Source organism: Tamandua tetradactyla, chromosome 1, assembly GCF_023851605.1.
Source record: "Tamandua tetradactyla isolate mTamTet1 chromosome 1, mTamTet1.pri, whole genome shotgun sequence".
NCBI lineage: Eukaryota > Metazoa > Chordata > Mammalia > Pilosa > Myrmecophagidae > Tamandua > Tamandua tetradactyla.
In genome coordinates, this window is record NC_135327.1 from 56,355,263 (window position 1) to 56,499,343 (window position 144,081).

A 144,081-nucleotide genomic window follows, 5' to 3' on the forward strand; every position below is an offset into this window, starting at 1 on the left:
AAAGCAATAGACTGAGCCCCCAGTCTTGGGGTTTGTTCATATGAAACTTAATCCTGCAAAGGATAGGCTAGGCCTGCTTGGAATTAGGTCTAAGAGTCACCCCCAAGAGGGCCTCTTTTGTTGCTCGGATGTGGCCTCTCTCTCTCAGCCAACACAACAAGCAAACTCACTGCCCTTCTCCTTTCTACATGGGTCATGGATCCCAGGAGTGTGGCCCTTCCTGGCAGAGTGGGACAGAGATCCTAGAATGAGATGGGACTCAGCACCAAGGGATTGAGAAAATCTTCTTGACCGAAAAGGGGAAGAGAGAAATGAGACAAAATAAAGTGTCAATGGCTGAGAGATTCCAAACAGAGTCAAGAGGTTATCCTGGAGGTTATTCTTATGCATTGAATAGATATCACCTTTTTAGTTAAGGTGTAATGGAGAGGCTGGAGGGAACTGCCTGAAAATGTAGAGCTATGTTCCAGTAGCCATGTTTCTTTTTTTTTTTTTCTTTTCTCTTTTTTTTACATGGGCAGGCACCGGGAAGCGAACCCAGGTCCTCTGGCATGGCAGGCAAGCATTCTTGCCTGCTGAGCCACGGTGGTCCGCTCAGTAGCCATGTTTCTTGAAGATGATTGTATAATGATACAGCTTTCACAATGTGACTGTGTGATTGTGAAAACCTTGTATCTGATGATTCTTTCGTCTACCTTATGGATAGATGAGTAAAACATATAGATTAAAAATAAATAAATGATAGGGGAAACAAATGTTAAAATAAATTTAGAAGATTGAAATGCTAGTGATCAATGAAAGGGAAGGGTGAGAGGTTTGGTATGTATGAATTTTTTCTGTTTTCTTTTTATTCCTTTTTCTGAATTGATGCAAATGTTCTAAGAAATGATCATGATGAGGAATATAAAAAGAAAAGGCTCAATGTCAGTGACTATTCTCTCCAAAACTGATCTCTACATTCAGGGCACTTGCAATCCCAATTAAAGTCCCAATATGATATTTCTCTTTTAGAGAACCTGACAAGCTAATTCTAAAATACAAGTGAAAAAAATAACTTTGCAAAAGGACAAAGTATGAGTATACTGGGTGAGGGTGGCGGGGGTCATATAAATCCCCAAACATTTAAAAAGTTATTGCAGTTTATATGCTATAGTAAAGAATGAAGGCAAAATAAAGACATTCAGATAAAAATAAGCGTAGCGTACACACTCTCAGCAGACCCTCACTGAAAGAACTTCTCAGGACATACTTCAGAAAGAAGAAAGATAATCCCTGGAAGAAGGTCTAAGATGCAAGAAGGAATGGGAGTGAAAAATATGGGGACAAATCTAAACAAAAATTTATTTTTGAACCAATTATTTGTATTATTTCCTGATTTGTGTGCCAAGTAAAAACTCAGAACTAAAATTCTGGACAAAAATAATGAGTGGGGAGGCAGGTGTCAGAGATAAAGTGCTCAAAATTGTTATACTGCTTAACAGAGGAATAATTTGATATTCTGTTGAGTTACATATGCATGTTAAAATTTGTATAGAAAGGATAAAGGAAAATAGAGTATATAACTTCAAAATTCAAAGGAAAAAATTGAGTAAGAAGGAAAAAACCTCTATCAAGTCAACAGTCAACAATAAGGAGAAAAAAATATAAAAGATAGAATAAATAAAATGACCAGATACAAATAACCATGATAAATGAATATAAAGTAAAAAGTTCCTATTAAAAGCAAAGACTGCCAGATTATTTTTTAATCCAATAACCTATTATTTACACCCAAAACATAAGACACATAAATATCAAATAGAAAAGGATAGAAAAAGATACCCCAGGAAAACACTAACTAACTAAAGTCAGTGTTGCTTTATTAAACTAAATTCTAGTAATACTCTTATTCGAAATAGAAAAGCTTAGTACATATTGATGTAAGATTCATTTCACCAGGAAGACAGAACAATTCTAAATTCATTTCTATCTATAATAAAGCTTTAAAATATTTTAAGTAAAACTGTCAGTGCTACAAGATGAGCTATCAAGCCAGCATTATAAGATGAAATATTTTAATATACTTTGCTCAGTAATTAATAGATCAAATATAAAAATAAAAATATTGAAGATTTGAACAACCCAATAACCATATGTATGTAACTGTATGTTTATATATGTATGTATAAAACATTGCCCTCAGGAATATATTTTGTAGACCTTTGGAGATACAGAAGGAAAATGCCCCCCGGGGGAAACCTTATGAAATGAGAAGAGAAAGCTAGCAGGTGTTGCCATGTGCCTTTCCAGCTGAGAGGCATTCTGGACCCATCCACCTTTCTTGAATCAAGGTATCTTTGCCTGGATGCCTTAATATGGACATTTTACAGCCTTAGAACTGTAAAGTTGCAACTTAATAAATCCCCCTTTTAAAAAGCCAAAAAAAAAGAACATACTTCGTTTTAACTGAACATGTTCTAGGTCATAAAACATGATTGAACAAATTCCAAAGAATCAGCAGTATAAAAACCATATTCTCCAACTGCAATCCCTTCAAGTCAGGTGGTGGATGGACAGGATGGGAGCTTCATGGTGATTTTGAAACAGTCTTGAGTTCAATTCTTGGCTCTTCCTGTTACCACTGTTGACACACTACAGGCCACCCATTTCCTCCAATGGAATAACGGCACCTCACTGAACTATTTGGAAGATTCCAAGGCATAGTGCAGAGAATAATGAGAGCATAATAAGAGAAGTATCTTCTAGACAGGAAGGGGAGGTAAGAGATAGAGGCCAAGTTTCCCAGGGTGGGAGATGGAGAAATAGAGGCAAACAATCAGGCATCTCTCCCACCAGGACTGGGGGGCCTGACATCAGTGTGGATTAGCCAAACAGATGAAAATGATGTTGAAGCATGTAAGGTAGAGGGCAGACCAGACAATACCTCAGGGACCCCCTCTGCTCCTCAGAAAGGCAGAAGGGATGCAGGAGGACCTACATGTACTACGGAAGAACACAGAGGTAAGCTTGTCAGGCAGGCAGGTGGAGACAACGCTACTATACTAGCCAATGTTCTCTAGGGAAACAGAACCAATGGGAGACATCTGCAAACATGAGATTTTACAAAAGTGTCTCATGCAACAGTAGGGATGCACAAGTCTAAATCCAGTGAGGCACGCTGCAAGCTGGCAACTCTGATGAATTCCCCAGGAGAGGCTGGCTGGCTGAAGTAGAGACAAAAGGTTTCTTCTGTATGTGCTGACATCATCACTTCTCCCTTAAAAATCTTCAACTGATTGGATTAAATCCAGTTAATTGGATTCTCTCATTGCAGAAGACACTCTCCCCTTGGCTGACTGCAGATATAATCAGCCATAGATGCAATCAACATGCTGATGATTTAATAAATCAGCCTTCTGGCTGATTAACCAGCCATGAAATATCCTTGCAATAACAGGCCAGTGCTTACCTGATCAGATAACTGGGCACCATCATCTGGCCAAGTTGACACCAGAATCCAACCATCATTGACCCTGCAGCCAAAAACAGCCAGTTGGACTGCCAGGGTCAGGGATCAAGGGGGAAATGTGGCAGACACTGGTGTCAGTGAGGACAGGGAGAACCCCCTGGAGTGGTGCCAAGGGAACAGGACACCCTCGCCAAGTGTGGCCTCTACAACACGGGCCCAGATGATGGCACCTGCTCATGAGAACATCTGTGCTTTCTTCTGCCCCCAGGGCCCATCCTAGGAAGGGCTAGAGGGAGCTAACCTACAAGACAGTGTAAACTTAAAAGAGGGAGCAAACCCAGAAGAGATTCTTCTGATGCACATTGATGAGTTTGATTGTCCCCATACTCAGTGGGATGGGTGCCCAAAAGAAAATTAAAAGCCATAAAAATATGGACATAGGAATTTCAGCAGATAATCTTCAAATCCCACTCTATCGAGTGCCTATCACAGGGGCTTTGGACACACTACAAGAACACTCCCTGTGAGCTCTCAGTGCTACTTTTAGCTGCCCTTCCTCTTGCATGAGCACAAAGGCATGTGTAGCAAATGCCACATCCTCCCTGACCACCTCTGATTTTAGCCTTGGCTGTAGTGGACAGCTCTGTGCAAGCTCAGACTCACACTGTCAGCATCATATCACAAGTCCACCCCACGTGCTCTCTACTTCTGTGCCTCAGAGCTCTAAACAGACCCACAGAAGCTCCCTCATCCTGTGGGCAAGCACAGCCCAGATGTTCAGGGGAGTCAGGATACCCTAGGAGTAACCCCTGAAGTTAAGGGTCAGAAACTGAGGGACAAATGCTCCCACCTCCCGTCTTTTGAATAGATAGTTCTGAGAGAGATTTACACATGTTAATTAGCTTCTTAGTGAAATCAAGCCCTCTTGTCCACAAAAGTAGCCTTAATGACACAACTTTATATTGGCTTTACCCCTTCCTTAATGAGCTTCCCACCTCCCCAAATCCTTCTTTCCAGGGATCACTTCCAAAAAAAAAACACCTGTATTCAAACTTATTCAGGCTCTGCTTTTGGGGAAGTCAGGCAGGCAAAATCTGCATGGATGAGTGTTTTAGGAAACGCTCCTGAGAAGCCGGGACAAAGCCGAGGGAAGCTCAGATGGGGACTGGGAGCAGGAAAGAAGGCACAGAAGAAGCCTGGGACCTCAGAACAGGCCTCAGACAGCTGGAAAACAGTGGAAGTCAAAGGATGTTTGGGGAAAGGAGTAGGGAAAAGAATGGGGTCCCCTCTGCTCCTGTCAACTCCGGTCTCCCAAAGTCCAGGAATCTGACAAAAACTCCCCCCCTCCTGGATCCTCACCCCACCCCACATTCCAATAAGGGCTCAGTTTGGTGCAGAAACTCAGCCCTTGCTTGGGGGCACAGGTATCACAAAAATCAGAGGCCTCCCTGGCAGACCTTAACTCTGGTTTTGGTTTGCCAACAAAGACAGGTGGAGTCCCTTCACAGCTAACATAAACTAACTCTCCCAGGTGGACAGCCTGCCCTCCGTCTCTCGCCACCAAGGCCTGCATCTCTCATGCAGCAGCTGGGCAAGAAAGGGCTCGGGCAGGTAGGCCCAGGGTCCGGTACCAGCTGGGGACTGCCTCCTGGCTTAGTGGCCTCGGGAGAGTCACTGACTCTCTCTTGGCCACAATTTCCCAGCTGTGTAGTGGGAATAAAGACTATCTGGGCCCCTCCCTCTCCCACAGGGCTTGTGTGGAGGTACACAGTTCTGGGGTTTTGAAAGCCAAGTGCTCAGTGGGAAACCTTAGTTTATAAACTGTGAATCCCTTTTTCAACCCAAAACACACTAAGCAATGCCCACCCTATCTGTGGTTGTGTGTTAGGCATTGTAGGATATTGAAAATGCCCAGACCACCCAACCAGGAGTCTGTCAACTCCCCTCTTTTCACCTGAACACTTACCTGGAGCCTCAACCAATGTCTATCTGTCCATCCTTATTTCTAGTCCTAACTTACATCCTTGACTCCTTCCCTGCCTTCCCCAGGATCGCACTCCACCTTTCTTCCCACCGATGTCTCCCTCTGTACTGGCTCTTACTTCTTACCCTTCAGAGTCACACATTTTTCTCATTTTGGAGAAAAGGTCATCTTTATCTTTTCTTTGTCAAGTCTCTCTCTAATAGCGTCAACCAAGCCATGACTTCAGCTCTCTACTTGCTCTTTCCTTTAAAGAGTCTGAGAGTAAATATTTTAGGCTTTGCTGACTGTATGGTCTCTTTCACAACAACTCAACTCTGCCGCTGTAATACAAAAGCCACCAGAGGCAACATATAAGTGCATGGTTGTGACTGTGTCCCAGTAAAACTTTATTTACAGCACAGGCTGGTTTTGGCTTGTGGCTACACAGTTTTCCCTTCCACATTGCGACCTTCTCCACTGTGGTTTCCATGTATCATGGGTTAGCATAAGAAATTAAGTGGGAATTTGGGGGGAGTTCTGTGGAAGCCACAGATGCATGCGAAGGCTAGGAATATGCAGGAATGTTATTTTTATTTATTTATTTTTGCATGGGCAGGCCACCAGCAAATGAACCCAGGTCTCCAGCATGGTAGGCAAGAACTCTGCCTGCTGAGCCACCGCGGCCGGCCAGGAATGTTATTTTTTTTAAAAAAGGCATTCTGGTAGACTCTAGCATCATTCAAGAAAAGGCTAAGTCCTCATTCCCTAAAAGAAAATGAAAGTGAAAGTCTATCCCTACAGATTTTCCAGGCAGCTAAGGCTTGTTTGAAAATTTTATAAAAAGGTATAGCCTATGCAATGTAAAAGTAATGGGAGAGGCAGCGCCTGCCAATCAAGACACAGCTAGGGAGTTTCCTGAAACCTGATTTAAAAAAAAAAATGTATGGGGATTTTTCAGACCGCAAGGGTGCTGCTCCGCTAACGCCTGTGATGGGGAAGGAGGTTTGCAGGCTCCTGATACCGGCAGCGTTTCCTGAAAGTTAGTGTGCACACGAACCACCTGGGGACCTCGCTCCAATCAGGACTCAGATTCAGCAGCTCTGGAGCAGAGCTCACCAGTCTGAATCTCTAATGAGGGCCCCGGGGATGTAGGGGCTGCTGGCCTCAGGAGCAAGGCTCTCAACTCCTGTGGCAAACACACTGGCTGAATCACCATTCCAAACCTCTTCTTCCTTGCAGCCTTCCGGTACAGAGGCTGGGAAGCAAAATAAGCACCTTCCCATCTTCCCTTGCAGCCACGGTGGCCCTGTGATGTAGTTCTAAATGGGTCAAATAATTCAGTCAACAGCAGAGATTGTTAACGTGTAATTCTTTAAAAATACAGCTATGCTATACATAAGAGACATTTCACATTCAAAGGCACAAATAGATTGAAAGCAAAAAGTTGGAAAAAAGATGAACAATGCAAACTAAAACCATAAGAGAATTGAGGTATATACTAAACAAACAAAATAGATGTTGAAACAACAAAAAAAAACTACAAGAGATAAAGTTGTACATTCATAATCATAAAAAATTTCAGCCCATCAAAAAGACATAACAAATATAAGCATATTTATACCCAAATCAGGATCTCCATAATGCATGACGCAAAACCAGAGAGAATCGAGGAGAAATAGACCATTCGACAACAACAGTTAGAGAATTCAATACCCACTTTCACTAATGGATAGAAAACCTAGGCAGAAGGTCAACAAGAAAATAGAAGATCTGAACAATACTATAACCAACTAGACATAACAGATATCTATAGAACAACAGCAGGACAGATATTCTTAAATGCACATGGATCATTCTCCAGGATTGACCATATGCTAGACCATAAAACGAGACTCAATAAATTTAAAAGGTTAGAAGTCATACAAAATATGTTCTCTGGCTACAATTAAATTTTAAAAAATCAGTAAAAGGATATTTGGGAAATTCACAAATAGAAATTAAACAAGAGACTCATAAATAGTCAGAAAATAAATCACAAGGGAATTTTTAAAATGTTTTGAGATGAATGTAAATGAAACTACGACATGCATGAGGTGCAGCTAAAGCTGTGCTCAGACAGAAATTTATAGCTGCAAATGTACATATTAAAAAAGAAACAAAAAATTTCAAATTGATAACTTTCCATCTTAAGAAAGAGAAAAAGATCAAATTAAACTGAAATCAAGAAGAAGGAAGGAAATCATAAATTTAGAGTGGAAACAAATGAGAAAACAGAAAAACAATAGAGAAAATCAACAAAGCCAAAGGTATTACTTTGAAAAGATTTTGAGCTAAACTAGACAGAAGAAAAAGAAGACTCACATTACTAAAATCGGGAATGAAAGAAGGAGCATAACTACTGACTTTATAGAAACAGTAACGATTATAAAGGATTATTATGAACAATTCCATGCCCATAAATTCAACAACCTAGAAGAAATGGAAAAATTCCTAGAAAGACTCAACTTCTTAATTTCTTAAACTGATTTCAGAAATAGAAAATCAGAATAGAACTACATAGGTAAATATATTGAATTAGTAATAAAAAATCTACTCACAAAGAAAAGCTCAGGATCTGAGGGCTTCTTTGCTGAATCTTTGAAGAATAATTAATTTAGAATTGGAAGAGGAAGGAAGACTCCCCAATTCATTTGATGAGGCCAGTATTACCCCACATGCCGATCTGAAGCTGTTATGCACCACAGAAAAGCCAAGCCCTTTTTCCAGATCCACTCTTGATTAGGTTGTTTCCACGGAGATATAACACACCCAATTGCGGGTGTGACCTTTTGATTAGATGGAAATAGGACTTTACCCATTTAAAGTGGGTCTTGATTAGTTTACTGGAGTCCTTTAAAAGAGGAAACATTTTGGAAAAAGCTAAGTGCCCAGCAGATGTTGCCATGTCCCATGAGATACAAAGCAAGCCAAAACTCAGAGTTGTGTCCTGGAGAATCTAAGTGAAGACCCACAGATGCTTAGAGTGGAAACCACTGGAATCAGAAGCTGGAAGCAAAGGAACTGGGAACGAGGACCAGCAGATGCCAACCATGTGCCTTCCCATGTGACAGACATTAGCCTTTCTCTGAATGCCTTACTGTGGACATTTTTATGGTCTTAGAACCATAAGCTTGTAACTCAATACATTTCCTTATAAAAGTCATATCGTTTCTGATATATTGCATTCTGGTAGCTTCAGCAAACCAAAACACCCTGATACCAAAGACAGACAAAGATATTACGAGAAAATAAAACTATGGATAAATATCCCTTATAAATACAGACACAAAAATCCTCAACAAAATACAAATAAAACCAAATTCAGCAATATCAAAAAAGGACTATTCACCGTGACCAAATGGAATTTCTCCCACCAAAGCAAAGTTACTTTAATATCTAAAAATCAATTAAGGTAACAAACCATATTAAAAGAATAAATGGCGAGACCACATCATCAATTCAATAGATGGGGGAAAAAGTATTTCACAAAATCCAACACCCTCTCAAAGGTGACAAAAACACCCTACACAAACTAGGAGTAGAAGGAAACTTCCTCAGCCTGATAAAGAACACCTATAAGACACACACACACACATTATACTTAGTGGTGGAAGACTGAAAACTTTTCCTCTAACAGCAAGATCAGGGCAAGGTTCTCTGCTCTCACCGTTTCTATTCAATATTGTACAATAAGACAAGAAAAATATTTAAAAGGCATTTTAATTGGAAAGAACTAAAACTGCACACATCATCTTGAATACAGAAAATTCTAAGGAATCAACTTTAAAAGAACTATTACAATTAATAAACAAATTCAACAAGGTCGCAGGATACAAGGTAAAAATGCAAAAACCGCCCCGCTGGCTGCTGGGAAAAGCCATCTTCCCGCTGTTCCCGGGTCCAGCTCCCCGCGCACCGCCCTGGACACCCACAGCTTCCACGCCGGAGACCCTGAATTCTCCCTTTCTTTTTAACCAGTCGCTTCGAGTCACCTGTATTTCCCCTGAGGTGAGTGCGGCCGTGGAGCCCAGCTCCGAAATCACCTCCAAGGATGTAAAGGAGGAGGAAGTCGTGGAGCAGGCGAAGAACGCAGTTTGCACCTGCTAATGGGAACGCTGGTGAGGAAAACCAGGAGCAGGAGGCTGACAATGAGGTGAATGGAGGTGGAGAGGAAGAGGAGAAGGAGGAGAAGGAAGAGATGGTAAGAAAGAGGATGGGGATAAAGATAAGGAGGCTGAGGCAGCTCTGGGCAAGCGGGCAGCTGAAGACGATGAGAATTGATGATGGAACAAGAGGCAGAGGCCCAATGAGGATGACTGGACAGCAAAAAAGGAAACATTAAGCTTAAAAAAAAAATAGGCCACCATGACCTATTCACCCTCCACTTGCAATCTCAGAGTCTAAATGTGGTCACCGTGAAGTACAGCGGCGGTGTCCCCCATCCCCCTCCCCCCCCAGCAGCGCCCCCGCAACTGGCACACTCTCCACCACCCAACCAAAACCACAACGTGAATTTGCAACAGGGGAGGGAAAAGCAACCAAAACTTCCAAGGCCCTACTTTTTTTTTTGTACTTTAAAAAAGAAAAATTGTTTGTATTTTATTTATATTTTATATTTTTGTACATATTGTTAGGGGTCAGCCATTTTTAATGATTTCGGATGGCCAAACCAGACTTGGCAGAGTTCTCTGTCCTACATCTGACTTTACCTGTGCTGCGACCATGTTCATTATAATCTCAAAGGAGAAAAAAAAAAACTTGGAAAAAAAGCAAAAACAGCAAAAAAATACAATCTTATTCCAAGCATTCCAGTAACTTTTTTTGAGTATGCACTGAGCTTTCCTTTAAGTAGCTGGTTTGTATGAGATAGTTAAAAAGGCCAAAGATAAAGGTTTCTTTTTTTATTATTATATTTTATTTTCATCTGTGAAGTAGCTGTTTTGTTTTGTTTTTTATTGGACGGGGCTGTTTGATGTATGTGTGAAACAATGTTGTCCAGCAATACACCAGAATTTTATTTTGAAAAAAAAAAACCAGTTGTATTTCTGACTACTAGCAATGAACAACCCAATAAGAAACCGAGAAACTAATTCTATTGCTAGTAGAACAAAAAGTAAAGTACTTAGGAATGAAGTATGAGACTTGTACAATAAAAATTATAAAACATTATTGAAAGAAATTAAAGTTCTAAACAGAAGAAAAGATATTCTATGATTATGGCTCAGAAAATGTAATATTAAGTTGGCAGTACTTTTCAAATGGATCTACAGATGCAGTGCATTACCTATCAAGATTCCAGCTGCCCATTTTGCAGAAATTTGACAAGATGATCCTCAAATTCATTTAGAAATGCAAGTCCAAATAACCAAAACAATCTTGAAAAAAAAAAAGTTGAGGAGTCACAATTCCTGATTTCAAAACTTAGTACAAAGCTAAATTAATCATGACTGTGTGGTACTGGCATAAAGATAGACTAATAGACCAATGGAATAGAATCAAGAGTCCAAAAATAAACCCATATGTTTTTGTTAACTGATTTTTGACAAGGGTCCCAAGACAATTCAGTGGGGAAAGATGCTGGAATAACCAGATAGGGGGAAATTTTTCTTGGGCTAGGCACAAGCAACAAAAGAAAAGCTAGATAAACTGGACCACGGCAAAACAAAAAAAAAAACTTCATGCATCAGAAAAGGGACATAATCAAGAAAGTGAAAAGACAACCCCCCAAATGAAAGAAAATGTCTGCTAATCATATATTTAATAGGTATCTAGTATCAGAATATATTAAGAATTCTTACAACTCAACAATAAAGAGACAAACAACCCAGTTAAAAAATAGGCAAAAGATTTGAATAGACATTTCTCCAAAGAAGATACTCAAATGGCCAATAAGCACATGAGAATCTACTTCATTCCTGCTAGGATGGCTAGAATAAAAAAGACAGGTAATAAGAAGTACTGGTGATATAGTGGAGAAATTGGAACTCTCAAACACTGCTGGAAGGAATGTAAGCAGGTTCAGCTGCTTTGGAAAACAGTATGACAGTTCCTCAAATTGCTAAACATGGTTGCCATATGATTCAGCAGCTCCACTCCTAGATTTATGTACCCAAGAGAAATGAAAACATATGTCCATGCAAAAACCCATACACGAATGTTGAAAGCGCTATTATTTATAATAGTTAAAAAGTGGAAAGAACCTCAATGTCCATCAGTTAATGAATGATATCCATACAATGGAATATTATTAGACAATAAGAAGGAATGAAGTGCCAGAGAATGCCACAACATGGATGGATCATGAAAACACTCTGCTAAATAAAAGAAGCCAGTCACAAAATACTGTGAGCAATGAGCCGTCCTGAAGGTATTTGGTTGAATGGTGAAAGAGCCCAGGGGCAAAAGGAGTCTGTAATGCAAAGAAAACTGTGTTCAAATGAAAAATCATCTGCTGATCTACCCAATTTGTAAAGCTGGGTGTTCAGCTATGGGGTTTGCTGAAGAGGGGAACTGCCTCAGGAAATGGAGGATGATAGTGATTAATTTGTAAAGGGACATCAAAGAGTTCAGCTTACTTTCAAAAATATTCTAAAAACCTCTGTTTTCTTAAAGCACAAGTAAGTTAGTCAAGGACTCCAGGGTAAGTTTCTGTTTGTATAATGTTTGTTTTGGTACCTTGAAAGCTTGGCAGTTGTTTAGAAATTCAATTATAATTTGCCTTTAAACAAAACTACCCTTGGGTCTGGTGGGTTTGAGCTGATGGCATTATATTAACTTGACTTTATGAGGCCTTTATGCTGCAGATTCAGAGGGCTGATTAAATCTTAAAAGGGGCAGAGAACAGGCGCCAAAAGCACACACTTTGTTTAATTTGCTCCTTCAGTAAAAGAGACAAAGGTAAAAAAAAAAAAAAAGCAACATAAATGGAAGGTATTTTTATTGTTCTCCAAGAGAAGGCCTCCTCTGTTTCAGATGGAAAAACTTAGAATCAGCTGCCACGGCTTTTCTTCAAGACTGTGAACAGCACAGAAAAGCACATGTGGACAGTCAGGGTTAGTAGGAAACTGAGGCTTCAAGCCATGTGCAAGTGAATTTGGGAGAAGAAAGGAATGTTAAATGCTGACAAACTACTCAAGCAAAATTCACCTTGCTGTGAGCAATTAATCATTGCAAATGGACACACACATATAAAAAGTTCTTAACTGAATGCAACTGTTTTAACCCATGTGGCAGAGACATGCATTGTTCACTGATAACAAACATTCTCTACATTTCCCAGCCTCCCTTATAGTTGGGTGGGGACCATGTGAGTAGTTCTGGCTAATGCGCTGAGAGCACAAATGATGTATATCACTGTGGGCTGAGGCACTCAGGGGCCAGTGCTCTCCGTCTTCCCACCCCAGCCGTCCTGGAGGCCCTAGGTTGTAGGCGATGTAGTTGTGAGATGGGGGAGCACCTGTCAATCTGGGTTCCTGGGAGAGAAATAGACCTTCATTGTATTAAGCCACTGAGATATAAGGGTTTATTTGTCACATAGCATTCAAGAGTATTCTGACTAATTCATCCCAATAGCCATCTGTGCAAGATTGAAAGGATGTATGTACCCTAGAAAAGCCATGTTTTAATCCTAATCCCATTTTGTGAAAGCAGCTGTTTCTTCTAATCCCTATTCAGTACTGTATGTTTGAAACTGTCATTAGATCATCTCCCTGGAGATGTGGCTCAATCAAGAGTGGTTGTTAAACTGGATTAGTTGGAGACTTGTCTCCACCCATTTAGGTGGGCTTTGATTAGTTTACTGGAATCCTATAAAAGAGGAAACATTTTTGAGAAAGTTAGAGATTCTGAGAGCAGAATGACAAAGCCAAGAGAAGCAGAGAGTCTACCAGCCAGCGACCTTTGGAAATGAAGGCGGAAAATGCCTCCCAGGGAGCTTCATGAAACAGGAAGCCAGGAAAGAAAGTTAGCAGATGACGCCATGTTCACCACATGCCTTTCTAGATGAGAGAGAAATCCTGACCCTGTTCGCCATGTGCCTTCTCACTTGAGAGGGAAAATCTGAACTTCATCAGCCTTCTTGAACCAAGGCATCTTTCCCTGGATGCCTTTGATTGGACATTTCAATAGACTTTTTTTACTTGGGACATTGTCTCAGCCTTAGAACTGTAAACTAGCAACTTATTAAATTCCCATTTTTAAAAGCCATTTCGTTTCTAGTATATTGCATTCCGGCAGCTAGCAAACTAGAACATCATCCTTTCTTCCATTGTGTTAGTCCCTGATTTTTGGCTGGACACATAGCTACCCAGAATAAAGGCTTTATTTCCCAGTCTCCTTAGTGGTTGGGAGAAGCCGTATCAATAAAATCTAGCCAGTGGAATGTAAGTAAAAATACTGTGTCTTCCATAAGAAGCAGCAATTATATCCTTTTTTGCTTTTCTTTTCTGTCCCCTTCTTTATCCTGCTACCAGGAATGTAGATGCTGCCATCTTGGACCAAGAGGTCAAGACCACAAATGGAGAAGCAACAAGATGCCAGGGTCCCTAAAACCATAGAGCACCATGTCAACCCAGGATGGCCTGCTTAAATTTTTATGTGAAAGAGAAATATGTTTCTATTTTGTTTGAGCCATTATTGTTTCCAGAATCTTCTGTATATTCTAATGTATGACATGCTGACCAAATGCATATCTGGTGGGTTGCTTTGCTTTTCCACTTATTTTGCAAACATCTTAGAAATTATTGGAAAAGAAGGTCAGAATCAGTACCAGAACTTCCCAATAGAGTGGATAGTTTAGTGTAATAACAGATTGCTGAGGGTTTGCTTGAAGAGTTGTCAAGCTCTTCAAGCAAAAGTAGCCTGGAAGAAACAGAGGATGTGATGTGCGATCAGAAACAGAGTAGGGTCTCTGATTTATTTACAAAGTCAGATCTAGTAGGAAGCAAGAGACTATATTTGTTAATAACAATTTAGAGTCCATTTTCTTTGCCTCTTCTTGAACTTGAGGTAACTCTTAAAAAGGAAAGAGCCACTTCCCCTTCCCCACTCTGTTTTTCCACTTGTTAGATGGAATTCTTTCCCCATTTTGAATGAAACGCATTGCTACTTATTTTTAAGGTTTTCATCCATTCTTTACTTTTTCCCTTCATAGTAAATGATCCCTTCCAAAGAGTAAAGTCTCAGTGAGTGTGAATTTTCCTTCTTATTTGTGTCCCTTTCACTCCCATAGGCCATGATTTTATACTGAGAGCCCTGCTGCACTAGATTTCCCTCCATGGGTGATGTCTTTAGACCCTCAGGAGATACACCATGTGTTCACCATTTGTTCATATAAAAAGCAGTTGTTGTGATAAAGAATATTTTGAACATACAAGATTGGTTCATTCCCTTTTATCCATATCTCAAACCCCTCCCTTGATATCTGTGACTGTCCTGTGCAGAAACCACCCCTACCCGACTCCAATTTCTTCTCCCTTGTAGGTTCAAAAAGCTCAAATCTGCAATTATATCTTCTTCTTATCATTCTTTAGTCACCAACTATGAGATTTAACCTTGCAGTGTCTCCCTATCTGAATGTTTTATTTCCCCCCGATCATGCTGCCCCTCTTAGGCCATTCTAAGAGATGGAAAAGGATGGGAAATTTACCCCACTCCATTGTCTAGTAATTCCCCCCTTAGAAACTATTGCCTGATACTGCCTTGAAGTCTCTCTCTGTTAAGGCTGAATTTATCTCTTCTTCCTTCACCTTCATCCCCCAGATCCATGAAAAGATGGTTTCCACATCTCTCCAGAGCCTTTTCTCCTCTGTATCAAACAGCCATTAACTCCTCTCCCACAGCAAACACCAGCCTGGTTTCTAGATTTCCACTCAGCCTGTCTGTTCCCTTTCAGCCCACTGAGTAGGGCTGAGATGGTAGGGGGCACCATGCCAAGACTTTTCCCTCTTCAATGTGAATGTGTCGTGTCTGTCTGGGCAGTTAAAGATGAGTTTTATAGTTTTATAGGTACTTCACTGATAACCAGTGGAGATCATCTGGTTAACTAACTACTTATCTAATCACTCTACATTCAAGATCTTTTACAGAATGACTCTGTCCAGTCATACTTTTCGTCACAGACCATATCACAATAATGAACACTGTGATGCAACAATACATTCCCCATCAGAACTTATCATCCCAGCTGCAGGGAGGGCTGCTGGTTGAAAGACCTTAACTGTCATCCCTCCTTGGAAACTATTCTTGGCTGGCGGCAGCTACCGTACCCAAGAGGACCTCCACAGCCAGTGACTGGTCAGTGGGCAAATATAAAAACCTGATACTCTCCTTGCAGCATGCAACAACTCTGAAGGGCCATCTCAGTTTCACAGCTCCCCATGGAGCCAGCTGAGGTGTCCACTGACCCTCCATTGCAGCCCAGCTTCTCCCACTGCTGATCCTGTTTCCTTCACTTCCATGGAGGCTGATCCCAAGATCTCCAAAACATCCACATGCTAAACTTCATCTCAGAGTTGCCTCTCAGGAAATCCAACCCCCATCACTGCTTCACCTCGTTAAGGCCCTAAACCCACCAGACCTTAAAAACACTAGTTTCTGCTCTCCTATTTACTGTCATAAGTCCCGAGCAGGCCTGGCCCAGAGTAGTAATTTAATAAATGTTTAATAAATTGAATTTAATCTGCAAATATGACCAGCCTGACAGCAGTACCCTCCTCTGAGTCTCTAATAAGAATCTTGGCAGCCTACGGGCTGTTTGACAGCTATTAGAGCTCAACAATTTGCTACCTGCTGGAAAGGATGCTCTCAGAGGGCAGTGAAGGGCCCTAGAAGATATCTCAGGAGAGGCAAATGGCTGGTACTGGATGGCCAGTGCCAAGATCTTCCTGCCCTGGGGATCCTGCTACCCCAGATCCCAGGCCTCAGTAAGACCCAGCTTAGAGGAGCAGACAAGTGGGCACCCAGACCCAGGCACCGTTCTTGTCCAAGCACAGAGGGTGACCCACTGGACATGTGCAGGCAGATTTTTCAACTTTTTATCTTATTTTGTTCTATCTTTAAATCTTCTAGTTTTTAATCATTTTGTTATTTTATTAGGTTGAAGCATATGAAATTGCCATTTCTGTAGGCCATATAAGATCAAATATTGGCTATTTCATATATTCAGCATAATGGTATCATCTTAGCTTAAAGTTAAATCTAATTTGTCCTAACATTTGCTCTTATTACATTGTTTTATACCATTTTCTTACCTTTTTACCACTTCACTTGTATTGTTTTTACTTTAGCTCAATTTGTCATTGTATTGATCACCATGTCATTTTAAGCTTGCTTAGATAACAAGGCAATGTACTGTCATCAAGACAAAGAGTTTAATTCCTCCACAGTTCTCCCCAGAGCCCCTCGAGGACTATTTGTAATGTAGTGACTGATTTCCCTCTTAGGAAGAGACTTTTCCTTCTTCCAGTCCACCACAGACTGACTCTGGGCCTGTGCAGTTCTGAGTATTGCAATTAAAAAGTTATCAAACACAAATCCATGTCCTTGATGCTCCATTCTAGGGCAGGGGTTCTCAATCTTACCTACACATTGGAGTCAGCTGGAAATTTAAAAAAACTATGACTGTCTGGGCCATACCCCAGACCAATTACATCAGAATCTTGGGGGTAACCCCCATCAGTATTTTTAAACTCCCCAGGTGATTCCAATAGCAGCCAACTATGAAAGTCATATAAACTTTCTATTCCATCAGCAACATCAGCATCACCTGGGAGCTTATTATAAACGCAGAATCTCAGACCACACCCCAGACCCACTAAATTGAAACCTACATTTAACAAGTTGTTCATGATTTGTACATGCCGTGAAGTTTGAGAAGCACTAGTTTAAGACATAATTTTGATAGTTTTGACTTTTAACCCTTCTTTGTATTTGTTTTTTATCTTTGATTTGATGATTTACGTATTCTGCATCTCAAATATTTGTATGGTTAATCAACTCTGTTCTCTCTTTGGAGATGGTAATTTAGCTAATTCATGATAAAATGTATCTTTCACAGTGTAGATGAATTATCTCTAATTAGGGGGTGGAGAAGGTTGAATTCATTAGAAGTCTTCTTGGGGAGAGCATGACGTTTGTGTGGAAGGTGTCTGGGGAAGCCAGCTGGGTAGATCAGAGCACCCGTGGGCAGGGTTGTAAGCAGGTGCCAAGACTTGAGAGAAGAAGGAAAAAGTACTCCACCAAATCAAGGAAAGAAGTTGGCTCCTGAGAGCGAGAGGGAAGAAAGAGAGGAGGGGATGAAAGAGCCAGGGGGACAGAGGAGAACTTTCAAGATCAGTTGAAGGTGGTGCCCAATCTCTAAAACCTTCCATCCTCTGGGATGCATGACGTATGGACAATTTGGGGCAAAACCAGTAAAAGGTCTGAATGTGTCCTGGTTTTAACACGAGGACAACATAGAGATTTGATGTTTGGAGGACCAAGAGGGGCCATGAGAGAGGGAGCCCTCAAGAATCCACAGAAATCATTTGGGAATACTTTGGACCACCAGAGGCCATGAAAATGAGGTTTGAGTCAAGTTCATTATGATCTACAAGGGCAAGAGATGGGATTCGTCCCTACTGCTGGCAAAGCTGCCTGGCAACCACAGACTTGCCTTGGGTTTGTTTTAGGAAAGCAGGCAATTCTTGGTTTCCCTCAGAAATTCTTATCCACCAATGATATTTCCAACCCTGCTTCTAATTCCCAGAAGTCTCTGAGGACAGTGAGAGCTTTGCCCCATCTGGCCTCAGACTCCCTAAATGAAGATGCCATGTTTGCTGTCAAAGCCAGTACCTCCAACAATGAGCAGGATGCCATATCTAGGGAAGGATGGGTGGAGGGGTTGTATTTCTTCCATCAACCAGTAGGACCCAAGCTGGGACTAGTTTTCCCCCACTAGGTGAAAGCTGGACAATCTCTACAACTTTTGTACCTCCTCCAGGCTTTCTCACTCAACCAAACTGTTAATGTGACTGCTGCAGGATTTGGTAAGAAGCAGGAAAATTCTTTCCCTCCTTTACCACTCACCCAGGACCCAGGACAAGCCTGGCCTTTATACCCAGGCTGCTTCTCTCTAGACTGCTTGTGTCCCAGCCAAAACACATCCTCATCAGTGAGCAGACTGCTCTGGTGCAAAGGGGGTGTTTATAAAAATTGTACAGATGCTTAATTTCTCTCTTACAGAAACTGCCTTCTGTCCTGATCCAGATTATGAATCTGTACCGAAACCCTGGGACTTGAAAACGTGGAAAGAATATCTGTCAACGTCATCCTGCAGCTTTGTCCTCTCAGCTACCCACTCTCCAACCCCCTGACAATTATGCTGTTCCAGATTTTGATTTGGAATATTTTGTGCCAGACTTCTAACAACTGCCTGCTTTTTTGCAATCTTATTTGCCCCAATCTTATTTTTGCTTATAGGATAATGAAGAGATGGTTCTTTCTAATGAAAAGTTTGCCTTAGAATCTGTCTTCTAAGAAGTGTCTTCTCTGCTATCTTCATGTATCCAGCCAGCCAGGACTGACCAGCTGGCCCCAGGGAAATCTGTGAATCCCAGAGAAGTGCTCTTTTGTCTTTGACCCTTCCTCTCTCCCTCTGTCTCTATTTCCCTCTCCCTAATGGAACAGGACCTGAGTGTTCAGCATGGGCCTCCTGATTCCTCATTTCTCATAGGTCCCTGACGAATGTAGTATGTGCTTAAGCAGAGAAGGAAAGAAAGGTATCGCTGGTGGGGGGACAGCATGAAGTAGTACCTGGAGGCAGCTAACTACAAATTCGGAGTTCAGTGCAGTCTCATTCTGCCTGGAATTGGGCATCAAAGAGCTCTGAAACATAAACCTGAAGAGAGAAGTTAGGGTGAAAATGGGGAAGCCAGAATGAGAGATTCTGGTGTTATCCTGAAGAAAATGGGGGGCCACAGAATGTGTAGGAGGAGTATGTCTAACTCAGGCTGAGTCAGGAAGAGCTTATTGATAGAGATTTGCAGTGATCTGAGTGTGAGACCTCCGGGAATTAGGACCTGGGGTTAGAGTAGGAAAGGGGAGATCCAGCAAAGGCCGGTCCAAAGAGGACCTAGTTAATGACTAGGGGTTGAGGGAGGAAAAGGTCTCTAAAGTGAGCAAGGTCCAGACTCGGAGAGAAGGGGGTGCCAGTCCAAGAAAGGGGCATCTGGCTAAAGAATGAGCCAGGGTAGCAGAGCAGACATTTATCAGCACCTGCTCATCCCCTGATCCACACAGTAAGCTGCTCCCTGGGAACACCTGCATCTTGTTACCTGGCTATGGAAGCCCACACAGAAGGCAAACCTGAATCACTCAAGACTTACTGAGCCCAGAAGCAGCCCTCAACTCGTAATGGATAGATAAAGTGAATAAATAGTCCAGCTCCCTCACCACTAGCTAGGGAAACACTGAGCTGCGTGTCTTGCACTATTTCCCAAAAATTCTTCACCAGGATTGAACTCCAGTTGTCCATGGTGGACAATAGCACATTCTTTATTGCCCATCTTCCTTCCCCTATCTGTCGGAGTTTCCTCCACCTCCCAAATAAGCTACTCATTCCCAAATCTTTGTCACTCGTTGGTTTCTGAGGAAGCCCAACCCACAGGAAGGCTTGGTTGAGGTCAGAGTCGTCCTGCACCCCCAACCCCTAAATAAGCTTTCAGACTTCTGGCTTCCTGTACAGCACACACTGAGCCACTAAATGCCCACTAGAGGTGCTCAACACTGGGCCCCCAGGGTCTTCTCTCCCCTCCAGTCTCTTACTGCTTGATCTGGTTAATGCACCCAAGAAAGGGTCCAGCACAGGGGGTTCCCAAAGAGGCAGGACATCTGGACCCATACCCAGCCTCCATGGGTACCGCCCCATCTACAGGGAGCTGAGGATGATCTGCAGATGCTGGAGGACCTGAGATGGCCAGGCCCCTTCTCGTGGACTCCTGAGGACCCACCCCAATGATACTCTCCCTTCCTGCATTCCAGCAGCCCATGCCCTAGAGACTTGGGAATTGAGGGCTTCCCTTAAGAGGAGCAGATGGAGTTCTCTTATTAACTTGTCACATTCATGACAGATTAGTTTCTCTTCATCAGACTCAAACCTCTGAGGACTCTGAAGGTGTCCAGCTCCCCACTGCAGTGATGCTCCCCCTTCCCAACTCTAAGGCAGAGAAGAAAGAACATATTGTTTTGATAAGGGGTGAAAACACGAGCTTTGGGCTGTCTACACCACGCTGGGGTCTCCCATGGCCAAGACGTCAGGGAGGCAGCATCATGCAAATGAATGGCTGGGGTTTGCTCATTAACTCAATTTGTTGCCGAGGGAAAAACACAGGGACAATTAGGCTGCTCTCCAAATCAGTTGTCACAGGGAATCAGTGCTTACTCCAGGGGCTTCTGGGAAAACGCCTGGGTCAGTCTGCATGTAAATGAGCAATGCCAGTCCAGTGCAGTGCAGTTGCCAAGCTCATTCCCAGTCACTCCTGGGCTGTGCTGGGCCCTGAAACTGGGGCTGCCCCTGCCAAGCCGTCCAGGCAGCTGCAGGCCCTCAGGGGCTCAGACACTGGATCCAGACACTGGACTGTCCATCCTCAGTTTCTGGCAGAGATGATATCTATAAGGCCCCTTGCCTGGTGCCATGGTGACCCCCTGGGAGGCACGCTGCCTCTCTGTCCCTGCCCTGCCCCTCTTGGGAGGCCACAGGCATGTGGTCATATTCCTGGGTGTCCTGTGCCCCTCAGGGGCCGGGGGAGGGTAGGCTGGGAGATCCTGGGACCTCTCGGTATAAACCAGCCTCCCCACTGTTTCTGCTCCATCGTGACCTTTCCAGGCTGCCCTACCAGGGAAGTAGCATCTCCTCTACCACGGGGGAAGTATGGTGCTCTCCTCTGCTCTGGACAGCTCAAACCTGTCTGCATCAGCCACACACATCCCCAGCCTCTGGACTGACCTAAAGGCAAGCCAGACACTGGTCTCCCCTCTCCAGTTTCTATTCCCTCCTTCCAGAGTCCCTTCTTCTGAGATCAGAAAGGGTTCCCACCATGGGACATATAATCTACACGTCCCTACGTCATGATTTACAGTGGGATACTCCTGAGCTGGCTCAATATTTAAAGAGAAGTTTTAAGAGATTTAGAAAACTCACTAGACAGCATCTGAGAACCCTGGAGTCCTCATCTGTTGAGCCCCACCAGAGCCAAGAAGATGGTGGTGTAGGAGCACAGGCACAGCTGTGGTTGTGTGTATGTGTGTGTGTGTGTGTGTGTGCATGCAAGTGTATGCACACAAATGTCTGCAGAGTCGTATTTGTGAGTGACCATGAGTGTGTGTATAAGTATCTGTATGTTTGTGCAAGTATATACATATGTGTGTATGCTTGTGTGTATGTATATCTAGTCTAGGCCCCAAAAGGCCAACCTCAAGTGTACCTGAGACTGGAAAACCCGGTTGGTATCACTGATAAAGAAAGCAGAGGGTGGTCCCTCCTGCCTTTCAGGGAATGGGCTGGGCCTCGGTGAGGCTCTCAGCCCCTGCCCAAGTGGGCCTATGGCCCTGGACTGAGGCAGCCTCTCCCTGTGCAGAAGCAGGTACACACCACAGCTGATACACAGCAACTCACTTAGATCCCAGGAGGTGGTGAGGACTGGTTTAGCTCAGAACCAGGGTCAGGGTGATGGAAAAGCTTCCAAAGGTAAGATGTCCTTGAACAAAGCACCTTCCTCTCTGTGCCCCATTTTCTGCATCTGTGAAATGAGGGGTGAGGATTAAACAGGATAGTGCATTCAAAGCAGTCAGTCCAGCCTTCCAAGGTCTCACAAGGCAGTGAACTCAGAATCGGGCTTTCCCCGTGGTGTCCACGGCCAGGGCACCAGGAGAAACTCTACTTGGAGGACCAGACTTCGACACGCTGGACCCCCAGCTGCATGTTCTCCAACTCAGCCCCTGCTGGCCTGCAGACCCCCAGGGGTCTAGTTTGGACTTAAGGCCATAGAGGATGGTTTGGAGTCAGGTTTCCAGAAGCAGAGACTAAGAAAGCAATTCACATGTGCATGGTTTATCAGGTAGAGACGAGGAGGAGCTCAGGTGAAAGGGAGTGAGAAATCTCAGGGCAGGGGAAGGAGAGCAGCAAGGGTGTTTTCAGCTGGAATCTGGCCTTGGTCTGATCCCAATGGGAGCTCTGGAGTATGAGTGGCCTAGAGGCAAGGAGGCTGAGCTGTTATATCCCCAACTCATTAAGTAAGTAAGTAATGCCCCAGGGATAACCATATTACCCCCACTTCTTCAGCAAGGCAGCTCTCATAAGCCCAGAACAGGCCTCCAGAGAAGCTCCCTGGGGTGAGCTGGTAGCAGCCAATGACTGCTGCAACTGGGGATAGGGCCTCTGGCCTGGGCTGCAATAGCATCCACTACAGGCTTGTAGGAATTAAGTGAAATGATACACATGAGCCCAGCAATGCCTACACACACTCAGCACTCAAGAAATGCTGGCGGCATTGTTAGGATTCTAATGTGGCTCTGTTGTGGACCTTTGCCAAATCCTTTAAGACCCTTTGGCCTGAAGCTTCCTGTAAATGGGGAGGGGTCTGACGTTGTTCTCCAAGTTTCCTTTCAACTCTCAATCTCAGAATTTAAGGTTCTACAGGCTTCTGGATTGAAGGCACTGTTTTAGGACCTAATCTCCTCAATTCAGTACACCAAGAAATACAATGACAATTTTCAGATCATATGGGAGGTCTTAAGGAATGCGGCCCACCCCAAACTACTTGCTCCACATTATGTATGTCCTTGCAGGCTACCACGGTATCTCATTTTCCCTCATTAGAGTTTCACTCCATGTTTGTTTACATTTCAAATGCCCTCGAGAGGGGTAGTACATTCAGTATGTGGTGTCTCTGCGATAAAAAGATGGAGTTCAAGTAGGTTCCCTGCAATTGGAGGGTCCTGGGGGTGAGCTGAAAGAGAATCAAACAGCAGTGGGACTATGGTCCATAGTGGGGTCCAAGCTGAGTAGCCCACGTAGGGGAACTGAGAGTCATATAGGAGGTCCTCTGGCCTGGGGCAGAGCGTGAATCACAGAACATGATTCTCAGCACCACCCCCAACACATCACACCCAGCTGTGTTCAGGGCACAGCGCTGATGGGCCCTGGACACTACCCTATTCTCTGTTCCTTGCGTTCCCGTCTTTTTTACCCCAAATCAAAATTTACCTCTCCCGTGGCTCATCTCCCAAACATTTAAGGGAAATTGTGTTAACTGAGTGCAAGGCAGGAGCAGAGCACTGGGTGCTGGGTACTGACTTGGGGTCCTGCCAGAGCTCCAGTCTCTCCCTTTGAGTGACACAGCAGTCCCCTGCACTGTTTGTAACCAAGGCAGACTGAAAAAATTCTTCCCTTACCTGAATCTACAGCCTTGAAGAGTGACTTTGAAGTTCCTTCCATCAAGAGAAAGAATCTTTCTGCACCCCTTGGATCTGGGTGTGGCCATGTGATTTGCTTTGACTAATGGGATGAAAGCAAGTATGATGCAAGCAGAGACTTGAAAAGTGTGCATGCATTGGGTTTTTCTCTCTTCCTGCTCTTGGGAAACCACCCTGTGAATAAGCCCAGGCTAACTTACTAGGGGATGAGAGAACAGGTAGTTCAGTTACCCCCATCACACCTGCCAACAGCCAGCCAGTGCCCAGTGATGTGAGGTACACCATTAACCTCACCTGGCAGCAGACTCATGCATGAGGCCAGGCCAGAACAGCAGAACTGCCCAGCTGAGCCTCACCAAAATTATCAACTCAAAGAAATCATGACCTGAGAAAGCAGTTGTTGTCTTAAACCAGTAAGTTTTGGGGTGGTTTGTTATGTGGCAATAGTTAATATAGCAACAAATATGTGCTAACTGAAAAGCAAAGAAGCAGGAGGTCTGAGTCCTTGGACTGGATGTTCTATTTCCCTCTTAGTCACAGAACAACCTGGATGGGTCATGTTCCTCTCTCTAACTCAAGTTGAGGAGCCTCAACTTGCTCATCTTTAAAATGAAGGCAGGGTGACTGAGCCCCTTAGAGCTGTGTTGCCTGTTTTTATGTGACCTCAGAACACTGTCATCCTCAACCCTCAGGTTTCCTGTACTTGAGGCAGAAACCCCTTCCTCTCCCTCACGTCCACTGAGCCCCATGGGACCTCAAGAGAATGTGTGACTTCCATCACAGCTCATGAATCCACCCTCTCTTGACCAACCCAGGGGAAATCAGAGGAGTTTGGTATGTTGTGAGTGTGAGTATGGGAACAGTTTATACAAATTTATAAAGCGCCGAAAGCAAGCTTCTCCCCTGGGAAAGAGTAACAGGGAAACACTCAGCTCCAGTTGAAAGAGAACTTTTTGAAACAGGAAAGTTTATTTAGAGAATAACCAAGTCCCTGAATCAACAAACCATGGCCTTATCTCTGAGGATGTAGGTCATTCTGACTTTCCCTTTCAGCTGACCACTCCTGGCCATGCTGGACCTCGGGGCAGAGCCCTTGGGCCCAAGGTGGCTGAGGGGGCTGGAGACCAGGGCCCTGGGGACTGGGCCTCGGGTCTTGCCATGTACTAGAGCCAGAGATGGGAGGATGGGGTGCCAGCAGTGGAATGCAATGGGCTGCTCCACTGGCTTTTATTTTTTTAATTTCTTATCACATCTGTGGAGCTTATATTTTTAAAATTGCCCGGGGCTGAGTGGTGAAGAAAGCCCTGGATGTAGGTCATGGTTACCCTTCTGTGTCTCTAGGGTCCCTGCCCCACATCATTGCTCTGTGGGCAAGACAGAAGAAATCATCTACTCCTGCTGGCTTCCTAAAGTAGAGATGGCAATTCTTTCTGAATGCCAAAATCATCAGTTCTACCATTAAGGTCTTCAACTTGTTGGATGAAACTTCTCTCATTGCTGAAGGCTACCTCCTTATTGATTGCAGATGAAATCAGCCATAGATGTAATCAACTTACGGATGATTTAAACCCATGAAATGTCCTCAAAATAATAATTAGGCCAGTCCTTGCCTGACGAAACAACTGGACACCATAACCTAGCCAAGTTGACACATGAATTTAACCATCACACCACTCATTATATAAAAGTTAAAAATACTGAGTAGTTGATGAATAAATATGATCATTCATACCCAATAAATATTTTGGCCGATATCCTCCCAGTCTTGATTCTATGTATTTTTACATAGTGCATATATCATTTTATATTCTGACTTTTAATACAATGTTTATATAACATATAATTTCCCCATACATTTACAAAATATTTATAAATATTTTATAAAGCTTAGAGATAATTTAGCCTAAAATATTCTGTGGTCTATTCAATCTTTCCCTTTCAAACATTGTTAGTTGCCAATTTGTTGCTACAGAGAACATTTTCATGCAAGGCCTCTTTCTGGGTCAAATTATCTCCTTAAAATAGATTCCTATATATGGAATCACTCAATCAATAGATATACTTTTTCTATAGCTTTTCCTACATGTTGTGCAAATGTTGCAAAATAATGACACTCCCACTTGCAATTTATGAGAAGGATGTTTTACTTCAAGTATTAGGTTCCAACATCTGCTATAACAAATGACCACAAACGTGGAGGCTTAAAACAGCACAGATGTATTCCCTTGCAGATATGGAGGCCAGAAGTATGAAATCCATTTCAACACAGGGTGAAAGTCAAGGTGCCAGCAGGATTGACATGCAGGGTAGTCTTGTGTCTTGATTGTGATGGTAGTTATACTCCTTCTAGGAAGGGATCTGATTTCTTGCTTCTGGAGGTCAACTGTACTTCTTAGCTCATGCCTCTTCGTCAAATCACTCCAACCTCTTGCAACTGAAGTCACACCTCTTTGCCTCCCTCTTATAAGAACATTCCAGCATTCCAGCTCTTAGAACGTGTGTCTTTGGGGATCATTATTCAGCCCACCATACTTTACCCTTGCCAATAGCATGTATTTCATTTTTCCTATATTTTAGACTAACGTGAGAGTGGGACATAAAATCTCAATGGCAAAAGAATTTGCATTTTATTATTCTAGCCATTTAAATTTCCTCTGATGTGACCCGCCTGCTCACACACATATCTATTAGGTTATTAACATCATGCTTACCAAATTCAATGATATATATTAAGACTATCAATCATGAGTTAGTTATGTGTATTGCAAATATTATTCTCACGTTGACTGGTTGGTATTTCAATGTTGTGGGGTTTTAGTGGCCTAGTTTTTCTTTTGCATTTCCTTTTGTAATTTATTTTTTAATTTCTTTGGAATAAAATTTCCACATGGGAGCACAGTTCTGAGTTTTGACAAATGTAAAGAGTTGCTAGAACTGTTTTGTATCTATTTTGATTTTTGCTTAATTATGGTGGATGAGCTTAGAGAGGGCTATAGACAGAAATTTGTATGTTATCTAATAAAATCTATAACTTTTCTTTTATGATTTCTTTCAACTCTTTTAACTTGATCAAGTATTCCCTGTCTAGAAATCACTTCTTGTTTTCATAGTCTTTCTTGTATTATATTTGGTTCTTTCATCCATTTAAAATTTATTTTGGTATACTATGAAATGAGATGCTAAATTGATTTTTTTTTTCAAATTGCTAAACAATTGTCCCGGTGTCATTTATTAGATAATCAATTTCTTTCCTACTGTTCTGTAATTCCTTCTCAGGGAGCCATTTTAAGGTACAACTTCAGGAGGCTAAGTAAACTCTTGCAGTTTTTTAAATACTGCATTTTCTTGTTCTACAATAGATAAAAATCTTTACTAAGCCAAAGGTCTTTATTATTCATTTTTAACACAACCTGGGTTCCCATGTCCAAAACAAATTGGAAGCATATGGCTTTTTGAAGTCATCTTGTTTTCCCCAGTTCTAAAGTGGAGCTAAATGACAAGTTTAACCAACCAACTAGTGGTTATCCATGGGATTTCTAATAACTTCTTGTGTAAAATTTTTTAATTGGTGGATGGATGGATGGATGAATGGAGAGCATGTGCTCGTGCAAGTTTGTTGTCATTGTGTGATACTCAAAATGTGGTCCATGAACCAGCAGTATTGGCTCCATCTGGGAGCTTACTAGAAATGCAGAATCTCAAACCCTACTCCAGACCTGTTGAATCCAAATCTGCATTTGAAGTAGATCCTCAGGTGATTCATATGCACATCAGAGTTTGAGAAGGGCTGTTTTAGAGCACTGGGTGCCATATCTTTGTTTTGCTACATCTCTTGCCAATGGCTGGACCTCAACACTTCAGTTGTGCCTCATTACCTCTCAGACAGGAGGAGTTAATCACCTCCTTTCACATTCATTGTCATTACTTAGAGACCTTCAAGTCTCTCTCTCTCTCTCTCTCTCTCTCTCTCTCTCTCCAGGCAAATGCTGTCTCCCCAAACCTTTATAGGTATTTTAGGGCCAGGACAGCCTCCCGTTTTTTTTTTAAATGGTTCTCTTTAAAACCTTGCCCCTCAAAGTGCGGTCCCTGAACAAGCACTATCAGCCTCACTTGGGAGCTTTTAGAAATTCAGAATCTCAGGACCACCCCAAACTTACCAAATTGGAATGTGCTTTTCAACAAGATCTCCAGGTGATCATGTGCAAATTAGAATTTGAGAAGCACTGGCTTAAAAATGGCCTTAACTGCTTGACTTGGCTAGAGCTCTCACTCTGATAAATTCTCAGTGCAAAGCAAGATCTTTTAATCATAGCAAAGGAACAGACACCTATCCACGTAACTCCATTTGAGGGAACCAAAAGGTATCTAAGTAGCTCCGGGCACTGAGTTGTTGGTGCTCCCCTTAACGTCAAGAGTTCACTGGTCATCACTCTTGTGTTCCACTGGGTACATGGCTCAGCCCCTCTCCTGGGCCTCTGTTTCTTTTGTTCTTCAAAACAAAAGAAAAAATTATTTTTTCCCCTAATACTTACTGCCTTGTTCCTTCCATAACTTCCTGGTGATTGTCTGATTGCCCAAATTATTCATCTCACTCTATTAAGTGGAACTTTATGCTACAGGCTTTCTCATGGTCAGCCTGTGCCTTGTCTATCGCTAAGGCTCTTGGGGTCCCCTACTGGTTGGCACCCCACCATGCAGGGTGGTGCCATTTCCCTTTGAAGGGTCCATGGGTATGGAAAGCTTAATTATTGTCACACATGCTTTTCTCCTTCTTAGAGGAGATATCATTGTGGTTCATCACAGCACAAGATCTGAGCTCTATCCCCAGGGATGAAGTTGAATGTGTTAAACTATTCACAACCTCTCCCAAATGCACTTCTGTGAGGCAACTGTTAGAGACTTAACTGTACCCATGAATAAGGGGTTACTGAGTACTCAAGAAACACTATGCATGTACCATCCCATGCATAAACCAAATCCACAGTCTTGACCACAACCATCCCTCATTTGCCTGCTGAAACAAATGAGATACAGTTTTCACTTATTTTCTTTTCCCTGGCATTTCTTTCCCGCCTGTGTATGTTTGGTTTTTAAGTCCAGTTCCTGAGGCTCTCCTGTCTTCACCCAACATGTAGGTCAATGTCTCAGCTATTTCAATTTGCTTCCAAATCAAGGACAAAGTAGTGAGATTCCAGGTGGCTGGGGAGGGCAGGAGCTGCTTCCACAGTCCAACTCCTCCCAAGGACTCATGTCAGGCCAGGCCTCTGCCTTCTCCTCATTCAGGAGTCATTTGGGCCAAATAGGGCAAGATGGTTAGTGAGCATTTAGTGAACATCTGCCAAGCCGATGGGAACACAGCAGAAGAAAATCTAGTTCCCACCCTTGGAGAAGTCACCATCTGCTATGGAGACAAAACCAACCCGTGATAAAGAAAAGGAATTACATACTACCAGGGGCTTTTACCTGGGGGCAGGAGAGAAGAGACCAGGTAGTTTCACCAGAGTGCTTACTTAACATTGCAATGCTCACAAGTAAACTGGGAAAGGCAATCCATTAACTGATCCATTCATTCCTTCATTCATTCAACAAGTCTGTACTAAGAGTCAGACTCAGTGCCCTTTAATCCTCATGAGATTGAGATGCAGATACTATTATTCCCATGCTACATTTAAGGAACTGAAGCATATAAAGGTTAAATGATTTTCCCAAGGCCACATGGCTCATAAAGGATGGAACTAGGATTCAGATGAAGGCAGCTGCCTGATTCCCAAGCCCTCACTCTCAGCCATTGTGCCACAGTAGTTCCTTATCCAGGGTTGCAATTCAAGGTGGCAGGAGAAGAGGGCACTCCTAGCAGAAAGAGGAGCTTGGTATTGGGGGAAAAAAGCCTGGTATTAGAAAAAGAAGAGATATTTTCTCTAGACAGGAATAAGAGCAAAAGGAGAGACCTGCTGCCCTCATAAAATGAATCTTGAAGGTGAAGGACACTGGGACCACTTATGGAGGTCTTAAAGGCCAAGCAAAGTGCTGAGAACTTGCTTCTGAGCACACAAGCTCCTTCAGGCCCCTTCAGGGTTTGGGAGAAAGGTAGAAGGGGCAGGGACACCCAGCCTATGTAAGCAAGTTTGGGCAGATGTGGGGGTAGGGGACTGTCCCCATATCATGCTAAGTCCCGTCTCTATGCCAAGGACATAGAGCTGGCTGAAAGGGAGAGACAAGACTCTGAGATAACCTGAACAAGACCTCAGCTCAAGTGCCAGTTACTCACACTGCTGTGAGTAACTACCCAGAGAATAAGGACAGAGGAGCTACAGGACTGTGGAAAATCCCCAGATGGACACAGAATCCCTGTCCTCCACCACCCCCCGCATCTCAAAAGCACATCAGCCCCTTGCCTATATACCCCAATCCATCTAAGGAAGAAGGGAGAGGGTAACTGAGAGGGTGGATAATCATATCTCAAAGACTTAGGCATTAACTAAAGGGGACCATTTAAAATACTGCATTGTAATAAGTTCTAAAATAGAAAAAAATAATCAGCTCCCTTCAACCATTATTGAGCACATGGAGTTCAAATTTTAAAAAATGAAGAGTAATTGTCAAGAAATAAACCACAAACAAGTTGCAGTGGGAGTTTTTTATAAGTCAGCACACACAGTGGAGTCACATCCGATACAGTGGTTGAGCTCAAAAGTAAGAAGGAAATCACTTCTAGTTTGGTTTTTTTTAACACTCTTAAAAACCCTTCAAAAATCACCATGCTGGAAACCAGCCTAGTCTAACTCTGGAACAGAAAACTGACTCTACATTTGAGCACCAAAGGAAGCACTTAACTTATGTTTAGAGACCTGAAAGATGAAAAATACACATCTTTAAATGTTGCACTCACCATGGGGTGGCTGGACGCTGTGAGAGGCGTGGCAGAGCAGAAGCTTCCCTCATTTTAAGGATGAGCACTGCTGTGGAATGAGAAAGAACTGGCCTCTCAGGCGTGGGTCTGGCATCCTTACAGAAGATGAGATCAGAGGTCCTGGGACACAGACAGCAGCCCACAGGAGTCCTGGCTGGGGGAGGAAAGCATCCGTTTGAGGAAGTTTCTGGAGTTTCTGCTCCTACAGACATTTATAAATAAATGCAACAGCCAGCTGCCTTGATTGCTTCAACCAACCTGCTGCCTGATCAAGTAGACATGAAACAAGAGCACCTGACATCATTCTTCCCAGATCACACTTGGCAGCTCACTTCCACCTCCCCAGACCAGTGAGAGCTAGTGCCCCTGCAGCTCCTCAACTCCAAGCCAGAGCTAGAGCCATCGATTGTTCTTCCTCCCCTGGAACATAAGTGTTGCAGCCCCACTTTGATAGTTATAAAGAAAGGAAAGCTGCAGTTGCCTTCCTCCATTCATTCATATCTGTATTTTACATTCGTGAAAGTCTTCCTTCAGGAAGAAGAAACTGCTGACAGCCAAATCCAAGCTGGCAGTTCTCATTTGTAACCCTGGATGGGTCACCCTGTAGTATCCCTGGACACTTCAATCACACCTGCCCACAAAGGAGCAATTATCAACAAGAAACTAATAAAAGAGACACCAAACAGAAGTTGGAGAAGCTCCCCAATGTCATAAATTATGTTATCTGACGATCCAATCTTGTTTCAGATAAGTAGAGCTACTCATCAGCTCTCACATCATGAAAATAATGCAACTGCAGTTTTTCTCAACAGGCTGCCTGCTTTACTCCAAATATAACATCAAACACACCAATCCAGAGGCCACAGCAACATCCCTAAATCAGGAGCTGGATAAAGGTTAATCCAGTAAGTTTTGCTTAGGAGGAGAGAAAAAGGGGAGTCCAAGGATAACTTCGAGGTCAAGCTAGTCTTCCATCTTTAACAGGAAGAAAACCTGCTTCACTCCAATTTTCAAAGCCCCCTGAAGGAGGCTGGCCAGCCCGGCAGGCATCTCACCAGGAGGGAAGGCATCAGGACCAAGCTCAAGCCAAGGGCAGGGCACACGAGAAAAGTCTCATGGAAGGAGGTGAAGCTCAAGACGCGGCTGTAGCAGGATGGGGTAGGGCTGTGGGGTGAGTGATGGGATTCCTTCCACACTTTTCCAAAACTTCCCTAACATTTCCAGACTTTCATAATCCCATATGTGTTCAGATTTTTGTGGATATGGGCTTTGTGTCCAATCTGTTGTGTTGGGAATTTGAAGAGATCAGTAGAAAGTCTCTGGACACGCAGGAGCCACAGAAAAAATGGGGATTTCATCCACATTAAGCCAGATACCTCCAGTGCAGGGACCCTGTATGCCAACGTCAGATTTCTAAGATATATACCCTCAATGTGTTATTTGAGAGTCTTATTTCCTCACCAAATTGGCAGGTAACTTGAAGACAGATATAGTTCTATACTTTTCTAGGCCTCAGGGACTTACATGTGCTCCATACAGAGCCCTCAAATTGAACCAAACTGGGTATATGTATTAACTTGAACTCAGTGTTATTTGTGGACATTTTAGCTCATAGTGCAGCTCTTTCATTATCTTAATCTGGGTCCCCCACCGCCACCCCCAAAGCAGATGCTGATTCTCATGCAAGTTGTTTATTTAGAAGGTGATCTCAGGAAGCAGCAGGAGGAGTGTGGGGATGTAGGCCGGGCAGGGGAGGCTGAGGCCACCATACGCACAGCTGGGCCTCGGTTCTGCTGGGGAATTTGGTGTAGAAGACTCCTCGAGATGGGCCCATGTGAGGGAGAGGAAGTAGAGTATTTACCCACCCACTCCCATCTGTCATTTATTCAGGACTGCTCCCGGGACTATTAACTCCCAAGCACTTCCATGGGTCAAGCAGTTCCAAAGACCAGAGAATACCCCCAGAAAGTCCCATGTGTTCCCAGCAGAAGGGGGGAGGGGGACAGTGCATGACAGGGTAGTAGCAAGGGAGTAGCGGGTGCCAAGGGGTTATAGGCAGGGCACCAACACAACTGTTAATCTCATGGTCTTTTGTTTTTTCTTTTTAATTAATAAACTATTTTTTAGAACAGTTTTAGGTTTTACAGAAAAAGTGAACAGAAAGTAGAGCTCGCATAGGCCCTCTCTTCCCCACCCCACCCCAGTTTTCCCTCTCAACTGCATCTTGCATTAGTGTTGTATAGTTCTATGGATTTTGACAAATGTGTAATGTCATGTATCCGCCATTACAGATTCATACAGAATAGCTTCACTGCCCTAAAAATCCTCTGTGCTCCACCTACTCATCCTTCCCTCCCTGACCATCCTGACCTCCTGGCAATCACTGATCTTTTTACTGTATCTATAATTTTGCCTTTCCGGAACATTATATACTTGGAATTATAGTGTAAGTAGCCTTTTCAGACTATCCTCTTTCACTTAGCAACATGCATGTAAGTTTCCTCCATGTTTTTGCATGAACTGGTAGCTTATTTCTTTTTCCATCCTTTTGTTTTTAAGTGATAAAGAAAACACTGTCTCACACAATACCTGCAATGCATCCAGAGACTCAACAATGCCATCAGGTCTCTCCCCCTCCGCCTCTTACTTTCTCTTTCTCCTGTCCCTCTCCCCCCAGCTCGCCACTCTGTTCTTCTTGGCACTGGCTTCATTCTCAGTGGTTCTTCAATGGGCAATGGCAACACGGTCACTTGGGCAAATTCAGCCTCACATCACCTTCACAGACAGTAATCCCAGAAGAAAAGCTCCAGCAAGTCTCACTGAACGCCCCTGGGTTGTTTGCCCACTCCTAAATAAGAGCCATGGTGATGAAATCAAATGATTTTAAAGTCCTGGACTGTGTGCCCACCCCAGACCCTTGAAGGTTAAAGTAACGCCCCAATGATTGCATAGAGAAGGTAAGGGGGAAAAAGTCAAGCAAAGAGTAAAGATGTGCTCCAAAATCATACAGGCATTGAATGCAAATCAATAAGAGGAAAACAGACAACCCACCACTTTGAGCATTTCACAAAAGAGGGTATCCAAGTGACCAATTAACATATGAAAAGATGCTCAACCTCCCTCGTTCATCATCGGGGACATGCAACTTAAACCACAACGTTGTATCATCACACAACCCCCAGCATGGCTAAAGTGAAAAAGAAAACAAAAATACCAAGTGTTGGAAAGGATGCATCGCAAATGGAACTCTCACACAATGCTGAGAGTTCTAAGTTGTTAAAAAAACATTTTGGAAAATTACTTCAAAATATCTACAAAAACTAAATAAATACATAATCCTGTGATGCAGCAATTCTACTCCTTGGGTATACAACCAAAAGAAATACAAACATATATCCAACAAGATATGCACAAGGATATTGTGGCAGCTTGATTCATAATTGCCAAAACCTGAAAACAACCTGCATGCCCATCAAAAACAGAATGGATAAACTATAGTATGTTCATAAAATCAAATACTACACAACAATAAAATAGAATGGACTGTTACCACACATACCATGAATAGACCTCATAGATATAATGTTGAGGAAAAGATGCTAGACACAGAGGAAACACTGAATTATTCCATTTACATGAAGTTCAAAGACAGAAAAAATTCATCTCTGTTACTAGAAGCTAGGATAGTCGTTACCATCAAGAGAGAAGAAGTGATTGGGAAGGGGGCACTGGTCAGGGGAAGTTGAAGTGCTAATCATATTCTGTTTCTTTAACTGGGTGCTGGTACTCGTAAGTTCATTTTTCTGAATTTATGATATAGTTTAATAAGAAAAAGAATTTTTTAATAAAAGACAAAAAGAAAGCATTCATGTTATTAATGGAAGAGCCTAAACTAACCCTTTTTCTCCCAATCAGAAGACTTTCCACCAAACAAATTACTCAGCTCACCTTCAAGATCCCCTTTAACTTGCCCCAACCAGCAGATCACGCCTATGTTTTAGTCTATTGGTGAATTAAGACCCACGGCCTCTCTCACCAGCATGTAAAGGCAGCTTCTCCAGCCTGATCTGGATCATTCCTGGGGCAGTTCTTTCAGCTCTCCCTGTTCTGGGTGGGACTTATCTGCCAGGATTTCAGCCTCCCTTTTCACCAGTTCTTTCTCTTCTGGGATTTCCCTGAGCCAAATGTTCTTTGAGCCTTTGGCCAGTCTCACTGAGCTCTTTCCAATTCCTGTCTTAATTCCTTCAATGGGTAAAAGTGTTCCAGGTTCAGGATGAACAGATGGATACTTGAGAAATGAAATTCACACAGACATTAAGGGCATTTGGAGCCCATCACCAAGGTCAAGTTGCAGAAGCCCCTAGAATTCAGAAATGGGAGATGTCCTACTCCACAGCACCAGCCTTTCCTTTGCTGATCTCCTTGAGGTAATGGAGTCTGTTTCTGGACAATAGTAGAAACTGGATTTACAAGCTTGTCTAATGACCAGAGTGGGGAAATCAGTCAATAGCCAGAATGAAACGTTCTCTGATACTAGGGGTCAGTCTGAGATGGAGTTGGAGGTCTACCTAATGGCCTCGAGATATGGGTCAAGATTTGACTCATAATCACCAACCTAAATTTCACTCAGTGGAAAGAAAATTAAGTATGTGTCAGGCTAAAGGTAAGCAGATGCCCTGGTAAAACATATCCAAGCTGCACACTGACTTAGAATGAAAAGAGAAAATGTAGGTTTGGACTGGTGGAAGTGGTACTTTCTTGCAATGTCCAAACTACTTTGTAGTAAACTTTCAAATCAAGACATGTCTTTCTGCTTTAGTTATTGCCTAACAAGCTTCAGGGTTACGTTAAGTTCATTTCAATCTCTCACCTTTTTAGTCAAGAGCTTACACTGAGAAACTCTGCTCTCCACATTCACCTGTCCCATTCCTTGATCTCAGACCTTCCTCCAAGTGCAGGTCCTCAGTTTCACCTGGCCTCAGTATTCATTGACTCCCAACCCGTGCCCAGGCAGAGTGAACCCAACCATTTAACAACACTCTATCCTTCAGGAACCCTAAATTCTCTAGTGCTCATGTCAAGGTCACTGACTTGGTTTGGGTACCCCACATGCACACCCTTAGATAAGGATTCAAGTGCAAGTTTAATTTGGGGAAAGTGATTGCAGGAAATACCTGTGGAAGAGTCGGGGATTGAAAAGAGAAGAGAAGGCAACCAATGGGTGTGTTGTCAAAGGATTAATCACTGCAGGCAATTGGAGCTTCTGGGAGACTATGCAGAGTACACTTCTGAGTCATCTCAACTGAGAATGAGGATGCTGCCAACTGCCAGGGTCTGCTCCTTCTCAGCAGCCCTCAGGCACTTCGTGATTGCTCTGTACACAGGCCATATGTGCTCCCAGGTTAGACAAAGAAGCCGTCAGAAGGAGTCATAATTGTTCACCATAAGCAGCTTTTGGGGTGTAGAGTGACTGTTGCAGGGAGGTGGGCAGAGCACCAACAGCATCTGCTACCATCATCATCATCAGTAACACCACCCCCACCCCAGTGCTCACTGAGGACTAATCAAGGCCTTGGTCTTATGTGGGGCTGTGCCAGGGGAAAGAAAGAAGACTCAGGCTCCAGCCTTGCGCATTTTGCCCAGACATTGGACAGACACAGCTCACACATGTAGCAAGAGCTGGAACTCTATCAGATGGCCAATGGACCCTGACCTATCAAGTGGCAGCTACAACACATGCTGGAGGGGACCACGGTGATGCAGCCTCAACTGGGCCTAGGGAACGTACAGGGTTTGGACAGACAGTGAGGGGAGAGCAAGATGCAGGCACAGAGAGGTTGTGCAAGGGCAGGGAGTGTGTGAATAGAAAGGACACCAGCCAGGCTAGGTACAAGGGGATAGCTAGCTGTGTGTGGGGCTGGCAAGACAGGTTAAAAATAATTGAATCAATCCACTAAACGAGTTCTAGCTCCCATTAGCACACATGGAGTTAAATTCAATTTGATTAGTTGAGCATTCCGTTATGGTTATCATTATTCATGGGTTCAAGAGAAAAGAATTACGCAGTGCTTAAATGGTATTTGGGATTGGATTTGATTCAACAAGAGGTAGGGATCTGTGCTGGTTTGAAATAATGTATGTACCCTAGAAAAGCCATGTTTTAATCCTAATCCCATTTTGTAAAGGCAACTGTTTCTTCTAATATCTATTCAGTATTGTATGCTTGAAACTGTAATTAGATCATCTTCCTGGAGATATGATTTAAAGAGTGGTTGTTAAATTGGATTAGGTAGAGGCGTGTCTCCACCCATTTGGGTGGGTCTTGATTAGTTTCTGAAGTCCTATAAAAGAGGAAGCATTTTGGAGAATGAGAGATTTAGAGAGAGCAGAGAATGCTATAGCACCATGAAGCAGAATCCACCAGCCAGCGACCTTTGCAGATGAAGAGGGAAAATGCCTCTCGGGGAGCTTCATGAAACAGGAAGCCAGGAGAAGAAGCTAGCAGATGATGCCTTGTTCACCGTGTGCCCTTCCAGATGAGAGAGGAACCCTGACTGTGTTCATCATGTGCTACTTTCCAGATGAGAGAGAAACTCTGACTGTGTTCACCAGAGTCAGAGTTGAGAGAGAGAGAGACCCTGAACTTCATCGGCCTTCTTGACGCAAGGTATCTTTCCCTGGATGCCTTAGGTTGGACATTGCTATAGACTTGTTTAATTGGGACATTTTCTTGGCCTTAGAACTGTAAACTAGCAACTTATTAAATTCCCCTTTTAAAAGCCATTCCGTTTTTGACAGCTAGCAAACTAGAACAGGATCCATTGAAGCTTGTTGAGAAGGACAGTGGCAGGATAAAAGAGTTATTTAAATTTGTAATTGTGCCCCTACAAGAAAGAAATAAGACATTTTATTCCTGGTAGGCCTTCTCCTTCCTTCCTCCAGGGGGTACACAGTTGGTTTCCCACCCAATCTGTTCAGCCCGTCCCTGCATCTCTACCTGGCGGCAGCATCTGAACAGGGGAGAGGCTCACCTGAGCACAGGGCAGGACTGAGGTACCTGGGAGTTAACTTCTCGGCAGCAGTCTTCAACCAATATGGGACTGATGTTGATGAGCTGGTGAGATGCCCCCATGTCCTCACCCCTCAGTGGGACAGCTCTGAGCATGATCTCACAGTCTCTCTGTGGGGCCATGCAGGCCTGAGCTCCAGTTGCCCACAGTGGTCCGTTAAGGCACTCTATTGGTTTTTCCTTCCTTCCCTGTCTCATGTCCCCACTCCTGGGACTACCTCCCAAATATTCTACTTGGATCCAAATTATTGTCTCAGGGTCAGGCTATACTGCATATGACCCTAGTCAAAGATAATCTGTGCAGAGCTCAAATATGAAAATTGCCTGGGAGCTGAAATACTTAATACCCTTTCTTCTGGATCCTTGGAGGCTGAACAGAGGGATTTTGAGAGCAGGTTACTGGGGGCTGGGGACTGAGGGCGTAGAACACAAAGAGGGATAGTCAAATATTTTCTTTTTTCTTTTTGGTGCAGCATTAGCAGTAAAAACTCAAACCCATCCATAAACGACTGTGTTAAGTAAGAGCATCTTTAAGTAGAACTTGTCCTGGGCACCAAACCAGAGTGTTAATTCAGGCAGAGCACAACTGCCAGACAGAGATGGAGCACCTGCTTCGTTTCTGTCCATCCTCAGACGGCTATTCTGCCACCCCCAGTAGCTATCACCGCTTCTCCAATCTGCTCAGTTCCCTCCCTCTCTGTCAGCAGCACCCTCAGCTCGGCTCCACTGACCGCCAGCATCCCCACTCACTCCCAGAATCAGCCCACAATGGTCTTGTGAGAGAGGATCTGGGAGCCAGGACATCCAGGGTCTTGTCTGCTGCTTTGAGACCACCGAGGCAGACGCGGACAGTGCCCTGCCGGTACCCTCACGCCAGCCCCTGCAACCTCCCAACACCCAGCTGCCAGTGCCAGCCCCTCTGGCCACCAGAATCTGCCCTGTCTGTAGTGCAGGCTCTGAGCGGTGATCAAGGATTACCTCTCAACCAGTGATGAATGGGAGTCAGTGAATAAACATGCAGCTTTCTTGCCCCTAGGATGGCGGTAACTCTGAGGCATATGTTCTAAACTAACTCCCAGAATTACCCATTTGGACGCAAGCCCCAGTTTCCCACAGTGTTAACTATGGCTCACATATCCTGCATTGGCTGCATCCCCTTCCCTGTCTCATGATCCATTCCCCAGCCGCTGGATTGCATACTGTGATGATGTGGATTCAGTTTGCGAATATTCTGCTGAGGATTTTTGCATCTATATTTATGAGGAATATTGGTCTTTAATTTTCTTTTCTTGTGATATCTTTTTTTCTGGATTTGGAATTAAAGTGATGCTGGCCTCATAGAATGATTTACAAAGCACTCCTTCCTTTTCAACTTTTTGGAAGAGATTGAGCAGGGTTGGTATTGATTCTTCTGGGACTATTTGGTAAAATTCACCAGTGAAGCCACCTGGTCTTGGACTTTTCTTTGGGAGGAGGTTTTGATTATTGATTCCACCTCTTTGTTATTGGCCTGTTGAGATCTTCTTTTTCTTCTCTAATCAGTGTAGGTAGTTTATGTGTTCCTAGGAATCTGTCTATCTCATCTAGGTTATCTAATTTGCTGGTGTACAGCTGTTCATAGTAACCTTTTATAATGCTTTTTATTCCTGGGGTCCGTACTAAAGTACTCCCTTTCATTTCTGATTTTAGTTATCTGTTCCTCTCTCTTTTTTACACTGTCAGTCAAGCTAAAAGCTTGTCGATCCAGTTCTTTTCAAAGAATTACTGTTCAGTTTCACTGATTTTCTTTATTGTTTTTAATTCTCTGTGTCATTTATCTCTGATCCAATATTTGTTATTTCCTTTCTTCTGCTCGCTTTGGGTTTAGTTTGCTATTTTTTTTAATGTATCCTCCTGTTGTGAAGTTAGTTGTCTTATTTGATATCTTTCTTGTTTTATACTGCAAGCATTTGAAGCTATAAATTTTCCTCTCGGCACTGCTTTTGCCACATTCCGTAAGTTTTGGTATGCCATGTTTTCATTCCTATTTGTTTCAAGATATTTCCTTATCTTCCCTGTGATTTCTTCTTTGACCTATTCGTTGTTCAAGAGTATGTTAATTTCCACATATTTGTACATTTTCCAGTTCTCCTTGTTACTGATTTCTCACTTCTCTCCATTGTGATTAGAGAAGATACACTGCATGATTTCATTATTTTTTAATGCATTGAGACTTGTGACATAACATATAGTCTATCCTGAGAATGACCCATGTGCACTAGAGAAAACTGGGTATTCTGCTGCCACTGGGTGAAGAGTTCTCTATCTGTCTGTTGGGTCTAGTTTGTTTATAGTATCATCCAAGTCTTCTACTTCTTTATTGATCTTCTGTCTAGATATTCTGTCCATTAGTGAAAGAGGTATACTGAAGTCTCCTACTATTCATGTAGGACCCTTTATTTCTCCCTTCAAATCTGTCAATATTTGCTTCATATATTTATACTTACATCTTCTTGTTGACTTGACCCCTTTAGCAGAATATAGTGGCCTGCTTTATCCCTCATAACACTTTTCGACTTAAATCCTATTTTATCTGATATTTGTATAGCAAATCCAGCTTTGTTTTGGCTATTTGCATGGGATATTTTTTCCCATCCTTTAACTTTCAACCTACCTGCGTCTTTAAATTTAAGGTGAGTCTTTTGTAAATAGTGTATGGTTGGTTCAAGATTTTTAATCCATTCCGCAATCCCTACTTTTTTACTGAAAAAAAAAAAGTATTTACTTTGCATTTGAAGTAACTACTAATAACTCAGGACTTTCTCCTGCCATTTTGCTATTTCATCTTTGTAAGACATACTTTTTTGTCCCTCAATTCTTCTATTAATGCCTACTTTCTTATTTAATTTTTGTAGTATACCATTTTGAGTTCCTTCTCATTTCCTTGTGTATATATTTTGCAGATATTTTCTTTGTCGTTACCATGGGGCTTAAATTTAACATTCTTCATCTAAGCCTGATGGTGTCCCACAGATCTCTTAGGCTCTGTTCACTTTTTATACTCTTTTATCTTTCTGCTCAGTTTGAATCACTTCAATTGTCATGTCTTCAAACTCTGATTCTTTCTTCTGACAGCTCCAATCTGCAACTGAAACTCTCTAAGGAATTTTTCATTTCAGTTATTGTTTCCTTCAACTCCAGTATTTCTGTTTGGTTTCTTTTTTAATTTATTGAGAATTGAACCCAGGTCTCTGGCATGGAAGGTGAGAACTCTGCCTGCTGAGCCACCACGGACTGCCCTGTTTCTGAATTTTTGTCTTGTTCCTTTGGATGGACCATCATTTCCTGTTACTTTGTTTGTCTTGTGATCTTTTGTTGCACACTGTACTTTTTATTAGTTTAATGTGTTAACTCTAGAATTTAGTCCCTGGGTGGTCTGTTCCTTAAGTTTGTATTCAGCTAGTGATATGAGAGAGATTTCTTTGAGTGCCAGGAGCTAGCCAAAACAAACAAACCAGGCAAAAAACACCTTTCACAGTCTCTGCAAATTGGTGACTGGAGAGCCCCGTCAGAGTTCAGCCCTCCTATCTAAAATATCAGTCCAAGTAAAAATAAAGTGAAGGGTCCTCTCTGCCTTTTCAGAGCCTGCATCTTGCCCTGGGCTTGTGCTTGCTCATGGCCTTAAAAATTTCCCCACTTATAAGAATCTGATTGTCCATTCTATTTCCTATGAAATAGACGTTCACCCTCTCCCAAGAGCTCTACTGTATGTCTTATAGCTGGAAATCTCTTTGTCCCAGGCCATTTAGACTTCATTTTTCTTACACTGCTTTATCTGTCCATAATTTGCATCTTCCTGCAGGAAAAGCTCTGGAGAGGCAAATCAGAAAAAAATTTCTTGGTTCAGACCTACAGGTTGCCACCCAATAGACTGGCACCCACATACAGGCACCCCACTATCCACATAAGACTTAATGTGCTCCCTCCACAACAGCACAAGAAGCCCTCAATGGAAGGAGTGGGGGGAAAGGCCAGTAATGGTGCCACAAGCTTCTTCTAAAACATTTAAAGCTGTGTCTTCTTGATTTGGCACTTGCCAAGTTACTACAACACTTTAACAGGTTTCTGGAGTTTTGAGGATGATGGCTCTGCCAGTTATTGCTAGTTGTTCAAAGATTCTGTGAGGGAACAACACCCTGGAGCATCGCACACCACCACTTTGGTCAAGTGGAAGTCCCAGTTAAACCACTTCTACTCATATCCTTATCTTGATATTTTCTTCTTGGAGAACCCAACCTAAGATAACAGTAATGAGGACCTCCTCCTCTCAGACTTTCTAGTCCAGGGCTTAACATCTCCTGTCCTCTCAAATGCAGGCAAATGAGACAAGATAGGTTCAAATTCCTTAATCTGATGTATGGGTTAAATTGTGTCCCCCAAAAAGATAAATTGAAGTCCAAATCCCCAGTATCTACGAACATGACTTTACATTATAGCTCTTGTTTCTTGAGGGGTTTGTACTAGTTCAGAATTTGTTAATCTGATGCGATCTGGGTGTTAACCTAATGAGATAGGATTTATTATTCCAATTCACAAATGAAGATATTGTCTACAAAGTTTAAGTAATTTGCTCAAGGTCACAAAGAAATATGTGATGAGGCCAGAATTCAAATCCCATGTGACACCAAGCTCTGTTCTTACAACCCTGTGCAAAACTGTCTTTAAATGAGAAGTATCATTGTTTTATTAAGTATTGATTATATCCTACATTTGGAGGAAATTACATTTTCCTACTTTCTACCTTGGAAATTCCTGCTTGCTTTCAACACTCAGCTCAGGTTTCAACTCATCATGAAGTATTCTCTGCCCCTCCCATGCAAGCTTGGGTCAAAATCTTCAGAACCCCCACTGGATAGCAGACCCCAGTAATGTGCTCCAAACCCGCTGTAATTTCCTTTTCACTTAACTAATTCTCCTCATCTCCCCACCCAACCCTGTATCCTTAAGCCTATAGCAGAGCTTGCCTGACACAATGAAGATGGGGATTGTCTCTCAGAAAGGCTTAAAGGAGGTTCCTCACCACGTATGCAAAAGGCCTCAGGACGCCACATAGCAAAAGTAATAATTAACTAAATCTCAGTAAACCAAGAACTGAACATCCATACATCTCAGCCAGGAGAAAAAGAAAAGGGCCAATATGCCCCTTTTCTTTTGGGGGCCTGCCCTTCCTCATCTGTTAGAGGAGAGAGTGTTGCTCTCAATCACCTCTACAGACCCTGAAAAATAATGATTCTCAGGACAACCCAATGCCTGCTGGTCACTGCAGGGGATACAGATATAGAAGGAATTTTTTTTTAACCCTCCACGGCCTCACACTAGAATAGGGAAGGCAAGACTCATAAATATGGCCCAAACCACAATTTAGACCATATGCCAGAATGTTCAGAAAAAGTCAGAAAAAAAAAGAGAGAGAATGAATCAGAGCCATTGTCTTAGCATTCCTGAGCTGAGGATTCCTGCTACACGGTTTATGAGACATGGTCCTAGGGGGGAAAATTTGGTAGAGGAGTGAAGAAGTGGGACCAGGAAAGGAATATCAGGCAGGATTGTGATGTCCACCAAAAAGTCAGGGAGGAAAACTTTAGATCAATACTGCAGGAAGTCAGTCATCCTGATCAGGGACAGGGGAGCTGAGGGTTCATACCCTACATCTGTTGGTCATTAGGTAAGAGCTGCCCCCACAGTGTGTGTTTCTAAGTAGCCAATCTCCTCCCTCTCCCTCCCTCTCTCTCTCTTTTTCCCCATCCCATTTTCTCTCTCCTTCCCTACTCCCACCCCTCCTCTCTGCACAAAGTGGGTTCCAACACTAGGGAGCCTGGAAATGTAGTTTTCTACAACTCAGAGCCAAGCAGGGAGAAAGCATGAAATGGGTCTATGAGCAAAGAAATATGACTGGTATGTCTGCAGACTCATAAGACTCAGTCTGAGAGTCAGAATGCTTGATTTCATCTAACAGTCATGATGCTTGACGTCTGTTTCTAAATTTCTATTTCATGTCTTACAACTCAGGGCTGCCAATAGGTTCCAGGAATTCCCTGGATTTAAAACCTGGTTACATATAGTAATTACCTTCCAACAAAAATGCCATGCTCTTGAACAGGACAGCTGGCTCAGCCAGGTAGTGTGCACGTGCGAACTTTGGGGCCTGGAATTGTTTTAGTTCTCTGAAATGCCCAAGACCTGGTGTCATGGTCAGGTTCATGTGTCAACTTGGCCAGGTGGTGATGCCCGGTTGTCTTGTTGGGCAAACACTGGCTTATCTGTGGCTATAAGGACATTTCATGGACTGAAATCATGATCACGTTGGCTGCATCCATCCTGCACCGAGTGATGCTTAATCCAATCACCAGAAGCCCTTTAAGGAGAACTCAGAAGAGACAATCACTCTTCCTGCTTCAGCCAGCCAGTCTCTCCTGAGAGTTCACTGAGGATCTGCATTGGAGCTGCCAGTTCATGGCCTGCCCTACAGACCTCGGACTTTTACAACCCCACAATCATATGAGACACTTTTATAAATTTTATATTTACAGGTATCTCCTGCTGATTCTGTTTCTCAAGAGAATCCTAGCTAATATACCTGCATTCTTACCACTGGAAAACAGAATGGGATTCATGGAGTAAAGCAGCAGGGAGCATGGTCAATAATTGAAGAAAAACCAAGTTAGATGAACTTTATGATGGCAGACAGATGGGCCTTGAGAGAGATTTCCTAAAAATCATTAAAACCAAAGAAATGTCTGGGTTTCCTCTAAGGTTTTCAGAACAACGATCTCCAGAGATGCAAAGCAACTGGTGTCTCCACACTGACAGCGTTTCAGGAGGAAAGCACTAGTGTGGGGGGTGGGAGCAAATCAGGCACTGAGGTCAGAGTACCTACAATGGGCTTCCCTTACATGCCCTGGGAGGTCATGTTTGCCATGAAATGTATCGTCAGAATAGGCCCCACCTGCCAAAGGGTTAGCTGTGGAGAGCAGAAGCAGGGCACGGGGGGGGTCAGGGACACCAAGCAGGTCCACGGGGTCCCTAATCTTCTCTTTCCCTCTGCAGGGTCCCTGCCTTAGTTTCCTCGGGCTGCTATCACAAAGCACCACAAATCTGGTAGCGTTAAAAAACAGAAATTTCTTGTCTCACACTTGCAGAGATTAGATGTCTAAAAGTAAGGTGCCAGAAGGCCATGCTCCCTCTGAAAGCTGTAGGGACAAATCTGTTCTGTGCCTTGGTCCTGGCTTCTGGCCCGGACTTGCCAGCAATCCATGGTCCTCTTCCGTTTCTCTCTCTGTCTCTGTCCAAAATTTCTGTTCTTATAAGGACACCAGTCATATTGGATTAAGGACCTACTCTACCGCAGTCTGACCTCAACTTAACTTGCCTAATTCACCTAATATGACCCCATTTCCAGATAAGGGTACATGCTGAGATACCGGGAATTAATACTTAAACATATCTTTTTGGAGGACACAAGTTAATCCAAGATATAACAATCTTAATCTCTAACTTGTGCCTTCAAGCAAATGGGGATCCTGTTCATTCCCTTCCAAACTTGGCTCAACCCAAGGTCCTGGGCCATCTTTATTGCTTTTCACCCTCTTCCTGCAGCCCCACCCTCAGGCCTACTCCACAAAGCCGCCAACACTTCTACCATGTATCCTCACCCAATCCTGCTCAAGGAAAATTGGCTCAGACTCCAAGAAGTCCTTCCCCGTCCCTAGTGGTCCTTCAGTGAGCTGGAGATGCAAGACCCAAACCTAGGAAGTAGTGTATTCCTGGGAGGACTTCATGCATGTGGCAGGCAAATGGGAGAGAATTTGGGGTGAAGAGACCTTTCTGGAATTATCAGTGACCAGAGTCAGTGGCTGGAAGAGAGTAGGAAGCACAGCTTCCTTTTTCATTTTTTACATGCTCTCTTGAGTCAGCATAGATGCCTTCCTGGGACCAAGACCCATCAGGCTGTGGATGCTGAGTCAGAGGTCTCTGCCATAGGGGATGCAGGATAGGCACCAGATGCCTGACATCCAAGCCAAATGATTAAATGGCAATTAATGTGAAAATTCCCTTTCCACAGTTCTTAGTGACTTTTATTCTGATTAAAATCAAGTCAAGGCCAGTTATAAGAATCTTTCTTTAGACTCCCAGACCAGGCAAGTTCCTTTAAATGAATAGCCAGAAAAACAAAATGAATTATCTTCCTGTTCTGCCTGCAAGCCAAATGAATATCTGGGTTCTGAATGATTCTTCATTCAAGAAGAAAAAAATACAGATAAGCTCTGCCTCAAATCATAAGCCCTGCCTGTGAGAGGGGATCTGCAGTCAGGCAATCAGGCTCTACAGGCAGGTTGAGGATGGTCAATACCATTGCCTTATGATGGGTGAGGGGTGCCCCCACCACCTACATTCAGATGGAGTCTCCCTATTCATCATTATCATCTCTTTGAGTTTCATCATTTTTTCCCTTTGTTAAGACCAATATCATCACCAATGACATCAGTCACCGCCCCCAATTCCACTCAACCCTGAAGCTCAGCTCAATGTCCCTCCTCTGGGAAGCTTTCCCATTCATCTTTTCAGGCACAGCTGGCTGCTCCCTCCTAGTGCTCCAAAATGGCATGCATGCTCTTGTGGGTTTATTAGTGGGTCTGTCTCTCCTACCAGTCTGTAAGCTTCTCGAGCACTAAATTGATTTTCAATCTTTGTCTCCCCAGCACCCAACAAGTGTGTGGAACAAAGTAGGTTCTCAACATCCCATCTACAGGACAAAATGTTGCATAAGAACATGTTTCAACAACATGGAACTTAGTTCTACATTCAACTTCCACTTGCCCTGTGTGCACCGCTCTACGTGAACCCATCCCTTCCTCCCCACATCTCCACTGCCTCTTGGGTCCTGGGCCAAACCCATTGTGCCTATGATTTCTATTCTGCATCTTCCTTTTACCAAAGTGTGGTCCTTCTGAATTCTTGGAGAAGGGGCAACTGCAGGAAGTATTTGAGAATATAATCCAACAAGGCTTGATAGTAAACAGGATATGGAAAATAAGGATGAGGGAAGAGCCAGTGACCAGAAGACCTGAGAGCAGGACGGGACAGAGGACATAGGGGTAGGGGTGAGTTCAGCTCAACACATGTTGACACTAAGAGGTCATCAGAGTTTGGGGGTAGATTTCTAACAGGTCCGTGGAAATATCAGACATGAATCCAAGAGAAGTAGATATGCCCAAAGCTGAGCATGCAGAAATTGGAGTCATCTACATTGAGATAAATTTGAGGACATAAAATTTTATCTGGTTGCAAGTGCTAACGGCAAGACGGTGGGCAGAGGAGAGTAGCTTGGGGGTGGATTCTGGGAGTACCAGCGTACACTGTGAGATGGAGGTGAGGCTCCCAGAAATAAGTCAACCTGGCAGTGACTTGCTAAGCCACATTAGACCTAGGTAAAAGAAAAATTAGCAATACTGATCTTGTTTTTTTATATAACGTTTGTATTTATTTCATCATAGATTTTCGTCTTGATTTTTATTTTTTTTTAAATACTGCATTAAAATTGTTTATCTTGAGATACAAGAGAGAGAATGAGCCAACAGTTCGGCAACATCCTTCTCAAATAAAGGAGAAGTGAGGCAGCCAACCCCAGTGAACAGAGCCCAAGCACTAGGTTCCCACTGTCCTGGATTTAAATCCTGACTCTGACATCCCTTAGGTGTGTGATCTTAGGCAAGTTGCTTCCCTTCCCTAGACCTGGTTTTCTCACCCAAAAAATAACACCCTCCTGGCCAACATGTCCCCGTGCCTCCCTTACATGGGTGACACCTAAGATGTGTCCCCTTCCCCTAAGCACGTGGAGGAAGAAAAGGAGGTGCTGAGGAGAAAGCCCAAAGAAGCTGGCCAAGGAGGAGATGACCATAAAAGTGGCTCCTCTCCACACCTGACAGATGGACAGAGCCAGACAGAATCAGGCTGCTCTGTACACTTCCCACACTTTATATACTTGCAGACTGCAGATCACTCTGATTTTTATTATCTGTGGCTTCCTCCCGTTTGTGTAGGGTGGAGAATCCACAAGGCGGAAAGCCTGGGGCTCTCAGCAGCTGGAGACACGCCACTGTCCGGCCCGATGCCCTACCACCCTCAACCCCCAGCATCACTCATCCCAGGGCCTTTGATCAGTGCCGTCGTAGTAAAAAGGCACAGCCACCCCCACATGACTCCAGCAGGACTGGGGGAGAAGCTGGTGGGGGAGGCTGCTTGCCATCATTTCCTTCCCAACCTTCTCTTTCCAGAAGCTTGTAGCTCCCCAGCCTGTTTTTGCCTTGGTAGAAATGTCCATGTTTGGTGTCTGCCCAAAGGAGAATCTCTATGGAAAGTTTGAGAAAGATTCCCTTTGGCTGGGAATGTAAAAAAAGCCTGTGCCTTTCCCATTTGGAAAAAAAAAAAAAAGTAAAGAACATACTTGAGACGTGGTTATTTTCGTCTCAGATTCAAACGGAGCTGACTTGGACAGGGCTCACTTGGCCTCGATCCCCATTGCTTTGTTTGTAAAAGTGGATGGAACAAGACAGAAAGGTGACGCCGACCCCAACATGCTCATCTCATAAAGAATCTTCTTTTTTTACTCTTTTATTCAACTATAACCTGCATACAATAAAGTGCACAAATCTTAGACATGTACAGGTATGTAACTACCACCCAAATTAAGATATAGAACATGTTCAGAACCCTAGAAGGCTCCCTCATTTCCTTTCCAATCAATATTCACCTGCCAGAAATTACCAATTTGTTGCTCCTGTTCTTGAATTTCATATAAATGAATCATACAGTATGGACTCTTTTGTATCTGACTTCTTTAACAGAACATAATGTCTATGAGATTCATCCATATTGTTGCATATAATTTTCTACTTATTTTATTTTGTTATTATCTTATTGCTGAATCGTATTCCACTGTGTGACTCTACCACAAATTATTCATTCATTCTCTTGTCACGGCATATTTGAATAGGTTCCAGTTTGGGACTGTTACAAATATCGTTGCTATCAACATCTCTAGTACATATATTTTAGAGAACACAGGTACTCATTTCTAGTGGGTACACACCCAGGAGTGGAATCACCACATCATAAAGTATGGGGATGCTTAGCTTTAGTAGATTATGCCAAAGAGTCTTCCAATGTAGCTGCACGTGCCCACCAGCAATGAATAGTTGCTCCATCCCTTTGCCAATACTGGTACAGTGGTATGAAGTTGTTCTGAGCCCTAGAAAAGGCCACGTGCTTTTAATCCATCCCTGTAGCTACAGACCTGGTATAGGTGGGACGTTCTGAGTAGGTTCTTTCAATTGAGATGTGACCCGTCCCATTCAAGGTGGGTCTTAATCCCCTTACTGGAGTCCTCTATAAGAGGATAAAACACACACAGAAGCTAAGAGATGAAATCAAGAGAGGCTGACAGAGAAAAGTGAGGCTAAGAGAGGACCCACGGAAACTCAGAGAAGAAGCCACCAGACCCAGAAGCTGAAAGCAATGAGATCCAGGAGCAAAGGACCAGCAGATACTGGCCATATGCTTCTCATGTGACAGGGGCCAGTAGCCTGTCTTCAGTGTCCAGGTATCATCCTGTTGGTGCCTTGAATTGTATGCTTTTGCAACCTAAGAACCATAAGTTGTATAAGTTAATAAATCCTCATTGTAAAAGCCAACCCATTTCTAGCATAATGCATTCCAGCAGCTTTAGGAAATCAAAACAATTGGTATTGTCAGTCCTTTTTATTTAAGCCTCTCACACAGTCTTGAACATGATTTCAAAGCAAGTCCATCTTGAGAATTATGGGAAGAATTTACTTACAAATCCAGGGATAACCCCAATTTCCTTTGTGCCAAGAGCTCTGGCCTTCTGCCCCCATGCATTCCTAGTCAGGGTAGAAAACTCTACCTTGGGATTCTTGGTGGGAAAGCTCCAGAGGTCAGGACTGGAAGGGGTTGAGGAACTGGGGACAGCCCAAGGCTGGCCAGTAACGGCCTGAGGGACTAGGAGGATTGGAGGGAGCAAAGACCAGGATGCAGTTAAGAGCTGTTTCTGGCCACCTGGGGAACGAAGGCTGCATGTGTACCTGTCAGAGAGCACTTAGAGGATGCTATCTGATGATTCCTCACTGACAGTTCTGGTCAGCTTTTGATGAGAAGGAAGTCATCAACTGTATGCCCAGTTTTCTCATGGCCTCACTAGACTACTCAGAGCAGACCTTCAAAACAGAGTCATTCTCCCAGGGGTGTGGACCTTCCTGGCAACGTGAGACAGAAATCCTAGAATGAGCTGAGACTCAGCATCAAGGGATTGAGAAAACCTTCTTGACCAAATAGGGGAAGAGAGAAATGAGACAAAATAAAGTGTCAATGGCTGAGAGATTCCAAACAGAGTCAAGATGTTATCCTGGAGGTTATTCTTATGCATTATATAGCTATCACCTTTTTAGTTAAAGTGTAAGGAAGAGGCTAGAGGGAACTGCCAGAAAATAAAGAGCTGCATTCCAGTAGCCATATTTCTTGAAGATGATTGTATAATGATACAGCTTTTGCAAGATGACTGCGTAACTGTGAAAACCCTGTGTCTGATGCTCCTTTTATGTACTTTATGGACAGAAGAGTAAAACATATGGATTAAAAATAAATACATAATGGGGGAACAGATGTTAAAATAAATTTAGTAGATTAAAATGCTAGTGATCAATGAAAGGGAGGGGTAAGCGGTATGATATATATGAATTTTTTTCTGTTTTTTCATTTCTTTTTCTGAATTGATGCAAATTGTTCTAAGAAATGATCATGATGATGAATATACAACTATGTGATGATATGGTGAATTATTGATTATATATCAAGAATGGAATGATCATATGGTAAAAATGTTTGTGTTTGTATGTGGGTATATTTAATAAATAAATTTATTATTTATTTATCATCTGGAAGGTGATGACTTCCAGAGTCATCACCCTGGAAGTCCTGGATTCAAGTAGGTGGACACATTCTCCAGCCCCCAGTTCCATCTCCCTGCCTGCCTGCCCTGTGCTGGAAATCCCTGTAGAATACTGGTCCTCCCAGCCCTGACATTCTCTTTCCTGGTGACTTCAAACTTCTGAAGACTGTCCAGGTTTAAAAGGAGCAGGAAGATAATCATGACTCATCCAAATCCCAAATACAAATCTGGCTCCTCTGAACCAACAGCACAGTGGCCTGTTTGGGAAAGCACGAAACAAATCTTCATCTTATTCTTTATACCAAAATAAAATACAGTTGAAGCAAAGATTTAAACATAAAAAAGAAGCCATAAAAATATTAGAAGGAAAAGCAGGTCAATGTATTTATAGTCCTAGAGTGGAAAGTCTTTTCTAAACTATGAAAAGAAAAACAAAAGCCACAAAGGAAATTATTGAAATACATAACTACATAAAAATTAAAATCATTGAGGGACAAAAAAATATCATTAAGAAAATCAAAAGACAAACAACAAACTGGGGGTAAAATGTGCAAAGTATGCCAGAAGGCTAATTTTCCAAATTCACCAAAAGAAATTTCACAAATCAGTTAGAAAGAACCCAGTAATCCCATAGAAAAATGAAGAAAGCGTAAGAGCAGGAGGTTACAAAAGAAGAAATGCAAATGGCGAATGCACCTAAAAAAAGGGTGCTCAGGGCGGGCCACGGTGGCTCAGCAGGAAGTTATCACCTGCCAGGCTAGAGACCTGGGTTCAATTCCCGGTGCCTGCCCATATAAAAAAAAAAAAGATCCTCGGCTATAATCATAAAAAGTAAATGCAAATTAAAAGAATAAGCTACCTTTTTAAAAACTGATTTTAACTGTCACATTTAGCACGAGCCATTGTAATGAGAGTCTGGGGTAACGGGCACGTATGTGCACTGTCAGCTGGTGGAGACACTGATGGACTCCTTCTAGAGGACATTTGGCAACCACCACCAAATTTTACAATTTAAAATAACATTTGATCCAGCAATTCCACTGTTAGCAATTTAACTTCCAGATATACTGACAAAAGTGGCTAATTTATATATATACATGTACAAGATGTTCATTACAGTTCTGTTTTGTAGCAGCAAAGAACTGGAAGCAATCTAAATTTCAATCAATAGGGAAGTGAGCAATAAATTGTGGTAAATCTATGTAATGGAATACATGTGTCTATTTTAAAAAGTATAAAGCAGACCTGTGTAGAATGCTATAAATAAATCCCCAAGATATACTAAGTGAAGAATGCAATTCACTGAACAATGAGTGAGCTTTTGTATAAATAAAAAACCTGAGAGTGTAATAAGAGCGTTTTCAGCTACAAATATTCAGAAACCTAAGTAACAGTGGCTTACATAACAAATATTTAATTGTCTCACATGACAAGAAACCTGAAGATTGGTAACCCAGAGTTGGTAAAAACAAAGTCATCAAGGACTATTTTTCTGCCTCTCCATCCTCAAGCTGTTAGTCCTCTTGCCATGAACTCCATGTTACAAGATAACTGCCTCTGCTCCAGGAACCACATCTGTGTTGAAGGCAAGAAGAAGATAGAAGATTTAATGCCAGTGGGTACTCTTCTCAACCTGTCTCTTACAGCTCATTGGCAGGAACCATGCCACAGGACCCCCACAGCATCCAATTACAAGGGCTGCTGGGAGAGTGAATATCTGGCAAGAAAGGGACATTACTATGACTGGCTGTTCTAGCTTGCTAGCTGCCAGAATGCAATATACCAGAACCAGAATGGCTTTTAAAAAGGGGAATTTAATAAAAGCTAGTTTATAGTTCTAAGGCCAAGAAAATGTTCAATTAAAATAAGTCTATAGAAATGTCCAATCAAAGGCATCCAGGGAAAGATACCTTGGTTCAAGAAGGCCAATGAAGTTCAGGGTTTCTCTCTCATCTGGAAAGGCACATGGCAAACACAATCAGGACTTATCTTGGCTGGAAGGGCACATGGCGTGCAAGGCGTCATCTGCTACTTTCTCTCCTGGCTTCCTGTTTCATGAAGCTCCCCAGGAGGCGTTTTCCTTCTTCATCTCCAAAGGTCACTGGCTTGTGGGCTCTCTGCTCTCATGGCTATGTTGTTGTTCTCAGCTCTCTCTGAATCTCTTTCATTCTCCAAAATGTTTCCTCTTTTATAGGACTCCAGAAACTTATCAAGACCCACCTGAATGGGTGGAGACATGTCATTACCTAATACAGCTTAACAACAACTCTTGATTAAATCACATCTCCAGGGAAATGATCTAATTACAGTTTCAAACATACAATGCTGAATAGGGATTAGACGAAATGGCTGCCTTTACAAAATGGGATTAGGATTAAAACATGGCTTGTCTAGGGTACATACATCCTTTCAAACAAGCACACTGGCTTTGCCTTTCATGATTTGTCTTTGGAGGCAGGGCGCACTGCTACCCCAAAAACATTTCTCAACAAGGATCACCTGGGCCATAATTCATATTTTGTAAGAATAACAATGTTATTTTAGGCTTAATTGTAAAAATGTTTAAAATGAATGAGTGAATGAACCATCAAACTGGCCAGATGTATGGCCATCTGGTTGACTTTACTGATAGCCAAGAATAGATGATAATGTGTATTTTAGCGACCCTAGGTGGGGGTAAGTTAGAGGCTCTGACATGAGAAATAATGAAACAACAATTCTCAGAAGGATATAAGACACGCTTTAAGCTTCCAGACCACTATCCCTCCGAAGAGGCTACAAACCAAGCCCAGAATTGCCAGTAGCTTGATCTTCTTTGCAGGCATAAGTTGGGTCATTGTCTCTTCCTTCAGCAGACAGTGACTCCTCCTGGGGCCCAGGTAAGCAGTTCTATCGGAGGGGCTGACTGGCTCAGGTGTGTTCTCCTCAGCCCTGGACATTGACCGGCACCCCCTGCTGGAGAAAGGGTAGTTCCACAAACTGTCCTGGAATCAGAGTCGAATCTGGGTTCTTCTGGGCTCTTACACTTGCTAGCAAGTCTCTTGACCTTCATGGGACTTAAATGCCCTCATTTGTAAAATGGGGTAAGTGGATCTAAGAGCTGAAAAGTCCCTTCCATATATGTAAATCAGCAGCTATACACAAACCTTCTCCCTCCCTCACAGCCTCTGTGGAATTCCCTTGAGAGCCTCTGAGGGTCCAACACACCAGAATTTAAATCCCAGCTCACTCATTATGAGATCTGTGACCTTCAGCAAGTTATGTAACCCTTCTAGGAATCCATGTCCTCATCTAAACAGAACAGTTAATACTCCACAGGGGAGGACTATGGAGTTTCTACTCCAGAACTCCAGCTGAGTCTGCTCTTCCCAGGATTACAAGTGACCAGAATGTTGCCACACCCAGTGAGCACTCCTTTGTCCATACTCTACCTCCCTGACAGAGTCTCTGCACTCTTTGAAGCTCCTCACTCCCCTTCTTTGACCCTAACCTCTCCTAGTTTCCAACTCCTTTCCAGGTCACTACTTCTCGTTCTCCCTTATCAAATGTTCTTCTCCCATCACCCTTTAAATGCCAATGATTTTAAGCATTTGAAAAGATGATCGACCTCAGTCATAGAAAGATAAATGCAAATGAAAACAATGAGAGGTCATTTTTCACCTGTCATATTAGCAAAAATTGAACAGTTTGGCAACACAGTCTATGGGCAAGGATGCAGACACACACACACTGCAGACGTGTAAACTAGTGAAACCCCCTGGAGGACAATTTGGCACAATTAAACTTTTAAGCATAAGAAAATATTTAATCCAACAATTCCACTTTTAAGAAATTATACTAGAGATAAAATCTACCAGACACCAACCCAGTGCCCATTCCTTCCCTTTCTATAAAACCTGACTTTGTTGGCAGCAGCAATAAGCCCAGCTAAAAAACATTTCCAGCTGGAATGGCTGCTTGATACAAGCCTGGCCAATGAGATGTAAGCAGAAATTATTCAAAAGGCTTCCAGGAAATCTTTTAAAAGAACAGAAGATTGAGTTGATGATGCACACTTTTCCTTTTTGTTGTCCTTCCTCCTGCCTCATGCCCAGAATGTAGATGTAGTGGCTGGATCTAGAGCAGCCATCTTATCACCATAAGGAAAAGGACATGGAGACCTTGCTAGGATATCACTAAACCAATGCCGGCATTTGTCTACCTCCAGACTTCTCATTATACAAAAGAAAAAAAAAAACAACACTCCAAATGCAGCCAAAATTAATCCCAAAATGGTGTCTGTTTTTACAAGGCTATTCTTGCTGTATTGTTTATAAGCAAATGCCTGGAAACTTACTGAGTTCCCAGTTGTAGGGAACTGGTTAATTAAATTATGGGACATGATATGATGGAACATTATGCAGCTGTACAAAAGAATGAAGTAGACCTCTTTAGTACTATAAGGAGTGAACTTAAAAACACTTAGTCAAATTTTAAAAGAAAGATGTAGAAACATAGACATAGTTTGCTAGCATTTTTATAAAATTGCTTTACAGACACAAACCATCTCCAGAGGAATATATGAGACTGGCATGCCTCAGGGGATGGGACCTGTGGAGCTGGGAATTAGGAGTGAGAGGGGGATTCACTATTCCTCTCTCATACAGTTTGAATGTTAAGCACGTACATGTTTTCTCTTCCCCCAAAGTTTGTTAATTAGAATCCTACTGCTTTATCAAAGATAAAGAGAGGGAAGAGGGAAGGTCAGTGACTCCTCACTTCTCTCTCTGGCCACCCACGGGGCATCATCCCGTGGAGGCCCTCCAGCTGCACCCTCAGCACGTGCAGACCTGCAGGCTGCTCATCCACCAGCGGTCTCCATAAGGTGCATGAGCCTTCAGCCAGCAAATCCCACCTGGCAGCCCTGCTATCTATGAGAGGTAGAGACGGCTTCAAGTTCTGCTTTCTACCCTCTGCCTCAAGCCTCTCCTCTCTCCCGTCTGGTTTCCCTGGTCTCCCAAAAGACCCTACACTAGCCAGAACCTTCCAAGGGCTCAGTCAGATGTCCAAACCCACATTACGGCCCCCGAAGGCCTCTGCCCTCACCCCTCTGTAGCCTGCCCTACGCTCATCACCTCTTGATCACTGTCTTCCCCACTAGGGCAGAATCTCCAGAGAAAGTGGGACCACATCTGTGTCTTTCTCTGCTAAATGCCTCCATCAATAGAACAATCACACCAATCACACAAGCTAAAAGTTTTCCAGGCTCGTCCTACCCGCTGGACTTCCCAACTAGTCCCAAAGCCATTCACTGCTCTCCCTCTCCAAAGCCACCATCCTGACCGAGGCCTGGTCACTTCTCCCCTGAAGTGACAAGGGGAGCCCTCAACCGGACCCCTCCGACACTGACGTCAAAGTGGGATATTTAAAATGGTAAGCTCATCACATCATCCACCAAAAATAAGTAAGTATTGTCAAGGCTCACTGTTGTGGTCAGACCCCATTACAGTCAGCAGGCTTCCTGCCCTGCCTCTGAGCCAGTCTCAAAGCCTTTCCCTCCACCACACAGACCTATTTATACTTCCTCAAATGTGTCATGGCTTTGAATCTGCATCTGCACTTGGAACACTGTCAACATTTCCCACCCCTGCTCTTTAATTTCCCTTCTAGTTAAATCCTTCCTCTGGAGCTCCAAGGTTACCTCCTCCAGGAAGCAACTCCTGACTACCCAACCTGCCAGAGGGGCCCCTCCCATGGTGTCTTCCCCTGTGAACTGTGAGCTCTTGGAGGAAGAGCTATATCTCCTTGGACATTTATCCCTGATGCCCAGAAAAGTGCCTAACACACGAAGGCTCTCAGTAAATGTTTGGTGGGTGTTCAATGAATGAATGAATGAATGAATGAGTTCTTGCAGGAATAAAATGAGAAACATATGATTTTATTGGAATCTATGCCAGACACATGGAGGCCCAGCAAATTTACTTTTATTCTTTCTCTCACCCTTCTGTATCCCTATGCCCCCCAGTCTCCAGCCCGCGGGGACAGGTGGGGTACCTGCGATAAGGGTGCACATGCTAATGGAGCTTGTCCCACCTGCTCAGGGAGGACCTTCCCCTCCCGACCCTTGCTCGGTGCCTCTCGGGGTCCCCAGAGACTGTCTCATGCTCTAAACCCCTAGCTGCCCCGCCGCTCTCATCTGGCCCATTTTCCCCCTCCAGGACCCTCATAACCGCTGGCGCAAAGGCTCGACTCTGGGCAGCCCTGCTCCCGCTGCTACCATGATGCCCCTGAGCTGAGGTCCACAGCCCTCACGCCACCAGGTGCAGCCACAAGCCACAGGCAGCAAGTAAGGGGGGGTCCCAGAGCACACAGCCCTCCCATCCTGCTCCCCTGCCCCCCCCCCAGCGGCCCCCTCCTCTTACGCAAACAGCAGCTGTAGCCTCCCTCACAGTCCCCACCCCCTTCCTCTCCCAGCCCCCTGGGGGCTCCCCCACACCTCCAGCATACTTCTACCTCTCAGGCTGGGCCTTGCTCCTGGGGCCCTGGCAGCACAGCTGAGAGCTGGTTATCTACAGCCACCAAGAGGCTGGAGCAGACACAGTTTCTTCCCACTGCTGTTTCCCTCTAAATCTGAACCGTGACCAAGAAAATAAAGGGAGAGAGAGATGAAAGGCCATAGGAACAGGACGTCCTTTTCAGCTGCCTCCCCAATTCTGTCAAGGGCTTGGTCCAAAACAGGCTTTAATTGGTCAAACTATGTGGTTTTCACTGAGACAAAATGCCATAAAGTGAAATACGATTCACATTTGGTACCGTGGGGGAGGGGTAAACCGCATCTTTGTCAAGCCCTTCAAGGGAAATCGGGGTGGGGTGGCGGGGGGCCAGAGCCCCACGATCCCCGAGGGGACAGGACACATCTCCAGTGGTGGCCAGTACCAAATGTCCTCAGCTTCCCTGCAGGCGCCCAGCAGGGCCCTCACTCCCGGCCACAGCATCCTGCATGTGCAGGTGGGGGCCAGGGGGCATGTGCAGGCAGGGGTGGCTGGTGGGGGATCTGCAGCCGGGCACCTGGGGCCACAGGCAGAGCTCCTGCGCCTAGGAAAGGGGGCACTCCATGGCGGCACCGGCTGCATCCACAGGAGCTGCTCCTTTCTCCCATCTCAGCCACATTCCGCCATCTCCCATTTGCATATCCTTGAGAACTCTCTGTCTACTGAGGAGAGAAGTGTTAGAAACAAGATATGTCAAGATGATGGGATGCTCCGAGATAGACCAACACCTCACCCAAACCTGCCCAACTGATGCCAGAAACTCCTCCTTTCAAACTCTATCTCACTGGCTCAAGAGCTGAAAAACCAGGAGGAAGGAGCATGACAGTCCCCTGGAAGTTTCTGTTAAGAAGAGTAAGGATTAAGGCAAGGATGCTGAAAACCCACGGACTGTGTGCGATGCCCCAGGTGGGCGCGCGAAGTTCCTGAGCAGGTCCTGAAGCAGAAAGGAGAAGCTGGAGGGGTCCCAGCCCAATGGTTGGTATAAACCAGAGCAGCCAAGAAAGACTTCCTGGAGGAGGCAGGATTTGAGTGGGTCCTCCAAGAAAAGAAAAGACCCTGGGAAGCAAACATCTCAGGTTGACAGACTGTGCCTGAAAGGAGAGGTGCAGGGAGGTATGCTCTGGCGAGTTTATGACATCCATGAGGGCAGAGAGCAGGGTCCTGGGAAAGGGGAGTGCAGCGGGGACTTCCCCTGAGGACGGGGTGGATAGACAGAGTGCACAGGGCAGAAGGGAGAGGCAAAAAGGTGACGCCACGGCAGGAGAGCCTGGGCCCTTGGGAGCTAGGACAGAAAGAGTGGTACAGCAGAGGAGGGGGCATGGGAGAGTACACAGGCAAGGCACCCTGCAGACTTGTTAACACGCCTCAGTGTGTTTGGGTCCTGGGTAAGTCCTATGTCTACCTCAGATGGATCAGAGTCTTGGTTGGATTCCAATGCCTCAATGTTGGCTTTCCCCTTCAGAACCTGTTCCATGAACCCAGGCAGGCCAAACCCACATACATGTGCGCTCACTCTCTCACTCTCTTTCTCAGGCCAGGTCAGCCTCTGTCTCTGAACCATTATTTCTCTTATCAGGAAGATGGAGCTGTGACACTGGCCCTGCCTATGTCACAAGGAGCTTTAAGATGGAAAGAGGTGAGTGTTTGGGAAAGCACTTTGGAAACTTCCAAGTGTTGTGAAGGTTTATTATGATTATTATTCATGTCTGATTTTGCCGCCTCTGTGGAGCCCCAGCTCGAGTTTATGCCCACACGATGCCAAAACAACCAGTAAGATCCATCAAAAAGTCACTCAATTGAGTGGGAAAAAATGCAGGCAGCTCTGTTGTGCGATATCAGAAAATAAAGCCACCAGCAGATCACTGGCCTTTCTGAAAACTTGCAGTGTTTTGAGTTTTTCTAGGGCTTTCACCTCCCATGAACCAAAAAATGATAATGGAAAATTCAAGCCCCTCAGCTGTATCCCAGAGGTGAGTAAGGCTTCAAGATGCCAGAGTTAGGGGCAGGAGGGAAAGACAGAGAACCTTGCAAGTGAGGGTCCATCTCACTCTTGACCCTTCCTTACTCAGAGCAGACCTTAGGGGCAGTGGGTTCTCTTTGGGGGTGTGGGTGGGGCTCCTTCTCCAGCTAAGAAGCAACCTTAGAAGGTCCCCTCATGGATTAGGGATAGTCAGTCAAACCAGCCAAGGTCACATGGTCCTGGCCCTGACCACAAGTACTGACACCCAGGAACTGGGGACCAGGGGTATGAGGAGTTGGCATCTGAGGACATAAAAAGTTCTGAGAGCAGAAGATGCTTTTTAAAAATAAGTATCCCAGGGCGGGCTAGGGTGGCTCAGCAGGCAGAGTTCTCACCTGCCCTGCCAGAGACCCAGGTTCGATTCCCAGTGTCTGCCCATGCAAAAAAATAAAAAATAAAAAAATAAGTATCCCAAGAGGGTTGTTTCAGAGTGGGAGAAGGAGGAATTCAATCCAATTAATTTTGCTCCATGTGAGGAGCTTCACTAAGTGCTTTGCTGGGGAAAGAGGTGGATTCTAATCTTTAAGAAGAAACTTAACCATCATCCATGGATTGTATTTATGCTGACCACCCCAACACACCACCCTCATAAACAGCCAGGAAAAGTGTGCCTCTAAAATGAAATTTATGGATGGAAGTGGGATTAGATAGGAGTATAAAAACAGGCTGTGGCCTGAATCTCATTCTATTAGTGGCAAGTCCTTCCCAAGCATCTGTGCATCCCCAATCCTTTGCTAAAGGCAGGTGGGAGAGGATCAGAGGAGTATCAAAAAGGACAAGACACAACAATTATGAGAAGGAACAAATGGTGAAAGCCACGCCAGTGGGTGACAAGAATTTAGAGTCCAGTGGGGGCTGGAGCTGTCCCTATGCACAAAGTAGGTCTTGAGATAATATCTGGAAAAGAGATGTGGGGAAACACTAAAGCATCTGTATCCAAGTATATATTTTTATGATTATGAGTATACTGTCTGAGATGGGACTTGAAGGAAGATTAATGCAGCTGATGCTGTCAGTACTTGAACCCTGTCCCTATGAAGATGACTTCCAACTGCCAGCACCTGCGACTCTTTTCCTAGAGACTCTGTTGGACTTCTGGAGCTCTTCCTACATGAGTGGGGGGCAGTCCAGAAGTGATGAGGAACGAACACCTGCTCCCACAGCCCACACCAATGACTGAAGGAATTGCTGTGTAAATATACCAGGTCCCTTGTCCTTAGAATGGGACAACTCTAAGGCATGCTTCACTCTGACTCCCCAAATTTCCATGGGACTGAGCCTCAGTTGCCCATAAAGGTAAACAACTGATAATGTACAATGTTTAGGCTGCCTTCCCTTCTCTGTCTCACTTCCCTGCTCCCCTTCATTTTCAGTCAAATGATTTGCCCTCTTTTACTGGTATGTATTTTAGTTTATTAAGCTGCTGGAATGCAATATACCAGAAATGGAATGGCCTTTTAAAAAGGAATTTATTTAGTTGCAAATTTACAGTTCTAAGGTCATGAAAAGGTCCAAATTAAGACCCTAACAAGAGGTTACCTTCACTCAAAAAAGGCTGATGCTATCCAGAACACCTGTCAGCTGGGAAGGCACATGGCAATGTCTGCTAGCTTTCCCTATCAGCTTCCCTGGAGACGTTTTCTTTCAGCATCTCCAAAGTTCTTTGGCTGTGTGGGCAGTAAAGCTTTTTCCAAAATGGTTCCCTCTTAAAGGACTCGAGTAAGCAACCCCACCTTGAGTGGGTGGAGACACATCTCCATGGAATCACCTAAATCAAAAGGTCCCACCCAGAACTGGGTGGCTCACATCGCCATGGAAACAACTTAGTCAAAAAGATCCCACCCAATGATATTGAACAATGATTAAAGAACATGGCTCTTCTGGGATACACAACAGTTTTAAACCAGCACAGTATGTCTGGGGATATTTTATTGAATCTCAGATGTTGTTTAAGAAAAATTATAGAGGGCTCTGGATTATGTCATATTCTGCTGCTTATGGCAAACAGCAGGGCAAATCACTTTAATCCAACCAGAGATCGAGATGCCTTGAGGCAGGTTTTAAGCCTCACCTACTTCAGTTTAACCTTACTCCTGGAGTGTGGCACTTCAGAGATCTCAGCCAAAAGTATGGGTGTCCAGTGGAGTCCCTCTCTGGCTCTGAATATCAGAGAGGCTTTGAATATCAATCTTTACAAGGCTTCCCAAGCCTCTGCTTAGTTTCAGATTCAGAACCTCAATAAAACAAAAGAACATTTGATAAACTTCAGCATCTGTTCATGATTTTTTTAAATGTAACAAACCAATATTATAAGGTAATGTCCTTAATCTTAAAAATGGAACCAACAAAAACCCTACATGAAATATTAAATGTAGTGCTGGCCAATTTAAAGCTTCCCTCCTGAGATCAGATAAAAAGACAAAGGTCCCACTGTAGTGCCATGAAGGAATGGTCTTCACAATAAAAAAAAAATGATTCTGCACTATTTATTGTTTTAAAAAAAGAGGAAGCTGGATCATACTTCACAATATACACAGAAATAAATTACAAGTGGAATGTAGTTCTAAACATAAAATATATAACAATAATGCTCCTAAAAAGTAATACAGAAAGAAATTTCATGACTTTAGGGTTAGGCAAAGATTTTAAAAATAAGGCCCCCCAAAATCCACACTGAATACAAAGTAAAATACTGGGAAATTGGACTTCTTTAAATTAAGAACTTCTCTTCATCAAAGATACCATTCACAGAGTGAAAAAAGCCAAGTCAGAGAGTAGGAGAAGACAACTGCATTGCAGGTATTTTGGACTAGTATCCAGAATACATAAAGAATTCTGATCAATAAAAGAGACAGACGACCCAATCTTTAAAATGCATAAAAAACAAAACAAAACCTTGAACAGGTACTTCACAAAGAAAGATATATGAATGACCAATAAACACTTGTAAAGGTGTTCAACGTCATTAGCTATCAGGGAAATGCAAATTAAAATGAAAATGAGATATTACCTACATTCCAGTCCAAGGAATACACTCAAAAGAAACGTGTATATATGCGTACCAAAACACATGTACAAGACTGTTCAGAGCCTCCTTATCTGTAATAGCCCAAAACTGCAAAACATTATAGATGTTTTTATCCACCAATGGTAGAATGGATAAATGATTTAAGTAAATTCATATAAAGGAATATTATATAGCAATGAAAATAACCAAACTACTGCTACAAGCAACAACATGGATCACACTCACAAGCTTAAAATGGAGAAAAAGCAGCCAGGCACACAAGCTTCTGTTCCATTTATACAAAGTTCAAAAGGAGGCAAAACTAATGTATTGTGTTAGAATACATAATAGGTGATTATTTCTATGGTTTTCTTCAGCATGAGCATGCTCTATGCCTCCAGCTGTAGGATCTCATGGCAAAGTGCTCAGAGGAATCCTCCAGAAGTCTTGCCAGCATTGTGGTGAAGTAGCACCCTATACCCTTCTTTACCTTCACCACAGAGCAAGACTACTTTCCAAAGAAACCTCCTCACCAAATCCTCTCTGCTGTCTGACCCTGTCTATCTCCTTACTCCGATGGCAGGGTCCAAGAGTCATGGCTTGCAAACCATTTCCTTTGTAAATTCTGCTCTCGGGGATTCATCTTTGGAACTTCACATCACTGTCACTTGGAGTCTTGCTCAAACTTTCAGTTCTAATAATGCCCAACTCTAAAATATTTTCATATGGGGCCAATTAGAAGGGTGACAAATGGCATCTCATTTTTTGCCATCATTTGCATTTCTTTGATCAGTGCTAAAGCTGAGCATCTTTTCATAGGCTTATCGGCCTTTCAAGTTTCCTCTTCTGCCTGCATGTTCCTTCTGCAATTCATTTCAGTCTAGGCCCACCCCCAACGTGATACTGGAAATAGTTCTTATCCAGGTCCCTAGGGACCTCCTTGCTGCCAAAGCAAAGGATACTTCCCCATTCTCAGCACTGGCCAATGTTTGACCGCATCTTCCTCTTAAAGCTTTGTTTCCTCTTGACTTCTATGTCACCACCCTTCAAGTTTTCTACCTACTTCTCTGGCAGTTTCTTTTCCTGCTCCTTTGCTAGCTTTTCCTCCTGTACCTGTCCCCCCTAGGGGCATTTTTCTCTTCCCTAGCAGTACTGTCTTCCTGGTGATCTCACCCATTTGCAAGGCCACCTGTGTGCTGCCCACTCCCAGTTTAATGTCCCTCAGACCCCTCCTCAGGACTCCAATCTGCACATCAAATGCCGCCTCAAACTTAACAGGTGCAAAACTTAACTCTTCCTTTGTCTCCACACAAAAAGTCTCCCTCTCCCAGCATTCTTCTCCATCTCAATAAATTGCACCCCTGCCATTAAACCAGTCATGTAAGTCAATATTTGGGAGTCGTCCTTGATGCCGCCATTTCCCTCAACTCCCCTCCACTGGGAGTCTTGTCAGTTCACCTCCAAAATACCTCTCACATCTGTCCACTTCTCTCCCTTTCCAAGCCACCATCAGCCCCTGCCTGGACACGTGCAAAGTTCTCTAACTGATCTCTAAGGTTTCCCATCACACCTAGAATAAAGTCCAGGCCCTTCGCTAGAGTCTACAAAGCCCTACATGTCATGACCTCCCCTACTTACTCCTCAGGCATCCACACTAGATCCTGTCTCACAGCCATTGATTGCCTCTTGGTCCTCCTCATTTTTCCTATCACAGATGACATATCACAGACACACATATCAGAGAGAGTCTCTAATTAGGCATCGAAAGAAGCCACCTCTACACTGCATTCATATCACTCATCACCAGCTGAATCTGCCTTGTTATTTGCACTCGTTGAAAGCTGGAACCTTCTCCGCTGTGTCAGCCAATCTTGCCAAAGCTGAGACTAGTGTGTGATACAGAGAAGGTGCTTCACAAATATTTGCTGAATAAATGAATGACTAATCAAGCTCCCGCTTCTATTTTTATTCTGAGAAACATACATCAAGGCGACATGTTGTTCCTCTTTGAATACTTTTCCCTATAGCATAAAAGGTTTACGATGGACAGGCATCATATTTACAAAAACAATAGTAATTCCTTTTAAAAAAAAGTAAACTAAAGACTAAATCCAATCACATAACATTCCTACCTAAAATCCCGTTGTGGCCTCCCATATATATTTGGAATTAAAAAGATACCTTTCCAGGTCTCTGTGTGTGACCCACCCTACCCCAGCCCCACCCCCGCTTCCTGTCTACCTGCACCTCATGGCCTCAACCCTTTCTCTGTGCTCTAAGCTCACCAGCCTTCATGTGGTTCCAGGAATGCCAACATTTTTCTGCCCTAAAACCTTCCCACATGCTTTTCTTCTGCCTAAGGTGCTTTTGTCTCAAATTCCAATCTCAGTTAAAATGTCACCCTCTCAGAGAGGCCTGCCCTCCCCATTCCACCTAAGGTGCCCAGTGCCTGCCATTATTCTGTCATACATTCCTGTGTATGTTCTTCAATGCACTCAGTTCACTGCACATGTGTTTGTTTTTCTCATCTGTCTCCTATAATAGACTGTAAGATCCATGAAGGTCAAGGCTATGTCTTGGTCAACACTTTATCTACAGTGGCCAGCAAATTGCTTGACACATAGTTTGCACCTGTAATAAATATTTGTGGAATGAATAAGTGAAAATGGAAGGCAATGCTCAACTCCAAAGAGCAAAGCAACAGCGCAGCTTCCCAGGCACCCTGGAAGACAGTAGTAAGGGAGGCTCTGTTTACAAAATCTTGCAGCCCCCACTCAATCACCCTAGACAGGGCAACTGGAGATCATGGATTATAATCTCTTCCCAGAGAAGACCTTTTAAAGAGAAGGAGCTACATTAAACAGCACAATGAAAGGAGCAAAATCCCTATTGATTCTGCCATCTCCTCACACCTCTACCAACTGGGAGATGTGGGCATCACAGCATTTTTATACTTAACACAATAACATGGGGCAGGTCTGGCTTGTCGGAAGATGTGACTCTCACCGCACTTTCGTCTGCAGGTGTGATGACACTTTTATCACACAGCAGGGAGAGGCTGCACCTATAATTTTTCCCTGGACCCCTATTATCAAAGCCATGACACTTTCTCCCCAGCCTTAGAATATACCTAATATTAGAATATACCTAATATACCTAAGAGCACCCCCAAAGTACCACATACAGCTGGGGAAGATTTCTCAGTGCCAAAGGAGACAAATGTTAGGAAAGCACAAAAGCATGACCTTAAATCAGAGTTGGTCAGAAACAGGACTAATTCAGTCAGTGTCAGCCTGACATCAGCAAGTTACCTTCAGAAAGAAGATTCTGCAATCCCCTTGCCATGCTCTGCCCTCTCACCTGTTCACAACCCAACCCCTCACCAGTCCAGAGCCCAACCCTCACCCTGACCCTCACCCTGCCCACAGCCTGACCTTCACCTTTCCCACAGCCTGACCTTTCAACCTGGCCTCAGAGGGACTCCTAACCCCAGGCTACTTGCAGGTATATCTTATTTCCTTACCCAGACTGTGAACTCTATGGAGTGAGACATCACTATCTCCTGAGATACCAAATATACAAACGGACAACGGCAAACCCCAGAGTCAGAAAGCAGATTAGTGGTTGTTTGGGAAGAGAAAGAGCAAAGGTGACAAGAGGGTAAAGGCTAAATAATAAAGGGTTGCTGTTTTTTTAAGATTTATTTTTTAAATTCAGCATATTAATACATTAATAGTGAAAAACCATACAGGCATCTCGACAGAAGCATAAAAACATTCAGTAAATGTTTATGATCAAGTCTTTAACAATACAAAGAAATTTTTCTAATCTGAAAAGTGTGTATCTCCAAACTAGCACTAACATCATTCTTACTGCTGAAATTTTAGAAGCAGTTTCATTTACAGTTAGGAACAAGTCAAGAATCTTCACTGCTTTCTTATGATATTGAATTGTTGATTCCAACGAGTGCTTTTAAGAGCCTGAGTTTTCAGGAGTGGTGCAATGGTGGCTCAGTGGCAGAATTCTCGCCTGTCATGCCGGACACCAGGTTTGATTCCTGGTGCCTGCCCATGCAAAAAAACAAAAAGAGTCTGAGTTTTCAATTTCCAGCAGGTTGATATTAGTGACATCATATAGTGTCAATCCTTTTATGCCTGACTTATTTCATTCAGCATTATGTCCTCAAGGTTCATCCATGTTGTCATGTTTCAGGACCTCATTTCTTCTTACTTCTGCATAACATTCCATCATATATATATATATATACACACCACAGTTTGTTCAGCCACTCATCTGTTGATAGACACATGGATTGTTTCCATCTTCTGGCAATTGTAAATAATGCCGCTATGAACATAAGTGCAAATGTCTGTTCATGTCAATGCTTTCAGATCTTCTGGGTATATACCAAATAGTGGAATTGCCGGGTCATAGGGTGTGCTGGTTTGAAAGGATGTATGTCCCCTAGAAAAGCCATGTTTTAATCTAAATCCCATTTCATAAAGGCAGAATAATCCCTATTCAATACTGTATGTTTGAAACTGTAATCAGATCATCTCCCTGGGGATGTGATTTAATCAAGAGTGGTTGTTAAACTGGATTAGGCGACAACATGTCTCCACCCTTTTGGGTGGGTCTTGATAAGTTACTGGAGTCCTATAAAAGAGGAGACATTTTGGAGATTGGAGGAGATTCAGAGAGAGCAGAGAAGAACGACATAGCCATAAGAAACAGAGAGCCCACAAGCCAGCAACCTTTGGAGATGGAGAAGGAAAGTGCCTCCCCGGAAGCTTCATGAAACAGGAAGCCAGGAGAGAAAGCTAGCAGATGACGCCGTGTTCACCATGTGCCCTTCCAGCTAAGAGAGAAAATGTGACTATGTTCGCCCTGTGCCTTTTCACTTGAGAGAGAAACCCTGAACTTCATCGGCCTTCTTGAACCAAGGTATCTTTCTTTGGATGCCTTTGATTGGACGTTTCTATAGACTTATTTTAATTGGGACATTTTCTTGGCCTTAGAATTGTAAACTAGCAACTTATTAAATTACCCTTTTAAAAAAGTCATTCTGTTTCTGGTATATGGCATTCTGGCAGTTAGCAAACTAGAACATAGGGTAACACAATATTTAGTTTTCTGAGAAACCGTCAAACTGTCTTCCACAGTGACGGTACCATTACAGATTCCCACCAGCAGTGGGAATTTCTCCATATTCTCTCCACATTGTTTAACAGCAGTCATTCTTATAGGTGTGAGGTGGTATCTCATTGTGGTTTAGATTTGTATTTCCCTAATAGCTAATGAAGATAAACACCTTTTCATATGCTTTGCATCCATTTGCATTTCCTCTTCAGAAAAACGTCTATTCATATCTTTTGCCCATTGAATAATTGGGTTGTTTGTTCTTTTGTTATTGAATTGTAGAATTTCTTCATATACACCGAATATCAAACCCTTATCAGATAAATGGCTTCCAAGCATTTTCTCTCACTGAGCTGGCTGCCTCTTCACCTTTTTGACAAAGTCCTTTGAGACACAGAAACATTTGATTTTAGTAAGGTTTCTTTTTGATGTGATGAAAATGTTCCATAATTGACTGTGGTAATGGCTGCACATATCTGAATAGAACAAATAGCACTGAATTATACACTTTAAATAGATAAATGTTATAGTACATTAATTATATTTCAATAAAGCTGTTAAAAATGGTTCAGAAAGAATTATGCTAGATGCAAATACAAACCTAAAAAAAACAAATGAAGATCACTGGAAATGGTAACTGCATGGATAAATATATAAAAGATCTTTTAAATTACTATTTAAGTCTCTCTAAAATATAGTTGACTGTTTAAACAAAAGTAATAACAATATAGAGTGTAAGTATATGATATATATGAAATTAAAATGTACAAAAACAATAGCACAAAAGCCAGGAAAAGAAAAACAGAACTATACTATCGTAGAGTTCTCATACATGTATGAAGTAGTATAATATCATTTGAATATAGATTGTGATAAGTTAAATATATATTATAAAACCTAAAATAAACACTAAAATACTTAAAACAACTACGAGTTATAGCTCTTTGAGTTATAATTAAAAAGTAAGGAAAATGGAATCATAAAATATTCAAGAAATCCAAAAGAAGGCAGAAAAAGAGGGAAGAGGGAACAAAAAGTAGGTGAGCTATATAGACAGCAAACAGCAAGATGACAGATCTATACCTAACAATGTCAGTAATCATATAAAGTGTAAATGATCGAAACATTTCAATTAAAGGGAAAGATTATCAGATTAGATTAAAAATAAAAGCAAAACCCAACTATAGCTGGCTATAAGAAATGCATGATACCTATAAGACACAAATCAGTTAAAAGCAAAAGACTGGAAAAAGATACTCCATGCTAAAACTAATCAAAATAAAGCTGGAATGGCTACATTAATATCAGATAATGTAGATGTCATAGTAATGAAATCTAAGGATAAAGAAATTCATTTCATAATGATGAGTCAATTCGTCAAGTGAACATAATGATCCTAAATACTGATGTAGCTAATAAAACAGCTTATAATACATGAGGCAAAAACGGATAGTGGGTAGGCAATGGTGGCTCAGCGGCAGAGTTCTCATCTACCATGCTGGAGAATCGGGTTCAGTTCCAGGTGCCTGCACATGTTAAAAAAAAAAAAAAGACTGATAGAACTGCAAGAGAAGTAGATAAAACCACAAGTACAGTCAGAGATTTCAATAACCCTATCTGAATAATTTTAAGCACAAGGAGATAGAAAGTCAGTAAGGATATAAAGCACTTGAAAAAACTATCTTCCAACCTGATCTATTTGACATTTATAGAATACTCCACCTAACAAGAGCAGAATATAAATTCTTTTCAAGTATATATGAACCATTTACCAAGATAGGCCATATTTTGGGCCATAAGACAAGTTTCATAAATTTAAAAAGACTCAACTCATAGAAAACATGTTCTCTGACCACAGTGAAATTAAATATTTCTACAATCTAGAAATTGCCCCTCTCAATATTTGAAAATTAAATAAAATACTTCTAAATAGACAAGAATCAAAGAAAAACTCAAAAGAGAAATTTAAAAGTATTTTGAACTCAATAAAATGAAAGCACAACTATTTCAGTTTGCTAAAGTACCAGAATGCAATATACCAGAAATGAATTGGCTTTTATAAAGGAGACTTATTAAGTTACAATTCTAAGGAAGTGAAAATGTCCAAATTAAGGTACCAACAAGAGGGTACCATCTTGGAGGAAAGGCAGCCAGCATCTGGAACACCTCTGTCAGCTGGGAAGGCACATGGCTGGCATTGGCTGGTCCTTGCTCCTGGTTCGTTGCTCTCAGCTTCTAATTTCAGTGGCTTTCAATCTTAAGTGTCTAATCACTCTAAGGGCCCTCACTTAGATTCTCTGGGGAAAACTTTAGATTTCATCTCTCAGCATCTACAAATGTCTGTGTCTTGATTTCATTTCTTTGCTCTTTGTGTCAGTTCTGAACTCTCTCTTTCTGTGAGCTCTTTTTAAGGACTCTAGTAAACTAATTAAAACCCACCTTGAATGGACAGGGTCATATCAGCAAGGAAATAATTCAATCAAAAGATCCCATCCACAATTGGGTGGGTCACATCTCCATGGAAACAACCTAATCAGAAGTTCCCAACCAAACAATAGGTCTGTCCCTACAAGATTTGATTAGGATTAAAAGAACATGGCTTTTCCGGGGTACATAACAGTTCAAACCAGCACAACAACATATCAAACTTTGGAGGGTGTCACACAGTTCTTAGAGGAGAATTTATAACACTAATAACCTATGTTAGAAAGAAAGAAAGATCTCAAATCAAATACTTCAGCATCATGTTAAAAAAAAAAGTATACCCAAAGTAAGCAGAAGAATGAAGTAATGACGATAAGAATTGAAATGAATAAAATACAATAAAGGTGAAACCAAAAGTTATTTCTTGGAAAAGATCAAGTTAATAAACCTCTAGCAAAACTGATGAGCAAAAGAAGAGAGAGGACAAAATTACCAATATCAGGAATGAGAGAAGTGACATCACTACAAATTCTACAGATATTAAAATGATGAAGGAAAATTTAAAGCAATGAGCAACTTAGATGAAACAAAGTTCATGAAGGACACAAACTATGAAAGCTCACTAAAAGAGAAATAGATTAACTTAATTGCCTTATACCTATTTAAAAAGTAAAGCTGTAATTAAAAACTTGTCCACACACACAAAAAATCCAGATGGCTTCACTGGTTAATTCCACCAAACCTTTAAGGATGTAATAATACCAATTCAACTCAAACTTTTTCAGAAAATTAAAGAGGAGGGAATTCCTGCCAACTCATTTTATGAAGCCAGCATTACCATGATATATCAAAACCAGTTAAAACATTACAAGAAAATAAAACTGTAGATCAACAGCCCTCGTGAACACAGATGCAAAATTCCAAATAAAATTTTGGCAAATCAAATCCAAGAATATAGGAAAAATATAACAGATCATGACTGTAATGGTTTGGAGGCTTTACGGACCCCAGAAAAATATGTTCTTATGTTAATCCATTCCTGTGGGTGTAGACCTATTGTAGGTGGGATCTTTTGATTAGGTTATTTCAATTAAGATGTGACCCACCTCATTCAAGGTGGGTCTTAATCCTTTCACTGGAGTCCTTCATTAGAGAATAAAGGCATACTGAAAACAGAGCAAAACACCTCGAGAAGTTTAGAGAAAAAGCCACAAACAGAGAAGGCAGAAGCTGAAGCAATGAAACCCAGGAGAGAAGGACCAGCCAACGTTACCATGTGCCTTGCTATCTGACAGAGGAACCCAAACTCGCCAGTAAACAGTCTTCAGAGAAGATCTCATCCTGTCGATGCCTTGATTGGGACTTATCACTGCCTTAGAACTGTAACTTTGTAAGCTAATAAATTCTCATTGTTAAAAGCCAGTCCATTTCTCATATATTGTATTCCAGAGCTTTACCAAACCAAAACCATGACTAAGTGGATATTTGTTCTAGAAATACAAGGTTAGCCAACATTGAAAAATCAACCATATTAACAAATTATTATCATCTCTACATAGACACACAAAAATGTTTTTGAGAAAATACAACATCCACTCCTGATAAAAACTCTCATCAAACTAGAAATAAAAGGGAACTTTCTCAAGCTCATAAACAACATCTACGAAAACCCACAGCTAGCACATTTAATAGTGAATAACTAAATGCCTTCCCCTAAGTTCAGAAATAAGACAAGGATATCTTCTCCCATCACTTCTGAATAGCCACAGCAATAAGGCAAGTAAAATTGTCTTTATGAGCAGACAACATGATTGTCCATGGAATCTATATGTGAGTTTAGCAAGACTGCAGGATACAAGATAAATATTAAAAAATTTTATTTTCTATACAAGCAATGAATAATTGAAATAGAAATAAGTGATACTATTAAAATAGCATAAAATGTGAAATACTTAGGGACAAAGCTAACAAAAATGCGCAAGACAACAGGGCCTGTACACCAAAACCTACAATACATCCTTAGGAAATTCTAAAGAAGTCATAAATAAAGGAAGAGACCATGTTCATGACATCAAAGACTCAAAATTGTTAAGATGTCAGTTGTTACTTACCAAGTTGATCTATGCATTCTAAGTAATCCCAATAAAATGAAAAGTCTCAGTAGCCTTATTGTAAGAAAATGACAAACTGATTCTAAAATTTATATTAGAATGAAAAGGATCAAAACAACTTTGAAAAAGACGAACAAAGTTGGAGAACAAATGCCACCTTATTTTCAGACTAATCATAAACCTACAATAATAAAGACAGTGGCATAAGGTTACAAAAACAGAGAATCATGAATGGACCATTATTTGTATGGTCCATATATGAACAACTCATTTTTTAACAAATATGGAAATATAATTCAGTGGAGAAATAGCCTTTTCAGCAAATTGTGCTGGAACAACTGGGTACCCACATGCAAAATAAAAAAGAACTCTGATTCATACACTATACCATGTACAAAAATTAAAGATTAACTCCAAATGATGACAGATCTAAATTTAACACTTAAAGCTATAAAAATTATAGAATAAAACATAGGAAAAAAATTTTGTGACCTTGAATTAGGTAAAAATTCCATAGGTATAACACCAAATGCATGACCAATAAAAGAAAAATTAATATTTTAAATGTCATCAAATTAAAATTTTCTACTTTCAAAAGACACTGTTATGAAAATGAAAAGACAAGTCATAAACTGGGAGAATGTATTTGTTAAATCATATCTGATAAGGTCCTGTATCTAGAATATATAGAGAACTCTCAAAACTCAATAATAAGAAAACAATCTAATTTTTTAAATGGGAAAAGATTTTAAATATTATTTCATCAAAGATACATGAATGGAAAATATCACATAAAAGACTTCACTGTGTGCCTTTCCAGCTGACAGAAGTGTTCTAGACCCATCGGCTTTTCTTGAATCAAGGTATCATTCCCTTGGTGCCTCAGTTTGGACATTTTCATGGTCTGAGAATTGCAAACTTAAAACTTAATAAATTTCCCCTTTTTAAAGCCATTCTATTTCTGGTATATTGCATTCTAGCAGCTTTTACAAACTAAAACCGAATTTAGTACCAGGAGTGGGATGCTGTGGTTTGCAAATACCAAAAATGCTGGAATGACTTTTTAAATGGATAAGGGGAAGATTCTGGGAGAGTTGTGAGGAGCTTTATATAGAAGGCCTGGAATGCTTTGAAGAGACTGTTGGTAGAAGCGTGGACTCTTAACAATACTTCTGATAAAGCCTTAGAGAGAAATGACGTACATGTTATTACAAATTGGCACAAAGGCATCCCTTGTTTTAAAGTGGCAGAAATTTAGCAAAACTGATTACTCATTTTAGATTGAAGGCAGATTTTAAAGGCCAGACACTTGGATATTTAGCAGAAGAGATTTCAAAATTAGATGTAGAAAGTGCTGCCTAGTTTCTCCTTGCAACTTATAGTGAAATGTGACAGGTAAGAGATAAGCTGGGAATGGTACTCTTGGGGACAAAGAAGCCAGAAATTCATGGTCTAAAAAATCCTGGGCTTCCAGAAAGGGAGACCCCAGAGAATAGTGCCCCATATGAAGATTTAACTAAACATGAAACTAGTCATCCATTTCAGGAAGAAGAAAATAAAACAGGGTCGGAGAAGGAGTTATCCAGGAAGAGATGATCTGTGAAAAGTCCTATTGCCTGAAGGTTATGATCCCTGCCTACAACACAGAAAACCAACAAGAGTGTTATAGTACCTATATAAATGGAACCACTGGCAGTCTGGACTAAAAGTGAAGGAGAAATAACTTCAAGGTAGAACCATGGAAGCTAAGGTCCGAAGCCAAGAAACATTGGGCTAGGAGAGCAGACCCATCCACGCACTTGGAGAAAAGAGTTTGCCCTGAAGGCGAAGGACAGGAGTTTCAGTATCCCAGGCCTCAGACAGGGTGGAACACATTCCTTGGAGAATGGGGAGAGGAGAGGCTGGCTGCCACCCCATTGTTCTAAGGGGGGTGAATCTGTGCCCCAGAGATGGCAGAGAACCTGGGTACTGTCCTGATGTTTGGTGAGGGTGGAGCTGAGCAAAAGGTAGTCTCCCCAATCCCCTAAGGTTGCATTTGGAGAGAGCCAAGCTACTGCTGCATAGGCAATTGGAAAGGGTGGGACTGCCATTTTCTAAAGTCCCAAGAATAAATGACTCTCAGAGTTTGAAATATAATGGAGTTTGCCCTGCTGGTTTTAGGAAGTGTTTGGGACTTTTGACCCCTGTATTTCTTCCAATTTCCCCATACGGAAATTGAAACATGTACTCTATGACTGTCTCTCCTTTGTATGTTGGCAATAGATAACTTATTCTGAGTTTTACAAGTCCAAAGCCAGAGGAGAATTTTGCCTTAGGACAGACCATGCCTGTGGTTGACTTTGTTGAGATTTTGTACTTCTTTTTACTTTGTATTGTATTTGTAATCTTACTGAAATAGTTTAAGGCTTTGTGATGTCGTGACAGAAAGACGTATTTTGCATTTGGAAAGAATATGTCTTTTGGGGGTCCAAAGAGTGAAATGTGCTGGTTTGAAACTATTCTGTACCCCAGAAAAGCCATGTTCTTTAATCCTCATTCAATATTGCTGGGTGGGATCATTTTTAGTGTCCCCATTGAGATGTTGGTTTCCATGGAGATGTCCAATCATTCAAGGTGTGGTTGCTTACTGGAGCCTTTAAGAAGGAAAATGCTTCGGTGCCTATAGAGCCCACACAGCCAGAGAACTTAGAAGGTGAAGAAGGAAAACATCCCAGGGGGAGCCTTATGAAATGAGAAGAGAAAGCTAGCAAACGTCACCATGTGCCTTTCCAGCTGACAGAGGTGTTTTAGACTCATTGGCCTTACTTGAATCAAGGTATTGTTCCCTGGATGCCTTCATTTGGTCATTTTCATGGCCTTGGTACCGTAAACTTTTAACTTAATGAATTCCCTTTTGTAAATGCCATTCCATTTCTGGTATATTGCACTCTGGCAGCTTTTACAAACTAAAACAACAGGTTATTCCCACAAGAAAAAAGAAGCTGAGCCTGGCACAAATATGAATTGGAGTACAGGCTCACCAAGGAAAAGAGATACAAGTAAACCCCAAGCTTTCAGCTGGGATTCCCAAAGGGCTATACTTAGGAGCAATGGTAAACCAAAAATACTCCAACCTCACAAAGAATAAGACCAGCTTCCAAACAGCTAAATTTCTGTTTATATCATGGTGACGTACCCTATCCTAAATGCCTGCCCCCAAAAAAAGTAAGTTCTCTTTAACTGTTAAAAAAGTTGAAAGAAGATGGCAGATTAGCAAGGTGTAGGATTTAGTTCATCCTCCAGAGCAGCTAGTAAATAGCCAAGAACAGTATAGAACAACTGCTGGGGCCACATCAGTGACCGGACACATAGCGTACCCCAGTCTGGACCAGCAGGACTGTTTGTGAGCCCACCCAGAACCATGAGACCCTCAAGCCATGGCGGCCAGTACCCCTCCCCCACAGGCTGCTTCCCAGAGGGGAAAGGAGAGGTACTTCACTAGCAACAGGGGCTGAGCGCAACCAAACTCCAACTGTGGAATTAATTAACAAATCTTGACTACTAAAAATAGGCCCCTAGCTCAGCTGAACCTCTAGTAAAAGTGAACGTTGGTGGTTTTTGCCCCAGCACCTGAGGGCAGGGCTGACAGAGAAAGGAAGGGGAAAAAAAAGAGGTTTTTTGGATCAGATAACACACAATACTTGAAAGGGTCTGGACCCTGAAGGAAAGGAGGGGGCACATAGGACCTGAAGATAAACAAAGCAACATACCAACTTAAGCTCTTGATTGGCAAACCCAAGGAATGGGGGTCCTGCTCTGAGAAGGATTTTCCTTTTCTTTTTTGTGGCTATGTTGTGACGGCTTGAGTACTCTTTAGATACAGCTGTAGGACTTCTCAGGCTCCAACTACCCCAGGCATAGGCAGGATTAAGCTTGTTTGAGTGTTTGTCTGCAGCCTGTGCCTTCCCCAGGTGGGAACCAGATCAGGTGGAACCCCTCCCTCAAGGAGTTCAGACCCCAGGGTCTAGAAAAGTGAAGTGATTAAAGCCAGCCTACAGCCTCTCCTTTGTCTCAACCATGCCCCCAGCAGGGAGAGTCTGCATTAGTTAAAGGTATCGCATCACCTTATGTGGGTGGGACCTTCAGGAAGAAAAGCACCACATACTGGGCAGGATAGGAAAAACACAGAGTTCAGAGGCTTCAAAGGAAAGATTTTCAACCTGCTGGGTCTTACTCTCAGGGAAGACTGATGCAGGTGACTCTTTCCTCGTGTGAGAAGGTCAGTTTGGTCTGGGAAAATCTGGCTGGGGTCCATAATACCTAATAGATCCTCCTAAGGGCATGGGGGGGGGCGCCAATCAGGCAGGGCAAGAAACAAGAAAACAAAAACTGAAAAATTCTGATCTGCTAAATAAAACCTAAGCTAGAGATCTAGAATAAGCTGAACTGAATGTCAAAGAACAGATAGACAACAAAGTCATCCAGCAAGAAAACCCTAGGTAAAAAAACAATCTCCAGAATAAACTAATTAAGGTAATTAAATGCCTAGATGACAGCAAAAAAAACATATCATACTAGGAAAATTGAAGATATGGCCCAGTCTAAGGAACAAACCAACAATTCAAATGAGATACGGGGGTTGAAACAATTAATTCAGAATGTTCGAACAGACATGGAAAACCTCATCAAAAATCAAATCAATGAACTGAGGGAAGATACAAAGAAGACAAGGAATGAACAAAAAGAAGAAATCAAAAGTCTGAAAAAACATATCACAGAACTTATGAGAATGAAAAGCACAGGAGAAGAGTTAAAAAAAAAACAATGGAAACCTACAATGTTAGATTTCAAGAGGCAGAAGATAGGATTAGTGAACTGGAGGACAGAACATCTGCAATCCAACAAGCAAAAGAAAATATAGGGAAAAGAATGGAAAAATATAAGCAGGGACTCAGGAAACTGAATGACAACATGAAGCGCATGAATATATGTGTTGTGGGTGTCCCTGAAGGAGAAGAGAAGGGAAAAGGAGGAGAAAAACTAATGGAGGAAATTATCACTGAAAACTTCCCAACTCCTATGAAAGACTTAAAATTACAGATGTAAGAAGTGCACTGTACCCCAAACAGAACAGATCCAAAGAGATGTACTCCAAGACACTTACTAATCAGAATGTTAGATGTCAAAGAGAAACACAGAATCTTGAAAGCAGAAACAGAAAATCAATCTATCACATTCAAGGGAAGCCCAATAAGACTACGTGTATATTTCTCAGCAGAAACCACGAAGGCAAGAAGACAGCGGGATGATATATTTAAGTTACTAAAAGAGAAAAACTGCCAACCAAGAATTCTATACCCAGCAAAATTGTCCTTCAAAAGCAAAAGGGGAAATTAAAATATTTTCAGACATAAAAATCACTGAGAGAATTTGTGATCAAGAGACTGGCTCTGCAAGAAATACTAAAGGAAGCACTAGAGACAGACAGGAAAAGACAGGAGACAGAGTTGTGGAGAATACTGTAGAAATGAAGACTATCAATAAACATAAAAAGAAGAAAAATTAGATAATGACACACAAAATCCAAAAGGCAAAATGACAGAAGAAAGTACTGCCCATACAGTAATAACACTAAATGTTAATGGATTAAAGTCCCCAATCAAAAGATACAGATGTGCAGAATGGATTAAAAAACAGGACCATCTATATGCTGTCTACAGGAAATGCATCTTAGACGCCAGGATAAAGATAGGTTAAAGTGAAAGGTTGGGAAAAGATATTTCATGCAAATAACAATCAGAAAGGAGCAGGAGTAGCTATACTAATATCCAACAAGTTAGACTTCAAATGTAAAGCAGTTAAAAGAGACAAAGGACACTATGTATTAATAAAAGGAACAATTCAACAAGAAGACATAACAATCATAAATATTTATGCCCCAAGCCAGAATGCTCCAATATGCATGAGGCAAACATTGAAAAGATAAATAGACACGTCTATCATAATAGTTGGAAACTTCAATTCCCCACTCTCATCAATGGACAGAACAACTAGACAGAGGATCAGTAAAGAAACAGAAAATTTGAATAATATCATAAATGAGCTAGACTTAACAAACATTTATATAACATTACACCCTACAACAGCAGAATATACTGTTTTCTCAAGTGCTCATGGATCATTCTCAAGGACAGACCATATGCTCAATCACAAAACAAGTCTCAATAAATTTTAAAAGATTGAAATCATACAAAACAACTTTCTTAGATCATAAAGGAATGAAGTTGGAAATCAATAATAGGCATAGTGCCAAAAAATTCACAAATATATGGCAGCTCAACAACATACTCTGAAACAACCAGTGGGTCAAGGCAGAAATTACAAGAGGAATCAGTAAATATCTAGAGGTAAATGGAAATGAAAACACAACATATCAAAATCTACGGGATGCAGCAAAGGCAGTGCTAAGAGGGAAATTTATTGCCCTAAATGCCTACATCAAAAAATAACAAAGAGTAAAAATCAAGGAATTAACTGTCCACTTGAAAGAACTAGAGAAAGGACAGCAAACTAATCCCAAAGCAAGCAAAAGGAAAGAAATAGTGAATTTAGAGCAGAAATAAATGAAATTGAGAACATGAAAACAATCGAGAAAATCAACAAAACCAGAAGTTGGTTCTATGAGAAAATCAATAAGATTGATGGACCCTTAATGAGGTTGGCAAAAACAAGAAGAGAGAGGATGCAAATAAACAAAATCAGAAATGGAAGAGGAGACGTAACCACTGACCCCACAGAAATAAAGGAAGTAATGACAGGATACTACAAACAATCTTATGCTAATAAACAACAACGTAGATGAAATGGACAACTTCCTAGAAAGGCAGGAACAACCAATATTAACTCAAAAAGAAATAGGCAACCTCAACAAACCAATCACAAGTAATGAAACTGAATCGGTCATTGGGAAGCTCCCCAAAAAGAAAAGTCCAGGACCAGATAGCTTCACATGTGAATTCTACCAAACATCCAAGAAAGAATTAGTACCAATCCTGCTAAAACGCTTCAAAAAAATTGAAGAGGAGGGAAGGCTACCTAACTCATTCTATGAAGCCAACATTACCCTCAAACCAAAGCCAGACAAAGACATTACAAGAAAAGAAAGCTACAGACCAATCTCTTTAATGAATATAGATGTGAAAATCCTCAAAAAAAATTCTTGCAAATCAAATCCAGCAGCCCATTAAAAGAATTATACACCATGACCAAGTAGGATTCATCCCAGATACGCAAGTATGGTTAAACATAAGAAAATCAATTAATGTAATACACCATATCAACAAATCAAAGCAGAAAAACCACATGATCATCTCGACTGATGCAGAAAAGGAATTTGACAAAATTCAACATCCTTTCTTGTTGAAAACACTTCAAAGTTTTCAGGGAACTTCCTCAACATGAAAAAGGGAATATATGAAAAACCCACAGCTAACATCATACTCAATGGGGAAAAACGGAAAACTTTCCCCCTAAAATCAGCAACATGACAAGGATGTCCACTATCACCATTGTTATTCAACATTGTGTTGGAAGTTCTAGCCAGAGCAATTAGACAAGAAAAAGAAATGCAAAAATATAGTTGAAAATAATGATCAGACGTCAACTAGAGATATGAATAAAGCTGATCTAGACAGGACCAAGGTAAATCAGAATACAGGGGGTGCACAGGGGTTCAGTCATAGAATGCTCACCTTCCATGTGGAAGACAAGAGTTAAATTCCTGGACCATGAACCAAAAAAAAAAAAAAATACTCTGCAATTTTTCTTTGGGTAGTGCAACAGTGGCTCAGTGGCAGAATTCTCATTTGCCATACTAGAGACCTAAGTTCGATTCCTGGAGCCTGCCCATGCCATTAAAAAAAAAAAACAAAAAAAAAACAAATACAGGGTATAGGATGACATGGTCTGTATTTTAAAACTTCAACATCAGTGTGAAACCAGAACAAGAGATATTTATTTGGTGCAAAATTTATATTTTTGGTAGCACACACCTAATTTAATTTGTATCATCAGTTTATTCGTACACCATAATTACATGGAATCTTGAATAGGGAGTAAGATTCTGTTGGTTTGTACAAGCTAGTGTGATGCCCCAATACATTCCAGAGTAATTTGGAAAGAGAATAAAAAAGCATTTGCAAAGTCTCCATTCTAGTTTATAAGCGGCCAGAATGCAATATACCAGAAATCGAACAACTTTTTAAAAGGGAAATTAATTTAGCTGCAAGTTTACAGTTCTAAAACTGTGAAAATGTCCAAATTAAGTTACCAAGAAGACGTTAACTTCATTTAAGAAAGGCCGATGAAGTTCTAGGTTTGTCTCTTAGCTGGGGGGGCACATGGTGATGTCTGGTAGCTTTCTCTCCCAGCTTCTTGTTTCATGAAACTCCCCAGAGGTCTCTGGCTATGTGGACTCTGATGGTTCTGCTGGCTCTCTCAGCTCTGACTGCTCTCAAGCTTTTTCCAAAATGGTCCTCTCTAAAAGGGCTCCAGTAACAACCCCACCTTGAATGGGTGGAGACATGTCTCCATGAAAAGCATCTAATCAAAAGTTACCACTCACAATTGGGTGGGTCACATTTCCATGGAAACAATTAGAGAAGTCCCACCCAGCAATACTGAATAAGGATTAAAGGATATGGCTTTCCTGGGGTATGCAACAGCTTCAAACCAGCACAGTCCCCTTGAGGGACTGGGGAGAACAGAGAAAATATGAAACTTCCCCACCTGGGGAATTCCTGATATTCTCACAAGCATTGGGGACTACCAATTTAATAGGCCAAGCCCTTGATCTTGGGGCTCATCTTTATGAAATCTTTTCCTGCAAAGGAGAAGATAAGCCTACTTATAATTATGCCTAAGAATCACCCCCAGATAACCTCTCTTGTTGCTCAGATGTCGCCTCTCTCTCTCTAAGCCAAGTCTGCAGGTGAACTCACTGCCCTTCCCACTATGTGGGATGTGACTCCTAGGGGTAAAAAATCTCTCTGGCATTGTGGGACATGATTCCTAGGGATAACCCAGCACCAAGCATCATAGGATTGACAAAGCCTTCTTGACCAAAATGGTGGGGAAAAAATGAGACAAAATAGAATTTCAGTGGCTGAGACATTTCAAATAAAGTTGAAAGGTTATTCTGGAGGTTATTCTAATGCATTATATGGATATCCCTTTTTGGTGTTTAATGTCTTAGAATAGCTATAAAGAAATACCTGAAACTGTTGAACTGTATTCCAGTAGCCTTGATTCTTGAAGAAGACTGTATAACTATACAGCCTTTACAGTGTGGCTGTGTGATTGTGAAAACCTTGTGGCTGATCTCCCTTTATCCAGGGTTTGGACAGATGAGTAAGAAAATAAAGACAAAAAAATAAGTAAATAATAGGGGAAATAAAGAGTAAAAAAATTGGATAGAGTGAAATACTAGTTAGGGGTATTGAGAGGGAGAGGTAAGGAGTATGGAATGCATGGGGCTTTTCTTTTTTCTTTTTATTTCTTTATCTGGAGTGATGCAAATGTTCTAAAAATGATCATAGTGATGAATACACAACTATGTGATGATATTGTGAGCCACCGATTATATACTTTGGATGGACTGTATGGTATGTGAAGATATCTCAATAAAAAATATCTTTAAAAAGTAAATACTTAGAGGAAGACACATGATACAGAGCCTCAATTTATCTCTACAATATCTGGCATTCAGTTCAAAATTGCCCAGCATATCAAGAGACAACACCAAAAATCAAAACCAAGAGAAAACACAAACAATAGAAATAGATCCATAAGATATCCATTATCTTGAAATTATCAGATTTGGAGAAATTTATAATCTAAAATATTGAAGAATATAGATAACAAGACTTAGGAACTAGAAGGAAAGAGTCTAACAGAAATTCTAAACCTAAAAAATACATTAACGAAAATAAGGAACTCAACAGATGGGCTTAACCACCATTTAGATCCATCTCTGAAGAAAGGAATACTTAAGTGGAATATAGATTACAAGAAAACAGCCACACTGAGGCATACAGGGATAAAAAGGAATGAAAAAGACACAAAAGAGCCTAAGGGACAAAAAGGACATGGTGAAAAGGTCTAATACACAAAAGTGAAGTCTAAAAGTAGAGGAGAGAGAAAATGAGACACATTGACATATTGAAGTAATATTCAAAGAGATAAATAATCAAGAACTTTCCTAACTTGATAAGCAACATCAAGGTATACGTTTAAATATCACTACAAATACCAAGCAGTTTAAACACAAAGAAAAGCCACACCTAGGCACATCATAGCCAAATTGATGAAAACAAAGCACAGAAAAAAAAATCTTAAAATCTGAGAGAAAAAAGATACGCTACCTTTAAAGGTACAACAATAAGACAGTGACTTTGCAGCAGAAACAATGGAAATCAAACGAAATGACAGTTTTAAAGGGCTGCGAAAAAATGTCAGCCCAGAATTCTACGCTCAGAAAAAATCTTCAGAAATAAATAAGAGACAAAGACATTTTCAAAGAACAAAAATAAATGATAAAGCAATAATAATAAACCACTGTTACATGAGACAACATAGAATCTATGTATCTCAAAAACAAAATGTTGAGTGAAAGGAATAAACTCTGCATGACTCCATTCATATAATTTTCAAAAGAAGGCAAAACCATAGTGTTAGAAGTAAGGATAATAATTACCCCTGAGGAGGAGTGATGGGATAATGATTGGGAGGGGGCATGAGGAGGGCTTGGAAGTCCTGACTATGTTCTATTTCTTGATCTAGTTATATTGGTAGTTACATTGGATGGGTTCATTCTGTGATGATTCGGCAAACTATGCACTTATGATGTGTACTTTTCTATATGAAGTTATACTTCAATTCAAAAAATTAAGATAGAAAGAGGGAGAAAGGAAGGAAGGAAGGGAGGCGGTGAGGGAGGGAGGGAGGGAAGGAGGCAGGCAGGCAGACAGGAAGGAGAGAGGGAGAGAGGGAAGAAGGACTGAATGTACCTCTCTGATTCAACTCCCTACCGGTGCCTCTCAGAGGCACTCCTCCTAGGGGAATGGTGCCCACACCTCCCCTAGACAGACCATGCTCCCTGAAACGTAAGAAAGTTCCCCAGATGTCTCCTGCTAAAGGGCTGGTGCCCTGGGACAGACATGTACTCGAACCCTCAATGACTCAGAAGTGCACAGCTCTTCATGCTCCCATTAGCCATTCATTTACTTAAATACTCATTTGTTGACTTATGCTTTCAACCATTGACAAAACAAACATTCACTGAGCACCCTCAACAGAAAAACACTAATTCCTGAGCACAAAAAGACAAATATATCACAAACACTGAAACCCAAAAGTTCACTATCTCCAGGTACAACAAAACACTACAGACAAATAAATCAAAGACCATGGGGACACAGAGAAGAAGTAAATGGGATTTTTACAAACACTTAATCCTCACGTGGATTAAATTATCACAATTTTACAACTGGATGATCAGAGAGATTAAGTGACTAACCCACAGACAGGAAAGAGGGCAGGAGAATGGGTAGAAGCCCAGAGGATAAGGCAGGGGCAATGCCAAAGTGGACAAGGCAAACCTCACTTTCCAATTTTTTTCCTGGGACAGTTGGATTTTTTTGCTTCCTCTGTTCCTCCAGGGAGTCATTATCAAGGGGAGTCCTCCTTTCTTCACTGACTTCTCCAGAGACTGGATTCCAGCCCAGGAGAAAGGAAATGGAAAATGGCTTTGGGCCATTTATTTGTGCGCGGGAAGACAGTCTTGGTCTCCCTAATTGGGACTGGAGCCACGCAAACCTGCCTGGATCTCAAGTTGATTACTGGCTACTTCCTCTGCATAGACTGGCCTATTTTAATTCTGTGTTAGGAAATCTTCTTACTAGCATTTCCTGCTCCATTTGGGGGTGGAAAATTTGTCAGTTTATCCCTGGAACTTTCCCACCTTTCTTTTCATCATCACAGAATATCCCCCACAGAAGCTCCTCTGTACTCCTCCCAGTTCCCCAACCTACAGTGGGCAACAGGTTTAGGAGCTGGAGGAGAAAGTAACCATGTTATGTCACCTCTGTTGGAAGAATAAGGAATATAAAATATAAAGAGAAACACACTCATCTTGGAGTTAACAGATCTAGATTATGAGGTGGAATCTCAGGCAGTGATAAAGGAAAGTGAGAGATTTCCATTGGCACTGGTGGATTCTACTAGAGAAGAACTGCTTCCTCTACATGAAGGTTTAGCAAGTTGTCTTAGTTTCCTAGCTGCTGGAATACAGTATACCAGAAAAGGAATGGCTTTTAAAAAGGGGAATTTAATAAGTTGCTAGCTTACAGTTCTAAAACTGAGAAAATGTCCCAATTAAAACAAGTCTATAGAAATGTCCAATCAAAGGCATCCAGGGAAAGATACCTTGGTTCAAGAAGACTGATGAAGTTCAGGATTTCTCTCTCAAGTGAGAAGGCTTTCTCTCTTGGCTGGAAGGGTACATGGCAAACACGGTGTCATCTGCTAGTTTTCTCTCCTGGCTTCCTGTTTCATGAAGCTCCCCAGGAGGTGTTTTCCTTCTTCATTTCAAAAGTTGCTAGCTGGTGGACTCTCTGCTTTGTGGTGCTGTAGCACTCTCTGCTCTCTCTGAATCTCCTGGCTTTCTCTCTTGCTGTTCTCTGTTGTGGTTTTCTCATGGCTCTGTCATTCTTCTCTGCTCTCTTCAAATCTTCTCTTTCTCCAAAATATTTTCTCTTTTATAGGATTCCAGTAAAGTAATCAAGACCCACCTAGAATGGGTGGAGACACTTCTCCACCTAATCAAGTCTAACAACCACTCTTGATTGAGTCACATCTCCAGGGAGATTATCTAATTAAAGTTTCAAACATACAATATTGAATAGGGATTAGAAGAAACCATTGCTCCCACAAGGCTCATTAGGATTAAAAAATGGCTTTTCTAAGGCACATAAACCTTTTCAAACCAGCACATAACCCATGCTGGAAATGTTTTGGAGCTGGTATGGAAGGAACAGTCAAATGAAAGGTCACAAGAGTGTCTACAGGGCCTGGGTAGAGTATCAGTTGGGGGTTCAAAGTAGCCAATCTATCTGCTCTTTTGACAATCTTCACAAATCACTGCCTACCGAATACCTAAATTGGGTCTTTCTGGGACTCTTGATGTCCTGCAGCACAAACAAGCTCAACAGTTAACCAAACTCATTCTATCTTCCTGGGCAACTGGCTAAACCATACTTTCCAGCCCCCTTGCATCTAGGTGGTGCCATGGGATTGGTGGGTTTGGACACAAGGGTTGTGTTTGTCTCCTAAAATATCCACATAATAATACTCCACAATCTCTCTCTGTTCTTTGAACACTTCTTTGAGATGTGGAGAATCCAGAAGAGATCCCCAGGGCCCTTAAGGATCCCAAGGTTCTAGTGAACAGTAGAGTCACACCATGGAAGGAGTTTGGATCCCTGAATCATTTCATTGAGGAGGTTTTCCCAGGTGAGCTACTCAACAAGACACTTTCACATTTGGACTTCAAGCAAATAAGAAATAAAGCTTCATTGTGTTAAGCCACTAAAACACAGAAGTTGCTCATTACATCTTTTAGCCTAACCTAACTAATTTTTACCCCACTATGAGTTTTCTACCCTAGCCAGACTTCCAACTCTGTTCAATATCCTGCTTCCCATCTTATTTCCTCTCCTGAAAAAAAAAGAAACAAAAGAATATCTCTTAGGAGCAGAAACTCAGAGACTCCAGAAACAAACACAGCTGCAAGGGTATGAGGCAAGCAGACACACACATATACCCCCCAAGGGTCCCCAGAGCAGCGGGCTTCTGGCCAGGCTCTGAGTGGAAATATCATTCCACTGGCCTCCCCACCCCATCCCCCACTGTTGCCTTGGCCTCTAACATCTCCTCTATGATGGGAGATACAGTCACTAATTTCCAACTCCATTAATTTTAGGCCAAGATTAGAAAACTAACCAAATATTAACAGGTTTCAAGATCCCTACAGCCTCTGTGGATGTGGAAATCGGGCTGGAAGGATGGACTTCCTAGGATCTCCTTTCTGCAGACATGCTATCCTTTCCCCAGATACTCCCTAACCAAAGTCCACTGAAAGATGGCCAGCCTTGAGCACCAAGCCCTGCTATCCTGAGGATCGGCGAGGATGAAATCAAGCCTTCAACCCTTCACCCAGGGCCCATGTTGACCACAATATGTATTTGGGTGTGGTGGTGTGAAGTTATGTGCCCCAGAAGAACATGTTCTTAATCTTAATCCATCCCTGTGGTTGTGAATCCACTGTAAATAGGACTGCTTGATGAGGTGTGGCCCAATAGAATCAGGATGGGTAATACTATTACTGGAGGCCTTATAAAGAGAAAGCCATGGGGAGGAGTCAAAAGCAGGAAGTCAACAAAACCTAAAAGAGAAAGGAGAAAATGTCACTATGTGACAGAAAGGCCAAGTACCAAGGAACACTGGCAGCTAGCCCTGGAATGCCATGATCTTCAATGCAAAATTACTGCCTTGATGATACATCAATTTCAGACTTCTTCTAGCCTCAAAGCCATGAGCCAATAAAGTCCCATTGTTTAAGCGAATACACTGTCTGGTATTTATTTTAGCAGCCATGCAACTAAAACATTGGGGAAGAATGGCACAATTAGGGGGACTGGGTAGGCTTAGGTTGTAGGTCCGTCAGTTATAGGTCAGACTGTAGCCAAGGATACAGTCAGACCACAGTGAGATTGAAAGAGAGGCTATGTCCAAGGCTAGAGATCAGTTTGAGGCTAAAAAATAGAATGTGTCTCCGAGTTCTTTATAGGGACTAATCCCAGGAAGTGACAGTTTTAGCCAAGTCTTCTAAAGACATGTGTGAATTTGTATCCTTTCAAGTTTCACACTCAGCTCCCCACTGTTATTCTGGGGCATGGAGGTAACGAAAAACAGTTGCATTGAATCCAGCTTTTCTTTGAAGATTTCACTAAAAAGAATCTCCTTGAAAAGCAGTTAACCACATCTGGCCTCCCCAATATCAAATCCAGAGAAAAGTTTTATCTGCAGCAGTGAGAAAGCTCTCCTAATTCTTCTTCATAGTACTTCCTGCCATTTGAATGTAAATGCCCAGAAAGACAGGGACTTTGCTTTATTAAGCATTATATCCCCAGTGTCCAAAACCATTTCTGGTATGTAGCTGGCCTTAGTTAACATAAATTGAATAAATAAATAAAGGTTGTCCAGACTTGGTAGGATGGGAGGGAACTTGGGGTTGTACAACTGTCCTGGCACACAGAATGTCTATCAGCAATGCCTTCTCCATAAGCCAAGCCCTCTCTCCCATTCAGCATCCTGACTCTGACAGAACCAACCACTATGCACCATCTTTACCAGAGAAGGGTAGGTCCAGACCTCCTCGATCCCCTAATGACCTTTTCTAGGGTTCTTTCAAGCCTTCTTTTCAAGGGCTGGAGTCCAGGATTTGTCAGCAAAGAAGTTATCTTCTCAGTTATAGGATGAACTCATTTATTTACTACAACTCTAAAGGTACCTGTATTAGTTTCCTGTGGCTGTTATAACAAATGACCACAAATTTGATTGCTTAAAACAATAGAAATGTTTTCTCTCACAGTTCTGGAGTCCAGAAGTCCAAAGACAAGGTGTTGGCAGGGCCACGTGCCCTTCAGAGGCTCTAGGGAAGAATCTGTTCCTTGCTTCTTCCAGCTTCTGGTGTCTGTGGCATTCCTTGGCTTGTTGCCACATAACTCCAATCTCTGCCTCTGTCTTCACATCACACTCTCCTCCATGTGTCTGTTCTCCCTCTGCCTCTCTTATAGGGACACTTGTGATTGGTTTTAGGTCCACCCAGATAATCCAGGATGATCTTCCTGTCTCAGATCCTTAGGTTAGTCACATCTGCAAGAACCCTTTTTTGCAAATAAACATATATGGGTTCCAGGGATTAGGACACAGAGCCACCATTCAGCCCACTACAGGGTTTCATAAGGGAGAGAAGTTAAATGCAGGTACTTAGTCTTCCATCTTAAACTGGAAGCCACGCCTCTAAATCACAAAGAAACCAAGGGTCTCCAGGGCTCACTGGCCCAACAAATCGCTCACCAGGCTGCTGAAGCCCACAATGTCATGGGAGTGTCTTCGGGACCAGAGTACAGCATGCAAAGGAGACCCAGATGGTAGGACTCAGGGTTTTGCCCCTGGCAGCCAGAGCACCCCCACCAATATCTACTTTTATACATTGGGCTTCTGGGAAAGGTTTCATTTGAAGAAAGAGTTCCTTTGCTTTAAAAAGGAAAAAAAAATGGAAAATCTCTGATCTAACCCAATGTCCTCTACCCTGTTTTATAAAGGAGACAATTGGAACCCAAAGATTTGCCAAACATCACCATGAGGAAGTGCAGAGCCTGAACCAGGATGTTTGATTTGCAGGTAAGTATTCCTTCAAAAACTGCTGATTATTTCATTGCTGCCCTTTTAAAGTCACATCCTGCCATCCAAGGGCTTGGCTCTAATGGAAAGTTCAGTGGGTGGTTGATGAGATGTCTGCACTCATTCTGCTTCTACCATCTTTGAATATATTTTAACTACAGGAATAAGCCCAAAACCATTCTTCAGCTGAGAGCATTACTGGGTCACACAGATGGCAGTTTCAGAAAGTCCTCCAACATTTCTATAAAGGATGGCCCCAGTTCCACAGGGCAGGTCAAGATAAGGAATGTTAAAGAATGGAAGATATTTATTGACCAAATGGCATTTAAACTCTCCCAGAAATCCACTTCCTCCAGGAAGCCCTTTAGAATGCTTAGAGGGAGATGGATTCCAGATTGAAATGTAATGGGATGTCCCTGAGGGTCTGAGTTCCTAGACCCTGGCATTTAGCCAGACAGGGCTCTAGCCATTGTGGAAAAGGACATTCCTCTGGACAAGGTTCTGTTCATGTAGGACATTCTGCAATACAAATCTCATACAAGAATCATTTTCAGTACCTTCTGACTCATGTTCATTCACTTATAACCCAAATAAATTCCAGGGTCTTATGTGACCCAGTCTCAAAGCAGCATCTCTATTAAGGAAACACCATCTCATTGTGCTTTCTAGGGTTACCTCCCAAACAAATTAATTTGACACACACACACACACACACCAAAAAAAAAAAGTAAAAGAAATAGAAAAGAGTCCAGTCCTACAAGACCGAGTGCATATGACCTTAACTCAAAGCATTGGTGAGCCATTAATGAAATATGTTTTAAAGAGTAAAATGATAAGGAATGTTAAAGAATGGAAAATATTTATTGACCAAATGGCATTTAAATGCTCCCTGACAACCACTTCCTCCAGGAAGCCCCTAACGATGCTTAGAGGGGGGTGGACTCCAGATTGAAATTTAGTGGGATGTTCCTAGGGGTCTGAGTTCCTAGACCCTGGGATTTATGCTGGATGCACATATTTAGGAAGATCCACATTGCAACAGATTGGGAGGAGGCATTATTAGAGTCTGAGTAAGGAATAATCAAGGCCTGGCCTGAGGTAGAAACTATGGAGAGAAGAGGATGGATTCACAAAGGCAGTTAGGCAAAAATAATGAACACAACTTGGAAACTGGCTAGATCTGGGGTGGAGAGTGAAGCAGAGAGTCAAGTCCAGGTTTCTATCAGCAGTAACTGCCGCAGTGGTGCCATATTCAAAAGGCAAAAAAGCATCTGGATGTCAGAAATGGCGAGTTTAACTAGAACATGTTTAATTTGAGGTGCCCATGAGATATCTAAGCCAGAATGTGGGTGTGTGTGGTATGCTTGGGGTGGAATCCAGCTTTATTCCAGCTCTCCACTGTGGAGACCTCCTTTCAGAGAAAGACGGCTACTTCTTTCATTGGCCCTGCAAGCAGTACATGCTCCCAACTCGTTCCTAATTTGAGCTTCCTATATACCTGCACAGGGAAGCCCTTTCACCAATCTCCATGTTTCTTCCCCTATAGCTCTAGAGCCTACCTTCCGGTTACGGTCAAGACCTGAGATGAGGGAGGCTGCCCCATCTTCTTCCAGGTATCCTATCCCACAACTCCCTACCTGGCTGGCAAGGACACCTCCAGCCAGCCTCCTGCTGGCTCTCTAGACCAGAATCAGGCACAGATCTCTACATGACACCTGTCAAGTAACCCCACCATCACCACCACCACCTCAGCCCCAGCCTGAGCCTAACTACATAGCTCCTATTACTAATCTTCATTGAAACTAACCAAGCCCAGAATCAGAAGGACCACAGCAAGTCTTTCCCTGCCCCACAGTGTCATGGACACAGAGCCTACCAGCCAACACACCCATAAGAGGAGCTCCTCGGCCTCCCTTCTCAGTGCCTTATGTCCCTCCCTTCAGAAAGGAAGCCCAAACCCAAGGTTTTGCTTTTGATCAGCTGCCAGCTACTACTCAGAAACTATGCTGCTTTCATTTCAACTTGTCATGGTCAGTTTCAAAAGACCCAAGTAGGTAAAAGACAGAAGTCTGAATGGGGAGCTGATGGCCTTAGAAGAGCTGCTTCTGCCAAAACTATTAACAGTCTTGCCTTCCTGAGGTTACTCTTCTCTCCACACTCCTCTCATTTTCTGCTTTTCTCTCCCAAGCACCTTCTCATCTAGGATTCTCATCTAATATCTTTCACAGCCAGTGGGCACCCAGCCATGAATTCTCTGCCCCCTCCCAGACACCTCTGCGTGACATGGCTGGAGCTTCCCTCGTCCCGTAAACAGACGATGGCGTCATCATCCCTGCAGTTCCTCCATCCCCTGCCACCCAGGACATTCAGCATGGGGCCAGCCAGATGACAGCAGCTGCGTACCTACTGCTGGGTTGGTTAAGTGAATGCTCTCTTTCCACCTCTCCCAGCCCTGCCCTGTTAGTCAGCCAGGGGCTCAACCATCCCTCCCTCCACCCGTGTTTCCAGTTCACACCAGCTCCACCCTCTCTCTGCCCTCTGTTCTCCCTGTTCAAATCCTGCCGTGCCAAGTCCAGCTCTCCCAGGCTCATCACATTAAACTCATTTAACCATCACAACACCCGCACTTACTCTTACCCTCACTTTACAGTTGAGGACCTGCGCCATAGAGAGGTCACAGAGCTAAAATGGGGCGAGGCTGGACTTGGATCCCGACCGTCTGTCCCCTCCCGCTTAACCATCCTATTTTGGTGCAGCAGTGGGAAGTTTTGTTGCGACATCTGATGCCGAGTGCAGAAGTTGGTATTTGTAGACCCATGTGTCACGGGCAAAGTCTGGTTTCCGCGACTATCACCTGAGCCTCGGCGCAGCACAGGCGCCTGTCCCCCTTTCCAGGGCTCTCCTCAGCGCCATCGCAGAGGATCGAGAAATTTGGGACCCTCCTTTGGCCTGTGGCCTGAGAAGAAAAGGTGCCGCAGACCCAGAACAGCAGTCCTGAGAGGCGCCCGGCCGCGGCACTGCGCGATCCGGTCCGCAGTCCGCAGAGCCCGGGCGCTTGCTGCTCTCTGGCGGCGGGAGCTGGGAGGCTAGAGACCGCGAGTTGCGCCTTCTCGGCTCCACGCGCCCAAGGGCACCAACGAGTGACCGAGAGCCGGGGAGAGGGAGGGGAACACAACCGAGAGAAGAGGGGGAGGGGGCCCCGGGAAGGCGTGGGCAGCGCCCGCGAAACCGAAGAGACAGCTGTGGGGCCAGAGCGCTCGCCAGCGCCGACCCCACTGCTTTCCCACCGCCCACAGGACCCCCGGACCCCGGCTCGCCCCGCGCGCTCTGCCGCTTCTCCCGGGGAGCCTGGCGCTCGATTCCTCGGCGCCGGCCGCCCCCTCCTCCCTCCCGGCGCTGCCCCTCCTCCGTCCCGCCCCCCGCGCCGAGTGGAGAGCCGCAGTGGCCGCCGCCCGCACAGCCCCGCCGCGGAGCCGCCGCTCTGCCCGCTCGCCCCGACACACTCCCGGACGGCGCGCGTCGCCCGCCCCGACTTCTCGCTCCGCTTCCGCGGCGGGTCCCGGAAAGCCGCGGGCGCCCGCTCGGGTCATCCGCACTTGGGCAGAGCGCCGACTGGAGCCGCGCGCGGGACTGCAACCCGAGCCCCGCGACTATGCCCGGTGCCCCCCTTCCTACCTGTCGCCCGTGCTGCCTCCCAGCCAGGTCCCCGACGGCCGCGCGTTGAGATGACTTTCCGCGAGCTCCTGAGCGTCAGTTTCGAGGGACCCCGCCCGGACAGCAGCGCCGGGGCCGCCAGCGCGAGCGGCGGCGGGGGTGGCGCGGGCGGCTCGGCAGGGTCCGAGGGCCCGGCAGTGGGCGGCGTGCCGGGGGCGTCTGGGGGCGGTGGCAGCGTGGTGGTCGCGGCCAGCGGCGAGGACAACAGCAGCTCCGCCGGGGAGCCGGGGGGCGCGAGCGGCGACGTGAACAGCACGGCGGCCGTCGGGGGGCTGGTCGTAAGCGCGGAGGGCGTGGGTGTGGGCGTCTTTCTGGCCGCCTTCATTCTCACGGCCGTGGCGGGCAACCTGCTCGTCATCCTCTCGGTAGCCTGCAACCGCCATCTGCAGACAGTCACCAACTACTTCATCGTCAACCTGGCCGTGGCTGACCTGCTCCTAAGCACCACGGTCCTGCCCTTCTCGGCCACCATGGAGGTCCTGGGTTTTTGGGCCTTCGGCCGCGCCTTCTGCGACGTGTGGGCCGCCGTGGACGTGCTGTGCTGCACGGCCTCCATCCTCAGTCTCTGCACCATCTCCGTGGACCGCTACGTGGGAGTGCGCCACTCGCTCAAGTACCCAGCTATCATGACAGAGCGCAAGGCCGCCGCCATCTTGGCGCTGCTCTGGGCCGTGGCCCTCGTCGTGTCGGTGGGTCCGCTGCTGGGCTGGAAGGAGCCGGTGCCCCCCGATGAGCGCTTCTGCGGCATCACCGAGGAGGCGGGCTACGCCGTCTTCTCCTCCGTGTGCTCCTTCTACCTGCCCATGGCCATCATCGTCGTCATGTACTGCCGCGTGTATGTGGTGGCGCGCAGCACCACGCGCAGCCTGGAGGCGGGCGTCAAGCGCGAGCGCGGCAAGGCCTCGGACGTGGTGCTGCGCATCCACTGTCGCGGCGCGGGGCCCACCACCCACGGGGCGCACGCGGCCCGCAGCGCCAAGGGCCACAACTTCCGGAGCTCGCTCTCGGTGCGCCTGCTCAAGTTCTCCCGCGAGAAGAAGGCGGCCAAGACGCTGGCTATTGTCGTGGGCGTGTTCGTGCTGTGCTGGTTCCCTTTCTTCTTCGTCCTGCCGCTCGGTGAGTGACCTTTACCCTCCCTCCCGAGCCCGCGACGCTGCCCGTTCTCTCCCTCACTCGAGGGACCCTTGACTGTCCACCTTAACCAGAAAGTTGACATAATTATGTCCCTGGTCTCTTAAGAGGTAGGTGTGCCGGGGCCAGTGCGTGGGGAAGGGTGAGAGGCCCTTCTTTTTTAAATTTTTTTGGCACCGGCAGGAACTGGGAATTGAACCCGGGGCTCCGGCATGGCAGGCGAGACCTCTGCCTGCTGAGCCACCGTGTTCCCACCCCCCACCCCCCACCCCCCCCCCCTGTGAGTTTTGTTTCACAGGCCTCTGACTCTCCGGTCCTTCCTCTTCCCTGCTGTCCCCTCCCCAGGCCTTGTTTTATGCTCCCAACCCCTCTAAATATAAAGAATCTGTGGAAATCTATGCGGGCATCCGCCCCTTAGTGTGTGGTCAGCTTGTATGTACTGACCTACATAGCCCTCCTGTCCCCGCTCAGCCCAGATATAAATACCAGTTCCCGGGAGGTGGGTGCAGGGAGGGGTTGGGGGGACATATGTTCATTCGTGTATTCATTCATTCGTGGACACCAAGCCCTCCCCCAGCACTCATTGTATTTGGAAGCTGCCTCCCACTCTGCTACCTTCCCCAGGTGGGTCTGTGACTGCCCTTGGTTCTCATTTCTCAAATGCTCTCTTGGAGGTGGAGGTGAGAAGGAGGGGGATGGGACAAGTGTCATCTGGAAAGTTAATATTGTTCATTGCCCTTTCTTACATTTGCCAAGTCTTTGTATTCTTCTTGGGGAACTTTCCTGTTTCTTCCACAAGCTGCCCTGCAGCCCTGGGAGCTGGGCAGTTTTTCCCAGGGGCTCCCTCCCACCCCTTGAGGTCCCTCTCCGAAGTCTGGGGTCTGGGCCAGCACAGGGAGGAGAAGGGGGAACAGTATCCCTAGGGACACATTTGTCCTGAGTCACGTCGCCCATGAATGCAACCTTGGCGGATGCAGATCAGGGCCTCCTCTGCGTTTCCCCAGCTTCGTTCCCTCGCACTGTGCAACTGAATCTGGAAGGAGACGGTGGGCTCCCTCCTGCTGCCTGCAGGCCCCCTCCACCTGCAGCCAGAGCGGCCTTGGTGCATTATAAATCAGACTGCACCCCTCCCCTACCAAAACTCCTCATTGCCTTCCCAAGCCCTGAGAACAAAATCCCAACTCTGCCATGGCCTAGGAGAGGGTGACCCGCAAATTAATCATCCAGACCAAAGTGGAGAACTGTGGAAATTTACTCTGGGACCACAGGCATTTCATCCTGAGGCAGGTGGTCACTGAGTGAGTGAGCAGACATCTCCTTTCTACCCTGGTGGTGTGGCGGCCCTCACCCTTCCTCACTGCATGCCCCTACCTCTGCCCACGCCAAGCCAGTTCCTGTCTCCAGGCTTTTGCACATGCTGTTCCTTCTGTCTGGGCTGCCCTCCCAGCTCTTCTCCAGGCTAACTCCCCACCCTTTAGGGCTCAGTTTAAATGTCCCTCCGAGGCCTTCTCAGACCCCTCAGTCTGTCCTCCATTCTCTCTTCCTTGCAGTCTAATGTTCTTTTCCTTCACTCGATCATTAGTCATAACTACATCTGTCAGACAGCCTGCAGTCGAATCCCAACTCCACCCCTTACTAGCTGGGTGACTTTGAGCAAGCTGCTTAACTTCTCTGTACTTCTGTTTCCTCATCCACAAAATTGGGATGGTGAAAGTGATGATCATGCCCACCTGCAGGGCTGTTGTGAGAACTTGATGAGGGACTATGTGTGACTGTGGCATGCGGTGAGAGCTGGGTGAACTGCTGCTTTTGTAGTGGGTGCTCAGTGCAGCCTGAGGGAGGAATAAATGACCAGCTTGGAAACCAGCTCCTCAGGGGATGCCTTCCTCCTTCCCTGGAGAGCCCAAGAGCACCAAAGATAAGAAAGACCATTGCGTGTCAGCAATGGCCCGGACTGTGGGCATGCACGCGCCCAGTGGGGCCGCTGTACAGGCATTGTCTGAGCAGACCCAGGGTGCCTATGCTGCTACAGTGACCACAGCTGGTGAGCAGACCCAACAGAACAGAGGATATGGAGAGCCTTCAGAAAGGAATGCAGGGACCCTGAGGGACCTGAACACAGTGGGCTGTGACTGCTTTAAGCCTAAAATGCAATGGGTCAGGCCAGAGAAGCAGCAGAGAGAGATAGCACCACAGATGGGGTATCCTGAAATGTGGGGGTGTCCTGAACCATAGGGGCCTCGGGGGACCCAAGTCACCAGCTGGTAGAGACTGGAGCCCTGAGCTTGAAGGGTGTCTTGGAGCACCCACAGGGCATCTGTCCCCTGAGGCTGGCAGAGTGACCTTGATGCCAGCTTTGGACATCACAAGCCCACCCCTGTGGCTGATGCTGGCAGGGCTGGAGAGAGCAGCCTCTGCTCTGTGGTACTAGAGAGCCCCATGGAAGGGCACCCACTTGCCTGGCACCCCGGCTGACCCCCAGCTGAGCCATCTGCTTCATGAGTGGAATGACCGATGGCACTTCCTGGTTGCCCTAGACCACCCTGGTTTAGAGCTGTTGACTGATGGAGTTGCAGGCTTCCCTGTCACTCTCCAAAGCAGAGCAGTTGAGATGATAAGTGGAGGAGGAGCTCTAGGCCACCCTGCCTGTGACATCCTCCACCCTCACCCCAGCAGGCTGGCACAGCTTTGAGTGTCATGCGCCATCACAGAAACAGTGTGAACATATTCCCCTCACAGGGATCCTTAACCTGGGTGCCAGAGGAGCCCAGACTCACAGCAGGTATAGGGGAGGGACAGTGCTGAGACCTTGCTCCTTGCAGATTTTGATGGAGGAGCCTAAGAAAGGCGGCATGTGCAGGGAGGGGCTGCATCGTTGGAGGGCTGGGCCAGCTGGAAATGCACCTATGAAAGCCTTCTGCCCCGGGGACACTTAGTGCAAGTGTGTGCCCTAAGTGTGTTCTGGCCAGTCATTTGGTATAGAAACCCAGGTCACCCACCCTGTGGGTGAGCCCAGGACAAGAAGTTTGGAGAGAACTGATCCCATGCATGCACCCATTTGCAGAAGAGACTTCTCAACCCCAGGCGTCTCCAGAGGCCACATGTCCCCTTGGTGTTTTGCTGGCAGCAGTGCCACACAGGGTCTGGCTTTGACCTGCCATGTGCCCCACCCCATCCCCTCAGCCATGCCCAGAGGTGGACTTGTCCCTAAGATCTACACACACACACACACACACACACACACACACACACACACACACACACACACACCAGTACTTCCCCCCTGCCATTTCTTGCGGCCACAGGCAGAACCACCCACCATGCCTGGCCTTCACTACCAGCTGTTTCCTTGGGCCACAGCAAGTTGCCATTGAATGAGGTGGTGTGAAGCAGCCTCAGGGGCTCAGAGCCCATGGGCACCACCCCAGCCCACCTCAATGTGACTGAGCTGGCTGGAGGCTGAGGTTGGAAATCCCACACAGTCCAACCAGTACCCCAGTGCCCCACTCCCAGCCAGCCATGAGCCATGCCTGAACCTCTCCCCTGTTGTCAGTCTGTGCCCTGCACTACCATGTGCCTCTCCAGCACACCCAGATGTAGAGAAGTGTCCCACCCCATGCTCTTCAACACTCTGCATGTGCTCTGCACCCCTTGGTGGTAAAGCACAGCCCTCTGTGAGAGCCCACCATCCCCAGTGGTGATGGGCTGAGAGTGGCCGCTGTTTACGTGACCTTGTTTTTTTAATCATAGCTAACATCTGTTGAGTGATGACTCTGAATAAGCAGTAAGCTAGTCTTTGTTTTTTCTCATTTTTTAAATCAGGGCATGTTTCAAATACACAAATGAGTGGAGAGAACACTACAATGAACTTGCATGTACCCATGACCCAGTTCAACAATTGTCAACCCAAGACATCCACTTTTTCATCACTGTGGATTGTTTTGAAGTAAATCCCATTTCATCTGTAAATTCTTCAATATGTATTTTTAGAAGAGTGGTTTTAGAATGTGGTTTTAAATGTAACCACGTTCCATTATAACACATAAAAAAATTGTTTAGTATCATCAATTATCTGTTCAGATGCTATTCTGACTTTTACTTTGTTTGAGGGAGCATCCAAAAAAAGCAAATGTTTGTTGTATTGACTTCCTGGGTTTCTTTAATTTGATAAATCCCCCCTCCTGCCTTTTCCTTTTCAGTTTATTTGATAGAGAAATAAGATTGTTTTTCCCAAGGAGTGACCCACAGCCTGGAGTTTGCATCCCCAAATGTTAGTTAGCAAGTGCCTCTGTTCCCTGTATTTCCTGGAAGCTGGCTTGATCAGATTCACGTTTGGTGTCTGGGAAGAATCCTTCTCTTTAGCAGTGCTAAGATTGATCAGACTTTCCTACTGTCAGCCTGCTCCTTCCATTGTGCCCCATCATCTTTCATCTCAGGATTTCTAGCAGCTCTTGACCTTGGCCTGGTCCCTTTATTACATTTGGGCTTAAGATGATGGTATTCTAATTCTGTCATTCCTTCTGCATTCATTCACTGGAATTCTAAAAAGAATGTGCCCCTAGCTGTTTGTTCCTTAGAATAGAATCTGTACAGGAAAGTCAGACGGGATGCTTGATGTTCCCCTTTTGTTTGTCAGAGTCAGTTCCCCAGCATTCTTTCCAAAGGTGGCCAGTGGGGGTGGGGAGCATTTTAGTATCATGATAAAGATAGGATTTTGAGACATTCTTGTTGTTCCGACCCATATAGACATCACTGTGTTTGGAGCTCACTGTCCCCCATCTTTGGCCACTGAGCGCCCACTCTTTCAAGTTGGCTCCTGAGACCTCTGGCACAGCCCGGAGTCTAGAGTGCTTCCTGCTTTCTGATCTAATGAGGTGTTCCCGGCTCAGTTTGTACTTTAGAAAAAGTAGTGGGGCAGGGAAAGAGAACAGGAGGAGGAGCTGCATGCAGATGGCAGAGATTCAGTGAGGATTTGGGGGAGATAGATGGAGGTGGCACATGGTCTAGGAAGGAGCGGAACAGGGGGGTCACTGTACTCTGGGGAGCATGTTGTCAGTTTGGCCGGCATCAGAGCAGTGGCATCATCCTGGGAGGGGAGTGGGGGAGAAAGCTTGGGACTTGGATTCTCGGGTCTCTAATGAACAAGGTGAGTGATCATAATGTCATCAGATGTTTGGGACAGTCCCCAGGAAGGAGGGGCTGTGCCCTAAGACAAGTCCACCCTATCAGTGATACATTTTTCCTTTACAAAAATAAGATAAAATGTATTTCTCAGCTCTGTCCACTGAATCAGTGACCAACTGAGAGCCCAGTCTGAGGTCTCTAAATTATTGTTTTCCTCTAAAGGAGATGAGGTTCTTTAGACAAACGGCTGATTCCAGGTCCAGTCTGTCAGGCCCCCCTTTCCTGGCCAGCTAGTTCCATGGTCCCCCATTCACCTGCTCTTGCCATCTTGAACTCCCTGGCCCCTACCTGCTTCTGTAAGCTCCCAGCCCTGAACCCAGCTGTTCCTGCAGGGGGTAGGCAGCGGTGTGCAGGGGAGAGGGCACTGATTTTTAGCCTCTGTCCATTTCCATGGCATGAATATTCCCACCGTGGCCATTTCAAAGAGGCATCAGTGGGCTCCCACCATTCCTGAAAATGTAACAGTCAGCACTCACAAGCCAGTGCGAGCCAATATATAGCTGAGCACGTGCTAAAGAAAAATTGAACACTTTTCCCTGATCAGGCCTCTGCCTCTGGGCTGCCCTCAGGGTATCCCCAGAATCCTGCAGGTTCTCTTTCCTTCCTGGAGGACTGTCTCTGGGTTCCTGCTCAGCCCTCCGATATCTTCCACCTCTCCCCAGTCTACCCTCAGCAACCAAATGTGGCCAGAGCTTTTCTTCAAAATTGCTCTCCCTTAACCTCTCCCCCTTTCCTGGCTTCCCAGGGTGATCTCTCCTCCCTTTCACCTACATGCCAGAATATTCCTGCCTTCCTTTCTTCCTCTTAAAAGACTGTTCTGATCAGGACACCCTCCTGCCTCTGCCCCTTGCACGGCAGCCCCAGTATGGGAGGTGCGGCACCCGTGCCCCACCAACTGAGGTCACTCGTGTCCCTGGGTCTGCCTTTGCCACAGTCGCCAGTGACCCCCAGATTCTCCCATTCGGGGCCCCTTTGTAGCCTTTTTTCACCCCACCCCTCTGTGTGTCATTTTGCCCCTTCTCTTCTCACCTCTGTGTTCTGTGATCTCTCTCTCCTTCCTCCTCCCCTGGCTGCTGCTTCTCCGCCTTCCTATGAGGCCTCTCTTCCCCCAGATCCACACCCCAGCTGCCCAGGGGCCCCACCGGCCGCTCTGATTCCCGCACCCCACACACGCTGGCTTCCCCTCCTACACTCATCTTCCCCCCCCCTCCCCAGGCCTGCTGCTGCCCCTGCCCTCCCCATCTGGACACGTGGTATCTCTGTCCTCTGTGGTCCAAACCGGAACGCCCTGCCCCCTACCCCCCTGCCCCCCAGCCAGCAGGTCTGGCCTCCCAACATCTCTTCAGTCTGTTTCCTTCTTTCTGCTCCACTGCCCCACTTGATTAACCAATTAATTAATTAACAATCATGTATCCTGTGTGCCAGACACTGTTCTGATCATTTTAACCCCCAACAGCTGTATAGATAATATTAGCAGCCCCATTTTACCTCTGAGAAAACCAAGGCTCAGAGAGGTTGAGTAACTTGCCCAGAGTCTTCCAGTCTGTGAGTGGTGGAGCCAGGATTGGAAGACAAGCACTCTAGTGCCAAAATCCTTCTTACTTCTTGCCTGGGTCAGAGGTCAGGCTGGGGCAAGAGTTAAGAGTCAGTCAGCAGCCTGTTTTAAGTTTGAAATCTCACCAAACCCCTCAGCCTCCATACACATCCCCAGCTGAGTCTCACGCTCCCACCTGCCCCGAATCCTAGTCACAAGGGGGTCCTGAGCATTGCCAGGGAGTTGTCCCCTTCCCTCCTGGCCTGAGCACCACACAGACCCGGGAAGACCCCAAGAGCTTCTGAGCCCACCCACAAGGGGAGCCCATGACCCATCTCTGGCTCATCCTGAGCCCTGCCCACCCCCCAGCTCAGGAGTTCTGTGCACACTAAAGAGGTGTTCTGTGGAATGCTGGAGGATTTACCTGCCATCGCTTTGTGGGTGGTCACCCAGGAGAAGCGGGGTGCTGGTCCCTGGGAGCCAGGGCCACTCTTCTGGGACTCCCAGACAGTGACCACCACCCGAGGACCTTCTCTTCCCATCACATCAGCGCAGCTCTCCTTTGACCCACGAGCCTCTGCCACTGTGGCCCCAGGACCCAGAGCCTTGGGCCTGGGTGATGCTACAGATTGGCTGAGCCAGCGGCCATTTGGCAGGGACTGCAGCCTTGGTCATTCAGAACATGGGGTGTGGACATTCAAGGCCACAGATTAGGAAATAAGTGAGTTAAGAAGTGATAACAAAGAAGACAGAGGAAGGAGAGAGAGAGAGGAAAGGTAGAAAAAGAGAGAAGAGAAAAGAGAAGGAAAAAGAATTGGAAGGAAATAGGTGGAACACAGTGTGGGCCTAGAGGAAACAAGAGGATGCAGGACAGGCTGTCCACCCATCTTCCCATCCCCTCCCCAATGGCAGGCCCCACATGTACCCTCTAATGTTCAGGCCCAGCCCAGCCCCCAGGCACTCATGGGTCCTCAGGCAAGTTTGGGGGCAAATTTGCACAGAAGGAATTCTGACCTAGTCCTCATCCAACTTGAACCCGAGGAAGCCAACAATTACTTCTTACCATGGAAAATTGGCAATGCAGGGAATTCAAGAGACGTGGCTTGGCACAATTGGCCCAGTGATGCCCTCAATTCACCCCTCCATGTCCTCACAATCAGTCTGAGACCTGGCCCCCATTCAGGCCCCAACTGATCAACAGCCTCCTTGATCACCTTCCCTGGTTGTTTCTATTTCCAGATGGCCTTATCTCTTACCACTCTTCCCCTCCCCCTCCTAAACATTGTCATACCCTGGCTGTCTCTCGAGGCACCCAGCTGCTGCAGGGCCTTTGCACAAGCTCTTCCCTCTGCCTGGAATTCTCTCTTTCCTCAGTTAGATACATGGTTCACTCCCCACAGCTCAAGTATCCCCTTATTAGAGAGGCTTGTCTGGCTATGCTTTATAATATAGCAAAGAGGTATGCTGGGGGCAGAGGTCCCAGCCTCTCTTGGGGAAGGAGCTGCTCTCCTCCAGGGCTAGAGCCACTGAAAGGCAGAGAGAGACTGGGAGAAAGGAGAGTCTAGGGCTAGGAATTCCTTATCTCCTAGCCCGGCTGGCGCAAGGAGGCCTGAATACCTCAGAGGACATGGTATTTTTAACCCCTCTATCTCTTCCTGGCCAGAGGAAATGGCTTACTGTGGATATGAAAGTTTCTAGTGATAGAGAGGGTGGGAAGGGGAGAGGCTGGGGTGCAACCTGACATTTCATGGTAGGCTGCAGGTTATGAGTGAGGCTGGCTGTGAATCCTGGCCGGCTGCCAAGAACAAGTTCCCTCCTAGTGATGCCAGAAGATGCCATTAATCACCAAGTCCACTGCTTGGCTTCAGAACCAGCTGTCCTCAGCCAGGCTTGGAGTTTGCTCAGCCCCAGCCATGCTCCTTCCCTGCCTTACCAGCTCCTCCTGGACCTAGCCTAAGGGGACTGGACTGACCTGTGGTAGCCCAGGCCCAACCTCACCGGCTGCCTCAGTTTACCCAACAATGTGTGGGCCAGGCTGGCCCTGAGGATACAGGAGAAGCTATGCCTCTTTGACCAGTGGCCACTAGGCCCCTCTGGACGTCAGGCTGGACTTCTGACAGAGGGGCTCCGTGTAAGAACTGGAAGGAGGCAAGTAAGAAGAGCCAAGCAAGGCTGACAGAGACTCATGTAGGAAAGGACAAGGTACAGAGGAAGAAGCAGATGGGCTGTGTGTAGTATTCTTCTACCTGAAGCCTTATCATGTGTCCTCAGAGGCAGGTAAATGCAGCCGCCCACCTCACCGCACCCCTCTCCCACCACCTGTGGAATGGAAATAAGTAGGCACACCTGTGCATATTGGGCCCCTCCTTTCCTGGAAGCAGGAGAAGAGTTGCGATGGCAGCCAGGGGCTCATCTCCGGACTGAGGTTGGGGCACAGAACCTGAGAGGGTGTTCTTAGACACATGGCTTATTGAGGCCATGTCTCAGAAGAAACCCATGGGCAAGTGAGGGGAGCAGGATGGGGGTAGCTAAACCAAGGATGTGGTCTCAGACACAGCCTGGCTTTTCGCTGACCCCACGGGGAGCTCTTGAGCAAAGATGGCACCACAGAATTGTGCCATCTTGGGGCTAGGGGGTGGCCTTTTCTGTCCCCACATCAATGCCCTTGGGGGCATGTGTCATCTCCCCACTTTTGGCAGCTGCCAGTGGCCAAGGACAAGTCTTAGGAGAAGGGAGCAACCAAGAGCCCTTATTAAAGCTCTGGTTTGCTGGGGGGTGCCTAGCCCTGGTTTGGTGGGGGAGGATGCCAGAGCCAGTGGGGGCAGAGAAGGCTCCCTGGGAGCTAGGAGCTGAGCACAAAGGAGAGGGTGTCCAGCCCACAAGGGGAGGCTGCTTGGGTTTGGGTGAGGCTGAGCTTTGGTGGGAGGTAACCCTGGGTCTTAGAAGACAGCAGGAAGAAGTTTCAGCTTATGCTCCAGAGCCCCTGGAAGCCACTGATGGTTCTCAGGGGGAGGGACAGGACCCAGTTTTTTAGGAAAAGCCTCACAGCATCTGTATATAGAGTGGAGAGGAAGCCACTGGGACCGGCCACAAGCCATCTAAACAGAGTGAGATGAGAAGCCAAGCAAAGGCTTCTGGGAACAGGATGAATGCAGAACTGGCTAGAAAGAAAGCCAGATGCACTGGTCACGGTAGCAGGTTAGACATGCAGGATAGGAAAGAGGGACTTACTCAGCAAACTCAGCAGCAGCTGAGCACCCTCAATGTGCTCATGACGTCTTCTGGGCGATGGGAAGGCAGCACCAAGCAAAACAGACATGTGCCCTGTCCCATGGAATTCTCTGGCTGAGAGATACATGATGAACAAAATAAATAATGACTCAGATACTACAGTAGAAGGGGATAAGTGCCATGGAGAAAAATAGAGCCAGTTGAGGGGGATGTGGGGAGAATATTGCCATTTTAAGTAGGAAGTCAGCTGACCTCATGGCTCTCTGGGGGAAGAGCATTCCATCTCTCTGGGGGAAGGCAAGTACAGAGGCCCCGAGGTGGAAGTGTGCAAGATGTTATGGGGAAGGCAGTGTGGCTGGGACAGAGTGAGCAGGGGAAATGAGAAGAAGAGGATGTCAGAGTGTAGGGAACATGTTGAGCCTCGTAGGGCTTAGGCTCTTATTCTGAGGGAGAGGGAAGCCGTTGGAGGATTTTAAGGAAAGGAGTGATATGACCAGTTTATGTTATTAAGGAATTCAGGTAGCTGGGTTGAGAGTAAACTGCAGGGGCAAGGTAACAAGCAGGAGACCAGTGAGCAGGCTGCCAAATTCATCACGGCAGGGGATGTTGGGGTCTTGGGTGGGGGTGTAGTTCTAAGCTCATCTCCTTCCACTCTGCCCTCCCATCACTCTGTTCTATGCACCCTAGCCTTGTATCGTTCCCGAAACATACCAGGTCACCTGAGGGCCTTTGCACATTCTGTGCCCTCTGCCTGGAATGCTCTTCCCCCAGACGTCCACATGGTTCCCCCACTCACTTCATTCAGCCTCAAAAAGCCCTCCCTGGCCACCTTATTTACCACCAGGCCCAACTACATACACACATACACACCCCTCTGTCTTCTTCCCCCACTTTACTCTTTGTCCTTAGCATGTTTTACTATCCACTCCGTTTACATTCTCCGTATGTATAATGGTTATTGTTTGTCTTCCCTTATGAAATGTGACCTTCCTGAGGGCAGGGTAAGTGTGAGATGTCAGTAGACACCCAAATGGAGACATGTAGGAGACAACTAGATCTACAAGTCTGGAATTCAGGAGCATGGTCTGAGCTGGAGATAGAAAGACCTTGGCAGCCTAGAGATAGTACTGAAAACCATGAGACTGGATGAAATGACCAGAAGATTATAAGACTAAACTCAGGTAGTGCTGCATGCGGAAGAGCTAGCAAAGGAAATTGAGGTGTAGCAGGAAGCCAAGAGAACGCATCCTGGAAGACCTGGGCGGCGGGGGGAGGATGGATGCTAGCGGGTCAGCGGGGGTGGGTGGGGGTGAGGGTGTGCAGAGCAAAGCAGACCACAGTGGAAGGAAGAATGAGAAGCAGGTGGGAAAGGGAGACAGTGAGTGTAACCAGGAAGGACAGAGAGACATTAAAAGGAGCCTCAGTGTTGAAGGAAGAAAGGTGAGGAAGATTGCTGATCTGGAGCAGAGGAAGTGAAAGGAAAATGAGCTCAGTCTTTGATCTCCTTTTTCTTAGTGAAATAGGAGGCGAGATCAGTAACTGTGGAGCATGAGGAGGGCTGGATCACAAAGCTGGTAGGGAGAGATAAATGTTTAAAGGAGCTAGTGGAGGAAAAGAGAGAGAGCTGCTGAGGGCAGACAGTTAGATGGTCAAACCCATAAAACAGGACTGAGGCTGGAGTCCCTAAGCGTGCTCAGGGAGTGTTTGAATTGCTCCAGAGTTAGGCTCTGGCTGGATGAATCCAACCAAAGTCCAGAAAGTTGTGGATGTGGGAAGATTGAGAGCACAGCTAGGCAGAGAAGGGAGATGACAGGAGAAATCTAGTGAGGAAGCGGAAGGACATAGAGACCCAAGGGGACAAGAAGTTGCAGTCAGGAATGGACAGCAGGTTTTATGCAGAGAAATGGAACGCTCAGGTTTATGTTTTAAAAGGATCCCTCTGCCCCCCACCCCCCACCCAGTGCTGTGGAGAATCCAGGCTAAGGGGAAGCAAGGGCACCAGAAGGGATCCGGGTGGATGATGACGGAGCTCGGACCAGGGTGGTAACAAGGAGGTGGTGCAGAATGGAGGGGGCTCTATTAAAAATAAGTAAATAATGGGGGGAGCAAATGTTAAAAGAAATTTAGTGGATTGAAATGCTAGTGATCAACGAAAGGGAGTCATAAGGGGTATAGGAAAAAATAAGGGAAACAGGCTAAAATGTATTGGGTAAATGGAAATATTAGCAGTCAGTGAGAGGGAGGGGTAAAGGGTTTGGTATGTATGAGTTTTTTTCTTTTTTCTTTTTATTTCTTTTTCTGAATTGATGCAGATGTTCTAAGAAATGATCATGGTGAGGGTGGGCTACGGTGGCTCAGCCGGTAAGAATGCTTACCTGCCATGCACAAGGACCCGGGTTTGATTCCCTGTGCCTGCCCATGTAAAAAAAAAAAAAAAGGATCATGGTGATGATATTGTGAGTTTTTTATTATATACCAAGAATGGAATGATCATATGATAAGAATGTTGTGTTTGTATGTTGTTATGTTTAAAAAAAATTTTATTAAAGAAATAAGGTAAAGAATGCCCCCCCAAAAAAAGCCTTAGGAGCTAGTGATGGATGGTTTGCAGGGTGTGATGAAAAGAGCGTAGTCAGGAGTTTATTGAGCACCTGCTATGTGCCAAGCATGGTATAGGCATCTTAGCATTTGTGGGCTAGATAGAAAGGAAATCTAGTTACTTATGGTGTTCTTGGCACTTGTAAATGAGTGAGACGTGCTGGGGGATAACTCTGCTGGGTTGGGGGAGGGTGGTGTAAGAAAGACTTCCATGAGGAGGTGCCACTGGAGCTGGTAGTTAGAGAATGAGTCCACTCTTACCCCTCAAGAAAGAGGAAGGGCATTCCAGGATGAGAAAGATTAGGAACAAAATCCCAGAGGCAGGACTGGGGAAATGCTGTGTCCAGAGGGCAAAGAGAAGTTCATGTGGCTACATGGCTAGAGATTAAAGTAAGACTGCAGACAGCAGCTGGAGCCACAAGAGAAAGAAGAGAAAGGGGGTAATGCTGGGTGTCTGGATGGAGAGGTGAGAGGCTGAGGGAAGATATCCCATGGAGGCCTCTGTTTTCAAGGGCAGTTGTTGAGTTAGCACAGCTGGACTGTAGCCCTGTACAGAAGGCTGTGGGTAATGTGGGGAGTGTTGAGGGAGGCAGAGAAGGAGACTGCCCAGACACTGAGGGAGAGTGGCCTTAGCCCAGAGGCTTCATCTACCCAATGAGATTTTGCTGTAGATGGGATTCATGGGTTGGCAAAAGCATGTTACGAACAACTATGGAGGGATGAGAAAGCAAGACAGGCAAGGGAACTGGTCAACCCAAGTAGCCATCACTCAGAGTGGCTGGAGGGGGAGAAGGGTAGGAGTATCTGAAAAAGATTTTGTCCATTGGTGCCCCCATGGTGTAGCCTTTGCAGGCATTAGGGCCAGGAGCCAGGTGCCCATCCCCAGGGACTCCCACATTCATGGCATGCAATGTGGGGGGAATGCCCTCAATCTCTCTGGTCCCCAAAGGCCCTGTGAGTCGATGAGATAATGTTGAAGGCAAAACTGGGTGCAGAAGAGGGCAGGATGCAGGGAGGCAGCAGTGGTGGGCTAGGGCACTCTGGGCAGAGGTGGGTGTGAGATTCAGGCCTGTCTTCTGTGAGGGAAATAGAGGCAGTCTCTTGGTAGCTGCTTCCTGTTGGGGCTCGTTCAAGCCCAGGGCACAGACATCTGCATTTTCCAAGCAAGATGTCTGCATGCAGTAAGCAGAGAGCAAATAAAACAAAGTTGTGGCAGATACTGTCAGTTCCCTGCCCACCTCCTCTACTTCCACCCCTTCGGTGCACATGGATCAACTTTCACCTGAACACCTGTTGGCATCTCTTTGCTCATGGGCTTTCTCTGCCCACCAAACTCCACATTGCCCTCCCAGCAGCAGGCAGGAGGAGTGCCGAATTAACACTTGAGAGAGCAGCCCCACCCGTGACTGATAGAAATAGGGGTGAGTGTCCCACCTCCCTCACCCCACTGCTAGAGTAACTCTGAGGGGCATATATGTCACCTTTACTCAGAATTCCCCAATGAGACTAAGTGTCAGTTGCCCACAGTGACAACCAACTTGTTAATGCACCTTTTATTATTGGCTTCCTTCTCTTCCCTGTCACTTTTCCCGCTCCACTACTGGTGTTTCATTTACCTCCCAGATTACCAACGTACATTTGAATCTTCATATCGGGGTCTGCTTCTGGGAGAGCCCAAAGCAAGACAGAACCATAGCAGGACCCAGTGGGAAAATCTTGGAGCTAAAAGATAGTTTGAATCCCGCTTCCCCTGTGTGTAAGGAATCCCCAGCTCACAGCTGGCTCCCACACACATTGGCTGAGCATAAATTAGAGCATTAGTGTTTACAGCAAGACTCAGGCCATTCTATAGTAGGCCACATTGCCATCAGTCCAAATGAAAACATGCTGATCACCCAGTGTCCTCTGACCAACGTTGGGCTCAGCGCTGAAAGCATAGTCCACTGATTTGTCATCCTAGTCTAAATATAAGAGAATTGCAGCCTGAGTCAGAAAGTTATTTTCAGCATTCTTACTTTGCAGCAGTTGAGGGATGCTGCTCTTGAAGGCTGCCTTCCTAAAGGCTGAGTCCAGTGCTCAGCCCAGCCCCGGTCCCAGTGAAAGTCATCTCCTCAACTCAGCCGCCCCCAAACCCACCAGGTCTCAGCTCCTGTTTCTGGCTTCTCTCCAGCTAGAAACTGGGTCCCTTCCCAGGGCTGAGGTCTCCTCTCTCGATGGCCACAGAAATGGAGGGAAGAGGGGCCCAGTGAATAGAAACTAGTGTTTGTTAAGAGCCTGCTAAGTGCTGGACTCTTAAATGTATAAATCTTCACAAAACCCCTTCCAGAGAAATATCATTGGTCCTATTTAGCAGAGAAGGCAAAAGCAGGGCTTAGATGGCCAGCTCACTTGCTGAGGCCTGCATGGCCAAGGTTTGAGAAGCCTGTCCCTCATGAGCACCTCCTCTTTTATGCTGTCTCTTAGCTCCCAGAACCCTCTCTGGGTGATGAAGGATGGGTGTTGTACAAGCATCCCCAGGTTAAAGAAGAGGGATTGGTGCTTCTGCCCCACCCCCAGCAGAGACCATGCCCTTATTCCTTTGGGGGCAATGGGAAGAGAGAGCAGGTCCCCATGATTGGTCAAGGACCCCCACCCCGACCTGCTCTGCCCTGTGGGGACCTGCCATCTCATGCTGGGAAGGGACACTCCTACCTCCTGCCCCTTCTACTGCCATGGATGAGTGGGGATGAGAATGTAGCCTCTGCCTCCTGGATCATGCCCTTGTGTTTTGTCAGGTGCCTTTTGGAGACATGGCCTCCTTCCAGGCTGTGGTGAAGGTGCCAGGGGGGATATTTGTGGAAGGTCTTCTTGGCACAGCTCAGCTCCCACTCCCACCTGCCAGGTACTCTTCTCCTTCAGAGCCATCAGAAGCTTCCCTGCCCACTTCCACTTGGACAGCCCCATCATCCTGCATCCCAGCAGCCCATGGCTGTGTTTATTGAAGCTTAATCCTGGGCCCTGTTTCTTGCTTGCTTAAATCTCCATGGTGCCTCACTACCCGCAGAATAGACACTGAACTCCCCAGCCTTTAAAGGCCCTTCACCAGCTGCTCAAATGAAGTTCTCTGGGTTCTCTGAAGGATATGTCCAGGCCCCAAACTGGTTCTCCTCTTGCCCTCTGCCCATCCTCTGAGACTCCCAAAAGCTGTCGCTGAGCTCAAGCCCCCCACCCACATGCACACACCATCCCTTCCACCTCTGTTTCCATGATATTTTATTCCTGTTGCTCCCTGGGAAGCAGGGGACATGTTCATATGTGTGAGCCAGCACAGTGCCTGACGTGGGGTGAGCTTGGCAAACATTTAAGTCAATCGACCCTTTTGTAATGTGGACTCCTCAGGCATTTGGGGAAGCCTGGGGATCCCATCTCAGCATCATGCTTTCAGATGCATAAAATGAAATACAAAGGATTGCACTTGAAACCAATTTTATTTAAAAAGTTGTCAGTGTATTTTAAAATGAAATTCATGGTTTAGTAATAAATGCTCTTCTTCATTAAGGCGTTATATAACAAGATCTAGCGGTGAATTCTAATGTCTGTCATTTCCAAATGGTGAGACGCATAAACAATATTACAGAATATCTGCAACAACTGAAATGTGATAGGAAAATATCTGGCGAACAGCTAGTGTTAGGTTGAGCAATATGAAATTGCCAATATTGAATCAGTTTTGACCTACAAAAACAGCAATTTCTCATGTTTTTGCCTAATTCTGTTCCTTTTGTTGCCTACACCCGTCACTGAAGGAAATGCTCCGTTTCAGGTGAAGATTATTGTTTCCCCATCTGAGTTCATAGCCACCTGAACTATAGCAGGGACCGTTTTAGGGCAGATCAGTGGAAGCCCGCTGAGAGCTGCGGGCAGAGGCGCCCTTCCCTTCCCAGCGCATCTAACCAGCGTCCTTCTCTTACTTCCCATCAGGCTCCCTGTTCCCGCAGCTGAAGCCCTCGGAGAGCGTCTTCAAGGTGATCTTCTGGCTTGGCTACTTTAACAGCTGCGTGAACCCCCTCATCTACCCCTGCTCCAGTCGCGAGTTCAAGCGCGCCTTTCTCCGCCTCCTGCGCTGCCAGTGCCGTCGTCGCCGGCGCCGCCGTCCCCTCTGGCGCGTCTACGGCCACCACTGGCGGGGCTCGACCGGCGGCCCGGGCGCCGCGCCCCCCGGGGCCTCACTGGCCCTCACCGCGCCCCCGGACCCCGGCCTCCCGGGCACGCCCGAGGCGCAAGCTCTGGGCGCGGGCCGTCGAAAGCCGCCCTCCGCCTTCCGAGAGTGGAAGCTGCTCGGGTCCTTGCGGAGACCCACCACCCAGCTGCGGGCCAAGGTCTCCAGCCTGTCGCACAAAATCCGCACCGGGGGCGCGCAACGCGCAGAGGCCGCGGGCGCCCTGCGCGCCGAGGTGGAGGCCGTATCTCTTGGCGTCCCGCATGACGTGGCTGAGGGCGCCCCCTGCCAGGCCTACGACTTGGCCGACTACAGCAACCTCCGGGAGACTGATATTTAAAGACAGCGCCCCCGGCTCCCCAGCAAGGCGGGGGCGTATGCTGGGGGCGGGGAGAGGGGTAAAGGAGGTGGGAGGGACCCAGAAACTGGACAGGGCGGCTGCTCTGGGCCAAACCCAAGGAACTGGGGCGGGGCTTAGGCTGGGGACCTTGTAAGGTGAAAAGTTATGAGTCGAGCTCATGGACACTGATTTTCCGAGCCGGACCCTTAGGGTAATTGGACGTGGAGGGGCTGTGGGCTCCATGGGGCCATTTGTTCCCAATCCTTGTTGGAGAAGCAGCCTCACCCACCATGCCCTGAATTTCGGGTAGACAGATTTAAGTGCAGCTAGGCGGACTTGCCCCTTCTCTTGGGAGAAAAGGCCTCTACCTGTCTGCCCCCACTGCACTCCTAGAGGAAGAGTCAGGGCTCATGGCTGGACACAATTGCCCTCTTACTGCCAACTGGAGACACCATGTGGACTTGCCACCTCCACCCACAAGCTTTGGTGGCAGATTGGGTGGCCATCATAGAAGCCTGGCGTGTTTACCCCTAGGCCCACTCCTCCCATCCAGGCCCCGCCATGCACATGCCATCACCTGGCCCTGCCCCTCAATTCTTCCCCTCCAGGGCCTTACTGTTTACACTCTGTACATAGCTCATTTTGCCTGTACCTGTCACTTCTTGCTGGGATCCAGAGCTGCCAAATGGGGAGAGCATTATTTGTCATTTTGAGACATATTTATTGGTAAGAGTACTTATATTTTGTCCAAACTGTGCAAATTATAGGCAAAAAGCCTATAACCCATAAAGAACTACATTTTTTTCTAAATTCTTTCCAATACTAAAAGTTTCAACTCAATGGTCTATTTAACTGATGGCTGCTATCCTTTGGGCTTTTAGCATGATCAAAGGATTGAGGTTTCACTGGCTTTTAAAATTCACTTGATTAGTCTTAGAAAACAAGTAGCATTCATAAGCATGAGTTTTCTGTTTATCAGTCTCCTCAGATGTATCTGTGATGCTCTGAGGGCCTCAGTGAGGTAGATGGCCATCAGTTAAATGGGTGAAACATTACTTTACATGATGAGGTATACAAGCCCACCAGAAACCGCACTTGCTAGCTTTGAGTAAAATGCCCAACACTTATATTCCCAAGGAATTACAGGCAATTTGGACTTGGGCTGGATAATATCAATCACATCCTACCAGCCTGGGGTGTCTGGAGTGGAGATTCTGAAACCGTAAAAGCCAGCTTCTGGGGCCAAGATGGACCTATTTTGAGCCAACAGTTCACATCCTAAACTGGGAGTAGGGGGTAGAGTGGTTGAAGTCTTTTTGAAAGGCCATCATAATTTCAGGCCTCCGACCCCAATTTCACAAGGTTAAAAAGACAACCAGTATCTGAACTTGGGAGGAGACATTCTACACTGTAGATCTACAGCAGATTCTCAACTTTTAGGCCTGGCATCACCCCCAAAATTAGGAAAGACAGGTTAAGGCAGGTACTGGGAATATGTCACTCACCCCAAAGCGGGCCTCACTTTGAAGCACAGTGGCCCCCACTAGGCTGGGGATATTAAGGGACAGCTCTCACTGTCGTTTACACAGATGGGAGCCATAGGGCACATCCCAGTCTTGAACAGTGGCATCTGGACAGGTTTGGAGGGTCTCTGAGCAGGGTGAGTATTGCCCTCACATGCCTGTGCATTTTCACCCACTAGAAGGGTAACACTGAAAGAAAGAGAGCAGGGTGGGGACAGTGGCTTCCTCAGGCAGGTTTTAGGGAGAACCTCCCTGCCCTGGGCAACCCAGTGATGGAGGAAGCACGAGGAGCTGGTGCCTGCCAGGCAGGACCTGCTCTAGGCATGGTGACCATTCAGCAACACATGTCCAATACTCAGGCCTTCAGCCCTTCTGTCTCCTGGACCCAGATGTCCCCTTCCTATACCCTCATACCAGATACTGGCCTTCAGGAGGTGGCGATTGACTCCAGAGTCCCCAGAGGGGGGTATCCAGGGATCTAGTTCTAACCATCAGTGAAGCCCTGTACTACTGACCTCAGTATTAGGACATCTTAGAGAGGCCAAGAGAGAAGGTGGACATAGTCCCAGTCCCCTTGGAGGAGGGAGCCCCTTTGGGGACATCTGGAAGAAGTGTACTCACTGCACCATTTCCTGGGTATGTAGGTAAGACCAGCCCACGTATCTGGCTAGAGAGACTGAGCTGCGTTTCCGAAATGGGGCTATTGGATCCAGCAGGTCACTGTGAAATGTCATGATGGGGGAAGTGGGGTCCATTATCCTTTACCCAGTCCTCAGGGGTATGGGGTGAGGGCTGCAAAGGTTGCAGTGGATAGGGGATGGTGCTGTGAGATGTGACTGGGAGAAGAGCAAGCTTCCAAGCGTGGCATTTGCCCAAATGCAACCTCCTCGGCTCTCCACTCCCATCCTCAGAAAACCTTATTCCCACTTCCCATCCAGGACCCCAGCTCCATCCCGCCCTCCCTTTGGAGCTGGGCTCTTGCCGCCCACTTTGTCCAGCTTCCCACACTCTCTGGGACCTCTGTTCCCACCATCCCCCAAAGCCACTTTTACTAGTCACCTGGGACCTTTCATTTCCCTGGTCTCCTCCCCTCGCTCTCGGCTGCAGTCTACACTGGTGACCCCCCACCCCACCCCCTGCTTCCCAAAATGTTCCTCTCCCTGCTTCCAAGCCACCCCTCAGATCTCTTCTGTTCTGCTGACCATGCTCCCTCTGCCTCGCCCGCGGGCTCCTCCCTCTCTGCCCTCAAATTTTCTCAGGGTTTTATTCCTCCTTTTCTCAACTCTCCACACAACCTCATCCACCCCAAACCATCTCAGTAGCCACTTGTACATAAATCACCGCCAGGGGTCCAGCTCCAGATGTGTGTCCACCCTCCCCATGACTGACCACCAGGCACCCCACAGGCAAGACCGCAGCACACCCTGCTCCTTCCACAGCATCTCCCACCTGCGTGGGCATGAGGCGCCTCCCAGAGGCACTGAGCCTGCCCGGCCGGCTCCTGTTTCTGGACAGTGCCCTACACTCCATCTTCCAGTTTTCGCCATCCTTTCAAGTCACCTTACAGGTACCCCTGCTCAGAACTACCCCTGCTTCAGGCCTCCCTTGGAGCTCACCCACTGCCATCGTAGTTTGGGTACACTGAGTGCTTGTCCGCACCCACCACCAGGGAGTGGGTCCCCAGGGCCTGTTGGACCCAAGCTGGGCACTCATTAAACACTGGAGCTGTGGGGTTGGCCCACTGACCCTTCCCAGGTCGCTGACCCACTGTCCATCTGGTGGCTGCCCCGCCACCACAGTCTTTGCATGACCCTCGTCCCAGTGGGTCCTGCCAGTCCTGCAGGAGCTGGAGGCCGTGTCCTCTCCCAACCCGGCTTCTGCACAGTCCTGCTCCATGCGTTCCTCTCGCCTGCAGTCCCGCCATGCGGGACCCCAGGCCACTGACCCCTCACCTGCTCTGCCACCATGAGCCAGTCCCTTCATCCTCTGCCCGGGAGCTGGCAGGTTCTGGGGCAAGGTTTGGAACCTGGGCCACCTGACACCCTGCCCCTCCCCTCGATGACCTGTTGGGCCCCCACTCCTCACAGCCCTCCTGACCCTGTTTCTATTCCAATCGCATAACACCCCCAGGGGGTTACATGGTCACCGTCCACTTGGAAACAATTTCCTTGTTTTTTTCGTCTTGTGGCTCCAAGGAAGCACAAAACCAGATGCTTGTAAAGGCTCAACTGGCGCCGCAGCCTCTGGGCTGGGAACAACAGTCTGGGGAGCAGGGGGACCCGTGCTCAGGATAGGGGGAGAGGGGCCCTGGGACAGGGGTTTTGCCCACTCTCCCCCAGTGTGGGCTGGCCTTTCCCCCTTCCCCATTGGGGTCGCAGGGAAGCAAAGGAAATGCTGAATGCTGAAGCCAATGTATGACACTGGTCTACATTCCAAACTTGCTCTTGTCCTGTGAGGAGTGGAAATTGCAGGACACATTTGGAATCAAGAAGAAATTCAGGAACTGAGGTCACAGCAGGCTGGGCTAGGGGGAAGGATGCACTGGAGGCAGCTCCAGGGACCTCCGCGCCACGCTTGCAGACATTCCCTCCAGGGACTCACCATTCACAGGGCCCCACCACACTCTTGTGTCCACCTCTTTCAGCCCTGCTTGAAACTGGAGAAGGAGCCTCAGTGTCCATTCCTGAGAGAGGTTGTCAGATTGATCCAGCTCATCTTTTGGCGCCAAGCCAAAGATCATGGGTCACTGGCCACCCTATGTTGGCTAACTTTGGATCAGGTCCAAACAGCTGGGCCAAGCAAGTGGAAGAAGAGTAGGTCGCATGGTACCAAACACAGCTGTGGACACCCATATCTGTGGGTGGGGCCATTCTCTTAAATGGGATGGGTAGGGCATAAAATGAATGGTATCTCTAGCACACAGTACCAGTTAAGAATGCAGCTGCATGGACTAAGAAAACTGAGCAATAGCTGCTTAAACATGGCACATTCCTTTTCTCTCTTGGCAAGTTCCCAAGTAGGTGGTGGTTGGTATTGCCACTCCTGAGCTCTTTCTGTCTTTGCTTCATAATCTTGGATGTGTTGGCTTTTGCCCTTTTTGTTGCCTCGTGATCACAATATGGCACCATAATTAATAGTCTTGTGCCAGGCAGAAAGGGGAAGGGGCTGAGCTGCTGCATCTGTTTCCTTTTATCGAGATTGTCAAAGCTTTCCCAGAGCCAGCTCCCCAGCAGATCTGCCAGCACGCTGCCACGTAGGTCTTATTGGGCAAAGTTGGATCTCGTGATCCCCCCAGCTGCAAGGGTGACTGGTAGAACAGGAAACAGGATGGTGTGATTGGTTTAGCACAGGGGACCCCAAATTCTGCCAGCCAAATTCAGCCCACTGCCTGATTTTGTACAACCCACAGGCTATGTCTTTAGATGACTGGGGGAAAAAAATCAAAATAATATTTCACAATGTAAAAATTGTGTGAAAGTGACTACATAATATTCTCAATATTGCTGCTTGCCTGCAAAGCCTAAAATATTTATCTTCTCTACAGAAAAATTTGTTGACTCTTGGGTTTAGAGCAGCAGAATCATTGCCCTCAGCTAGGCACATAGCTGGCCTGCAGAAAATCAGGATTCTGGCAACAGGGAGACAGAGAATGGACAGTGGGCAGGCAGCTCTCAGCATCACTACATACACCATTCAGCACATTTGAAGCCAATATCCAATTAGTTAAGCTGCAAGCAGCATAAACTAAGAGTTCCCCCTCCTACCAGGAACCTGACACAAAGGGATTATTTTTGAAACCCTCTGCCTCTAGCACATCTTCCCATTAACCAAAGAAGCATGTAGGATTTTGAAAGAGGCGTAGGGAAAGAAAAGGGTTGGGGAATAGCCAGGAAATATGTGGCTGGCCAGCTGGGTCCCGAGAGGCTTAATGGGCTATTTATCGCTAAGTGAACTTGCCCCCAGCCAAGGTGCTGGTCCTTAGGATTATGGATCTAGAAATCAGTCCTGGTCAGTGTTCCAGGCCTATATAAGTGGATAGTAGTCTCATATAAGTGGATACAGACTGCCTGACTCCCCAGAGAGTGAAGTTCACAAACCCAATTTGCTCATTTACAATGGGAAACATGAATCAACTATGTCCCAAGCTAATAAATTCATATGACGATAAATGAGATTGGTGGGAAGCCAACCTGTGGTCTAAAACCGAAAGCCACTCAGTGAGCGGAGTTGGGGAGTTAATGGGAAGAGCCATTTATTTAAGGGCACCAGGCCTGGGGCTCAGTTCCTAGGCTGAGGTCCCATCTCCCAGGCCTTCTCCCTTTGTTTCTATGATATTTTCCTCACCATCCTCCCAAGCAGTTAGAACTGCTCCAGTCCCCTTAGGCTTCAGTCTCAGTCTTGTTCTGCACCTTTAAGTTGACCTTGCTTGTCTCTGATCTTATCCATCATGTGTGCATTTGTAAGTGGACCCTCAGAAGACAGTCTTGAGAGCTTTTATTTCCAAGCATTTAGGGGGCATCTTATGGTTATCCTAGTAGACAAACCCCACGCAGATTAGGCATTTGGTGTCCCCCAACTCTAGCTGTGAATTGCACCTACCCAGGAGGGGCCTAAGTGCCCTCTAATATGCTTCAACCAGCCAGTACCTTCCAGCCAATAACAAATGGCCAGGTGATGGTCATTGAACAATGCATGCATTTGATATTATTTACTGAGCACCTACTATCTATGCCCAATAGGTGGAAAGACATCAGTGCACAAAGTGAAAGAAAAAATCTCTGCCTATATAAGGTTCTTATTCTAAGAGAGATAAGGGTGATAGGAAATGAACAACATATGCAATGAACCAAGATACAATAGGGCAGATCATGACAAACACAAGAAATGTATCAGGGAGAGGGAATAGAATGTTTGAACAAAGGCCTAAAGATGATAAGGGAGTGAGGCATGCAGATTTCTGAGAAGCAATCCAGGTAGAGGAAACAGAAGGTGCAAAAATCCTGATTGGAGTGAGTGTGTGGCATGTTCAAAGATTAGTGAGGAAGGCAGCATAGCCAGTGCGGTGAGCGAAGGAGAGCATAGGAGGTGAGGGCGCCAGGTGGTGGGAGGTGATGGAGTCAAATGGTACAGAGCCGTATAAGTCGTGGCAGGGCTCTGGCTTTTGCTCTGAGTAGCGTGGGCCTTAGGAGGACTTTGAGGAGAGAAGTGACAGATTATGAACAGGTTAGCAGAGTCCCTCTGGCTACTCTGTTGAAAACAGATGAGAGAGAACCAATAGCAGAAGCAGGGACCAGCTAGAGAGGGGTGACTTCAGTGGTCCAATAAGAGCTGGTGGTGCCTTGGCCAAAAAGGTACAGCTGGGGTGGTAAGAAGTGGAAGATTCTGGAGAGAATTTGGAGATGGGGCTGACATTTCCATGCACTATACCCATGCTCAGCAACCCTTCCCAAGCTCCCATACAGATCTGCATTCCTATTAGGAGCTCTGAACACTTCAGGGAAGATTCTGTTTAAATCAAGGATAGACACTTCCAACATAAGGTGGCATCCTGTCCTGTCCTTTATAAGACCTTTTGTTTCGGTTTGCTAAGGTTGCCAGAATGCAATATACCAGAAATGGGTTGACTTTTACAATAAGGATTAAATAGTTTACCAATTTACAGTTCTAAGGCCAGGAAAATGTCCCAATTAAGGCATCAACAAGACGATACCTTCTCTGAAGAAAGTCCGCTGGCATCTGGGGTTCCTCTGTCAGATAGCAAGGAACATGCCAGCTTCTTCTGGTCCTTTGCTACAGGTATTTTGGCTTTCACTTTCTGGTTTCAGTGGCCTCCTCTCTGAGCTTCTGTGGGTCCTCTCTTAGCATCTCCAAGGTTTTTTGTCTGAGCTCCCTCTGTCCTTTATCTTCTCATAAAGGATTCCAGTAAAAAGGATTAAGGACCACCTTGAATGGGCTGGGTCATATCTCAACTGAAACAACCAAAAGGTCCCACCCACAATAGGTCTGCGCCCACAGGAATGGATTAAAAGAACATGGCCTTTTCTGGGGTACAGCTTCAAACCAGCACACCCTTCCCCTTAAAGTACTAATGAAGACCTAAAGAGGGGATAAAAATTCAAAATAGATCTCAGAAATAAGGATCTCAGCTAGCCAGTTGCAAACACTAGGGACTCCAGAGCTGAGGAAGGACAGATTCGGGGGCTTTGCCAGAGCTTTTCCCTCTGCATTAAAGATGCTGCTGGCCAGCAGATACGAAAGGAAAAGAGTCCACCCTCTCCCACTGCATGTCCTCCCATCTCTAAGTCTGAGAAGAACACACCTATATGAGTCAGGGTTCTTCAGAGAAACAACCAACAGGATATATGTGATGGTGGGCAAAGGGTGTATGAGGATGTAAATATTAAGAGATTGATTATAGGAATTGGCTCATGTAACCATGGGGATTGGCAAGCCTGAATTTGGTAGGGCAGGCTGCAAAGTTGAAAACTCTGGTGAAAGTGAAGTTGAATTCCCCAAGAGAAGGCGCAATTTGCGAACTCCAAAGAAGGTGATATTGAATTCCGTAGGAGAAGCTGGCTGGCTGAAATAGAGAGATAAATTTTTTTTGTTTTTTATTTTTTTTTACTTTACTTGAACTTCTGAAATCATCCGTTCTGGCTTAGACCTCCAACTGATTGAATGAGAAGTCTCCCCTCATTGCTGAGGGCAATTTTGTCTGTTGATTGTAGATGCAATCAGTCATAGATGCAATCAGCCATAAATGCAATACATTCAAATCCAGCTACAAAATACCCTCACAGTAACAATCAGGCCAGGGCTTGCTTTGCTTAATCAAACAACTGGACACCATTACCTAGCCAAGATGACACATGACCTTAACCACCACAATGTCCAGTCATCAAACTCTAATCACTGTCCTTCTGCCCAAGAATTGCTTTCTGAGTAGTTGAGAACAGAACCATGATTCCCCATCCTGCTGATTCACTTCAGGAGATTTCTACATCCAGCAAAGACTTTGATGCCAGCTGGAGTGGCCAGTGTTATGGGTCTGGAATCAGATGGGATTTTGAGAGCAGAGTAAGACACTGCAGAGTCCAGGTGCTCTATTTGGTGGAAGAGGAGTAGCCAGCAGCTCTGAATTTTTAGAACAAAGTTAGTTCTTCTTCATTATCTGAAAACTGAGTAGTGGAGGGGTAGAAGATCTTTCTTCATTCTGGCAGAACAAAACTAAAATAATTCCCACTGGATTCTATCCTCTCCACTTCCTTGGGCCAGAATCAAACTGTGCAATGTAATCCCCAGGTGCCAAAACCAGTCTTTGGGCCCATTGCTCACTCTATCACCAGTGCCCAGAAATATCCATGTTGTGCCCCCTTGAGCTAGGTGACTCTATTAGTCAGCTATTGACCAAGGCCAATGGGGCAGGAAAATATACTCTGCAACAAGGGAGAGAGAAGCGTGGTTGAGAACTTACTGGACAGTCCTCCAATCTATCACAAGGGAGCTGGCTCTTCTGGCAGAGTTAGCCCCCTCTACCCTCCTCTGCCTCCTCCCCCACCCCCACGAGCCCACAGTGTGCAACTAATGACAGCTCAGGAGCATTTCAAAGGACCTGAACTCTGGGACTGATGAGGGCTGGCCTGCTTCCAGCACACAGTGGCTCCTGAATTGAGTTGGAGCCACAGGCAGAGAGCACAGCCACATAATACCTGAGGGAACTACCCCATGTGGACAAATGGGCATAATTGTGGGAGGGCAGGCTCACATCCAGAGGGTGGATAAGCTACTGGCCAGTAATCTGAGAATCAAATTTCTGATTTTGTGACCCTCCCCTCCTAAGCCTATCCACTGCTCTGGGGCTGGCCCCTTTGATTTTGGTTCTAGAACCTACTGTCCTCTGCAGCTACTTCTTCACCTCGCCCTTTTAGGCAGCAGCAATTCAGCCTCTGCAAGCTTAGTTCAGGCCCCCATATCCCTCCCTCCTCCTCTAGTCTCACTGGACAGGTACAGGGATGTGCAAACCCCTCCTATCACCACAACAGTGCTGTATAACAAAACCACAGAACCTCAACATCATCCTAGAATAGCATTTACTGTATCTGGGATCAGTTGGGCTGAGTAAAGCAGTTCTGCTGATCCTGGCTGGGCACATTCACAGGTCTGGCTGTGGGTTAATCTTGGTGGCCGTTGACTAGGAAGCTGACTCCGTTTTGCCCTGCGCATCTTCCATCCCCCTGCAGGCAGACCCAGGCACATGCTCATGGAGAGGGCAGGAGAGCTAGAGCATGAGTGGAGTATGCAAGGCCTGTTGCACTCCAGGCTCAGAATTGACATGCTGTCACCTTTGCTTTATTCTTTTGGCCAAAGCATGGTCATATGGCCAAACCCTGATTCAAGAGGGGAATAGACTCCACCTCTGGGTTGGAGGAGATGCAAGTCCACATGGCAAAGCACAGGGACACAGAAAGGAGCAAAGAATTGAAGTCCCTTCTGCCGTCCACCAGCAAGCTCAGCAAGCCCAATCCAGCCCTCACTGAGATAGAACAAGCCCCCGTCAGACTGGGCCTGGGACAAGGACCCCTTCCTGTCAAGTGCTAGCTTTCCTCATCTGTCGCTACGGTCAGCTCACAGCTTTTTTGTGAGAATCAAATGAGGTCCTGTTGTACAGGTACTTTAAAGAGTAGAGGGAGCTATCAGGCAAGACTGGTTTTCTTAACTAAATAGGGTGTCATCGGGGGTAAAGACAAGAGGAAGTATTCCCCTACATGAATGAGCCCTTTTTGAAAAAAAGACAAAGCCCAGTCAATGTAAATACAATAAAAAGGAACAAAGAAGAAACAAAAAGGTAATCTAACAACCAGTTACAAAAGAGAATCCCAGTAACAATTTTACACAAATAAATTTTAAACCAAAATAAACTGACCAATTTTTAAAGAAAACATTACTTGCCAAAATTAGCCTCGCCCCCCCCCCCCAAAGTAGAAAATCTGAACGGAATATTACCCAGAAAAGAAGTTCAGCTGGTAGCCAAGGATCTACTTCCAAAAGAAAAGGAGCATGAGCCCCAGTCAGTCAGCTTTACAAGTAAGTTCTTTAAATCATCGAGAAACAAATCATTATTTTATACGTACTTGTCCAGTATATACAGCGAAATGTTATAAAGCTATTCAAATTATTTTAAAACTAGATATGGGAAGCCCAAGAAAAGAAAACTATAGGTCACTTGTAAGCATAAATAAGTATTTGCAAATGTAGTCTGGAGACATATTAAAATAATATACTAGGATCAGCACAGCAGATTGTATGGCTGGGGTAACATTTGTAGCCCCTCCGTGCATTCACACGTTATGTGTGTAGAAATATTTTTAATAGTTTAGAAGGATAAACACCAAACTCAGTGAGTAGTTACTTCTGGTGAGAGGGAAAAAAGATCAGAATTAAGGAAAGGGATCAAAGGAGACTTAAACTTTTATCTATAAATTTCCATTTTTTAAGGGAGAATGTTTTCAAAACCACTTGTTACTAAAAAGTAATTTTTTAAAAATTAAGCATCCTTCTATCAATTATACTATGGGCTTCATCCACTTAATAAACATTTTTGTACCCCTGTTATGCACCTGGGAGCTTTATAGGATACAGAGTGTGGCATTCAATCACTGTGAGCTGCCTAAGACACATGGCCACATTATCAGCGAACAAAGAAAATACGGCAAAGCCAGTAAAAAAAGCAAGGTGAAATACTCTGGGAATTCAGGAGACAGAAAATTACTCCTGACTGGGGTAGCGAGTTGTAAGTAAGACAATGAAATCACAGAAAGTCTTCATTAAAGGGAATGGCCTAGACACAGAGTCTAAAAGCTTTGGCGGAGGGAAGGAAGGAAGAATAGAAAACGGCATGCCAGTAGGGAGAAGAGACAACCAGAGTAGTGTTTATGAAAGCAGAATTGTTCAATTTTGAAAATCATCAGCTTCAAGGAATGAAACTTGAAAAGAAAAAGGAAGTGGGGAAGGGAAGGAGCTGAAAAAGTGTTCAAGATAAATGAGTTGAAACTTCCCCAAATTTGATTAAAGACTAAATAGATTCAAGAATGAGTGAAACCCAAACAAGATAAACCCAAAGAAATCGATGCCAAGACATATCAGAGTCAAGCATTTGAAAACTAAAGACAAAGAAAAAGTCTTGAGAGAAAAGAGAGAAAGGACATCTTCCTTATAGGGAAACACAACTCTAAAGAATTTCTTATCAGAAATCATGGAGACCAGAAGAAAATAGAGCAACATTTAAGTAGTGAAAAAAAAAAAAGAACTATCAAGGAGAATTCTATATCCAGTGACTATACCCTTCTAGAAAGAAGGGGGGCAGACCACGGTGGCTCAGCAGGCAGAGTTCTTGCCTGCCATGCCAGAGACCTGGGTTCGATTCCTGGTGACTGCCCATGCAAAAAAAAAAAGAAAGAAAGAAAGAAGAAGGAGTTGGGAGGAGGCTAGAATGATCCACATGTTGATGGATCAGAGCAGGAAACATCAGTAAGAACTCATGTTTAACTTAATACAGATACAGATGATTACACATAGAAGTATCTATAGATAGGCATTTGTTCATGGGTTAGAGTACACACAGCTCTGTCAGCTGAGAGGGCCTAAAAGAAATGACAACCCAGTAGCAATGGGCACACGTACCATCCAGATATTGGTTTTTAGTACCATTTTCCATTAAAATGAAAAGGAGAAAAGGCTAATTCTATGACTAGGACAGGAAAAATGTAAGATGAATGTGGAGTATGCTGTAAGGCCAGAAAGTAAGGAACTACTGAAAAAGAAAAACTGCTTTGACAGGGTGCTGATTTGAAGCAATTGTGTACTCCGGAAAAGCTATGTTCTTTAACCCTGATTCAGTATTGCTGGGTGGGATCTTTTTTTTTTGTATGCTGTATGGGGGGGGGTCACATTTCATTCTTTTTCCATGTACATATCCCATTATTACAGCACCATTTGTTGAATTTTTATTTGATTGGGTTTTTTGTTTGTTTGTTTGCTTGTTGTTTTTTGAGAAGTGCATTGATGGGTGGGGTCTTTTGATTAAGTTGTTTCCATGGTGATGTGACCCACCCATCTGTGGGTGGGACCTTTTGATTAGATGGTTTCCATGGAGATATCTCCACCCATTCAAGGTGGGGTTGCTTTACTGGAGTCCTTTAAGAGGGAACCATTTTGGAAAAAAGCTTTAGAGCCCATGCAACCGGAGCGACCTTTGGAGATGAAGAATGAAAATGCCCCTGGGGGAGCCTCATGAAACAAGAAGCCAGGAGATAAAGCTAGCACATGTTGCCAATAAGCCTACCCAGCTGACAGAAGTGTCCAGAAGCCAAAGATCCCAGCAGACACCAGTCACGTGCCTTCCCAGCTGACAGAGATGGTCCAGATGGCATCAGCCTTTCTTGAGTGAAGTTAACATCTTGTTAAAATATCCTTAATTTGGACATTTTCACAGCCTTAGCACTACAAACTTGCAACTAGATAAATTCCCTTTTTAAAAGCCATTCCACAAAGGAATGTCAATATTGTAAGGTGTTGAAAATAAATGGATATTCATATTTTAAAACTTCAACTTCTGTGTGAGACTAAAGCAAGAAATGTTTATTTGGTGCAAAATTTATATTCTGACTAGTGCATTTCCTAATTTAACTTATTTGGACAGTTTAATTGAACACCATAAGTACATGGAACCTTGAATAGGACGTGAGATTTTGTGGGTTTTTCTAGGTTAGTGTGATACCCCAATAAATCCCAGAGTTATTAGAATAGTGAATAAAAAAGTATTTGCAAAATCTCCTTGGGGGAATGGGGAGAAAGGGGTAAAATTCAACTTCCCTATTCGGAGAATTTCTGATATTCTCACAAGCAGTGGGAATAACCAAATCAATAGGCAGAGCCCTCAATCTTAGGGTTTGCCCCTATAAAACTTATTCCTGCAAAGGACAGACTAAGCCTACTAAAAATTAGGCCTAAGAGTCACCCCCAGTAAACCTCTTTTGTTGCTCAGATGTGGCCTCTCTCTCCCTAAGCCAATTCAGCAGGTGAACTCACTGCCTTCCCCTCCACGTGGGACATGACTCACAGAGGTATAAATCTCTCCAGCAACATAGGACAGAAAGCCTGGGATAAGCCAGGACCTGGCATCAAGAGATTGAGAAAGCCTTCTTGAAGAAAAGGGGGAAAATGAGGCAAAATAAAGTTTCAATGACTGAGAGATTTCAAACAGAGTCAAGAGGTTATCCTGGAGGTTGTTTTTATGCACTATATAGATAACCCTTTTTAGTTTATGGTGTATTAGAGTGGCTAGAGAGAAGTACCTGAAACTGTTGAGCTGTGTCCCATATTCTTGAAGACAACTGTATAAAGATATAATACTTACAATATGACTGTGTGATTGTGGGAACCTTGTGTCTGATGCTCCTTATATGCAGGGTATGGACATATGAATAAAAAATATGGATAAAAATAAATAAATAAATAATAGGGGGGACAGAGGGTAAAATAAATTGGGTAGATGGAAATACTAGTGGCCAATGAGAGGGAGGAGTGAGGGATATAGTATGTATGAGTTTTTTCTTTTTTCTTTTTTTTTCTTTTGCTGGAATGATGCAAGTGTTCAAAAAATGATCATGATGATGATATTATGAGGCATTGATTGTACCCCATGTATGGAATATTTTTATGTCAAGAATATATGTTTGCATGTTAAGTTTTTACAATAAAAATATTTTAAAAAAAGAAAAAACCATCCCATTTCTATTATATTGCATTTTGGCAACTTTAGCAAACCAAAACACAGGTTATATCAACCAAAAGAGCTCCCAATGGCCAAAGTTAGAACAATTTGAGCAAAAAAATAAAAGTAGTATTATGTTACAACCAAAAGTATAAAATATCCATGAACATATACAATTATAAATAAATGATTGAATAAATTAATAAATAGGGGGAATAAACAAGACTCCCATGCAGAATTCCATATAAACTATGTGGATACGCCATCCTAAAAGAAGGGAAGTATAACTTCCCACTCCTTAAATGTGGGCTGTTATAGCAACTTCCTTCCAAAGAGTACAGTATGGAAAGGGGGCAAGGGGGTAACTTAACAGTAGAGAAACCTGAGGACACTACTTCAGCCAGGTGACCCAAGGTCGTTTTAGTTTGCCAAGGCTGCTGGAATGCAATATACCAGAGATGGACCGGCTTTTATAAAGGGAATTTATTTAGTTACAAATTTACAGTTCCTCAGGAAAGGTGACTGGCTTTCATTTGGGTTTCTCTGTCACATGGAAAGGCACACAGTAATGTCTTCTGGACGTCTCTCCCAGCTTCTGGGTTCAAACAGCTTTCTCTTGGGCATTTCTCTTCTGCATCTCCAAAGGTCTGGGTTTATGTCAGCTCTGGGCTCTGAACTGTGCTGTACCAGGCTGCTGAGTTCCTTCTCTCTCTTCTGACTCTCCTTTTAAGCCTTCAGCTAATTAAATTAAATGTCACTCATTGCAGAAGGCACTCTCCTTAGCCAACTGTAGATGTGATCAGCCACAGATGAAATTCACATGCTGATGATTTAAGTCCACAGCAACAGAACAACTGGGCACATCACCTGGCCAAGTTGACACCTGAAACCAACTACTACAGAGTCAATATCAGCAGAAATAAATTATGTCTTGATAGGAGATCAAGACATAATTATAATTATAATTATATAATATTATATATAATTATATAATTATCATCTCCCTTGATAGGAGATGAAAATGGCATCTCTGAGATCTTCCTCTCTAAAACCAATAACCCTAATCTAATTGTGACAAAAACATCAGCTAAATTCCAATAGAGGAGAATCCTGGAATGAAAAAGGAAGTTTTTTTTTAGGTAAAAACTAAGGAAATCTGAATAAACTATGGACTTTATTTTATAATGTAGCAATGTTTGCTAAATAATTGTAACAAATAAACCACACTAATGTAAGGTGTTAACAAAAGTGGGATTTGAGAGACAAGGGGAGAAATGGTACCTCTGTATTATCTGCTCAATTGTTCTGTAAATATAACACTGCACTAAAAACCAAAGTCTACAGATACAAAAAAACTGACAGAACTAAAAGGAAAAATTTAAATACCCACAAATATAGTTTGAGACTTCAACAATACTCTCTCAATAATTGATAGGACAACTAGACAGAAAAGCAGCAAAGATATAGAAGATTTAACAACAACATCAATCAACAGGAACTAATCAACATCTTTAGAACACTCCACCTAAAAATAGCAGAACACAATTCTTTTCAAGCGCTCAAAGAACATGTATCAAGATAGGCCATATCCTGGGGCATAAAACAAACCTCAACAAAGTTTAAAGAATTTGAGTCATACAGTATATATGTTCCTTAACTACAATGGAATGAAACTAGACATCAATAACCAAAAAAACTCCCAAAACATGAAAATTTAACATCACTATCAAGCATTCAGTGATGAAATAATCCCAACATTAAACAAACTTTTCCAAGTAAAAGAAAAAGAGGAGGTCCTCCAAATCTGTTTTATGAGACCAGAAGGTCCTTGAGGGTAAGACCAGGCCAGGACACTTTGAGAAGGGGTATGGAGCAACCAGAAGTCTCATGCACCTGCTGGGGGCTTTGTCAGTTGCTCCAGACACTTCAAAGAGCTGTTGTCATTATCTCCAAGTCAAACTGACCTTATGAGCCATCGACTCCACTTCTAGGTGCAAATCCAATCGCGATGTAGTCACATGTGCACTGAGAGACATGGACAAGTGTGTTCCTGGCCATATTAGTCATAAGAGCCACAAATTAGAAATGACTAATTGCTAATCAACCAAGAAAAGACGAGGTTGGAGTGATGCAAATGTTCTAAGAAATTATCATGGTGATGAACATACAACTATTTGATGCTATTGTGAGCCATTGATTGCACACCAAGTATGGAATGTTCATATGTTAAGAATGTTCATGTTTGTATGTTGTTTGGTTTTATCAATAAAAATTGAAAAGAAAAGAAAAGAAAAGATGAGGTAAGACAAATAATGAAGTTTAGAGCAGAAATAAATGAAACGTAGTATGCATAAACTAGAACCACACACACAGAGTGGATGAATCGCACAAATACAATGCTTTTATGAAAGAAGCCAAGGTCAGAGGAATACATTCTGTGCAATTCTCCAATGATATAAAGTTCAAGGCAGGCAAACAGATCAAGACAGTTGTGTTCTTTACTGCCTCCCCACTGTGTGGCACATGACTCCCAGGGGTGTAAATCTCCCTGGCGACGTGGGACAGAACTCCCAGGATGAGCCAGGACCCAGTATTATGGGATTGAGAAAGTCTTCTTGACCAAAAGGGGAAAGAGAGAACTGAAACAAAATAAAATTTCATTGGCTAAGAGATTTCAAACAGAATCGAGGGGTCATTCTAGAGGTTATTCTTATGCAGTATATGGACATCCCTTTCAGTTCTTAGTGTCTTAGAATAGCTAGAAGGAAGTACCTAAAACTGTTGAGCTGTGTTCCAGTAGCCTTAACTCTTGAAGATGATTGTATAAGTCTATAGCTTTTACAGTGTGACCATGTGATTGTGAAACCTTGTGTCTGGTGCTCCTGTTATCCAGGATAGGAACGGTTGAATAAAAAAATAAGGGCAAAAATAAAATAATGGGGGTGGGGATGAGAGGTAAACAAAATAAGTAGATTGCAATACTAGTGGTCAATGAGAGGGAAGGGTAAGGGGTATGGGATGTAAAGGGTTTTTCTTTTTTCTTTTTCTTTCTTTTTCTGGACTGATTCATATATTCTAAAAAATTATCATGGTGATAAATATACAAATATGTGCTGACATTGTGAGCTTTTGATTGTAAACTTTGGATAGACTATATGGTGTGTGAAGATATCTCAATAAAAATATTAAAAAATAAACAAAAATGGTAGTGTTCTAAATCAAGTACTGTAGGGAGGAGGAGGAACTCATGTTTGAGAAGGGTCATGGAAAGATGCGTCGGGAGTGCTAGCAATGTTTCATTTCTTTGCCTGATCACGGCACAAAATTGTTATGCTAATAATTTTGAGCAAATCTCTGTACGCTATACTTTAGTATTAAAAGTTGAAGAGAGAAGATTCATACTCCTGGAGTACCAAGATGGCGACTTAGCTAGGTGTGGGATTTAGTTCGTCCTCCTGAACAGCTACTAAATAGCCAGGACAGTACACAACAGCTCCTGGGTCCATGTCAGTGACTGGCCACACAGCATACCCCAGTCTGGACCAGCTGGACTGGCTGTGAGCACCCCCAGAACCATGAGATCCCCAAGACGTGGTGGCTGACGCCCCTCCGCCACAGGCTGCTTCCCAGAGGGGAAAGGAAGGGACTTTACCAGCAGCAGGGGCTGAGTGCAACTAAGCTTCAAGTGTGGAATTAATTCACAAATTATAACACTAAAAATAATTCCCCACCTCAAAGGAATCTGGTCAAATCAGAGGTTGCTGATTTTTGCCCCTGTGCCGAAGGGACAGGACTGACGGAAAAAGAAAAAAAAAAGAAACAGAGATTTTCTTTGGATCAGATACCACATAATACTTGAAAGGGTCTGGGCCCTGAAGGAAAGGAGGGGGCACATAGGATCTGAAGGTACACAAAGCAACATACCAACTTATGCTCTTGATTGGCAAACCCAAGGAACAGGGGTCCTGCTCTGAGAAGGATTTTTCTCTTTCTTCTTTTGTGACTGTGTTTCTATGCCTTGACTGCCTTTGGATACAGGAGCAGGGTTTCTCAGGCTGCAACTGCCCCAGACATAGGCAGAAAAAAGCTTGTTTGAGAGTTGGTCTGGAGCCTGTGCCTTCCCCATGGGAGGGGTGAAGCCCAACTCAAGTGGATTCACTCCCTCAAGGAATTCAGACCCCAGGGCTTGGAAAATAGAAGCCATTAAAGTCAGCATACAACCTCTCCTCTGTTTCAATCATGCCCCGAGCAGGGTGAGTCTGTAAAGTTAAAGGTACCGCATCATCTTATGCTGGTGGGACCTGCAGGCAGAAAAGCACCACATACTGGGCAGGATAAGAAAATCAGAGCTGGGAGACTTCACAGGAAAGTCTTTCAACCTGCTGGGTCTCACCCTCAGGGAAAACTGATGCAGGTGACTCTTTCCTCCTGACAGGAGGCCAGTTTGGTCTGGGAAAATCTGTCTGGGGTCTATAATACCTAAGTAGACCCTCCTAAGGGTGGGGGGGTGGAGGCACCACGTAGGCAGGGCAAGAAACAAGAACTGAAAAAATTCTTCTCTGTTAAACAAAACCTAAGCTAGTGGTCCAGAATAAGTTGAACTGAAAGTCAAAGAACAGATATACAACAAATTCATCCAGCAAGAAAATTACAGGTTAAAGAAGAGAAAACAATCTCCAGAATAAACTAATTAAGGTAATTAAATGCCTAGATGCCAGCAAAAAATACAAATCATACTAGGAAAATTGAAGATATGGCCCAGTCAAAGGAACAAACCAACAATTCAAATGAGGTACAGGAGTTGAAATAATTAATTCAGAATGTTCAAACAGACATGGAAAACCTCATCAAAAACCAAATCAATAAATTGACAGAGGATATAAAGAAGGCAAGGAAAGAACAAAAAGAAGAAATCAAAAGTCTGAAAAAAACAAATCACAGAACTTAAGGGAATGAAAGGCACAGTAGAAGAGATTGAAAAAAACAATGGAAACCTACAATGGTAGATTTCAATAGGCAGAAGATAGGATTAGTGAACTGAAGGATGGAACATCTGAAATCCAACAACAAAAGAAAAATTAGGGAAAAGAAAGAAAAAATATCAGCAGGGACGCAGGGAATTGAATGACAATATGAAGCACATGAATATACATGTTGTGGGTGTCCCTGAAGGAGAAGAGAAGGGAAAAGGAGGAGAAAAACTAATGGAGGAAATTATCACTGAAGATTTCCCAACTCTTATGAAAGTCTTAAAATTACAGATCCAAGAAGTGCAGCGTACCCCAAACAGAACAGATCCAAATAGACATACTCCAAGACATTTAATAATCAGAATGTCAGAGGTTAAAGAGAAAGAGAGAATCTTGAAAGCAGCAAGAGAAAAGCAATCCATCATATACAAGGGAAGCCCAATAAGACTATGCATAGATTTCTCAGCAGAAACCATGGAGGTGAGAAGACAGTGGGATGATATATTTAAATTACTAAAAGAGAAAAACTGCCAACCAAGAAGTCTATATCCAGCAAAACTGTCCTTCAAAAATGAGGGGGAGGCGGGCCGCGGTGGCTCAGCGGGCAAGAGTGCTTGCCTGCCATGCCGGAGGACCCCGGTTCGATTCCCGGCCCCAGCCCATGTAAAAAACAAACAAACAAACAAAATATAATAAAAAATAAGAAAACGTGTAAAGATGTTTCCCTTTCTTCCTCCCTTCCTTCCTTTCATCCTTACTTCCTTCTCTGTCTTTCCTTCCCTTCCTCCCTCTCTCTTTAAAAAAAAAAAAAAAAATGAGGGGGAAATCAACACATTTTCAGACAAAAAATCACTGAGGGAATTTGCGACCAAAAGACCAGCTCTGCAAGAAAAACTACAGGGAGCACAAAAGGCAGATACAAAAAGACAGGAGAGAGGTGTGGAGAAGAGTGTAGAAATGAAGACTATCAGTGAAGGTAAAAAGAAGAAAAATTAGATATGACATATAAAATCCAAAAGGCAAAATGGTAAAAGAAAGTACTACCCATACAGTAATAACGCTAAATGTTAATGGATTAAACTCCCCAATCAAAAGACATAGACTGGCAGAATGGAATAAAAAACAGGACCCATCTATATGCTGTCTACAGGAAACACATCTTAGACCCCAGGATAAACATAAGTTGAAAATGAAAGGTTGGGAAAAGATATTTCATGCAAATAACAACCAGAATGGAGCAGGAGTAGCTATACTAATATCCAACAAGTTAGACTTCAAATGTGAAGCAGTTATAAGAGACAAAGAAGGACACTATGTATTAATAAAAGGAACAATTCAACCAGAAGACATAACAATCATAAATATTTATGCCCCAAGCCAGAATGCTGCAAAATGCATGAGGCAAACATTGAAAAGATAAATAGACACGTCTACCATAATAGCTGGAGACTTCAATTCCCCACTCTCATCAATGGACAGATCATCTAGACAGAGGATCAATAAAGAAACAGAGAATTTGAATAATACAATAAATGAGCTAGACTTAACAAACATTTATAGAACATTACACCCCACAACAGCAGAATATACCATTTTCTCGAGTGCTCATGGATCATTCTCAAGGACAGACCATACGCTCAATCATAAAGCAAGTCTCAATAAATTTAAAAAGATTGAAATCATACAAAACAACTTTCTCAGATCATAAAGGAATGAAGTTGGAAATCAATAATAGGGCAAAGTGCCAGAAAATTCACAAATATGTGGAGGCTCAACAACACACTCTTAAACAACCAGCAGGTCAAGGAAGAAATTACAAGAGAAATCAGTATTTTATCTAGAGGCAAATGAAAATGAAAACACCACATATCAAAACTTATGGGATGCAGCAAAGGCAGTGCTAAGAGGAAAATTTATTGCCCTAAATGCCTATATCAAAAAAGAAGAAAGGGCAAAAATCGAAGAATTAACTGTCCACTTGGAAGAACTAGAGAAGGAACAGCAAACTAACCCCAAAGCAAGTAAAAGGAAAGAAATAATGAAGATTAGAGCAGAAGTAAATGAAATTGAGAACATGAAAACAATCAAGAAAATCAACAAAACTAGAAGTTGGTTCTATGAGAAAATCAATAAGATTATGGACCCTTAGCAAGACTGACAAAAAGAAGAAGATAGAGGATGCAAATAAATAAAATCAGAAACGGAAGAGGAGACATAACCACTGATCCTAGAGAAATAAAGGAAGTTATGACAGGATACTATAAACAACTTTATACTAATAAATACGATAAACATAAATGAAATGAACAACTTCCTAGAAAGGCATAAACAACCAACATTGACTCAAGAAGAAACAGACGACCTCAACAAACCAATCACAAGTAAAGAAATTGAATCAGTCATTAAGAAGCTTCCCAAAAAGAAAAGTCAAGGACCAGATGGCTTCACAGGTGAATTCTACCAAACATTCCAGAAAGAATTAGTACCAATCCTGCTCAAACTCTTCAAAAAAATTTCAGAGGAGGGAAAGTTACCTAACTCATTCTATGAAGCCAACATCACCCTCATACCAACCAAAGATATTACAGAAAAAGAAAACTACATACCAATGTCTCTAATGAATATATATGCAACAATCCCCAACAAAATTCTAGCAAATCGAATTCAGCAGCATATTAAAAGAATTATACACCATGACCAAGTAGGATTTATCCAGGCATGCAAGGATGGTTCAACATAAGAAAATCAATCAATGTAATACATCATATCAACAAATCAAAAGCAAAAAAACCACATGATTATCTCAATTGATGCAGAAAAGGCATTTGACAAAATTCAACATCCTTTCCTGTTGAAAACACTTCAAAAGATAGGAATAGAAGGGAACTTCCTCAATGTGATAAAGGAAATATATGAAAAACCCACAGCTAACATCATCCTCAATGGGGAGAAACTGAAAACTTTCCCCCTAAAATCAGGAAAATGACAAGGATGTCCACTATCACCACTGTTATTCAACATTATGTTGGAAGTTCCAGCCAGAGCAATTAGACAAGAAAAAGAAATACAAGGCATCAAAATTGGAAAGGAAGAAGTAAAACTCCCACTGTTTGCAGATGATATGATACTATATGTCGAAAAACCCGAAAAATCCACAGCAAAACTACTAGAGCTAATAAATGAGTACAGCAAAGTGGCAGGTTACAAGATCAACACTCAAAAATCTATAGTGTTTCTATACACTAGTAATAAACAATCTTAGGGGGAAATCAAGAAAAAAATTCCATTTACAATTGCAACCAAAGAATAAAATATTTAGGAATAAATTTAACTAAAGAGACAAAAGACCTAAACAAAGAAAACTACAAGAAATTGTTAAAAGAATTGTTGTGATTACAGAAGACCTAAATAGATGGAAGGGCATACCATGTTCATGGATTGGAAGACTAAATATAGTTAAGATGTCAATTCTACCTAAATTGATTTACAGATTCAATGCGATACCAATTCAAATCCCAAAAACTTACTTTTCAGAAATAGAAAAACCAATAACCAAATTTATCTGGAAGGTCAGTGTGGCCCAAATAGCTAAAAGTATCCTGAGAAAAAAAAAATGAAGTTGGAGGTCTCACGCTACCTGGTTTTAAGGCGTATTATGAAGCTACAGTGATCAAAACAACATGGAACTGGCATAAAAATAGATATATTGACCAATGGAATCAAATAGAGTGTTCAGACATAGACCCTCTTATCCTTGGACAATTGATCTTTGAGAAGGCAGTCAAGCCAACTCACCTGGGACAGAACAGTCTCTTCAATAAATGGTGCCTGGAGAACTGGATATCCATATACAAAAGAATGAAAGAGGACCCATATCTCACACCCTATATAAAAATTAACTTCAAAATGATCAAAGACCTAAACATTAGATCTAAGACCATAAAACTGTTAGAAGAAAATGTAGGGAAATATCTTATAAATCTTATACTAGGAGGCAGTTTCCTAGACCTTACAACCAAAGCAAGAGCATTGAAGAAAAAAAGAAAGAAATGGGAACTCCTCAAAATTAAACACTTTTGCGCATCAAAGAACTTCATCAAGAAAGTAAAAATGACAGTCTACACAATGGGAGACAATATTTGGAAACGATGTATCAGATAAAGGTCTAGAATCCAGAATATATAAAAAGATTGTTCAACTCAACAACAAAAAGACAGACAACTCAATTACAAAATGGGCAAAAGACTTGAACAGACCCTTCTCAGAAGAAGAAATACAAATGGCCAAAAGGCACATGAAAAGATGTTCAACTTCTCTGGCTTTTAGGGAAATGCAAATCAAAACCACAATGAAATATCATCTCACACCCACCAGAATGGCCATTATCAATAAAACAGAAAATGACAAGTGCTGGAGAGGATGTGGAGAAAGAGGCACACACATCCACTGTTGGTGGGAATGTCAAATGGTACAACTGCTGTGGAAAGCTAAATATAGAATATATTTATATAAAGGGAGGTTCCTCAGGAAGCTAAATATAGAATTGCCATATGACCCAGCAATACTATTGTTAGGTATCTACTCAGAGAACATGAGGGCAAACATACAAACAGACATTTCACACCAATGTTTATAGCAGCATTATTTACTATTTTGAAGAGATGGAAATAGCCAAAATGTCCATCGACAGATGAGTGGCTAAACAAACTGTGGTATATACATATGATGGAATATTATGCAGCTGTAAGACAGACTAAAGTTATGAAGTATGTAACTACATGGATGGACCTTAAGGACATTATGCTGAGTGAGATTTGCCAGAAACAAAAGGACAAATACTGTATGGTTTCACTGATATGAACTGACATTAGTGAATAAACTTGGAGAATTTCATTGGTAACACAGACCATCAGGAGATAGTAACAGGGTAAAATACTGGGTAATTGGAGTTCAAGGGATATAAAGTGTGAAATAGGACTAATTGTAAAAACTCAGAAATGGGTAGCACAATACTACCTAACTGTAATACAATTATGTTAAAACACTGAATGAAGCTGAATGTGAGAATGATAGAGGGAGGAGGACTGGGGGCACAAATGCAATCAGAAAGAAAGATAGACAATAAAGACTGAGATGGTATAATCTAGGAATGCCTAGAGTGTATAATGATAGGGACTAAATGTACAAATTTAAAAAATGTTTTTGCATGAGGAAAAACAAAGGAATGTCATTACTGCAGGGTGTTGAGAATAGATGGTAATTAATATTTTAAAATTTCAACTTATGTGTGAGACTAAAGCAAAAAATGTTTATTTGGTACAAAATTTATATTTTGACTAGTGCATTTCCTAATATAACTTATGTAGACAGCTTAATTGAACACCGTAAGCACATGGAACCCTGAGTAGGGCATGAGATTTTGTTGGTTTGTCCAGAGTGATGCCCCGATAAATCCCAGAGTGATTTGAGCAGTGAATAAAAAAGTAATTGCAAACTCCCCTTCGGGGAATGGTGAGAAAGGGGGGAAATTCAACTTCCCCAAGCTGAATTCTTGATATTCTCACAAGCAATGCGAGCAACCAAAGCAATAGGCTGAGCCCCCAGTCTTGGGATTTGTTCATATGAAACTTAACCCCACAAAGGATAGGTCAAGCCTACTTAAAATTAGGCCTGTCACCCTCAAGTGAGCCTCTTTTGTTGCTCAGATGTGGCCTCTCTCTCCAGCCAACACAACAAGCAAACTCACTGCCCTCCCCCCATCTATGTGGGACATGACTCCCAGGGGTGTGGACCTTCCTGGCAACGTGGGACAGAAATCCTAGAATGAGCTGAGACTCAGCATGAAGGGATTGAGAAAAACCCTAGAATGAGCAAAAAACCCTAGAATGAGCTGAGACTTGGCATGAAGGGATTGAGAAAACCTTCTCGACCAAAAGGGGGAAGAGGGGAATGAGACAAAATAAAGTGTCAATGGCTGAGAGATTACAGAGTCGAGAGGTTATCCTGGAGGTTATTCTTACCCATTAAATAGATACCTATTCACCTTGTTAGTCAAGATGTAATGGAGAGGCTGGAGGGAACTGCCTGAAAATGCAGAGCTCATGTTTCTTGAAGATGATTGTATAATGATACAGCTTTCGCAGTGTGACTGTGTGACTGTGAAAACCTTGTGTCTGATGCTTTTATCTACCTTATCAACAAAAGTGTAAAACATATGGAATAAAAATAACCAGGGGGAACAAATGTTAAAATAAATTTAGATTGAAATGCTTGTGATCAATGAAAGGGAGGGATAAGGAGTATGGTATGTATGAATTTTTTCTGTTGTCTTTTTATTTCTTTTTCTGAATTAATGCAAATGTTCTAAAAAATGATCATGATGATGAATATGCAACTAGGTGATGATATTGTGAATTACTGATTATATATGTAGAACAGAATGATCATAAGTTAAGAATGTTTGCACTTTGTTGTATTTTTTTTAATTTAAAAATAAAAAAAGATTCAAAAAAGTTGAAGAAAAATGAGGGTAAGTGTCAAAGACTAAAAGAGATATAAAAGGCATAGTAATGGAACTCAATCAAATCTTCCTCCCTCTGATGATTCAGAAAGCAATCTCCACACTGCACAGGCATTGCTAAGATTTTTTTCTTACTGAATTTGAGCGGCATGAAAATCTGATTGCGGTAGAGTTTCTTATAATAACTGTCCAAGGACATAAATGGCAAATGTTCAGAAATAGAACTGATGACTGATTGTCCAACAAGTCATCCTTAGGATGTAGCATAACCTGTGAAATGGACCTACCAAGGTAAGCTCACTTCCCCACCAATCCTGTCTCCTGATAGCCCAAGAGACCTGAACCCGTCCTGGGGGGCATTAGGGAAACAGACCTGACAGGCGACATCTGTATATATTATGAGATTTGTATAAAAATTGTCTCACGCAACTGTGGGAATGCACAAGTCCAAATTCCCAAATTCCATAGGGCAGGCTACAAGCTGGGAACTCTGTCGAAGTTTTTCAATGAATTTCCCCAGAGAGGTTGGCGGGCTGAAGTAGAGATGGGAATTCTCTCTTCGGACTGCTGAAGTCATCACGCCTCCTTTTAAAGCTTTCAACTGATTGGATGAGACGTCTCTTGTCGTTGAAGGCATTCTCCTCAGTTGATTTAGATGTAACCAGTCACAGATACCATCAACTTACTGATGCTCTAAGCCCAGGAAATGTCCTCACGATAAGAATCAGGCCGGAGCTGGCTTGACCAGACAGCTAGACGCCATCACGTGACACATGAACCCAACCACCACACGGGGCATTTCCCCAAGCCCTGAGTGAAGGGCTGGAGGAAATGTTCTCCACAAGGGCCAAGGGCGCTTCCCTGGCTCCTACTGGTGCAGTGAAAGCCATCCCAGCCGGAAAAGCCATGAGGAAGCCACTGGTGGAATTACTGAGGCAGGAGCTGCTGCCAATGTCTAAGAACATAGGGGTGAGACGAATTAAAATAGAAGCTACAGGGGTGAATCTGGGCATCCCCCCAGGGGACTCTAATGTGCAGCCAAGGTTGGGAACCACAGCTATAGGGAGGGCCCAACACTGGTTGATGTTTTTAAATCTTCCCAGGATGATCCTAAAGAACAACCAGATTTACAAACTAGTGCCCTAGACAGCACTTCTCAGAATTTGCTGTGCATTCCAGTCCCTTGGAGAGCATGTTTAAAATGCAGATTCTGCTTCAGCAGGTCTGAGGTGCAGCTTGAGACTCTACAGTTCTAACAAGCTCCCAGGTGAGGCCAATACTGCTGGTCCTGGGACCACAATTTGAAAAGCAAATTTCAAGACATGCAAAAGAAATCAGCCATCTCAGCCATAGCGTATGCATTAGGCTGTTGGGGAAACCAGACTCCTGCTTGCAAAACAACTCAAAGACATGGAAACCTCTCCCAGGAAGGAGCCTGGAAGGAGGAAAGAGCTGGAGGCTCTGGGAGTGGTGGAAAGACAAGGGAGTTGTAAGCAGGTGATTAACAACTGCTGTGGGAACAGCAGGGCTGCTCAGCTGAGTGAGGTTTTTAGCCCAGGTTGACTCTCCTGTGCTCACAGACCACCTGGGGACTGTGTTCACGTGCAGATTCTGATTCCAGCCTGAGACTCTGCATCTCTAATAGGCATCCAGGAGATGCCACCTGCTGCTGGTCTGGGAACCAGTCTTAGGATAGCAAGGCCGTAAGGCGGAAAGCAAAGATCTTCACTGAGATTTTATAAGGTTTGATACAAATAATCCTGCACAAATGGAAACAAAGATGTAAAAGAAAACAGCGTTCACTGTAAAAAGCAAAAAGGAGGTGGTGATTTCCACGTCACCTGTCTGACCAGCAAAGCGATAGCTGGGCCATGGAGAATGGAAAGTCAATTTAATCCAATGGGGAATGGACAGGGTCTGAGGCTGTCCCTGTGATGTCCGGGACCTTGGCTCACCAAGCCTTGGCAGCTGGGGCCTGGTGCTAGCTGCCCTGAGATCGGTGTTGGCCCCAAACCCTCTCTAAGGATGCTGAGGAGGAAATGAGGGCTCTGGGGAAGAGAGGGGAGATGGTGAATGATGCAGTATGAATCCTGGAGGGAACCTGGGAGCAAGTCTGTAGACTTGTACTCACGACCAGATGGAGCTTGAGCTGCTAAAGTTACACCAACTCATACTCCATGGCCCACCAGTTCTCTCTCCTAGGTATATGCCCAAAGAACGCATATGTCCACCAGGAGACATATACTAGAATGTTCATAGCAGCACTATTTTCACTAGGCAAAATCTTAAATCCAATGTCCATCTTTTGTGGCATATTATACAATAGACTACCATGCAGCAATGAGAATGGACAACTGACTGCTACACAGAATGATATGGATGAATTCCACAGACATAATTATGAGCCAAAGAAACCAAATATAACAGGTTATATTTAAACAAAGCACAGAAACAGATGCAAATTAAACTAAGGCCTTAGAAGTCAACGTAGCGGTTACCTCTCAAAAGAGGTAATTTCTAGAAGGGGGACAGGGACGCTGTGTCTATTGATCTGGATGCTAGTTACATGGGAATGTTCAAATTCGTGAAGATGGACACCCTTGACGTGTGTCTGTATGCAACTATACTTCTAATAAATAAGTGTATTAAATTTTATATAAATGAAAACTTATTTTGTCCCCATGAGGACACTAGATTTAATGGGACATGACAGATATAGTCACACCTAAGACTTATTCCTTGCACCCATATTACTCATGTTCACACATATAAGCATTATATATACAGCCCAAAAATCCAGTTTCATTTAGGAAAAAAATTAGGTCTCATTTCTTTTTTTAGTAAATGTTTTTTGACAAAAATGTAATTAAACTTTATTAGCACAGAACCTGGCAGATAAGAGGAAGGCAATAAAATAAAAAGCCTGATGGGTGAACAAAAGAACGAATGAATGAATGAACTAATGAACAAAATAAAATAACCGATCTGGGGAAGAGGCCTGTTTTTAGCATTAAGAATAAAAACTTAATGATACTGTAGAATAATTTGCAGTATTCATTTAATCAGCATTCACTAAAAGTGTTTCCTGTGATTCATTGGCTTCCTTTTTTTTTTTTTTAAGGAAAATTCAGAAAAGCTCACAGTACAAACAGAACAGATATTCTCGGTGCAGCAAAGCCGCTGTGTTCCCGCAGGGCCAGCAGGTGGCGACAGAGGACGCGCAGGCAAGAGGTTGGCCGGGATCCAGGCGAGATACAAAGGGACGGGCAGGAAGGTTGGTGAGTTTGTGAATTTGGAGAGGAATTTGCCACAGGTGGCTTCTCTTTCTCTATGAAGTGGGAGGCCGTATTATAGGGAAGAGGCACAGTCAGAGTTTAAGGGGAGACGCAGCGGCGGGGAGAGCTAACCGGGGAACCGGGAGTGCCAGACAGCCTGAAGGTGGGTCTTGGGTACTTCCTCATCCACTTGTTCATTCATTCTGCAAATATTTATTGATAACATTCTTGCCTGGGCTGCATATGCAACAGTGAACATGGAGCTTACATCCTAGTGTTGCGGGAGGGGATAGAGTAAACAAACACAATAACTCAGGGGAATGGAGGTGCTATGAATGTGCAGGGCAAGGGAACAGAGGGACCGGTGTGCTCAGGGAAGCCTTCCTACAGAAGTGACCTTGAACTAGGATCTAAAAACAGGAGGTAAGGAATCTTGCAGATATCTGGGGGGAAGCATTCTTGACAAAGGAGACAGCAGGGCCCAAGGGACCGGCAGGTGGGGCCGGATAGAGCAGGTAGGGTACTGGGGGGGTGCTGGGACACCCCACCCCACCCCCCGTTTCCCTTAGCGTCACGGAGCTGGTGGAAACCAGGGACAGGGCATGACCAGAGTCACGTGTTAAAGGATCACACTGGCAGGTGGGGGTAAAGAGTGAGAGCGGTGGGAAATAGGCTAAAAAAGGTAAAGCATGGAGGAAGGGATGCACTTAGGAGGCTACTGCAATCAGGAGGAGGTAAGAAGTGGTCTGATTCGGGATGTATTTTCGGGGGTAGAACCAACAAGATTCACGGGTGGCAAATCTGATGAGCAGATGTGAGGGATGAAAGAAAAAGAGGCGGCAGTGGTGACTTAGTTTTACCCTGAGCCAACTGGAGGAACCACTTACTCAAATGAAGAATGCCAGGGATGGATTCGATTTGTAAAGGAGTGGATCTAGTCTTGCTCTGGACATGTGAAGTCCACAGAGAAATTTTGTGGGTTGTTTTGTGTTGTTTTATTTTGCTTGCTTTGTTCTGACCAGCAGGATATGGCTGTGCTTTTCCCCAGCAGCACTTGGTGGTCCAGGCACAGCTGTGGATGGGTCCATGATTGGGGTTCTGTTGAATGGCTTTAACAGAACAGGTGGCAAGAGAGTTGAGGTGATTGGAAAGATGCCCAGCGAAATGACAGACCAATTGTAAAAATCTATCCCTAGAACCAATTTTATTTAGTCAGGACTAAATTGCAAGTGACAGAAAGCGAACCCAAACTAATTTAAGCGACAGAAAGGTAACCGTTGGCTCCTGTGGCTAGGAAGGGCGCTGAAGTAGCTCACAAATGAGAAGGAAGAGCTTTAAGACATCAAATGCCCCATGGCTTCAATTGCAGATGGGGAGAAAGGACCGTGTGAGCTCACATGCCCCCCATATAGGAGGCTCGGAGGGGGCAGAGCAAAGGTAAAAAGAAGTGATGAATTGACGCGGGAATACCTAATCAACAAAATTGCTCAAACACTGACTTCACAGAAATAAGATACACCTAACATTGGCATCCCCTGATAGAGATCCAGGTTTTGAAAAACCTTGCAAAATTGGTGCTCAATCACTACTAGAATGGTGACAAGATAGGGTGGCTTTTGTATGCATCAGTCTCTATCTAAATTAGGATGGAGAAGGGCTGTGGCCAGTCCCTTCCTTATATTAAACGCATGAGGTTGGATGTTCTGAGGTCCCCCTTAGTAGGATGACATGTCTTCCTGTTTGTTGATGGGTTGACGGCTCTACACAATCCAGGAATGCCCTTAAAAACCAGCCTAGCCCAGGCATTACGGGTAACAACAGCCTCATGTAGCTCTGCCATTACGTTTGGCAGAACCATCATTAGACCGGAAGCTCTCAAGAACTAAAACAGCCCACCTCACTCTGCACCCGAACTCATTCCAGTAGGCCCACATAAATGTAGGTGACTCGAACCACAGGCGCCTCACCCATTTGTCCATGGGAGGGTCAGACACTGGGCGGCCCCCGTGAAGGGAGAGGGAACATAAATTCAGCTGCCAGGTGACCACCAAGGAGGAAAGCCAGTGTCTGCCAAGTACCCAAGGCCCCTTGAGGGAACATCTTTGAGGTTTCCACAAAGCCATAACTGGACACCTTGGCCATGGCTGACCATTATCCACAGTACCAGAAACCATGAAACCCATCACACACAGAACCCAGTGCCAGGGCGAAGCTGTCCTCCAATCCCAGGCAATGGGATGGCCTAGCTGCGCTGGCCTAGTGTTGGCCCAAGCCTACCACATTTGCCACCCCAACAGAGCCCTCTGGGTTTCCACCACCACCGAGGCTGCAAGGAACCCAAACCGTGTTCCTGGCACATCTAGTCTCTCCCCACTTCTGAATGGCTCTCGCTCTTCCTTGACATCTGCCTCAAACCTGTTTCTGGAGCAGCAGATGGCCCGTACTACCCCCTTGCCCCATAATTTAGTATTCCCACGTGGGGCAGCAGACCGGGGTACTCGCTCCCTAGGCAAAGCCTCCTACTCCTGTCCCTATGAGGGTCCCGATGGCATGAGGGTCCCGGTGCCTCCCTTCCCCAGGAGACTACTGCATCTTCTCTGAGCTCCAGGGGCTTGCACAACCTCACACAAATCCTTCTGGGAAACTTGATCTCTGCAGCCCAATGATCCCTGCCTCCCTCACGTGGCTGCAGGTTCAGAATGGATAAGGGACACAGACAGCTCATGTGTGGTGTCCAGTTTATGTGTAAGCCTGGCTAGGCTACAGTGCCCCGCGACTCAACCAAGCGCTAAGCTAGGTGTTCTGTAGATATGTGGAGGTGTTCTGTAGATATGCCTAACATCTACGATCAGTTGACTATAAAGAAAGGAGATGACACTGATAATGTGAGTGGCCACATCCAATCAGTCCAAGGACCTCTAGAGCAAAAACAGAGGTTTCCCAGAAAAGAAATTCTGCCTCAAAATGGCAGCATCAACTCTTGCCTGAGTTTCCAGCCTGTCGTCCTGCCCTACAGATTTCGGACTTGTCAGCCCCCACCACCGCATGGGCCGACTCCTTAAATTTCACATATATATGTATATATGTATATATATGCATTTATATTATGCATGTAACACGTGTACCTATGTATACACATGCATCTATACTTACATATGCATGTATTTTTGAATATGTGTGTTTATATACACGTACAAACAAATCCTGTTGGTTCTCTCTCTGGAACCTGCCTGATAGAGACCCCCTGCAAGCACGTGCCATTCCTTACACCTGCAGTGAGGGCTCACCTAGGCCCTTCCTTCACCTGCGCTCAGGAAGCCATCCTCTGCAGCAGAGAGGCACTTCACTGAGCAATCACAACCAGACAGCTGTGTCCAGGGCTGGGAGGGCTGTGGGGAAGAGGTCCCCACCTTCTAAAACTTTTTTTGAGGGATGACACACACACACACACACGTTCAGTGTAGAGCTCAATGCATCTGGATAAATACACCCATGCAATCACCATCCAGATCGAGCCAAGGCACATGTCCACGACGCCCACTCCTGCTCACTCCTGCTCACTCCCTCCACCTGACCCCTATTTTTTTAAGGCAGAAAGAGAAGCAATCGGAGGAAGCAGATGTGGTTGTGGAAGGGACTGGAGGTGTGGAAGGCTTCTGAATAAATGAACACACACCCAAGTATCTGCCACTGCTTCCACCTCCAAAACCACCACTATTGACTCTCATCCCACAAAGCTGGACACTGGACACAGCTGATGCCACAGCTTCTGGACACCTCAGCCTGGCTCCCCCGCAGTAGCACAACAGGGAGGGGCTCTACTGCACCTTTGCACGTGTGGTAACACTTCCATAACAGAAAAAGCATATTAACCATTCTTAAGTGTGCAGTTCAGTGGCCTTAAGCACATTGACAATGTTGTGTAACTGTCACCACTGTTTCCAGGACAGAAACTCGCACCCACTGAGCATTAACTCCCCATCCCCACCACCACCACTCCTCGTAGCTGCCATTCTGCTTTTTCTCTATGAATTTGCCTATTCTAAGTATTTATATGAGAAAAATCATACAGTATCTGTCCTGGCTTATTTGATGTCTTCACATTGTCCGTGTATCAGCACTCCACTCCTTTTATGGCTGAATAACATCCCACTGTGTGTATAGACCACATTTTGTTTATCCGTTCATCTGCTGATGGACACTTGGGTTCCTTCCACATTTTGGCAATTGTGAGTGATGCTGTGATGAACACTGGAGTATGTGCCTGTTTGAATCTGTTGTGCATTCCAGAAAAGCCATGTCATTTAATCCTCATTCAATATTGCATTTTGATTAAGTTGTTTCCATGGAGCTGTGACCCACCCAGTTGTGGGTAGTACCTTTTGATTAGGTAGCTTCCATGGAGATTTCTCTCCACCCATTCAAGGTGGGGTTGCTTACTAGAATCCTTTAACAGGGAACCATTTTGGAAAAAG

The 144,081-nt window shown here is 44.2% G+C and overlaps 1 protein-coding gene and 1 long non-coding RNA gene across 2 annotated transcripts; one reads left to right on the plus strand and one right to left on the minus strand.

Moving 5' to 3' along the window:
- Positions 1 to 22,107: 22,107 nt before the first annotated feature.
- On the minus strand, positions 22,108 to 92,364 carry LOC143684449 (uncharacterized). Its single transcript, XR_013176036.1, has 3 exons — positions 92,292 to 92,364; positions 30,790 to 30,964; positions 22,108 to 22,225 (listed from the first exon to the last, which is right to left on the minus strand). It is a non-coding gene; the product is annotated as an uncharacterized LOC143684449 (long non-coding RNA).
- Positions 92,342 to 111,381, plus strand: ADRA1D (adrenoceptor alpha 1D). The gene is made up of 2 exons (XM_077161417.1): positions 92,342 to 93,446; positions 109,969 to 111,381. Exons 1-2 carry the CDS (start codon positions 92,342 to 92,344, stop codon positions 110,544 to 110,546), a joined length of 1,683 nt encoding a protein of 560 aa, XP_077017532.1. The 3' UTR covers positions 110,547 to 111,381.
- The last annotated feature ends 32,700 nt before the right edge of the window (positions 111,382 to 144,081 follow it).

What these genes read in the sequence shown, in the direction of transcription:
- ADRA1D (XM_077161417.1), top strand. Translation starts at nt 92,342, where the DNA reads ATGACTTTCCGCGAGCTCCTGAGCGTCAGTTTCGAGGGACCCCGCCCG. An exon ending in CTTCTTCGTCCTGCCGCTCG is followed by an intron (nt 93,447 to 109,968) that starts GTGAGTGACCTT and finishes ACTTCCCATCAG; the next exon opens with GCTCCCTGTTCCCGCAGCTG.